This window comes from Dendrobates tinctorius, unplaced genomic scaffold (genome assembly GCF_039654945.1).
Source record: "Dendrobates tinctorius isolate UK_male_01 unplaced genomic scaffold, ASM3965494v1 ptg000082l, whole genome shotgun sequence".
NCBI classification, from domain to species: Eukaryota; Metazoa; Chordata; class Amphibia; order Anura; family Dendrobatidae; genus Dendrobates; species Dendrobates tinctorius.
The window spans coordinates 14,400,880-14,545,058 of NW_027361750.1; the positions used below are offsets into that span (position 1 = coordinate 14,400,880).

General features: G+C 44.9%; 1 protein-coding gene across 3 annotated transcripts; it reads right to left on the reverse strand.

Annotated features, from left to right (window-relative positions):
- Nucleotides 1–34,695: 34,695 nt before the first annotated feature.
- YTHDF3 (YTH N6-methyladenosine RNA binding protein F3) lies at nt 34,696–107,853 on the reverse strand. Of its 3 annotated transcripts, none has more exons than XM_073583929.1 (5): nt 107,600–107,853; nt 84,218–84,242; nt 74,849–74,934; nt 69,658–71,235; nt 34,696–36,157 (listed from the first exon to the last, which is right to left on the reverse strand). In XM_073583929.1, the coding sequence occupies exons 3-5, from the start codon at nt 74,912–74,914 to the stop codon at nt 36,134–36,136; spliced, it is 1,668 nt and encodes a 555-aa protein (XP_073440030.1). In that variant the 5' UTR covers nt 74,915–74,934; nt 84,218–84,242; nt 107,600–107,853; the 3' UTR covers nt 34,696–36,133. The 3 variants fall into 3 exon arrangements, with proteins under 3 accessions (XP_073440030.1, XP_073440029.1, XP_073440031.1); XM_073583928.1 differs by having other exon boundaries at nt 107,337–107,853; XM_073583930.1 differs by lacking the exon at nt 107,600–107,853 and adding an exon at nt 107,337–107,407 and having other exon boundaries at nt 84,218–84,276.
- Between the last annotated feature and the right edge of the window lie 36,326 nt (nt 107,854–144,179).

Genomic DNA, 144,179 nt, shown 5'->3' on the forward strand with positions numbered 1-144,179 from the left:
TGAAGCCATGACTCCTGGCATTTCTGGGTAAGGGTGACCTAAGTAGCGTTATCAGGTATTCTGATCTCACTGCCGACATCACTCTCTGACTCCACATAGACACGAAGAATGTTGGTATGGTGGGCGCTCCAATGGAGCTGAAGAAACCAAAGATTTATTGTAATTTGGGGTGAGAAATGTTAGGAGACAGTATTGGGAGAATGTGTGTGGAAACAGTATGTGGAGCAGTGGGGGGAGGGTGCAGAAACAGTATGCAGTGAGGGGGGATGTATGAGGAGACAGTTTGGAAAGCAAGGGGTCAATGTGTGATGAAACAGTATGAGGAGTGAGAGAGTGGGAATTGGTGCAGTCACAGAATGGGGAACTGGGATGGCGATCTATGAGAAGTCAGTGTGGGGTATGTGGAATGTCTGATGAAACAGTATGGGGAGTGGGGGAATGGGTGTAAAAACAGTATGGGGAGGGGGATTTATGACAGGCCAGCATGGAGAGGGAGAGGGGAATGTGTGAGAAGACAGAATCGTGAGCTGTGGGGTAATATATGAAAAAATAGTATGGTGCAGCAGTAAAAATTATGCGTGTAGTAGTCTAGTAATAATACAAAGATTCAATTGATAGGAGCAGAGATAGTAGATATGAGAGGTGTTAGCAGTTTCAGCGCCAGGCTCAATGTCAGATCAGTGATGTGATGTAGGTGGCATTTGTACTGCTGCATTAGAATTGCAACTACACATTTTTTCTTAATTCTTAATGAGCTAAAAAGCAGCAAGGCAACAATATTGTTATATATTTGATATCAGTGACATTTAGAGACAGTGAATTTGCTTGTTACAAGCCACTGTAATCAGCTTTTATATTTCTTTTAGTGAAGGGAGAATAATTGTTTTGTGTTTTTTTTAATACAAAAGAAAACTCCCCAAAATTAAGACATTTAAGTGTGATTATCTTGCAAAGAGTGCGTGTCACAAGCAATCTTTTTTTGTACATCAGTTTTACCAGTCAAATTTTACATCCATGCATGCCACATCAATACAGTACTCTACTAGAAGTGCTGGGTTTTGGGCCAAGTACATACCTAGCATTTCTAATTAAGTTAATTTTAGAAAGGGGATTGAATTTTATTAACTAAAAAAGAAATCAATATTAACATATAACATATTACATGTCTATTGTTGCACACCCGTTTTACTAGTCCAATGTGATAGATGTACACGCCCCGCCTTTACTGTGGCATTTTATCTTCTCTACATGTTCCTACGTACCCAGGATTTCTTATTATGTTCTTTTTTGGCAAGAGCTGAATAACTGGTGTAATGTTGACCAAATGTATCATAAAAAATAGTGGCAATGACAACTGTAAGATGTAATTTAGCAGGAAACAATAACAGACAATGGCTAAACATGCAGGAGCCATTATCAGCAGCAGAACCATCACCACAACCACTGGCTCCAAGCTATGTTTCTGTTAAAGAGCTTGAAAGGGATTGGAGGCATTCCCAGGAGACTTCAAAGCATTACACAAGAATTTTCATGGCAAATGGAGACTTTGCAGAATCAATTTTTTGAAAATTACATTTTTAGGAAATTTTTATCAAATCTGGCAAATCTGAACATCAAAACATTCGATCATCTCTAGTACTGATCTGTCAAAGTTAAAGGGGTTATCCTGGCATAAAATATTAGCTACCTATCCTTATGATAGATCATAGATATTGACACCCAGTACCTCCTCCATTCAGCTGTTATTGTCTCTAATGGTGGCCAGATTTAAATAATGAATGAAGCTAAACAGCACATCGCCGTTCAATGTGTAGTAGCCACTGCTGGTTACTGCAGATCAGTTCCTATTCAAATTAATACAGGACAAGGATTCATTTGCTAATGATCTGTTCCATTCCTGGATACATAATTCAGCTTAGGTAAAGGATGGGGCAAGGCAAGCCTTTGTCCTTTTGCAGATATGGCAGAGTGAGCAGTCAGTTGTCTAATAGCCTGACCTAGGCAGAGGAGATGGGATAGTACTAATCTCGAGAGATGCACAGAAAATATTTCTTTATAATTGCAACATTAAACAAAAGAGATGGAGCAAAAAAAAACATTAAGGGATGAAGAGCTGGATTTTTATTTTTGGGTGCATTTTCTATGTTTAGTGTATCCTAGTTCAGAACAATATTCATCTGTACTGGCTCCCGGACAGGTACACAAACGTCTACACAGGCTGAACACACATCAAAGAGTTGGGTGGATTGCATTTGCAAACACCCATGATTGCCCCCTTAAGCTGTTATTTTTACATTGTGAAAGTCTATTGATATACCTACAGTTAAGTCCAGAAATATTTGATCATTGACCGAATCCTCATGATTTCTGCTCTGCAAGCCACTATTTTTTATTTTAAATGAAACAACTGAGATGCAATTCAAGTGGAGACTTTTAGGTTTAATTAAAGGGGCTGAACCAAAAAATCCTGTGAAACATTTAGGAACTGCAACCATATTTCCACAAAATCTCCTCATTGTAGGGGCACAAAAGTAATTAAACAAATTAACTTTACCATAACTAAAATGTTCATTTATAACCCCTTTACCACCGAGGGTGGTTTGCAAGTTAATGACCGTGCCAATTTTTACAATTCTGACCACTGTCACTTTATGAGGTCATAACTCTGGAATGCTTCAATGGATCCCAGTGATTCTGAGACTGTTTTCATGACAGTGGTAACATTTCTTTGATATGACTTTATTTGTGAAAAAAACAGAAATTTGGCTAAAATTTTGAAAAATTCGCAATTTTCCAACTTTTTTTTAGGGACCACTTCACATTTGTAGTCACTTAGAGGGGTCTATATGATAGAAGATACCCAAAAGTGACACCATTCTAAAAACTTCACCCCTGAAGGTGCTCAAGACCACATTCAAGAAATTTATTAACCCTTCAGATGCTTCACAGGAATTTTTTGGAATGTTTAAAAAAATGAACATTTAACTTTTTTTTCACAAAAAATTAGATCCAAACTTTTTATTTTCCCTAGGGTAAAAAGAGAAATTGGACACCAAAAGTTGTTGCACAATTTGTCCTGAGTATGCTGATACCCCATATGTGCGGTAAATTATGGTAAATAATGGTTTGGGCACATGGCAGAGCTGGGAAGTGAAGGAATGCTGTTTGACTTTTTCAACGCAAAATTGGCTGACATTGGGATTGGATGGCATGTAGAATTTGGAGAGTCCCTGATGTGCCTAAACAGTGGAAACCTCCCACAAGTGACACCATTTTGGAAACTAGACCCCCCCAAGGAACATATCTAGATGTGTGGTGAGCACTTTGAACACCCCAAGTGCTTCACAGAAGTTTATAATGTAGAGCCATGAAAATAAAAAAATCATATTTTTTCCACAAAAATGATAGTTTCGCCCCCAATTTTTTATTTTACCAAAGGTAACAGGAGAAATTGGACCCCAAAAGTTGTTGGAAAATTTGTCTTGAGTATGCTGAAACCCCATATGTGGGGGTAAACCACTCTTTGAGCACATGGCAGAGTTTGGAAGGGAAGGAGCAATGTTTGACTTTTTCAACGCAAAATTGGCTGGAATTGAGATCAACACCATGTTGCATTTGGAGAGCCCCTGATGTGCCTAAATAGTGGCAACCCCCCACAAGTGACCCCATTTTGGAAACTAGACCCCCCAAGGAACTTATCTAATTGTGTGGTGCGCACTTTGAACCACAAAATGAATCAAATAAGTTTATAGCATAGAGCCGTGAAAATAAAAAATCATATTTTTTTACACAAAAATAATCTTTTCGCCCTCAATTTTTTATTTTACCAAGGGTAACAAGAGAAATTAGACCCCAAAAGTTGTGCAATTTGTCCTGAGTATGCTGATAACCCATATGTGTGGGTAAATTATGGTTTGGCGCAAGGCATAGCTGGGAAGGGAAGGAATGCCGTTTGACTTTTTCAACACAAAATTGGCTGTCATTGAGATTGGACGGCATATCGCATTTGGAGCCCCTGATGTGCCTAAATAGCGGAAACTCCCCACAAGTGACCCCGTTTTGGAAACTAGACCCCCAAGTAAGTTATCTAATTGTGTGGTTAGTACTTTGAACCACAAAGTGCATCACATAAGTTTATAGCGTAGAGCCGTGAAAATAAAAAATCCTTTTTTTACACAAAAATAATATTTTTGCCCCCAATTTTTTATTTTACCAAGGGTAAGAGGAGAAATTAGACCCCAAAAGTTGTTATGCAATTTGTCCTGAGTATGCTGATACCCCATATGTGGGGGTAAACCAGTGTTTGGGCACATGGCAGAGCTCAGAAGGGAAGGAGCGCCATTTGACTTTTTGAACGCAAAATTGGCTGGAATTGAGATCGAACACCATGTCGCATTTGGAGAGCCCCCGATGAGCCTAAACAGTGGAAACCCCCTACAAGTGACACCATTTTGGAAACTAGACCCTAGAACTAACATATCTAGATGTGTGGTGAGCATTTTGAACTCCCAAGTGCTTCACAGAAGTTTATAGCGTAGAGCCGTGAAAATAAAAAATCATATTTTTCCACAAAAATGATATTTTCACCTCCATTTTTTATTTTCCCAAGAGTAACAGGAGAAATTGGACCCCAAAAGTTGTTGTGAAATTTGTGCTGAGTATGCTGATAGCTGATACCTCATATGTGGGGATAAACAACTGTTTGGGCACATGGCAGAGCTTGGAAGGGAAGGAGCGCAGTTTGATTTTTTCATCGCAGAATTGGCTGGAATTGAGATTGGATGCCATGTTGTGTTTGGAGAGTCCCTGATGTGCCTAAGCAGTGGTAATCCTCCACAAGTGACCCCATTTTGGAAATTAGACCCCCCAAGGAACTTATCTAGATGTGTAGTGAGCACTTTGAACCCCCAGGAGCTTCACAGAAGTTTATAAAGTTGAGCCGTCAAATAATAAAATCACATTTTCCTCACAAAAATGTTATTTTAGCTCCAAATTTTGCATTTTCATAAGGGTAACAAGAGAAATTGCAACATATAATCTGTTGTGCAATTTCTCTTGAGTACACCGATGCCCAATATGTAGGGGAATACTACTTTTGAGGCACAGTGCAAAGCTCAGAAGGGAAGAGGCGCCATATTGGAGTTCAGATTTTACTGGAATGGTTTGAGGGTGCCATGTCATATTGGCAGAGCCCCTGAGGTGCCAGAACAACAGAAACCCCCTATATGTGAACTCCTTTTACACATCTAGGGGTGCAATGATCATATTGACACCAAATATGCCTCACAGAGTTTTATACCACGGAGTGGTGAAGATAGAATAAATTACATTTTTACCACTAAAATGTTGTTTAGCCCCAAGTTTTTCTAAGGACATAGGAATTTTTTTTTTTACAACAAACCGAGGTCCTGAGTGCGCCAATACCCTACATGTAATTGGGAAATATTTTTCAGGCACAGTGCAAAGTTCAGAAGGCAAAGAGCACCAGATTTTACTGTTATGGTTTGCAGGTGCCATGACCCAGTGGGAGAGCCCATGAGGTGCCAAAACAGCAGAACCCCCATAAATGACCCCATTTTATGAACTACACCTCTCAATGAATTCATCTAGGGGTGCAGTGATCATATTGACACCATGGGTGTGTCAAAGAATTTTATACCATTGGGCAGTGAAGAAAAATAATTACATTTTTACCATGAAAATGTTGTTTTAGCCAAAGGTTTTACATTTTTACACAAGAAGTGGGTAAAAATTTGTCTCACAATTTCTACTGAACGTGGCAAAACCCCATGTGTGGCTGTACAGTGTTACTTAGCCATATGGAAAGATTCGGGAGGAACGAAGCGCTATTTGCCTCCTGGAGCGCAGATTTTCCTAGAACAGTTGGCGGACTCCATATACCAAGCCCCTAATTGCTAGAAGAGCAGAATCCTCCCTCAAGTAACCTCATTTGGGAAACTATACCTCTTTGGGAATTTATCTACGGGTGTAGTTCTGATTTTGACTTCATGGGTATTTTCCAGAAACAAGCAGCAATGAATGTTGCCGAGTGAAAATTGCAAACTGCCGTTATAGTGAGCAGTATGCTGTAGTGACCAGCACGTCGCAGTCACCAGTACGTTATGCCCAACCCAAGCTTCTGGAGGCATGCGCCCAAAAGTTAGGCAGGCTCTCATTGCTTCAGAAATGCCAAACGTGAACGTTATATGTGGTTTAGGTATTCTGTGAGGCTCAAAAGGAAAAGGGGCATTAGGATTTGGGAGCCGAAAATTTGCTGAATTTGTCATGGCGGGTGAGGAGCCATTTCGATTTTCGAGAGCCTTTGTGCTACTAGTAACGTGGAAGCCCCCTATATTTCTGTTAACAGATGGAGTACCTTTGTGAGGGCTTGCTTTTTTGTGGATTGAGTTGAAGCTTTTATTGAGAACATTTTACATAATGTTTGGGATCATATTTATCTGGTCCTATGGCATCCACAGTGCCTCCATCTGCCTCATTATTAGGATTTTTCCGTCAGAGGTTCCATTTGAATCACGTATTTCAGAGATTTACACGGAAAGCCCGGTGCAAGCACTCAGCGCAGGATAAATGTGCGCCAAGCCTTACTTTTTGGAGGCAGAGTGAAGAAAAACACAGCACAACTCAGCCCGGCTGGGAACGCAGTCTCAGTGACCGAAGGTAATCTATATGACGTCACCGCTGGTCACTGACGCTGCGCTCGCAGCAGCTCATTGACCAGTGGTTCTCAGCCTGGATGGTTGCATCTTGGCACCGTCCAGGTTGAAAATGAATTATCCCCCAGACATGGATTACAGCGTGGGACAGAACGACCAACAGGTGAGAGATATGGCTGTTTTTTTATTTTTGTATTATTACAGAATAACGAGTGCTTCGGTGGAATAGGCGCAAGGTGAATATAACTGTGTTTGTTATTTTTAAATAAAAATGGAAAAGTGTGTTTTGTTTAATTTCTAAAGACTTTATTCTGGCTGTGTCTTTATTTGCCATACAACTATAGGATTAGTAATGGATGGGTGTCTTATAGATGCTTTGCTATTACTAATCCGTGGGCTTGATGTCACCTGCCAATACAAAGGTGACATCAACTCCACAAATATGAACTCCATGTTGTAGTTGTTTTAGTTCTAACTCAAAGTCAGATATGTCAGATCACCAGTGAGGCCAAATTAAGAGATTAGGCCCCCATATAAAGAGCGCTCGGAGAAAAGAATGCACACTAAAGTAGTTGTGAGCAAGTCACTTTCTCTTTATTCACCCAAGAATGCAGTATTTTATACCATTTACAGCAATGTAACTCATGTAGCCCCCCTGTTAACCAGGTCACAATGACTTTATTTACCATGTACTCAAAACTTGTTTTGGCTGACTCTTGAAATCATTACATATGAGGTAAGAATTATAAAATCCTTGATAAGGGGACCGTTACACATAGCGATGCACCAGCGATCCCGACAATGATATGGATCGCTGGTGCATCGCTAAGTGGTCGCTAGTGAGCTGCACACAGGCAGATCTCACCAGCGACATCGCAGGGGTCGGGGGTCGCTACTTACCTGTCAGACGCGGCGATCCTGACGTCCTCCCGCCCGCGTCCACGCGTCGCTCGTCGGCGCCACAGGAAGCCCAGCGGGAAGCTGACGACGAGAAATGATCCAGGACGTTCTCACGCGACCAACGATGAGCAGCGGGGGAGCCGGTCGGAGGTAAATATCACATGGAGCGATATCGCTAGCAATATCGCTGCAACGTCACAAAATCGGTGACTTTACAGCGATATTGCTAGCGATATCGTAGTGTGTAACGGGGGCTTAAGACTATAAGGTTACAACAATTTAAAAACAAATTCTAGCAAAACATTAATCCTTCTATATCACCCACTTGCCACTGCTACAGGGTAAGTGGGAAGAGCCGGGCAAAGCGCCAGAATTGGCACATCTAATAGATGTGCCTTTTCTGGGTACCTGCAGGCTGCTATTTTTATGCTGGGGGGTCAATATCAATGGCCTCTTACCAGCTTGAGAATGCCAGCCCCCAGCTGTCTGCTTTAGCAAGGCTGGTTGTCAAAAAAGGAGAGGACCCCACGCCGTTTTTTTTATTTGTTTAAATTATTTTTTTTTTTAAAAAAACAGTGTGGGGTTCCCTCTATTATTGATAACAAACCTTGCTGAAGCTGACAGCTGAGGGTTGCAGCCCCAGCTGTGAGTTTTGCCTGGCTAGTTATAGATAATACAGGGCAACCCACACCATTTTTTTCCATCTATTTATAGCACAGGCAGCGGCTGATGAATACCGCACTGTTATTAGCGGCAGCAGGGGTAGACTGATGGGAGTAATAGTCCCATCAGCCACCACCTAATGTCTCTTTCATCACTTAAATATAACTCTCTTCATTCTCCCTTGCTCACACCGATCGCTGGCAGAGCAGGGGAGAATGATGAGAGCCGTGTTCAGCACCCGGTGCCGGAGAATAGTGCTTACATTAACACTTCTTCCCTGGCGCTCGTCCGTGTGGTACTCATGCGGCACATGCATGCCACATGTGTGCCACAAGTATTACACACACGGACACTGACATCTCCGGTACCAGAAATATCAGGACATGTGAAAGTAGCCTTATAGCGGGTTTTTATGTTTGGCTTCTGTCACACACTAAAAGATGCTTTCTGTTGCAAAAAATAATTTTGCATCACCAGATTTTGAGAGCTATAATTTTTCCATATTTTGGCCCACAGAGTCATGAAAGGTTTTATTTTTTGCAGGATGAGTTGATGTTTTCATTGGTACCATTTTCGGGCACATCACATTTTTTCTATCGCTTTCTATTCTGATTTTTGGGAGGCAGAATGAACAAAAAACAGCAATTCATGAATTTCTTTTGGGGGGTTTATGCTGTTCCATGTGAGGTAAATTTGATAAGGCAGTTTTATTCTTCAGGTCAGTACGATTACAGAGATAAGCTCATTTATATCTTTTTATGTTTTGGCAATTTTATATTTTAAAAACTATTTTATAGAAAAAAAAATGTTCTGCCTTTTGTTCAGCGTTATGATGATAAAACATTGTTTTTTGCCTTGTTTTTTTATTTTTTTATGGTGTTCACTAAAGGGGTTTAACTAGTGGGGCAGTTTTATAGGTTTGGGTCATTACGGACGCAGTGAGAGCAAATATGTTTGCTTTTATTGTTTATATTTTAGTCATTCAGATATTTATTTAGTGATAGAATGTATGTTGTATTTTTATTTTTGATTTTTTTTAATATTTTTACAATTATTTAATTTTTTTTCTAACTTTTTTACTTAGTCCCACTATGAGACAATCATTTTTTGCAGGCTGATCGCTTCTATAACATGGAGATGTAGTAGTCTCTCCATGCTATTCAAACTGTCAGCTCTGCACTGACAGAGAGACTTGTTGATCATGCATTGCACATGATCAGCAAGGCTCCTAGCTCTAGTGACCCGGATGTCATCATGACGACATCGGGATGTAAGGGATGTGCTGGAATCGTGCAAGCATCCCTTGTTTTCATGATGGTGTATATAGCTATTTATACAATATGTTATATATGTGTGTGTTACTGGTGTTTTGTACATTCACTGTGAAGTAGGGAAAGTCAGTTACCCCGGGTCAGCCACTACCTGGGGGTATAATGCTAAAGGGGAGTACTACCTCAGTTTGGCCACTAGATGGGGGCACAGAGACCATAGTTCTGTACATAGTATAGTAGGCATAAGGGAACCAGTGTGTAGATTGTTAAACATAGGAGAGGCACAGTAGGATGTTAGGAAGGACTTCCTGATAGGAGTCAGTGGGGGCGAGGGCAACCATTAGGTCAGGAGGGCTGGCTAGCCCTGGGCAACACCGTGTCATGCAATGTTCAGCTCAACCCAAAGGCCGAGCATATAATATCTCTGACCAGGATTGTTACAGAGAGATCTCCAGCAGCAGTACTGGCAGCGCAGTATAAGTGGGTCTGCAGTTGCTAGTGAAGACTAAGCAGTATGGGCACATCACTTAATATGTGGCAGCTTATCTCATGGGCTGATGCCCTCAGAGCTGGGGCAAAACCGCTGAGGAAATACCCGAATGGAGAGTGGCTGGAGACTGAAGGTGCTGTGGGACCGTTCGGCACGGTCTGCTCCGGAAGCAACCTTAGTGACAGAGAGAGAAGGAAAGAGACAGAAGAGTAGTTGCATGTTGTGAACTCTGATGATGATGCTGGAAAGAATATGAATATGCTGTGTACAAGTCTCAGTAAAGTTGCTCCATTTAAAGTTGAACTGGACTGTGACTCTGTTATTTCTAAAATGGTACCTGAAGTCCTCCAGAAACGTACAGAGGACCCTGATGGAGCTGTGATAGGCGCTGCAGGTATGCTGAGTGATGGGCAACGTGTTTATGTGATGGGAGGCCAGGGCACATTGTTGCAGATGTTGGTGGCCATGACTACAGCCCTGTCCGTCCCTCACAGGGTCACCATGACAATGATCAGGACCCCGCGTCATGCCGCGAGGTCTCCGATCCAAAAGGCAGAAGGGCTGCCGGCTTCTGGAATGCTGCGATCGTATTCGATCACAACATTTTGGGGGTTAAAGTGCAGTGAGCAGTATGTGACCACTACTGGCACTTAGTGCCAGGTATCAGCTGTCACACGGCGACAATTGTGGACAATCGTGATAACGTAATATTCCGTCCATGGTCGAATAGGCTCAGGTCAAATGGACGGAATATTACATCCGATCTCAGAAAGCGGTTAATACTCTGTAGTGTTGAGAATCCTTTGCAGGCAATGACTGCCTGATGTCTGGAAGCTATGGATATCACCAAACGCTGGGTTTCCTTCTTTGTGGTGCTTTGCCAGGTCTTTACAGCAGCTGACTCCAGTAGTTGCTTGTTTGTGGGTCTTTCTGCCTTAAAGGGGTATTCCAATATGTAGTATATTGAATAATAATAATAATTGTGATGCTAGTGACTTTTCACGTCCAAGCTGTGAGTCAAGGAGTCCAAGGTCAGAAGCCTGGATAGTATGTCATAAACAGAAGGAAGCGTACTCAGGTAACATAGGAGGATAACGGATCGGAGCAGAGGTCCAAGGTTGAGGCAACAAAACATCAAGCAAACAAAACTCAAGGCACAAGGGGCACAAACCTATTATGTCTGGCAGAGGTCTGGGAGAAACAACTCAGTTAAGTAACCTGGCAATCAGCTGAGATAATGAACACTTGGAGACAGCCGACGCCTCACAGTCTCAGAGTGGATAGTCGAGTTGTCAATCAACACACTGACAGTTCAGCACACCCCTGTACTACATAGAAGGGTTGAGTTGTCAGTAACTGCATTCCAGACACAATGGAACCGTGACAATATTAGCAATTACCTCCAATTAGAACTCTAGTATAGTTCATCAGATTTGCCATGTGCAGAGAATTGCAGTAGATTAGGTATACGACTACTAACAGCTCACTGTCACTATATGATTGGTCATAACCATGGATACTTTGTAGGTCGACTCATTCAGCTGCTCACAGAGGTAGTCACAGGAACATTTCTTCTGCTAGGTTATTTAAGTCACGGCATAAACCAGAGCAGGGTTCAACAAACTAAACATTGCCTTTCCGACAAAAACTGGAAACAAAAAGATAATGTATAGCACAGTCCTTAGGATTGCGGGAATCTGCCTGCTGAGGGTACAATCAACAGAATCCAGCACAGTTGCACATAAACACTTCGCTAGAGCTCTCCTGCCTCCGCACTCACAGACAGAAAAAAAACTCAGTGGCCGGTCATTTAATTTTCCAAACCACACCCATGGTTTACAAATATGGGGAATAGTCATTCCGCCCATCTTTTACAACTACTCACAAAAAACCCAACCCTGTCATGGCCGGTTAAGCCCTTTCAGCACATAATATTCTGGAGAGAAACTTCTGGGTTTTCACATAACGGAAGATAGCAATCTACTTGATGCATATCTCCTCTCATATACATTGCCAGTGACCCTGTCACAGTATCTAAGCTACCGTAATGCCCTACACTTGGGGTAAGAGTTATGGTGCATCATTGTGTGACCAAACATTTAAGTGCACCTTCACACCTGTTTGTTTTCTTCTCTTTCTCCATTCCAACCTCCTGTTCTTTGATTGACAGCACTGGATTTATAGAGCCAGAGAAAGCTGAAAAACAAGTAGGTGGGAACCTTCACTTAAATGTTTGGCCACACCAAGCACCTGTACTTGGTTTGAACAGTCATTTTGTAGTGAGATATTCCCTTTAAGTTATAAAAAAAAATACAAGTTTAGTATTACTGCAATTATATAGACCTAAATAATAATAAAAAAAAGTCATTATTACAACACAATGAATATACTAAAGAATAAAACCCCAAAAATCAATTACAGAATTACACTTTTTTCTTTAAGATCTTCACTGCATTTGGAATTTTTTTTCCAATTTTTCAGTATACTGAATGGGAAAATGAATGGTGTCATTCAAAATTGCAACTGGTACTGCAAAATAAAAGTCCTCATACAGCTGTATGAACAAAAAAAAATAAATAAAAGGTTACAGCTTTTAGAAGATGAAGGGGTCAATTCATTCTCCTGCCATCAGTAGACAGTGTAGAAAAAGGCTATCTATCAAATGTTAAATGAAAGACAATTTTAAAATTTTACCCAAAATACATGTTTTTATACTTTTATAAATGCTCTCAAAGGTGTCAATATCCTTTAAAACGTGATTGAAATGCAAGATTTACAGTACCCTGTAAAAGTTTTAGCACCCCTGGTCAAGATTACTTTTAATCTGAAAAGTTATTCAAGTTGAAGATGAAATGATCGCTAAAAGACCTAAAGTGACAGATCTCACATCCTTTTTTTTTTTTTTTCATTTTAATAATTGCAAAAAGGAAAATGGGCTATGCAAAAGTTTGGGCACCCTGCATGGTTTGAAACTAGAAACACCCCTTTTTTTAAAAAAAAAGTATCACAGCTTTTAAACACTTTTTGTAGCCAGCCAAGAGTCTATCAATTCTTGTTTGAGAGATTTCCATCCATTCTTCTTTGGAAAATTCTTCCAGTTCTGTGAGATTCCTGCTATTTTGAGGTCTAGCCACAGATTTTCAAATATGTTCAGATCAGGAGACTGTGAGGGCCATTGCAAAACCTTCAGCTAGCGTCTTTTGATGTCATCTATTGTGGATTTTGATGTGTGTTTAGGATCATTGTCCATTTGTAGACGCCATCCTCTTTGTAACTTCAGCTATTTTACAGATGGTCTTATGTTTACATCATGAATTTGTTGAAATTTCATTGAATCCATTCTTCTTTCTACCCGTGAAATGCACCCCAAATGTTGGCCAAAGAGTTCTATTTTAACCTCATCAGTCCACAGGACTTGTTTCCAAAATGCATCAGGCTTGTTTAGATGTTCTTTTGCATACGTCCGATGCTGAATTTGATGGTGAGGATGCAGGAGAGGTTTTCTTTTGATGACTCTTCTATGAAGGCCGTATTTGTGCAGGAGTCTCTGAACATTAGCACAACATACCACAACTCCAGAGTCTGTTAAATTTTTCTGAAAGTATTTTGCAGTCAAGCAGGGGTTCTGATTTGCCTGTCTAGCAATCCTATGAGCAGCTCTCATTGAAATTTTGGTTTTCCACACCTTATCTTGACCACCTCTGTACCTGTTAATTGCCATTTCTTATTACATTTAGTACTGAGGAAAAGGCAACTTGAAAATGCTTTGCTATCTTCTTATAGCCTTCTCCTGTTTTGTGGGCCTCAACCATTTTTATTTTCAGAGTGCTAGGTAGCTGCTTAGAATACCCCATGGCTTCTGTTTTTTGGCAAAAGATTAGAGGAGCCTGGGTTTTCTATAAATCTGGGTAACATGCATCACCTGAATTTTCCTAATGATGATAGTGAACAAGCCATAAACTTAACAGACTAATTAAGGTCTGAAACCTTGGTCAAAGTTATCCAAGCACACAAATCTCCCAAATTTTTGCATTGACCCATTTTCCTTTTTGTACTGTTTAAAATGCAAAAAAATGACAGCATACACTGCTCAAAAAAATAAGGGGAACACTTAAACAACAGAATATAACTCCAAGTAAATCAAACTTCTGTGAAATCAAACTGTACACTTAGGAAGCAACACTGATTGACAATCAATTTCACATGCTGTTGTGCAAATGGAATAAACAACAGATGGAAATTATTGGCAATTATCAAGACACACTCAATAAAGGAGTGTTTCTGCAGGTGGGGACCACAGACCTCATCTCAGTACCAATGCTTTCTGGCTGATGTTTTGGTCACTTTTGAATGTTGGTTGTGCTTTCACACTCGTGGGGGCATGAGACGGACTGTACAACCCACATAAGTGGCTCAGGTAGTGCAGCTCATCCAGGATGGCACATCAATGTGAGCTGTGTCAAGAATGTTTGCTGTGTCTGTCAGCGTAGTGTCCAGAGGCTGGAGGCGCTACCAGGAGACAGGCCAGTACACCAGGAGATGTGGAGGGGGCCGTAGGAGGGCAACAACCCAGCAGCAGGATCGCTACCTCAGCCTTTGTGCAAGGAGGAACAGAAGGAGCACTGCCAGAGCCCTGCAAAATGACCTCCAGCAGGCCACAAATGTGCATGTGTCTGCACAAACGGTTAGAAACTGACTACATGAGGATGGTCTGAGTGCCCGACGTCCACAGAGGGGGTTGTGCTCACAGCCCAACACCATGCAGGATCCTTGGCATTTGCCACAGAACACCAGGATTGGCAAATTCGCCACTGGTGCCCTGTGCTCTTCACAGATGAAAGCAGGTTCACACTGAGCACGTGACAGACGTGACCGAGTCTGGAGACGTCGTGGAGAGCGATCTGCTGCCTGCAACATCCTTTAGCATGACCGGTTTGGCAGTGGGTCAGTAATGGTGTGGGGTGGCATTTCTTTGGAGGGCCACACAGCCCTCCATGTGCTCACCAGAGGTAGCCTGACTGCCATTAGGTACCGATATGAGATCCTCAGACCCCTTGTGAGACCATATGCTGGTGCGGTTGGCCCTGGGTTCCTACTAATGCAGGACAATGCCAGACCTCATGTGGCTGGAGTGTGTCAGCAGTTCCTGCAAGATGAAGGCATTGAAGCTATGGACTGGCCCGCCCATTCCCGAGACCTGAATCTGGATTGAACACATCTGGGACATCATGTCTCGCTTCATCGACCAACGTCATGTTGCACCACAGACTGTCCAGGAGTTGGTGGATGCTTTAGTCCAGGTCTGGGAGGAGATCCCTCATGACAACATCCGCCGACTCATCAGGAGCATGCCCAAGTGTCATAGGGAGGTCAAACAGGCACATGGAGGCCACACACACTACTGAGCATCATTTCCTTGTCTTGAGGCATTTCCACTGAAGTAGAATCAGCCTGTTATTTGATTTTCCACTTTGATTTAGAGTATCCTTCCAAATCCAGACGTCCATGGGATATTAATTTTGATTTACATTGATCATTTTTATGTTTTCTTGTTCTCAACACATTCCACTATGTAATGAATAAAGATTTGCAGCTGCAATATTTCAATCAGTAATATCTATGATGTGGTATCTTAGTGTTCCCTTTATTTTTTTGAGTAGTGCATATTTTTATTTTTTTCTCTCCTAAAATACAAAGGAAATGTGTCATCTTAACTTTAGCCTTTTTAGAAATCATTTCACTTTCAACTTAACTGTTCATAAATCATAATAACAGTCATGTTGACCAGTGGTGCCCAAACTTTTAAATGCCACTGTATGTCATGAGCAGTGGAAATAAGATCTTGCGTAAAATCTAAATTTAAGAAATAAGAGTTAAGGACAAAGGGAGGGAAAGAGATGATAGCAGGGGGAAAAAATGCAAACTGAGGGTCATTGTTAAATTCTGCTTTTATTGGGCTCTTTTATGATGTCATTGCGCAGCACCAACAACCAGCAATTTACATAAGGCATCGGTGATTATACTTATAGTGTTATCGGGCCTACATTCATGGATACAAAATGTAACTGTAGAAGAAATTATACAGAAAGCACGCTTCCTCAATTAGCTTGTCTCTGACTGAGGATCTCTCCATAAATTAACGTGTAGAAAGGAGCAGAATTTAAAATTTCAAAGCCGTGCCGGCGTAATTGTGGCTCAGTGCAGAAATCAAAAGCACACAAAGAACAATTCTTTATAAGGGAGTAGAAAAACTTTTGGCAAGCCATTATTAATTGCTTGTATATAACCGCAGTACATTTGTACAATATGAAACTGGTTTTCAGCTACCGATCCACATCCATATAATGGAAAGAACTGTGCTTCACATCCCCAATGTAAGAAATCCAATCTCAAGCAACATTTCAACGCTTCCTTCTGACTTGATGATAAATTCCCCGCACGGTTGATGGTCTTCTGACCACGTCATTAAAACATGGCTCTGTTGATGCTATTTGGTGAACAGCACCGGAACAAATTAAGGGGGCAAGGCTGGCTCATTTCAAAACAGTGCTTTCCGCCAGAATCTTGAAAAACTTTATTCCCACAAAGTTATTATGGATATGGATAGTGTCTGGCCTCCGTTTTTCAGACCAAGTTTTTGTGCATGACTAAAGGGGTCTTTACATTTAGCGATGCACCAGCGATCTGACACGGCCAGGATCGCTGGTGCATCGCTAAATGATCGCTAGTGAGCTGTCACACAGGCAGACCTCACAGTGATGCAGCAGCGCACGATACTCACCTTTCACACACAGCGATCCTGACGTCCTCCCGCCCGCCTCCACGCGTCGCTCGTCGTCACAGCAGGAAGCCCAGCAGGAAGCTGACGACGAGAAATGGAGCCGGACATTCTCGCGCGATCAGCGATAACCAGCGGGGGAGCCGGTCGGAGGTAAGTATCACACATAGCGATATCGCTATAACGTCACAAAATCGGTGACGTTATAGCGATATCGCTATGTGTAAAACCCCCTTAAGGTCGGGGGTCACATGAGCGATGATTTTCTCTTCTGAGAGAATCAGCCAGATTATGCTAATGACACTTGCCTTAAACTCTGCCAGAGTCTGAGCCGAGTAACATTGTACTGCAATCCGATTCAATATTTACAGCATCAACACTTATTTTTCAAGACTTCTACAGTTCGTCCTGGCATTAGCCTATCTACTGGGGGGCAGAGGGTGCGTCACCCCTGGACCCATATTGAAGGGCCCACCCAGAGCTACACTACCCTTATAAGTATCGGTGCCGTTTCAGTTAAAGTCTGCAACACAGCAGAGAAACATAGTCTCCCTGCACCGCCGCTCTCAGCTCTGCAGGCCGCAAGTCACATTAGACCTGAGGCCTACAGAACGGTAGGTCCAGAGCGGAGTGACGCAATGACGTCATCACTTCGGACTGCCCGGTACCTGCAACGGTCTGCTGGATTTGCCGAGTTTAGGTGAGTATATGATGTGGTTTTTAAAAAGACGGTTTGTGTCTTTATGTAGGTGTGCTACTACTAAGGGGGGTCATAATAGAGTAGGATCTACTACTAAGGGGGCCATAGTAGTGTGGAGACTACTACTAAGGGGACCATAATAATGCAGGGGCAACTACTAGAGAGGACATAAAAGACAGGGCATTAATGTATTCTGGAGGTCTGCCTTACCATCTAGAGGGAACAAAGGAGGCATTTTACTTTGTAAGGAGCACAGTGGTGGCATTATTATGTAGGGCACTAAGAGGAGAGATTTTTTTATATCACACAGCAGGTGCAGTAATAGGGCCATATACAGCAGCAGCTCTGTATTGGGGTACTAGTAGGATGAGACTTTTGTGCAGGTTGGGGGACAGGGCTGGAAATGTGAGATGCCAAATATGTATCTGTTATAATCTCTGCAGCTGAGAACTGGCTGGAGAAGTTGTCATATTGGTCTGGGCCAGATGTAAGGCTAGTTTCACATTAGCGCTTTTGAGCGCAGCGACGGCCCGTGCATGGCCACCGCTAAGCCCTGCCCCGCCTCCGCCGGTAGCTCCGCCTACCGGCGCATGACGCTGCATGCGTCCTGCGTCCCCTATCTTTATCACTGGGGGCGCAGGCCGTGCGCAGTATGCGTTTGGCGGCGCATGCGTCCTTTTCACGGTGCGCCGAGTGCAACCAAACTGCAGCAGGCTGCGTTTGGCGCACCATGAAAAGGACTCATGTGCCGACAAACGCATACTGCGCACGGCCTGCGCCCCCAGTGATAAAGATGCAGGACGCATGCAGCGTCATGCGCCGGTAGGCGGAGCTACCGGCGGAGGCGCGACAGGGGGCGGGGCTTGTGGCGGCCGTGCACGGGCCGTCGCTGCGCTCAAAAGCGCTAATGTGAAACTAGCCTAAAAGATGAAAAATTTGAACAATTCCATCAGATAGAAAGTCAGCTGTAAGTCACTATAAATATCTGTACTGAAATCTCTTGTATGATCTGCAGCACTGGATCATAGGGAGAAATTGCTCTTGTAGGATGATTAGATTCTATTCTTTATTCATGGCACTGTGCGAATACAAAATTGTGAGTGAATAAAAATGTCAAGGGAATCGAGGATGTTTAACATACGCACACACTAAGGGTGAGTTTCCACGTTGCATATTACATCTGGACTTGCTGCGGACAGCCACAGCGTTTAATCTGCAGCGTCCAGATGTTACAGCATAGTGGAGGGGATTTTATGAAATCTCGTCTCCACTATGTGTCCTGATACGCAGGTGATACACCAGCGAAACCGGACATGCGGCGTGTCTTTTTAGACCGCAGCATGTCTGTTTACCTTGCGGAGACGCTGAGATGTGTTCAATGAGCACATCCGGAATCACGGTGCATACAGTAGGGGACAGGGCTTTGGGCGGAGTGGGGGTTTCCGCTCTGTCCAAAGTACAAGGAATGCGCTACGTGAAAGCTCACCCTAATAGTAAAGATAGTATTTAGTTAAAAAGTACCATGATAGTATATATGTGATTATAGCATGCGTGAGTGAGTGTATATATACCCAACTGTAAGGCCAACAGGCAAAGTAAGGTAATGAAACACTAAGCAAAAAAAAAAAAGACAAGTCAAAATATCTATAATAATAAATGCCCTAACCAGCTTCCGGTTGTAACAACTTCCGTCCAGTTGTAACCCGGTGACGTCACCACACACACACGCACATGTTAACCCTCAACACACCACACCGCCTCAACACACACTCCTCTCACCTTTCACCTCCACTCATGTCCACTCACTCTTTCACACCACATACGTTCCTTTCTCTCACTCCGTTTCTCATACTCACACCGTCATCGTCGCTGCCCCGACATCTTCCTTCGCCGCCGCGATCCAGGATCCAGACGTTCTCCAGGCCGCCGACATGTTCTTGCGGGACGCATCCCACCAAGGACAACATCTGCAAGGAGTTTGTATGTTCTCCCCGTGTTTGCGTGGGTTTCCTCCGGGCACTCCGGTTTCCTCCCTCACTCCAAAGACATACTGATAGGGAATTTAGATTGTGAGCCCCATCGGGGACAGTGATGAAAATGTGTGCAAACTGTAAAGCGCTGCGGAATATGTTAGCGCTATATAAAAATAAAGATTATTATTATTAACTCTTTTACTCATTTGTTTCTGCGGTTTCTGAAGTAGAATTATAATAATTTCATAAGTTTTTAAACTTTTATTGACGAATATGAAGTTTATGCAGTGTTCATCATCATTATTTTTCTGCAATTCACCCTGGGAGTTGGATATCAGCTTCTGGGCCAAATCCTGACTAACTGTAACCCATTCTTGCCCAATTTGGGGCTTCGTCAGAGAAAATAACTTAACAGGAAGCACAGGGATGGCCTACAGAGGACTGGGGTAAAGTTATATTCTCTGATGAAGGCCCCTTCAGAGTGTGACAGCAGGAGGCATGATTGGCCAGAGAAGAAAAAGTGAGTGCTACCATGAGTCCCCGTGTCCTGCCAGCAGTAAAAATATCATGAGACGTTCACGTGTGTTATTTCATTTCATCCAAGGTTGTGGGCTCAATCACAATATAGAAAAAGCGATAAATAAGTGGTTGTATCAAGTCATAAAAAGGTATAAACTATTAATCAAACAGAATTGGCATGCGGTGAGCATACAAAGAGGCTGTACGTCAAAAAGGGTAACGTGTATAAATTAGTATGTAAAAGTTGCCTGGAGAAAGGGAAAAGAACCTGCTGTGTAATATATGCAGCAAAAAGCGGCCAGTAACTGAATGTATATGCATAAACCATTGGATGGCCTATGGTGTGGTAAATGCAATCCACATACAGTTGAGATAATGAAGACCAAATAATATATCAAGGGCTGAAGGTATTCCGTATATTAATACAAATAGTTTGTCAAAGTGAACGTAATAGATATAATGGATGCATCTTTACTGGCTTTCCTCTTTCTCCAGTCAACTTTTGTATACTATTTTAGACCTGTTGGTTAGGTTACCCTTTTTGATGTGCACCCTCTTCTCGCTTGCTTGTATTCTCATTGCACACCAATAAAGTTTATGCCTTTTATGACTTACTAGATTATGGCCCGATGCTATCGCATCGGGAGGATGCGATAGCATCACACCTCTTGCCATGTTAACCCTCAACACACACTCCTCAACACACACTCCTCTCACCTTTCACCATCTCCACTCACTCTTTCACTCCACATACGACCCCTTCTCTCACTCCGTCTCGCATACTCACGCCGTCATCGCCACTGCTCCACGATCCCCGACATCTTCTTCCGCCGGCGCCATCCTGGATCCAGACGTTGTCCACGCCGGCGACATGTTCTTGCGGCGACGCCATCTTGAGTATCGTGAAATCCCGCGATAGTCAAGATAGCGTCGCCGGAAGAACATGTCGCCGGCGTGGACGACGTCGGGATCCAAAATGGCGTCGGCGAAATCTCGCGAGTTTTCGCCGACGCCATTTTGGATCCCGACGTCGTCCTCGCCGGCGACATGTTCTTGCGGCGACGCCATCTTGACTATCGCGGGATTTCGCCGATCCAAAATGGCGTCGCCGCAAGAACATGTCGCCGGCGTGGACGACATCGGGATCCAAAATGGCGTCGGCGTAATCTCGCGAGATTTCGCCGACGCCATCTTTTTGGATCCCGAGTCGTCCACGCCAGCGACATGTTCTTGCGGCGACGCCATCTTGAATCTCGCGGGATTTCACGAAATCCAAGATGGCGTCGCCACAAGAACATGTCGGCGGCCTGGAAAACGTCTGGATCCAGGATCGCGGCGGCGGAGGAAGATGTCGGGGCAGCGACGATGACGGTGTGAGTATGAGAAACGGAGTGAGAGAAAGGAACGTATGTGGAGTGAGTGAGTGGACGTGAGTGGAGATGAAAGGTGAGAGGAGTGTGTGTTGAGGCGGTGTGGTGTGATGAGGGTTAACATGTGCGTGTGTGTGGTGACGTCACCGGTTACAACTGGACGGAAGTTGTTACAACCGGAAGCTGCTTAGGGCATTTATTATTATAGATGATGAGGAAGAAGCCGTCTGTTGTTGGCGGTGATGGCGTGTAGAGGCTTCTTCAGCCAATGTAATAGATTTAGAGTTAGGGGATTCGTGTGTGAGACGACGGCGTTTATAAGCCTTAATCTTGTCAAGTCGATGCTGTTTTTCCTCAGGAGTCTCATTAGCACGGCGTTGTTTTTGTCGTAGTGCTAAAGCTGCTTTCCTTTCACTGGCATTGGCATACTGTGCATCGGTATTGAATGGTGGTATTGATAGGGCAGAAACAGATTGCTGATTAGTTATGTCAGTGAACGGCATATGGGATGAAGTGTAGCAGTAAATTGTTCCACATGCTGATGTGGAAGCATCCTGTTGTGAGTCTAATAATAATGATGAGGAAGAGGCCGTCTGTTGTCGGCGGTGACGGCGTGCAGAGGCTTCTTCAGCCAATCTTATGGATTTAGAGTTAGGGGATTCGTGTGTGAGGCGACGGCATTTATAAGCCTTAATCTTCTCAAGGCGATGGTGTTTTTCCTCAGGAGTCTCATTAGCACGGCGTTTTTGTCATAGTGCTAAAGCTGCTTTCCTTTCACTGGCATTGGCATACTTTTTGTTATGACTCATGTTGGCACAGGTAAAGGAGTCTATTTGGCAGTTATCTGGCAGTGAAGAAGGCGTCCTGGAGTATTGTAGAGTAAACAGATACTAATTGACCCTGTAATTGCCCAGCAGTAGTTATGAAGTGGTAGTGGCAAATTGGCCCTGTAGACACCGGCAGAGGAGCAAGGCAGCAGTAGTTATGGCGGTAGAGGCAAATTGGCCCTGTAATTAGACACCGGCAGAGGAGCAAGGCAGCAGTAGTTATGGCGGTAGAGGCAAATTGGCCCTGTAATTAGACACCGGCAGAGGAGCAAGGCAGCAGTAGTTATGGCGGTAGAGGCAAATTGGCCCTGTAATTAGACACAGGCAGTGAACAGTCAGAGGAGCAAGGCAGCAGTACTTATGGCGGTAGAGGCAAATTGGCCCTGTAATTAGACACCGGCAGAGGAGCAAGGCAGTAGTTATGGCGGTATAGGCAAATTGGCCCTGTAATTAGACACCAGCAGAGGAGCAATGCAGCAGTAGTTATGGCGGTAGAGGCAAATTGATCCTGTAATTAGACACCGGCAGAGGAGCAAGGCAGCAGTAGTTATGGCGGTAGAGGCAAATTGATCCTGTAATTAGACACCAGCAGAGGAGCAAGGCAGCAGTAGTTATGGCGGTAGAGGCAAATTGGCCCTGTAATTAGACACCGGCAGAGGAGCAAGGCAGCAGTAGTTATGGCGGTATAGGCAAATTGGCCCTGTAATTAGACACCGGCAGAGGAGCAATGCAGCAGTAGTTATGGCGGTAGAGGCAAATTAGCCCTGTAATTAGACACCGGCAGAGGAGCAAGGCAGCAGTAGTTATGGCGGTATAGGCAAATTAGCCCTGTAATTAGACACCGGCAGAGGAGCAATGCAGCAGTAGTTATGGCGGTATAGGCAAATTGGCCCTGTAATTAGACACCGGCAGAGTAGCAAGGTAGCAATAGTTATGGCAGTATAGGCAAATTGGCCCTGTAATTAGACACCGGCAGTAAACAGGCATAGGACCAAGGCAGCAGTAGTTATGGTGGTACAGGCAATGCCAAGCGTCCGCACAGCAAGTCGGCGTGAGGTAAATGACGCAATTTCACGAATGCAAGATGGCGTCGGCGAAATCTCGCGAGATTTCGCCGACGTCGTTAAGGCTGTGTGCACACGCTGCGGATTCATCCGCGCGGATTTTGTAAAATCCGCAGGTGAAACCGCAGGTCAAAAGGCCTGCGGTTTTACCTGCAGATTACTCTGCGGTTTTGCCCTGCGGTTTTTCATCTCCTCAATAGAGATGGCAAACCGCAGGAGAATCCGCAGAAAGAATTGACATGTCAATTCCTCCGCGGATTGAAAACCGCAGATAATCCGCGCGGAAAATTCCGCACCGTCTGCACTGCGGTTTTTGATTCCCATAGGGAATCATGGTACTGTACACCGCAGCAAAAACCGCTGCGGAACCGCAGCAAAATCCGCAGCGTGTGCACACAGCCTCACACCTCTTGCCATGTTAACCCTCAACACACCACACGCCTCAACACACACTCCTCTCACCTCCACTCACTCTTTCACTCCACATACGTTCCTTTCTCTCACTCCGTTTCTCATACTCACTCCGTCATCGTCGCTGCCCCGACATCTTCCTCCGCCGCCGCGATCCAGGATCCAGACGTTCTCCAGGCCGCCATGTTCTTGCGGGACGCCATCTTGGATTTCGTGAAGTCCCGCGATATTCAAGATGGCGTCGCCGCAACATGTCGCTGGCATGGGCGACATCGGGATCCAAAATGGCGTCGGCGTAATCTCGCGAGATTTCGCCGACGCCATCTTTTTGGATCCCGATGTCGGCGGCCTGGAGAACGTCTGGATCCTGGCAGCGGAGGAAGATGTCGGGGCAGCGACGATGACGGTGTGAGTATGAGAAACGGAGTGAGAGAAAGGAACGTATGTGGAGTGAAAGAGTGAGTGGACATGAGTGGAGGTGAAAGGTGAGAGGAGTGTGTGTTGAGGCTGTGTGGTGTGTTGAGGGTTAACATGTGCGTGTGTGTGTGTGGTGACGTCACCGGTTACAACTGGACGGAAGTTGTTACAACCGGAAGCTGGTTAGGGCATTTATTATTATAGATCCTACAGAGAACACAGCCACAAACTCATTTTGCACCGTATGAACCAAGAACAATCATCCAAAAAATAGCCGGCAATGACTGGGTTTTTCACATCGTTTATTTTCCAGCTCGGTAATGACTGCTTTGCTCTGCCGTATTCATATACAGTATATGGGATATCTAACTTTTGAGTCGCATACATAAAATTCCGTTGTACAAGACCGGGTCACCACAGTTCTCACAAGAGGCAGAGTGATGCAGAGGCACAACTGTGTAATACAACTGGAATCTTCCTGTAATTAGAGATTTTCAAAAAACATACATAGTTACAAAGAAAGAAATGTTTAACCCCATTTTTTAATATCTATTTCGTGCAGTGCAACCAGAATTTTATTTCTGTATGCTAGGTGCAAGAGTGTACCCCATGTGAAATGTAACTTAATAGATCTAATATTCTTTAAAAAAAAAAAAAAAAAAAAAAAAAAGAGAGAAACCCACCAGCAAACAAGTTTCTTTGTTGCATAAAATTATATCATCCTACTACACATTTCTATACATAGAAGGCATATCTAGATTGCTTTCAACCCAAAAATGCCAGCTAATATATGTATATAATATAGGTATACAATAGTTTTTTTTCATAATTTTTTTTTTTTAATACAACCTGACTGAAAGTGTGATTAGAAAGATTAATTCAAATTGTCAATGTGTACCATGATTATAGCTCAAGCTTTTGATGGATAAGTATCCAACAGTAAGGAAATATTATTGTAATATCAGGGAAAATTGAGGGGAAAAAAAAAAAAGCTAAGAAAATATTCTTTATAATAGAGTGAAAGGGCTGGAAGAATAAAGCCACTTGTAATACTGGTATAGCACTTGATTGGAAAAAGGAGGAACACTAAAGAAAAAGCTTTATATTAAAAAAATAAAAATGTAAACCTTCTCGGCCTACATACGTATCTTAGTATATGATCATATTAAAAGGGCTCTACAGCTAAAACCTATAGAAATGTAAATGTGTGGCTTAGGTCCCTTTCATACAATGGCGCACCATAATGACTAGACAAAAATTTTTGGTGCAGTTTTTATTCAAATTCATAGGTGAGAAACTTAAAAAAAAAAAATCCACAAAGAGCACGTGGGGGAGAATAGAAATAGGGAGGCCAATGGCTCTGCTGCAGTCACGCTTTGCCAACCTTATTTCAACCTGTTCAACTAGGCCTAAGTAATTGTTTTACGTGCTTTAAGATTGTAAAAGAAAAAAAAAAACGAAAAAGGATTAAAAGCCAATATACGCAGTGTGACAAAGCCATAGGCTGCGAAATTAAAGCATTCTTATTTAAGGAGGGGGGGGGGGGGGAAAGCATTTTGGGACTATAAATATATAGCATCTAAAATGTGATAGACAGATGCCAACTGACAGCTCTCAACTCTAGGTGCTAAATCAGGGCCAAGGGGTCTTTTTTTTTACATTTGGGTTTAAAAATAATTTTTGACTACAGAATCAACTGAGAAATTCTAAGGGTCTGTGCACACGTTGCGTCATGGAGCAGGTGCCAAACCACTGCGGAATCCGCACAAAGAATTGACATGCTGCGGATTTAAATCCGCAGCAAATCCGCGTGGAAAATTCCGCACCGTGGGCACTGCGGTTTTCATTTTCCATAGAATAAAAGGGTACTGTACAACGCAGCAGAATCCGCAACTAGTGCACACACCCTAACAGTCTGACAGGAGAATTTTGTAACCCTCATCTGTTTTTCTGAGCTCCTCTCAGCTGATTTATGACATCAAAGTTGAACGTGCGGGGAAACAGAGCCTGGAAAGGCCAAAAATGTGCCATTTTTTGTGAAACCCAATACTACTATCAAAAAAAAGTCCCCCATCAGGTAGACCCATAGGTGTGTCCCTTTCTGGTATCTGCATGCAGGGACTTGGGAACAGCAAACAGAGACCGGTGTCGAACATGGGTTCAGGGTGCAGTGCGCACACACACACGTGGCATTAAGGTCATAACTACAAGCACAAAGGGCAATGGTGCAATTAAAAAAAAAAAATGTATAAAAGAAAAGCTTTATATTGTTGTGCCTGGTGTACTACACCGACAGGTCACAGATAGCTCTACTCAATGTAATATTTACTGCTAAGCTCGTGTGTGCATTTCAGTTACTGAGAAATCACATTCTAGCGATTCACAAAGATGGGGCTTATGGATTAACAACTCGACCTGTCCAAAATTCAGATAGTGTTTAAAGATCAAGTATTTCCCACAGCTCATGGTGAACATGATACCATCAGATTTATTGTTGCCCCCTATAATTGAACTGGGCATTGGCATTACTATGAAATAATTCTGCCACTTTATCAGAAAAATCACATAGCTGACAACTACCGTACACGTGTACAAGCCTTCATCTAATCTAAGCACGTGCCAATACTCCGGAGAACCACCATTAGCTTACTAACCTGAATCACATACTCTTATGCCAAAAAATCTACCAGAGACGACCAATGCCAAAGAAAACTAATGGCCAATACTTCAGTTTCAAAATAAGAAAAGATTTTAGGAATGGAAAGTTTATACTCAAAAGAAATTTTACTCAGAGTTGGAAATTGTGACGACCCTCGAGATGATTAAGCAGGCTCGCGCTGCATACTAGTCGTAGGGAGCAAATGGTGAAGGACCACAAAAATGGAAACACTGACAACCATTTCATGCCAGGATGAGCATGTCTATAGTTCATCATCTGGTTGCAGATACATAGTTGACTCGTGTTAATATCTCCTAACTCAAGGTTTGATATTACATGCAAATTACCATGGAAGCGCATTAAAGGCATTTATCTAACCCAAGTGGAGTGAAACCTGGTAGATGCACTTTCTGGCTAAGTGGCGTTTGGTCTTTGCAGTACTGGCACAATAAATTACTATAGGTAAGGTTTTATTGTTCTACCACTTAGGCTAGTTTCACATTAGCGTTTACGGCCGCAGCATCGGGCTGAGCACTGCCGCCTCTAAGCCCCGCCTCCGACGATAGCTCCGCCTACGGGCGCATGACGCTGCATGCGTCCTGTGTCCCCTACCTTTATCACTGGGGACACAGGCCGTGCGCAGTATGCGTTTGGCGGCGCATGCATCCTTTTGACGGTGCGCCGACCAGTGCCAAACGCAACCTGTTGCAATTTGGTTGCGCTCGGTGCACCGTCAAAAGGACGCATGCGCCGCCAAACGCATACTGCGCACGGCCTGCGTCCCCAGTGATAAAGATAGGGGACGCAGGACGCATGCAGCGTCATGCGCCCGTAGGCGGAGCTACCTGCGGAGGCGCGGCAGGGGCGGGGCTTAGCGGCGGCCGTGCGCAGCCCAACGCTGCGGCCGTAAACGCTAATGTGAAACTAGTCTTACGCAGTCATAGGCCTAGTTTCAGTAGAAAGATTGTCCTGATAAGTTCCCTTTAACATTAGCTTATTTGACAGATGGAGAATTTGAGGCCCAGGAATGGCTTCATCGTAAAGCTCAGTGGATCACAGACGCTCTTCACAAATCTTTACCCACTAAAAAACTATGTAAGAAATGCATAGCGACAAAATTAGAAAAACAAAGTCACTAAAGGATCAAAAGCAAGGTCTTGTCTAGGAATAAAAAAAGGACCAGCATGGCTTTTACATAGGAAGTGTTTGGTTTTTGGTGACATGTCCAGTCACAATAAGGCGTCTTTCACATACATTCAGCAGTCCTGTTTTTCTTAAACTAACGCTTAGGGGAAATTCACCAGGGGACCTTAGCCCCATCTAAGATCTCCTTTCTTGGGTTTGGCAGATTCAGTAGCAAGACCCTGCCGATCATACATTTATCGTCTGTGGATAGGTGATACGGTAAATGCGGTTTATGGGACTAGCCCTTAATAGATTGTTCACTTCAGAAAGTCTTTGATAGAAGTGTCCCAAGACAATAAGGGAAGCAGTGTCATTTCATTGCACTGGAAAGGAAGCATTACATAGCGCTCACATCAATGCACTCAGTGTAAAGCATGGACAAGCTGGGTCCTCCAGAGAAAGTCTTCGTAGCAGTTCTCCACTCGGCTAATAAATAAAGGTCAACTGAGAACAGGTCTGCTTTTCACTTTGTTAAATCAGAATACTCTAATCTGGTGCATGAAAATGTGTTTTCTAAAACAAATCTATATCAGCAAAAAGCTTCATTTCTGCCTCAGGCTGGTTTCACACTCCCATGAAACCAAGACTGCTCGGATTGGAACATCGGGCCCCACCGCTGGGTCTCCTGACCTACGCCAACTGCCTTATACATGCCAGTGAGGCAGGTCAGGAGAGGACCACAGTCGGGTCCGGTCTTCTGATCCATCCATGGGCCGTGAACACAGACCATGTGAAACCGAATAAAATGGACTAATATACAAGGATCAGTTACATGTATAATAGAACAGTTTAGGCAACTTCTGTTCATGAAGCATCTAAGGACACACAAGATGCGTGAGGTTAACCTTCCATAAAGTGGCAGACTGGCTTGTGGCTGCATGATATTCTTGCATGTAGGCCCCATTAATGGAGGTTGTCCATTTCCCTCCCCTCCAAAAAAAAAAAAAAAAAAAAAATATATACACTTGCCTAATCCACACATGTACCCCAGTGCACACCTCTTCTTGACATGTCTCGCGACTCAGCAGCTGATGTCCTGCTGAAACTACCGACTCCAGCCTGCCTTGCACTCTGGCTTCTCCCATGTCTCTCATCACCCACTTGTGAAAAAAACACCTGACACACTAAAGTAATGATGTTTGAAATCTGACAATCCCCAAGGTGCAGGGTGACCGACGTCGCAAAAAATGCAATTTGACAGTGCAACGTTCCCAGATACAGATAGCAAAAACCATGTACGCTGCGCTGGAAGGCAAACAATACCAATGCCTTCCCCCAAATTCTCCACTGTGATGACATGAAATAAGCCACTTTTCAGCTCATTCTTCTGCAACTGGGATCATGATATTAAAATTAACATCTAAGAGAGTCATTTTCATGGTTTACCTTCAAGAAACTGGCATGGGTACTCAGAGGTGGCAGACCACCATTAGTAGACATGACACTCGCTCGGTGACCCGTCATTACACACATTAGTGTTCACCCCGTTTCACAATTCTCTGCGTTTTCTGTATGTCATCGTAAATTTATTTCAGTATGGAAATACATAGACTTTCTCTCAATTCAATATAGAAGCATCGACTACAAGTAAATGAAATTAAATATACTAGGTTGTTAGACTTTGTTTCAGAAGTGTAGATATGTCAACCATTCTTTACTATGAAAACAAAAAGTAACGGCAAGTAACACAATCGTCAGGATTCATGATGGACAAACATGATTAGCAGAGAAATACATTTCTACTAGGAAAATGACCTCAAGGTTACATTAGTAGAAGCTAGAAAGCAGCTTTGGAAAGAATGCACGACTACTGCCATATCGTCAGGCTCATAGACTTTACATTAATACGTTTGCCTGTAATACGTTATCAGATTATTTCTCTATACTAGGACAAAATGAAAGATAAAAATAAAAGGAGGCACTTAAAATCACAATATGGGCTAAGGGATCTATGGGAGGACATAAAGGTGATAAACGGCGCCTACAGGTTGTAGAGCCGCAACATAATAGAAAAGTGCCGAACGCCACATGTATGCTCGCTGATTATTATTTTATTAGCTACTTCATTAAAAAAAAAAAAAAAAAAAAAAAGAGCACTTGGTCAGATCTGCAGACGCCAAGGGATAGGAGAGGACGTCGAAAGAGATTTAGAGTTTGGAAAAAGTCTCCCGTGAAATGAGGTTCATGGGGATAAGTGACAAGTTCATATCTAGGCTCCTACGCATGCTTCTGGCAATAAGGCTGGGTACACACACTGCCTTTACATAGGGTAATAGGTTTTGGAGAAGCTTCAGCCTTTTCCTGCCTTTGGATCCCATTCCTGATGCATTTAAAGTGTAAATATAAATTCAGGCAAGACTGGTAGATCTAGGACAGATTTCAATAAATGGGTGTATATACGGAAAGCTGCCGACTGCATATTGACGATTTATACCCCACATATATTTTCTACACGGAGAACACAAGGAAAAGTGAAAATGGAGAGTATAACTACCGATTTATATAGGACATTGAGACACAGTTCCAGGTATATTAGTGTATTTATTTGTATGGCTTTTTCCACCTCACTGACATTAATGGCACAGGACATAAAAGGAAGCTGCAAAGGTGCATGGTAAGCACTAGACCGATTTGAGTCCACTATACTATTTCAGAGGCCATGGGGTTGGATAAGGACTCCAACATGGCAGCCCTTGATCCTAAGATCCAAGAGGGACATCCCTCTCCGGACGCTGCAGCCACTCGTGCGATTAATGGGACTCAGAACCTCTGGTTATCAGCGCTGATGCAAATCTGTCAGCGACTAAATTAGGAATTGGTGCGAATAAATGCCAACACTTCATGGTCAGTGGGAGAAAGTTGATACACAGAATAGAAAAAAAAAAAAATGTAAAAAGGGATGTAGCACTTAAACGCCTTCATTATAGGATGAATGGGGATGCCATTAGATTGAGGGTCTATCATAAAGGGATGAAAAATAAAATGCAAAGAGAGGAGCAATGTGTTTAATTTCCCTAACTGAATCGACAGGGCGACACCTTACAGGGTTAAGGAGGAGAAAAATTATAAAGATACTAGTAAGGAAGAACCCTTTTCCATTTTAACATCTGAAAAACAAAGGGCTCACTATGAGGAACATAGGAGCAAACTGATTAATGGTTTGAGTAAAAGAAATAAAAAATGGATTAATACAAACTTGGATGGGAAGGATGGGACTAGCATTGAAGGTAATAAAAGGAAAAATAGTAATATGAATGAGGGAGGGACTGGCAATCATACAGTACCAATAGAAATATCTAATTGTTCAGCAATAAAAATTGCAGGGAATATGCAAACCATTTTGGAGACCTCTGAAACACCGATGCAGGGGGAAGATATTATTTCAAGTGGTATGGATTTATCCATTTTTACAGTACATGATGTCACCTCCACCCAAACATTGGAGAAGGGGTCTGGAGTAATTGGGAGTTATTACAATGTTAGAATTTATAACCAATCCCTCAAAAAGCTTAATTACAATGGAAGGGACCCCATTCTCAGGGGATCTGATAGGTGAGAACAGTGGTGATCCAACGGGTGAATTGGAAGAACCCCATGGTTCTTCAAGGGATGGGGGATCTAGTAATCAGGTTGATATATCTCATTTGATTATAAATAGCTCTCTATCGATTATGCCATTGGTAAGAGACAGCAAGGGTGAGTTCCTATGGGGTACATAATGTGGTGGATACCCCTACAGCATTAGAAGAGAGAAAGATGGCTCTAAAGGATTCCAAAATCACCCAGTTTTTTCGGGTGGCTCCAGCCCGTCACCCCAAGAGAAAAAGGGGAGAAGAGGTTGTAGGGGGAGTGGATGTTCTAGAAAAGGGGGATACTCAAAATCAGGAGACCACACTGAAGAGATCAAAAGCCAGCCCCAGAAGGGATTAGATGTAATAAAAGAGGGTTGTACTGAAAAGGAATTGGGGATTTATAATCTTTCCAAATACACTCACACAGGAGGAGAAATCCCTTTTGGGAAAGGGACTCTCCCTTTGCCCCACTGCAAATTTAGATACTTTTTCACTATATTTGGATCTCATTTAATTTTTCCGGAAACTCACCATACAAAGGCATTCTATATTAGAAGAGAAAAACAAAAGTAGAACCAATATTCAGAAATTTCCTAGTGTTCAAGAAGAGTCAGAGCCCACTAAGAACATGCTACATGTTGATGTTAGGAATCCCAATGATAAATTTTATCCTCTTCAGCATAAGGGGTCACATATTGAGACATTCCAGCAACTGGTTTTGAAAGAAGCTAGGGCAATTTCACAACCAAAAAGGAGGTGCAATTTAAGTAAGGGTGAGAGAGAAGCCATTACCTCCATTAGGGATAATGAAAATATCGTCATATGTAGTGCCAACAAGGGGGGGGGGGGGGACAGTAATAATGGACAGGGCATGGTATATAGAGGAAGGGAGGATTTTAGAAGATGAGGATTTTTATGAGAAATTAGAAGATGATCCAAATATCGAAATTTTTTTGAATTATAACTCTTTGATTAAGGGAGCCTATGAGAGGGAAATCATTAACAAAGGAGAACGCAAATTTCTTGATATTGCACAATATAAAGTACCTTTTTTATATTTTCTACCCAAATTGCACAAGGACCCGAGTAACCCCCCAGGTAGGCCCATTATATCGGGCATCGGGTCCATAACATGCAAGTTATCTCACTACGTAGATTTATTCTTACAGAAATATGTAAAAGTTAAAATCCTATTTGCGGGACTCATCGCAACTTATCAGTGAGCTGAGGAATTTACCCCCCAATGACGGGATGCATCCTGATAACATTGGATGTTACAGCCCTTTATAACAATATATCGCATGAACTAGGCCTTAAAGTGGTTAATGACTGCTTAATGAATGATACTACTATGCCAGTTGAACAAAGGGAATTTATACTGAAAGCCATCTCGCTCATCCTGAGTAATGTGTTTTCTTTTGAGGGGGAACTCTACCACCAGTTAAAGGGCTGCGCAATGGGGACGAGATTCGCACCCAGTTATGCCAATTTATTCATGGGTGTGCTGGAGTCCGTCCTCATTGCGCAGCCCAGTCTTGAAAAAGAAGGGGTGTCCTTTTACTGAAGGTTTATTGATGATTTGTTTATCCTATGGAGAGGGTCGGTTGAAGAGGCAGAAACATTTGCTAACAATCTCAATATGAATGATTGGGGACTAACTTTTACGGCTACTATTTCCACCGATTCCATCCAGTATTTGGACTTATGGGTGCGGTTTGAAGGCCTGGGGATGGTGTCCACTGCAACACATTTGAAACCGGTTGATGTCAACAGCTACCTTAGGTTTGACAGTGGGCACCTCCCCGAGTGGGTGAAGAATGTACCCTATGGCCAATACTGGAGAATAAGGAAAAATTGCACTTCTGACCAAGACTTCCAAACTGAATCTAGAATACTTAGGAAGGTTTGTAGAGCAAGGATACCCAAAAAATCTTTTAAGGCCGGTTTCACATTAGCGCTTTTTAAGCGCACGCACGGCCGGGGGTAGCTCCGCCCCCAAGCCGGCTCTCTGCCCGGCGTGCCCGCCCCTTGCTTGTAGCGCCGCCTCCTATCGCACAGCGGCGCCTGCGATCGGCGCACCCTATCTTTAGCATAGGGTGCGCAGATCGTGCGCAGGCCGTGCGCTAGTTGCGCTTTGACCTGCGCTGCGCACTTTTGACGGTGCGCCGTGCGCGCCAAAATCCGAAAAGTTTGATTTTGGCGCGCACGGCGCACCGTCAAAAGTGCGCAGCGCAGGTCAAAGCGCAACTAGCGCACCCTATGCTAAAGATAGGGTGCGCCGATCGCAGGCGCCGCTGTGTGATAGGAGGCGGCGCTACAAGCAAGGAGCGGGCACGCCGGGCAGAGAGCCGGCTCGGGGGCGGAGCTACCCCCGGCCGTGCGTGCGCTTAAAAAGCGCTAATGTGAAACCGGCCTAAAAGATGCTTATAAGAGGACATGCATTTTCACACAAGATTTGTGTTTAAAAAAAATGGAGGATAAAAATAGGACACCTGGGGTGAATTTGGAGAGGAATAAATGGAGTTTGATAACTACCTTCTGTCATTCGAGATCAATTGTACGTAAATTGCTGGAGAAACATTGGTTCATCCTACAAGGAGATCCTCTTTTGGCCCCAATGATTACAGATAAACCAAATATTTATAGAAAAAATAGAAGTTTAAAGAACTTGGTAGCACCAAGCAACATAACGCGGAAATATAAAACGTCATATGAAAATGATAATGGCAGCTGGGGCTGTTTTGCATGTAAAGTACCCAAATGCTTGTGTTGTGGAGTGATTCAGGATAATGCGAGGGATTTTCATTCTAATACTTCCAATGAGACATTCCGGATCAAGCACAAGGTTACTTGTCAGTCCACCTATATAATCTATTTATTGGAATGCCCTTGTGGGCTTCAATATGTGGGAAGGACTATCCAAACAGCCCATGCAAAATGGAATAAGCATAGACAGAACATCCGCTCGAGTTACCAATTACACAGTGTGTCCCGACATTTTGCAGGGAGTCACAATAAGGATCCAGGAAAGATAAGATTGACTATTATTGATCATATTAAGGAGCTTGGTGAAGGGAGGCTGAGTAACCTTATTAGAAGAGAAAGCTACTGGATGTTTAAGTTGGGTACGTTATATCCAGAGGGACTGAATCTCACTATAGAGCAAGTTTCCAGGTAGGGTAAATAGTTTGTGATTATGATTGATTTCTCTTTTTATGTGCATTATGTATTTTTTTTTTTTTTTTTTTAATTTAAAAAAAGTTTTTTTTTTTTGGAAAAAAAAAAAAATTTGAAAAGTTTTTTCCTATTGTTGGGGGGTGTTTTATTACTTGGACAGGGTTTATTATCAGTTTTTTATGGAATATTGATGAGGTTGAATGTCGTAACATGCAAAATGTATAATGATTGTTTAACAAATGTTTTTTCACAATGTTTTTATTGGGGATGTAAGGGTTAACGCGCAACATCAAGGGGAGGTCGCATAGGATTGTGGGTTGTTCCAACTAGGACTACCTATAAAGGCTGTAATAATTGATGCTTCCTTCATTCCACCTGAGGAAGACGGCTGTGACCGTAGAAACGCGCTGTGGGTATCGGAGGAAGAATTAAAGCTGAGGGTTTTTTTACCCTTTTTCTGGTTTCTGCCTCTCTTTTAGCGCTCCTATAGACCGCTTTTTTTGCTGTTGCTTCACATATCATAAAGGGATGACACATTGTTATTTAAACCCCTTTAAGTTTTGCCCATCCTGGCACAAACGCCAAAGTCTTCATCGCAATGACTGGATCTAACAGATGGCTCCCAGAATAATCCTCGTACCGAACGGGGAGTCTTAAAAGGCAGATTGTCAGTTCTGAACACTTCATGTAACAAGAGGAATCGGCAAGAACAGAGGCTGCGGCCTATGTACTGCTACATAAGGTCTGAATTTAGCTATTAAAACAGAAGGTCCCCATAAAGCGCGGTGTGTGTACCCAGCCAAATCATCAATCATATAGAAGAAGTATCAATGTGCATTAACAGGAGGTTGCCACAAATCTGAATGAATGCTAAAACCCAAGGGCACATATGGTAACCTGCGATAAGACCTGGTTTACCAAAGTGATGTCACTACAGAAATTCTGGCCAGAGCTATCCTTTGAACTCATGAATTAAAGACGGCATGATTTTTTTTATATTTTCCAAGAGCTAAAAGAAAAATAAAACCATTAAAAAAAAAAAACAGAAAAATTAAAATAAATGAAATCATGATTCTCAAACTCATTAACTAACCACATTTCTAAGTTAGTACTGAACAAAAAAAAAAAAAAAAAAAGACCACAGGCGGCAGAGTCCTTACATTCGTTGGGACTCCAGCGCCGTAGCTTGATTACAAGAAGAGCGCGGATACTGGTTAAAAGCTTCAGGATAGAAAGTGCTTGACAAAAGTTAAAGTTCTCAAGTGTTTGGTGACGAGTACAAGGGCAGATGCACTGAAGGAAACCATTATGTAAAAAGAGAAAGGATGGGGAGGGAAAAAAAAAAGTCAATTTCATGTTAAAGTGTTCAAGGATGTTGCCATAAGCAGAAACAAAAATTCATTAATTAGGTTTTCTTCCACAAAGTAGGAGATTTCCAGAGTCTGCATCATTAGTGTTTTACTGAAGAATTAACTCCGCATAATTATTGTTTGCTTCGATTTCTCTCCTGCAAAATAGAAAAAAAAAAATGTTAAAGTCAAGAAATATTATTTTCTTCTGCAAAATTAAAAAGATTTCAGGATAGACCGCTTTGCAGACACTAACGATCAGGACTTTTCGAGCAGTGATATGGCTGCAATGCATATAACCCACATGGTCCTACAGCACTAGACTGCTCTAAGGGATTCTGACTCTGAACGATACACCTCCAATAAGGACACATGACCGATATCAGCGGATCGACTCCAGGATTTCTTGAAATAAACTGATTCAGGTTTTAGAATGGGCAGCAGCAAAGAAATTCCACGAAGTAGGGCGCCACCTGCTGGTAAATGTGTGCGTCACAGGCCATGGACAAACGTAAGCTTTATTCCAGAATACAGCAAAAGCATCGGCGAGGGGGAGCAAAATATTATACATTTGTAATGTAAGGGAGGAGAGTGTTTTAGGGCTATGTGCACAAGGAAATTTCCACAACAGTAATAATTGTTTTAGTGTACAAACACTATACATAAACATTTCACTTCTTACATTGCAAACGAAGAAACCTGAAGGGTATGTGCACACGATCAATAAACGCTGCGGGATGGACGCTGTGTGCTGGCACAGAGGCCAACCTGCAGCGCCCAGATGTCAGGCTGTGTGCCCACGTAGCGATTTTTAAGCGTTTTTGCCGCGATTTTCGGCGCAAAAACGTTTAAAAATCGTGTACAGAACGCCCCCCCCCATGCATTCCTATGGCATTCCGCACATGCTGTGCTAATGCTGCGCTTTTTTCCGAGGCGGAATCGCATCGCGGAAAAAATCGCAGCATGCTCATTCTTTTGTGCGGAATCGCAAAGAATTGCCGCGATTCCGCATCCATAGGAATGCATGAGAATCGCTGACTTCCCGCATGCGGCTATGCCCACCATGCGGGAAGTGAAGCGTCTCATGTGCGGTTGGTACCCATGGTGTGGAGGAGAGGAGACTGTCCTCCAGGCCCTGGGTACCATACCCCTGTAAAAAAAAAAAAAAAAAGAATAAAAAATAAAAAATCGGGGTATATTTACCTTCCGATGTCCCGCGCTGCATTCCCGGCCTAAGCGTTCCCAGTAATGCCTTGCGGCAAGGACCTGTAATGACGTAGTCTCGCGAGATCGCTATAGCAACGCGAGACTACGTCATCACAGGTCTTGCAAGGCATTACTGGGAACGCTGTGGCCCGGGAATGCAGCACGGGACGCCGGAAGGTAAATATACCCTGATTTTTTTTATTTTTTTTAGCATTTTAACATTCTATCTTTTACTATTGATGCCGCATAGGCGGCCTCAATAGTAAAAACCTGGTCACATTTGTCCAGCACTATGTTTGACGAGTGTGACCAACCTGTCAATCACTTTCCAAGCGATGCTTCAAATCGCTACGAAAGTGCTTGAATATCGCACGCGAAAACCGCGGCAAAATCGCGATCATAATCGCAGTAAAATCGCGCGGAAAAAAACGCGCGATTTCTGGGAAGGAGTCCGGTTTTTAGTGAGCGTTTTAAAACGCTACGCGGGCACATAGCCTTACAGCATAGTGGATGGGGATTTCAATTAATCCCATGCCCACAATGCATGCACAGACGCCCATGTATCACCCGCGGAGACAGACATGTGACGCGTCTCTCCAGACCGCAGCATGTCAATTTCTCTTGTGGAGACACGAGACGTGAAATTTCACCCATACGCTGTGAATGTGCATGGTTCAGTCAACACATGCGGATTCACCTGCGTTCAATAGACGGCAGCGCTTTGGACGCAGCGAACATGTGCTGCGTCAACAGCGCTGCCAGTTCTGGATCGGCGGAAAATCCACAGCATAAGTCAAAGGGGTCTATGGTGGACACAGGATGTAATTTTTTTTTTTTTTTTTTAAAGGGTCGGTCCGCAGTACCTGGCAGCAACACTACACAGAATGGAGCTGCACAGCCATGTTCAATGTGTGTGATAGCTATCTAATCTGCAGGATCAGCTATCAGCTGAATGACTCCCAACTCCAGCAGGACTCTTCTAGCAGCTACTAATCTGCAAGGGAACAAAAGGATTGGCCGCTGAAATTCCACAGCCTGGATCCTTATGTTCCGGCAACATTTGTCGTGGGATAATTAGGAACCCTCATACCCATTGGTTCCTGACTTATCTAATGGGTATGTGGGCCTTAAGAGGAGAGAGCAGGCCAGTCATGGAGACTGCATTGAGTTGGTACAGATGTAGCAGAGATAAACGTGATGTTTTTGGACCTACAATATTCTAATAAATCACCTGCAGTCCTATGTAAAATTGAGGAAACAATATGCTCATTGCGTTTTGTATATTCAGCTCTGCTATATCTCTATACATTATGTCCAGCTTTACATAGGACTGCAGAAAATGGCCACTACCTTATCCTAACTGAACACACAGGACACAGTTGACAAACACAATGCTAATATATATCTATCAATATATTTACACACACTGAGCATGTCTGTGGCTTCATCTAGGTCTGTATATCATCATTTGTACTTTGATCTTATGCAAATCCACAATCAATATTGTAAAATCCAAGTATGTAGATGTAGCAGAGCTGAGCGTCTTACAATTCTAGGCAAAACCACAACTACACCATGTTACAAATTATTATGCAACTGATATTTTTCTCTGATTTTCCTAAATGGTCGATCCAAATGACGGTCAGTCTAATAAAAGTCATCACCCGTTAGAGCAGTGTTCCCCAACTCCGGTCCTCAAGAGCCACCAACAGGTCATGTTTTCAGGATTTCCTTAGTATTGCCCAGATGAGAATTGTGTCACCTGTGATGCAAGAATTGTGAAGGTGATATCAAAGGGTTCCTATGTTAACACGTATCTTGGCCTGTTAGGATGCTTTGGAGTTAAATAGCTTTTTTGTTCAGTGAATGCGACCTCCTAATGCTGCAAATTCCGCATTTTCAGTTCTTTAACCCCTTAGCGACAGAGCCAGCTTGCAGCTTAACCCCTTCACGACCCATGACGCCTACGTAGGCGTCATGAAAAGTCGTGCCCAAACGACCTATGACGCCTACGTAGGCGTCATGCTATAAATAGCCCCCCTGCGGGTCGGGTGACCGGGGTCACTGAAAGGTCACCCGACCCGCACACAAAGGACACTCTAGAGTTAATCCCTGGGGGCGTGGCTTAGCCCCCACATGCCTACGATCGCTCTGATTGGCTGTTAAAAGTGAAACAGGAAATCAGAGCGATTTGTAATATTTCACCAATGAAATTTGGTGAAATATTACAATCCAGCCATGGCCGATGCTGCAATCCGATGCCCCCAGGACCTCCGATCGTGCTCCCGGTGTCCCGCCGTGGCTCCCGGCGTCCGGATCATGGGCGCCGCCATCTTGCAAAATGGCGGGCGCATGCGCAGTGCGCCTGCCATTGTCCAAGATGGCGGCGCCCATGAATTTGCCGGTTGCCCGTTCATTTTTCATTTTGATCACTGTGATACACTCTCACAGTGATCAAAATGAAAAAAAAAGTAAATACACCCCCCTTTTATCACCCCCATAGCCAGGTACAAATAATAAAATAAAAAAAATATTTTTTTTTCCATTTAGGGTTCGAACTAGGGTTAGGGCTGGAATTAGGGTTAGGGCTGGAATTAGGGTTAGGGCTGGAATTAGGGTTAGGGCTGGAATTAGGGTTAGGGCTGGAATTAGGGTTAGGGCTGGAATTAGGGTTAGGGCTGGAATTAGGGTTAGGGCTGGAATTAGGGTTAGGGCTGGGTTGGGATTAGGGTTAGGCTTGTAGTTAGGGTTAGAGTTGGGATTAGGGTTAGGGGTGTGTTGGCGTTAGGGCTGTGGTTAGGGTTATTATTAGGGTGGGATTAGGGTTAGGGGTGTGTTGGGGTTAGGGTTGGAGTTAGAATTGAGGGGTTTCCACTGTTTAGGCACATCACGGGGTCTCCGAGCGCGACATGGCGCCACGATTTATTCCAGCCAATTTTGCGTTCAAAATGTCAAACAGCACTCTCTCCATTCCGAGCCCCGACGTGTGCCCAAACAGTGGTTTACCCCCACATATGGGGTATCAGCGTACTCAGGAAAAATTGCACAACAACTTTGGGAGTCTAATTTCTCCTGTTACCCTTGGGAAAATAAAAAATTGGGGGCTAAAAAAATGATTTTCGTGAAAAAAAATGATTTTTTTTTTTTTCACGGCTCTGAGTTATAAACTTCGGTGAAGCACTTGGGGGTTCAAAGTGCTCATCAAACATCTAGATAAGTTCCTTGGGGGGTCTAGTTTCCAAAATGGGGTCACTTGTGGGGGGTTTCCACTGTTTAGGCACATCAGGGACTCTGCAAACGTAACATGACGCCCGCAGATCATTCCATCAAGTCGGTATTTCAAAACGTCACTACTTCCCTTCCGAGCCCCGATGTGTGCCCAAACAGTGGTCCCCCCCCACATATGGGGTACCAGCGTACTCAGGACAAACTGTACAACAACTTTTGGGGTCGAATTTATCCTGTTAACCTTGTGAAAATAAAAATTGCGGGCTAAAAAATCATTTTTTGAGGAAAAAATAGATTTCTTATTTTCACGGTTCTGCGTTATAAACTTCTGTGAAGCACTTGGGGGTTCAAAGTGCTCACCACACATCTAGATAAGTTCCTTGGGTGTCTAGTTTCCAAAATGGGGTCACTTGTGGGGGGTTTCCACTGTTTAGGCACATCAGGGGCTCTGCAAACGTAACATGACGCCCGCAGACCATTCCATCAAGTCGGTATTTCAAAACATCACTACTTCCCTTCTGAGCCCCGACATGTGCCCAAACAGTGGTCCCTCCCCACATATTGGGTACCAGCGTACTCAGGACAAACTGGACAACAACTTTTGTGGTCCAATTTCTCCTGTTACTATTGCGAAAATAAAAAATAGCGGGCTAAAAAAATCATTTTTTGAGGAAAAAAAATATTTTTATTTTCACAGCTCTGCGTTATACACTTCTGTAAAGCACCTGGGGGTTCAAAGTGCTCACTATGCATCTAGATAACTTCCTTAGGGGGTCTAGTTTCCAAAATGGGGTGATATGTGGGGGAGCTCCAAAGTGTAGGCAGACAGGGCCTCTCCAAACACGACATGGTGTCCGCTAACGATTGGAGCTAATTTTCCATTCAAAAAGTCAAATGGCGCTCCTTCCCTTCTGAGCCCTGCCGTGCGCCCAAACAGTGGTTCCCTCCCACATATGGGGTGCCACCGTACTCAGGACAAACTGAACAGCAACTTTAGGGGTCCAATTTATCCTGTTACCCTTGTGAAAATAAAAAATAGCGGGCTAAAAAATCATTTTTGAGGAAAAAAAATGATTTATTTTCATGGCTCTGCGTTTATAAACTTCTGTGAAGCACTTGGGGGTTCAAAGTGCTCACTACACATCTAGATAAGCTCCTTGGGGGGTCTAGTTTCCAAAATGGGGTCACTTGTGGGGGGTTTCTACTGTTTAGGCACATCAGTGGCTCTGCAAACGCAACATGATGCCCGCAGAACATCCCATCAGTCTGCATTCCAAAATTGCGCTCCTTCCCTTCTGAGCTCTCCCATGCGCCCAAACAGTGGTTTCCCCTGACATATGGGGTATCGGTGTACTCAGGACAAATTACACAACAACGTTTGTGGTCCAATTTCTCCTGTTAGCCTTGTGAAAATAAAAAATAGCGGGCTAAAAAATCATTTTTGAGGAAAAAAAATTAATTTTTTTATTTTCACTTTTCTGCGTCATAAACTTCTGTGAAGCACTTGTGGGTTCAAAGTCCTCACCACACATCTAGAAGTTCCTTGGGTGGTCTAGTTTCCAAAATGGGGTCACTTGTGGGGGAGCTCTAATGTTTAGGCACACAGGGGCTCTCCAAACACGACATGGTGTCCACTAACGATTGGAGCTAATTTTCCATTCAAAAAGTCAAATGGTGCTCCTTCCCTTCGGGACCCTGCCGTGTGCCCAAACAGTGGTTTATGACCACATATGAGGTATCTGTGCACTCAGGAGAAATTGCCCAACAAATTTTAGGATCCATTTTATCCCACTGCCCATGTGAAAATGAAAAAACTGAGGCTAAAAGAAAATTTTTGTGAAAAAAAAGTCCTTTTTTTTTTATGGATCAATTTGTGAAGCACCTGGCGGTTCAAAGTGCTCACTATGCATCTAAATAAGTTCCTTGGAGAGTCTAGTTTCCAAAATGGGGTCACTTGTGGGGGAGCTCCAATGTTTAGGCGCACAGGGACTCTCCAAACGCGACATGGCAACCGCTAAATATTCCAGCATATTTTCCATTCAAAAAGTCAAATGACGCTCCTTCCCTTCTGAGCCCTGCCGTGCGCCCAAACAGTGGTTTATGACCACATATGAGGTATCGGTGTACTCAGGAGAAATTGCCCAACAAATTTTAGGATCCATTTTATCCTGTTGCCCGTGTGAAAATGAAAAAATTGATGCTAAAAGAAATTTTTTATTGGAAAAATTAAAATGTTCATTTTTTCCTTCCACATTGCTTCAGTAGCTGTGAAGCACCTGAAGGGTTAATAATCTTCTTGAATATAGTTTTGAGTAGCTTGAGGGGTGCAGTTTTTAGAATGGTGTCACTTTGGGGTATTTTCTGCCATATAGACCCCTCAAAGTGACTTCAAATGTGAGGTGGTCCCTAAAAAAAATGGTTTTGTAAATTTTGTTGTAAAAATGAGAAATCGCTGGTCAACTTTTAACCCTTATAACTTCCCAACAAAAAAAAAATTTTGTTTCCAAAATTGTGCTGATGTAAAGTAGACATGTGGGAAATGTTATTTATTAACTATTTTGTGTCACATAACTCTCTGGTTTAACGGAATAAAAATTAAAAATGTGAAAATTGCGAAATTTTCAAAATTTTCGCCAAATTTCCGTTTTTTTCACAAATAAATGAAAACATTATTGACCTAAGTTTACCACTAACATGAAGCCAAATATGTCACGAAAAAACAATCTCAGAATCGCTAGGATCCGTTGAAGCGTTCCTGAGTTATTACCTCATAAAGGGACACTGGTCAATATTGCCAAAAATGGCCAGGTCATTAAGGTCAAAATAGGCTGGGTCATGAAGGGGTTAATGACCGGGCCAATTTTTACCATTCTGACCACTGTCCCTTTATGAGGTTATAACTCTTGAATGCTTTAATGGATCCCGCTGATTCTGAGACTGTTTTTTCGTGACATATTGTACTTCATGTTAGTGATAAAATTTATTCGATAAGTCTTGTGTTAATTTATGAAAAAAACGGAAATATGGCGAAAATTTTGAAAATTTTGCAATTTTAAAACTTTAAATTTTAACTAGACCCCTCAAGGTGGTCAAAACCACATTCAAGAAGTTTATTAACCCTTTAAGTGCTTCACAGGAACTAAAGCAATGTGGAAGGAAAAAATTAGCATTTAACTTTTTTTTGCAAAAAATTTACTTCAGAACCAATTTTTTTTATTTTCACAAGTGTTAAAAGAGAAAATGAACCACAAAATTTGTTGTACAATTTCTCCTGAATACGCCGATACCCCATATGTGGGGGTAAACCACTTTTTCAACACACGGCAGAGCTCGCAAGGGATGGAGCGCCGTTTGACTTTTTCAACGCAGAATTGGCTGGAATTGAGATCGGATGCCATGTTGCGTTCGGAGAGCCCTTAATGTGCCTAAACAGTGCAAAACTCCAACAAGTGACTCCATTTTGGAAACTAGACCCATTAAAGGGAAGGTACCGCAATTTTATATAATTTGCAAAAAAAGAGTAAGTAACAAAACATGTTTTTTCAGCAAATGTTGTACTAACTAGGATTTATGGTTTGTTTGTAATAATGTTTTAATGTAGCCACTGGGCGCTGCCATCTTGATTTGCAGATCTGTGGAGGACTCATACAGTCTGCAAATATGGCCGTCCCTGGACATAGGAGACTGCGTCGGTTCCCGACCCCACCATGCAGCCTCATTAGCAGTGAACTGGGCACGCCCCTGTGGGCTGCACCATTCACTGCTGTAGGTGTGGCTGGGCGCCATTTTACTGTAGCCCAGTGCTATCTGCTGAGCTCCACTTATCCTCTATCACAGGACCACTTGTGGCATAACAGGTCCTGTGTTGTGAGGAGAGGCTGAAGATATGGAGAAGGTGGTCAGCAGAGGAGAGAATCGCTCACTGGAGCCGGAGGATGGAGAGTGGTGAGTGCGGGTGACTTTCATCTATGCTCCTCTGCCCTGCTACTCCAGGCTCGGCCCTGTGCTTCCTGCTCTACTGTGTTCTTCTGCTCTGTCTCCGCCTCCTCACTCACAGCCCCAGTGATCTCCGGTAATGACACCTTTGCTTTTATGAGAGCTTTTATGGCTGTCTGAGGAGGACAGTGACATATACAGCCCATAGTCTAGTGTATAATTGGGGGGGGGGGGGGGGCTGGAAGTTTCACCAGTGTGGGCATATCTGTAATACTGTCTCGTGTAATACTGCCTGCTGAGCCGTGTATCTAATCCTCCCCTTTGTGATACTGCCTGCTGAGCCGTGTATCTAATCCTCCCGTGTGATACTGCCTGCTGAGCCGTGTATCTAATCCTCTCCTGTGTGATACTGCCTGCTGAGCTGTGTATCTAATCCTCTCCTGTGTGATACTGACTGCTGAGCTGTGTATCTAATCCTCTCCTGTGTGATACTGCCTGCTGAGCCGTGTATCTAATCCTATCCTGTGTGATACTGACTGCTGAGCTGTGTATCTAATCCTCTCCTGTGTGATACTGACTGCTGAGCCGTGTATCTAATCCTATCCTGTGTGATACTGACTGCTGAGCTGTGTATCTAATCCTCTCCTGTGTGATACTGCCTGCTGAGCCGTGTATCTAATCCTATCCTGTGTGATACTGACTGCTGAGCTGTGTATCTAATCCTCTCCTGTGTGATACTGACTGCTGAGCCGTGTATCTAATCCTATCCTGTGTGATACTGACTGCTGAGCTGTGTATCTAATCCTCTCCTGTGTGATACTGACTGCTGAGCCGTGTATCTAATCCTATCCTGTGTGATACTGACTGCTGAGCTGTGTATCTAATCCTCCCCTGTGTGATACTGACTGCTGAGCCCTGTATCTAATCCTATCCTGTGTGATACTGACTGCTGAGCTGTGTATCTAATCCTATCCTGTGTGATACTGTCTGCTGAGCCGTGTATCTAATCCTATCCTGTGTGATACTGACTGCTGAGCCGTGTCTCTAATCTTCTGTGTTCTACTGACTGCTGAGCCGTGTATCTAATCCTATCCTGTGTGATACTGACTGCTGAGCTGTGTATCTAATCCTCTCCTGTGTGATACTGACTGCTGAGCCCTGTATCTAATCCTATCCTGTGTGATACTGACTGCTGAGCTGTGTATCTAATCCTCTCCTGTGTGATACTGACTGCTGAGCCGTGTATCTAATCCTATCCTGTGTGATACTGACTGCTGAGCTGTGTATCTAATCCTCCCCTGTGTGATACTGACTGCTGAGCCCTGTATCTAATCCTATCCTGTGTGATACTGACTGCTGAGCTGTGGGCCTAAATAGTGGAAACCCCCCACAAGTGACCCCATTTTGGAAATTAGACCCCCTAAGGAACTTATCTAGATGTGTGGTGAGCACTTTGAACCCCCAAGCGCTTCACAGAAGTTTATAAATGCAGAGCCGTGAAAATAAAGTCTTTATTTCCACAAACGTGATTTTTTAGACTCCAATTTTTAGACCCCCAAAGTTGGTAACTAGTGGAAACCCCTCAATTCTTGCTCCAACCCTACCCCCAACACACCTCTAACCCTAATCCCAACCCTAACCCCAACCCTAATTCTAACCCTAATCCTAGTTCGCCCTAACCCTAATTCTAACCCTAGCCCGAGCCCTAACACTAGCCCAACCCTAACCCTAGCTCAACCCTAACCCTAACCCTAGCTCAACCCTAGCCCTAACCCTAGCTCAACCCTAACCCTAGCCCAACCCTAACCCTAGCTCAACCCTAACCCTAGCTCAACCCTAACCCTAGCTCAACCCTAACCCTAGCTCAACCCTAACCCTAGCTCAACCCTAACCCTAGCACAACCCCAACCCTAGCACAACCCCAACCCTTGCCCAACCCTTGCCCAACCCTAACCCTAGCTCAAACCTAGCCCAACCCTAACCCTAGCTCAACCCTAGCCCAACCCTAGCCCTAGCACAACCCTAACCCTAGCCCAACCCTAACCCCAACCCTAGCCCAACCCTAACCCTAGCCCAACCCTAACCCAACCCCAGCCCTAGCACAACCCCAACCCTAACCCTAGCCCAACTCTAACCCCAACCCTAGCCCAACCCCAACCCTAGCCCAACCCCAACCCTAGCCCAACCCCAACCCTAGCCCAACCCCAACCCTAGCCCAACCCCAACCCTAGCCCAACCCCAACCCTAGCCCAACCCCAACCCTAACCCTAGCCCAACCCTAGCCCTAGCCCAACCCCAACCCTAGCCCAAGCCCAACCCTAGCCCAACCCTAGCCCAACCCCAGCCCTAGCCCAACCCCAACCCTAGCCCAACCCTAGCCCTACCCTAGCCCTAGCTCAACCCTAGCCCAACCCTAGCCCTAGCCCAACCCTAGCCCAACCCTAGCCCTAGCCCAACCCTAGCCCTAGCCCAACCCTAGCCCTAGCCCAACCCTAGCCCAACCCTAGCCCTAGCCCAACCCTAGCCCTAGCCCAACCCTAGCCCTAGCCCAACCCTAGCCCTAGCCCAACCCTAGCCCTAGCCCAACCCTAGCCCAACCCCAGCCCTAGCCCAACCCCAGCCCTAGCCCAACCCTAGCCCTAGCCCAACCCTAGCCCTAGCCCAACCCTAGCCCAACCCCACTCTAACCCTAGCCCAACCCTAACCCCAACCCTAGCCCAACCCTAACCCTAGCCCAACCCTAACCCTAGCCCAACCCTAACCCTAGCCCTACTCCAACCCTAGCCCTAACCCCAACCCTAGCCCTAACCCCAACCCTAGCCCTAACCCCAACCCTAGCCCTAACCCCAACCCTAGCCCTAACCCCAACCCTAGCCCTAACCCCAACCCTAGCCCTAACCCCAACCCTAGCCCTAACCCCAACCCTAGCCCAACCCCAACCCTAGCTCAACCCTAACCCCAGCCCAACCCTAGCCCTAACCCTAGCTCAACCCTAGCCCTAGGCCAACCCTAACCCCAACCCTAACCCCAACCCTAGCTCAACCCCAACCTTAGCCCTTCTCCAACCCTAGCCCAACCCTAACCCTAGCTCAACCCTAACCCCAACCCTAGCTCAACCCTAACCCCAACCCCAGCCCTAACCCAACCCTAGCCCTAACCCAAGCTCAACCCTAGCCCTAACCCCAACCCTAGCCCTAACCCCAACCCTAGCTCAACCCTAACCCCAGCCCAACCCTAGCCCTAACCCTAGCTCAACCCTAGCCCTAGGCCAACCCTAACCCCAACCCTAACCCCAACCCTAGCTCAACCCCAACCTTAGCCCTACTCCAACCCTAGCTCAACCCTAACCCCAACCCTAGCTCAACCCTAGCTCAACCCTAACCCCAACCCTAGCCCTAACTCCAACCCTAGCCCTAACTCCAACCCTAGCCCTAACTCCAACCCTAGCCCTAACTCCAACCCTAGCCCTAACTCCAACCCTAGCCCTAACTCCAACCCTAGCCCTAACTCCAACCCTAGCCCTAACCCCAGCTCAACCCCAACCCTAGCCCTACTCCAACCCTAGCCCTAACCCTAGCTCAACCCTAGCCCTAAAAACCCCAACCCTAGCTCTAGCCAAACCCTAGCCCAACCCTAGCCCAACCCTAGCCCCAGCTCAACCCCAACCGTAGCCCAACCCCAACCCTAGCCCAACCCCAACCCTAGCGCAACCCCAACCCTAGCCCAACCCCAGCCCAACCCCAACCCCAGCCCAACCCCAACCCCAGCCCCAGCCCAACCCCAACCCCAGCCCAACCCCAACCCCAACCCCAACCCCAGCCCAACCCCAGCCCCAGCCCCAGCCCAACCCTAATGGAAAACTGAAAAAATAAATATTTTTTTTATTGCATTATGTTTGCCTATATAAGGGGGATGATAAACAGGGGGGTTATGTACTATTTTTTTTTAATTTTGATCACTATGATCGTTTATCATAGTGATCAAAATAATGAATGGAATCTGCCAGCCGGAGACGGCAGATTCCCGGCGGGCGATTCCCATTTTCAAAATGGCGGCGCCCATCGGAGGACGCGGGACCACCAGGAGGGAAGTGAGGACCACGGAGAGGTACCGGGGGGATCAGGGACCCTATTTCTCTCTCCTCTGATGTGCGATCACATCAGAGGAAAGAAATTTAATGCATAATCGCGGCTTTTTTTTTTTTGCGGTCGCCGCTATAGGGTTAATAACGGCGATCGCAAAAGCGGGGTCGGTAAAAAACGACCGATTCATGTTCTCTGGGGTCTCGGCTACCCCTGGCAGCCGAGACCCTGGAGAAAATCCGACACTGGAGGGCGCTATGTACTTTCTCCACAGCGCCGTGAATTAACGGCGCTGTGGTTTTAGTACACTCAATTACCGCCGTTAAATGGCGTATCGGCGGTCGTTAAGGGATTAAAACATAGCAAATGTATAGAAATTGTACTGTGCCTAATAATTTGGAACAGTGCACTTTGAGTTTTTATTCATTTTGGAGATTATACTGTTCTCATTGGGAGGTTTCTGCAATAAAATTCAATGTATACTCTAACGGATGATGACTTATTAGACCGACTGTCATTTGCACCGACCATTTAGGACAATCAGCGAAAAATATCATTTGCATAATAATTTGGAACATGGTGTATAGTAAAATCCTAGTGTGGCCAGAAGTAGCTGAAGTGGAGCACAAACTCCACAGTTCCCCTGGCCACAATGCTATGGAGGGTAATGTTGAAAGATATAGATGGACTTTTATAGTCTGCCGCCTGAAAACCACCAGAGCTGCTGCACCCGACCTTCTGTCTCTTCGCCACTATCCCATAGAAAGTAAGTCCGCAAGGACAGGGTCCTCTCCCCTCTGCCCCAGTCTGTCATTGTAAATTTGTTTACTGTTAATGATATCTATAACTTTGTATGTAACCCCTTCTCATGTACAGCATCATGGAATTAATGGCGCTATATAAATAAATAATAATATAGTCAGGTACCTATACCCGGCCGCAGGAGGTCGCAGTTGCAGACACAATGTCACCATTTAAAAAAGGGCCAGAAGTTGGACAACAAATATAGTAACATAGTTAATAAGGTTGAAGGAAGACTTTAAGTCCGTCTAGTTCAACCCATATCCTATCCTAACTTGCCCTAACATGTTGTTCCAGAGGAAGGCAAAAAAAACCCATGTGGCAATCAGTAAGCTTCACATTGGGGAAAAAAATTCCTTCCCGACGCCACATACGGCAATCAGACTAGCTCCCTGGATCAACGCAATATTAAGGAAACTAGTGTATATACCCTGTAATATTATACTTTTCAAGAAAGGCATCCAGTCCCTTCTTACATTTTAGTAGGGAATCACTCATTACAACATCATATGGCAGAGAGTTCCATAGTCTCACTGCTCTTACAGTAAAGAATCCGCCTCTGTGAGTATGCTTAAACCTTCTTTCCTCCAGACGTAGAGGATGCCCCCTTGTCCCCGTCACAGGTCTAAGAGTAAAAAGATCATTAGAAAGGTCTTTGTACTGTCCCCGCATATATTTATACATTGTAATAAGATCACCCCTAAGCCTTCGATTTTCCAAGCTAAATAACCCCAAGTATAATAACCTGTCTTGGTATTGCAGACCCCCTAGTTCCCTAATAACCTTGGTCGCTCTTCTCTGCACCCGCTCCAGTTCAGCTATGTCTTTCTTATACACCAGAGACCACAACTGTACACAGTATTCTAAGTGTGGTCGCACTAGTGACTTACAGTATATAGAGGTAAAGCAGCTATGCCTCTTTTAATGCATCCCATTATTTTATTTGCCTTTGCAGCAGCTGCCTGACACTGGCCACTAAATGGGAGTTTGTCGTCCACCCATAGGCTGTGTTCACACACAGCGGTTTTTTTAGCGGTATTTTTAGCGGTTTTTCCAATAACACCGCTAAAAATAAGCTTTCCGTTCATTTCTATGCATTTTGCACTTTTTGTGCATATTGATGCATTTTTTACCGCAAAAAAACGCATCGCGATAAAAAACACAGCATGCTCATTAATTTCGCTGATTTTTCCACGTTTCTGGCTATTTCTATGCGTTTTTAAAACACGCGGAAAAAACGCATAAAAACCGCGCAGAAAAAACGTGCGGTTTCTGGGAAGGGAGCCAGGTTTTTCAGCAGAAATAGGGTATGTGCACACGCTGCAGAATCCGCTGTGGATTCATCCGCGCGGATTTTGCAAAATCTGCAGATAAATCCGCAGGTCAAAAGACCTGCGGTTTATCTGCGGATTGGCCTGCGGTTTTGCCCTGAGGTTTCACCATCTCCACAATGGTGGAGATGGGAAACCGCTGTGGATTCCGCAGAAAGAATTGACATGTCAATTCTTTCTGCGGTTTCAAAACCGCAGGGAAACCGCGCGGAAAAATCCGCACCGTCTACACAGGTTTTTTTTTTCCATTCATTTGAATGGTACTGTACACCGCAGCTAAAACTGCTGCGGGTCCGCAGCGTGTGCACACAGCCTTAGCCTTACAGAACAATGTAAATCAATGGAAAAAAAAAGCTGTGCAGATGGTGCAGAAAAATCAGTGCGGAATTGCTGCGGATTTAAAAGAAGTGCATGTCACTTTTGTGCGGATCTGCAGCGTTTATGGACCACTCCATGATAGAAATCCGCAGTGGCAAAAACTGCAGAAAATCCGCACAAAATCTGCATCAATTCCACGGCTAAACCTGTTGTGAGTTCATTTTCCCCTTCACTACTGAGGCCCGAGAAACTCCCTCTTCTGGTGAAGAAAGGTAGTGAGCCTGATTGTCAAACACCTGGGGCTGATGATGATGACTGGCTGAGTGGAGTTAAGGCTGCCGACGCCCTTCTGGCCTGCGGGTGATTTCTCTGTGGACTTCTAGGAAACCAGTCTGATTCCTGCTCATCTAAAGCTAAGATTTCTGCTTTGCCTTTTTGCATTAGTGTTTTGTTTTCCTTGCTTTTCTGGATTCTGCCATTCCCTGCTGGGGTGAGCTGAATCTCCTTTTGCCTGTTGCTCTGTCTTCAGAATATTCCTGAGTACTGACATAGCCTTTTTTGAAGCCTAGCGTCTTCAGGGCCTTTTTTACTGTCAGTTTGTTGGCTCTTATTTTCATAGGGTTTTTCACTGATTGCAGACAGCAGCCTTCCTGTCCTTTCCTATCTAAGCTAGCTTGGGCCCCATCTTTGCTCAGTCTATATTTCTGTCTGTGTTTTGTTCTTTCTTCTTGCTTCACCGTCATTATATGTGGGGGGCTGCCTTTTGCTTTGGGGTCTGCTCTGGAGCAGTTTAGATTTCCCTTTCTGTCTTTAGGCTATGCAGTCCTCCGGCTGTGATCGAGGGGCCTAGGGCATCGTAGGAGCCCCCCACGGCTACTGCTAGTTGTGTTGATAGGTTCAGGGGTCTGCAATCCGATAGCTGCCAACTTCTCTGGTTTTCTGGACTTAGCTAGCATTTCTATTTTTGCCTCCTACGGTGACTCAATCATAACAAAAACCGCATAAAATCCGCATGAAAACAGTGGCAAAACCGCGGCTGCGGATTCTGCCAGGAGATGCGGATTTTGTGCAGAAAATTCTGCACCACTTTTCCTACGTGTGCACATAGCCATACACCCAGGTCTTTTTCAGTGACAGTTTTGCCCAGTGTTTTACAATTAAGCACATAATAAGATGGCAATGTGTTCTGTAAATACTCTAGGTAATGATTAGCTGAAAACTGCTGAACGCGATGGACCTACAGTCTGGGCCCAGAAGCCTCAAGCAGGAATACAGATTACTGGTATTTAGAGCAAAAAAAAAAAAAAAAAAAGTCTGCACAGGCATCTATGCTTGTTCTTATGTTAATGTGACCTCTGACAACTAATTAGGACAAGCTTTTCCTAATTGCTCCATTTCCCCATGTAAAAATAAAAATGACCTGTGGTCCCCCTCCGCTACCCTTTCAGTGATGCTGATGCCTGCTCTCCCTGGGTTGGTATGACATTGTCATGTGAGCCCTGCATCCAATCAGTACTTATTTGGCTGCAACTGACATACAAGGGAAGCCAGAGCAGCAGCAGCTCTCACTTCTTCTGAGTGTCAATATCTTCATCTGAAGGAAGTGAGTGAAGTGTGTTGTGAATTCACTTTCTGGCCTGCCTCTGGTTGCTAGTGAAGGTAGTGGAGTTGGTTGTATTGACAGAGGAGTCGCGAGTTCTCTTTCCGGGCTCCCTCTGGTGGTTACAGGAGGTAATGGAGCTGATCTAATTGACAGAGGCCTGCCACCTGATAATGAGGACGACGAATGGACATCTGGAGTCTCTGACTGGATTTAAGACAGCCGATTCCCTCTATCCCTGCTTCCCTGCTGGTGATTTTTCCTGCCTCCTGAGGTCTTAGTTTCCAGTTCAGTCCCTGCATGCTCAAGCTAAGTGTTCTTTGCTATTGTTCACATTTGATTTGGTTTTGTCTTTTCAGTTTTGTGTGGTCAGCCAGCCCCGGCTGGGGCTGTGCTGAATTTCCATCTTTATGTTACTGTTTGTGTCAGTTTGCTTTTTGTCCCTTATTAGATTGGCCTCTTTTTGCTCTGCTTTCAGAATATGCCAGAGTGCTGATATAGTGGGAGAAGTCTAGTGACTTCAGAGTTTTTGCTATAAGAAGTGTTGGACATTTTTGCAGGGTTTTTTTGCGTGATTGCAGAGTTCCTGCCCTTTCTAGTTAGTGTGGGCCCCATCGTTTGCTCAGCCTATTTTCCTACCTGAGTTTGTGTTTTCATCTTGTCTCACCGACAATATATGTTTGGGGGCTGTCTATTCCTTTGGGGTCTGCTCTGGGGCAGTTTAGATTTCTCCTTTTCTTGCTTTAGGCTTATTTAGTTCTCCGGCTGTGTCGAGGCGTCTAGAATCATTGTAGGCACGCTCCATAGCTACTGCTAGTTGTGTGGATAGGATCAGGGGTCTGCAATCCGCTTAGTTACCAACCTCTCTGGTTTTCTGTAGCTTAGCTTGTTAGCTTGGTCGTTTTCCTCCTCGGTGACCCAATAATAACAGAAGTGGTTGCTGATTTGCAGCAGGGCTCACGAGACAATGTCAGGCCAACACCAGGAGACCAGGCGCACACTTTGCTGGAATGGCGCAGACACTGGAGACAAGTATAGGCCATTTCTCTTTTACATGGGGGAAAATACAGCAATTGCAATGGGGCTCTGAGTAGTGGAGAAGCCCGTTGATAGCAGGCTGATGGGTTTCAGACTCCCACCCCCCCACCAATCAGCTGTCAGACCATACAATTTTTAAATGCAGAGCAAGGCACTGCAGCCAGGTTCAGCTGACTTGAATGGGACTGAACAGCAGAGCTGCATCTGGTACACAGCGACGGAGGTGATACTGCCCCCCCCCCACCCACATTGTACTACCATTGATTAATGGACTTTCCTTACAACAGGCAATCAATATCAAACCTGGGAATCCCAATGATGTTAGTGCTCAGTGTGCAATAACTGCAGTATTTGCTTCCTGCAGCCAAAACCTGCTGTCTTGGAAAGAAAAATGCTGGGTGCCCATTATTGACGCAGTTTTTGCATGAAGATTACACATGTCCTTTGTCTACAGCACGTTTAGTAAAGATAAGGTACTGTCACACTTAGTGATGCACCAGCGATCCCGACAACGATATAGATCGCTGGTGCATCGCTAAATGGTCGCTAGTGAGCTGCCACACAGGCAGATCTCACCAGCGACATAGCAGGGGTCGGGGGTCGCTACTTACCTGTCAGACGAGGCGATCCTGACGTCCTCCCGCTCGCGTCCACGCGTCGCTCGTCAGCGCCACAGGAAGCCCAGCAGGAAGCGGATGACGAGAAACGGCCCAGGACGTTCTCGCACGATCAGCTATAATCAGCGAGGGAGCGGTCGGAGGTAAGCATCACACATAGCGATATTGCTAGCGATATCGCTTAGTGTGACGGGGCCTTTAGTTTCATTAACCAAAAATGCTTTAAAAACGCCACTGCAGTTTTTAATTTGTATTTTCACTTATTAATTTCGATGGATTAAAAAAAAAAGCTGTAAAACCACTGAATCAAATCAATCGGGGTTAAAAAAAAAACAAAACACGTGCATGAGAATTCTGAAATCTCGTAGCTTTTGTTGGTAATGTAAAATAAAAAAAAAAAAAAAGCTTTTAATTTGCATAAAAACAACCAAAAACTGCTGGAAAAGTGCAAAGTGTGACCATAGCCTTTAGGGTATGTGCACACCTTAAGCATTTGCTGTGTTTTTGACATGTTTTTTTCCCCACACAAGAACTGAAGGATTTCCTGGTACCAGCAAAGTGAATGAATGGAAACATTTTTTTTTTACATTCTAGCTAAAAAAAAAAAATTTCTGGTAATGTTACAGCGTAGACCAAATTCACTTATTGTTCACAACTAGTTATGATTTCTGTGAGTCTATTTTAGGGTTATTGGGTCAGGGCTAGTTTTATGACAAATGGGCAGTCAACTTGGGCATTTTTTTTTCTTTTATTACATCTTTGCAGCTCGTTGATTTACCCATCAGTTAACATTGGCTAGGATTGTTTAGGCTATGTTCACACGATAGTTTTTGCTGCTTTTAATGCAAATTAAAAGCTGCATTTTACTGTACCAGCAAAAGCTATGGATATTTTAGAAACTTCATGTACGCAGCATGGCTTTTTTTTTGCCTGCCTGAATTTTGAAAATTGCCATCACTTTTTTTCAGCATATTTTCACCCATAGAAAACATTGCAAAAGTGGAAAAACACAACAACAAAAAAATGCAGGTATCAAGTTTTTCGGTGTTATTGGTGCAACAAAAACTAGTACTGCTCTGAAGGAGGTGCGTTCCCGCAAACCGCAGTACTAGTACGGCGCTGACATTTCTGGTCACCGTGCGGCATCGTGCGGTGACCAGGTTATGATGACAGCAGACCATCCCGACACGTCACCACGGGGGTCTGATCCGCCCCTCCTTCCCCTCATCGGCGATCGCTGTGATTGGCTGGTGGACTGACCAGCCAATCACAGCAATGTTACAATAAAGTTAGTGGGGGGGGGGGGGAGCGCATTTGACATGCTGTCATTGGTGCTCACAGCCGTAAAACAATGGGTGGGGTGATCGCGACGTCCCCTCACCTGATTAACCCCTATGGCGCCGATCGGCTGAATAATAGCTTCTGGCCAATCAGCGCAAAAGGGGTTAATCTAAAATAGCGATCACTGCACACCATCTTTGTCTCAGATTTGGCGTGCAGAGCGATTCTGGTTCTCCTGCTCCTCTGTGTACCTGATTCAAAGTTTCATTGGTGACCAGTGTGATCTCCCCGGTGATCTCCTGCTTCAGCGTCCTCATCTGCGCTCTCCTGGGATCTGCCTGTTATGTGACTCATCAGTGATCACAGCAGCTGCAGCACCTCCGCCATCCCTCCCTTTCCCAGTCCCCCCCATCCCTGTTCCAGTACCCTCCCCCAATTGAATTTTTAGCACACTTTTTTGCGTCACAGTGTAAGCGACGTCCGATTGCTTAAGAAAAAAATAGTAGTTCGTACAGCGTAGTTTTAGACGTAGCGAGGTAGTGTAGCCAGCGTCACAGTGTTAGTGACGACCGAGCTTGTTTAGAAAATAAAAAAAAAATTGTACAGCGTAGTTTTAGTGAGGTAGAGTGTTAGTATAGCCGGCGTAACAGCGTTCGTGATGACCGATCATCTTTTAGAAAAGAAAAAAAAATCGTACAGAGTGTTTCTATAGATAGGGAAGTAGTGTCTTTTTTTGCATACCAAAATCTGCTATCGTGGGGTAATTTCTCTTGCATTAGGGGACCGTACGTCACATTGTTGGTGGCGTTCGTTTTTCTTTTGCAAAAAAAAATTAGTTGCATCGGGTAAATTTATAGGGAGGGCATTAGTGTAGTGAATGTCTATTTTTTTATACAAACATTTTTTTTACATTGATTTTTCTTTTCATTTTTCTCCTACATTTAATCTACTTTTTTTTTTAATAATAAATAGCACCCTATACACAAGCCCCACTCATTATACATGTAATAGCACCACTTACACACAGATCCCGAGGTCTTTGTTTTGTTGTTTTTTCTTTTTAAAAAATGGCCCATCCGTCAAGAAGACGCTATTCACCAGAGGAGGCATACGCCTTCCTTGCCTCCAACACAGATTCAGCCAGTCAGGAAAATCCCACATTCTTCTATTCCGCCTCCTATAGTGAGGAAGGACCCCCAACAAGGCGCCCTAGGACCCAGGCAACTCCTGCAGCTAGCAATCCCAAATGGGTTGCACCCCCTGAGAATTATCAGCACGTCATTCTGGATTTCATCGGCAACTCAGGAATCCAGTTTGACGCCACAGGGCTCACTGAAAACAACTTTTTAAAATTCATTTTCAGTGATGAAATAATAAATGTTATAGTGGCCTAGACAAACCTGTATGCCCAACAATTTTTCACCTAAAATCCCACATCATACACCAGATGGACCCCCAGAAATGCAGCAGAGATGACGACATATTGGAGAATTGTGCTGCATATGGGCATAATAAAAAAACGGAGCTTTGTCAATACTGGAGTACTGATATTCTGCACAGTACATGAGTATTAAGCATGGCCATGACAAGGACACGATTTGAAGCAATGCAAAAAATTTTTAATTATGATGATAATGCAGTGTCCTCCCCGAGAAGCTCCAAACTTTGATCATCTACCGTATATACTCGAATATAAGCCGAGATTTTCAGCCCAATTTTTTGGGGCTGAAAGTCCCCCTCTCGGCTTATATTCAAGTCGAGGGGGTCAGAGGGGGAGGGGGGCGGGGGTGTCAGGTCATACTTACCCGTCCTGACGCTGTCTCTTGAGCCCCCAGCTTCTCCGCGCTCTCTTCCTGCCTTCAGCGGTCACGTGGTACCGCTCATTAAAACTCATGAATATGCGCATATTCATGCGTTTTAATGAGCGGTATCACATGACCGCTGAACACAGGAAGAGAGAGCGCGGAGAAGCTGGGGGCTCAAGAGACAGCATCAGGACGGGTAAGTATAGCGATACTCACCTGTCCTGCGTCCATGGCTGCTTGCTGCTGTCTGTCATCGGTCAGTGACTTCAGACAGCAGAGGGCGCGGTGACGTGATTAGTGCGTGCCGCACCCCCTGCAGTCTGAACGTCACTGACCGATGACGTGGCAGATAGCGGTGAGCAGCCATGGACGCAGGACAGGTGAGTATCTGACACCCAGCGACGGAGAAGTGAGTGTCATTTTTTTTATTTTTACATGCAGCAGCAGCACATGGGGGCATAATCTATGGAGCTTCTTATGAGGGCAGTATATGGGGGAACAATCTATGGAGCTTCTTATGGGGGCAGCATAAGAAGGAATAATCTATGGAGCTTCTTATGAGGGCAGCATATGGGGGAACAATCTATGGAGCTTCTTATGGGGGCAGCATATGGGAGAACAATCTGTGGAGCTTCTTATGGGGGCAGCATATGGGAGAACAATCTATGGAGCTTCTTATGGGGGCAGTATATGGGGGAACAATCTATGGAGCTTCTTATGGGGTCAGCATATGGGGGAACAATCTATAGAGCTTCTTATGGCGGCAGCATATGAGGGAATAATCTATGGAGCATTTCCCACCCTAGGCTTATACTCGAGTCAATAAGTTTTCCCAGTTTTTTGTGGCAAAATTAGGGACGTCGGCTTATACTCGGGTCGGCTTATACTCAAGTATATACGGTATATAAAAGTCGACCAGTGGTTGAACACTGCAGCAGAAAATTTGCTGAGGCGTACCCTATGAGGGACATCGCTCTTGGTCAATCTCGCTCATTTCAAAGGGAGGCTAAAATTCCGACAATACCTGCCCAGTAGAAGGGCCAGTCACGGAATAAAACTGTACAAACTGTACAGGGTACACCCACAAATTTAGAGTCTACGAGGGAAGGACACCCAGATTAACCCCCCTGAATGCCCCCCCTCCTGGTGGTGAGTTGGAAAATTGTGTGGGAATTGCTGAAAACACTGCTGGATAAGGGTCATCACCTCTACATTAATAACTTTTACACCAGAATCCGGCTCTTCAAGACCCTCTCTGCCAGAGGTACAGCTGCATGTGGCACCGTGCGGAAAAAAATCAGCGAGGCCTCCCTAAGCCGCTAATTGGGCACCTGCTGAGAAAAGGCAAAAGCAGAGTCCAATGCGACAACATGCTGGCAGTCAAGTATAAGGACAAGAGGGATGTCCTGACCTTGACCACCATACACCGTGCCAATAGCTCACTTGTCACTGTTCGTGGGACCACAACACAAGTCCCAAAGCCAGATTGTATCTTGGATTATTATAAGTACATGGGGGGTGTAGATCTCTCAGATCAGGTCCTCAAACCACACAGTGCCATGCAAAAAGCCAAAGTATGGTACAAAAAAAATGGCAGTGCACACTGTACAGATGGCAATGTACAATTCTTTTGTACAGTTCTGATCTGCAGGCAATATGGGGACCTTCCTTCAGTTTCAGGAGGTAGTCATCAAAGCCCTAATGTTTGGCACTCAGGGAGGTGAGGGTGCCAGTATTGTCCCAGGTCAACTTTTCCCAGGACAGGTTCCCCAAACAGCGAGGACAGAACGATCACAAAAACAGTGCAGAGTATGCTTCAAGAGGGGAATCCGAAAGGACACAACTTACCATGGTGAAACCTGCCCCGAGAAACCTGGCCTTCGCATTAAAGATTGCTTCAAAGAGCTCAACACGTCCACAAATGAATAAAATTAGTTTATACCCTGTTGACACACACTTTTATAATCTGATGTACTCCGCACATCTTACATGTAACACCACATTATAAATTCATACACCAGTAAACTCAAAAGCATTATAATCATTACTATAAAACTATGCCTCTAGATAAACTCTTTCAGGGGTGTAGTTCCCAAAATGGGGCTACTTGTGGGAGATTTTCACTGTTTAGGCACTTCAGGGGCTCTGCAAACGCAACATGACGCCCGCAGACCAATCCATCAAAGTCTGCAATCCAAAACGTCACTCCTTTCATTCCGAGCCCTGCCTTGCGCCCATAAGTGGTTTTCCCCCACATATGGGGTTTTGGCGTACTCAAAAGAAATTGAATAACAACTTTAGTGGTCCATTCTCTTTTATTACCCTTCTGAAAATAAAAAATCGGGGCTTAAAGATCATTTTTGTGGAAAAAATATGACTTTCTATTTTCATGGCTCTACGTTATAAAATTCTGTGAAGCACCTGGGGGTTCAGAGTGCTCACCACACAGCTACACAAGTTCCTTGAAGGGTCTAGTTTTCAAAATGGGGTCACTTGTGGGGGTTTTCCAATGTTTAGGCACATCAGGTGCTCTTCAAACGCGACATGGCGTCCGTTCTCAATTCCAGCCATTTTTGCATTCAAAAAAGTCAAAAGGTGCTCCTTCCCTGACGTGCACCCAACAGTGGTTTTCCCCCACATATGGGGTATCTATGTACTCAGGAGAAATTGCTAAATAACTTTAGCGGACAATTTTCTCCTTTTACACTTGTGAAAATAAAAAAAAAAATCATTGCTGAAAGATCATTTTTGTGACTAAAAAGTTAAACGTTCATTTTTTCCTTCCATGTTGCTTCACCTCCTTTGAAGCACCTGAAGGGTTAATAAACTTCTTGAATGTGGTTTTGAGTACCTTGAGGGGTTCAGTTTTTAGAATGGTGTCAATTTTAGGTACTTTGTTATATTGACACCCCCCCCCCCCCCCCCCCCAAGGTGACTTCAAATGTGAGGCGGTCCCTAATAAATGGTTTTGTAAATTTTATTGGGAAAAAAATGAGAAATCTCTGGTCAACTTTTAACCCTTATAACGTCCTAAAAAAATGTTTCCAAAATTGTGCTGATGTAACGTAGACATGTGGGAAATGTTATTTATGAACTATTGTGTGTGACATATCTCTCATTTAAGGGCATAAAAATTCAAAGTTCAAAAATTGCAAAATTTTCACCAAATTTTGTACTGTTTCACAAATAAACAAGTCATATCGAAGAAATTTTACCAGTAACAAAGTAGACTATGTTACGAGAAAACACTCTCAGAATCAGTGGGATCTGTTGAAGCGTTCTAGAGTTATGGCCTCAAAGTGACAGTGGTCAGAATTGAAAAAAGGGAAGTTGCATCGTGATTTTTTTTTTTTCCCGAGAGGGGCAGCATTAAACTTCATCAGCATGCACAAGAGATGACAAAAGCGCATCAAATAAAACGCAGCATTCTCTGCTTTGAGAATGTTTTGCCTGAAAAAAAAAAAAAGCCGCAAAAATGCAATGTGGCAACATAGCTTTACGGCCAAGAGGGAAAGGTTTGCTACAGAAAGAAAACCCAGCAAACATGAAATGTGTGATTATAGCTTTAGGTTCACACTTATTTTTGATATGCACATTTGCCATTATGGCTTAGAGGTAATAATGATAAAACAAAGGGCTGAAAAGTGAGAATCAACTGACTTGCCTGTGTGCCAGAACATCATGGACCAGTAATGAACTCACTTAAAGGGGTTAACCCGGACTTTTTTTTCTGATAGGCCCAAGAAATTAGTAACTGCCTGCCTGTTGTGCCCGGTGCCAACCTTTGCAGCCTGAGAGCAGTCATGGACCGCATCTGTGGAAGCCATCGCCCATGTTATGCTGATTGATACCGAGGAGCCAGCTGTCAATCAGCATGTCAGCAGTGACGCCCCATCAACAGAGCAGCCTGAAAGACGAAGAGCTGCTCTGCTAACACGCGGTAAAGTGAAGCAGCAGAATGGCCGACAGGAGCAATCAGTGACCGCTCTGAGCCAGCACTGGGCAGAACAGGCAAGTAATGAGCAACAAGTACCTGCCTGTCAATTCAGTTTTTAGCTCCGTGGAGAAAAAAAAAAAAAAAAAAATTCCAGTACAACCCCTTTATGTATGCTTTAAAAGGAAGCATCACGAAACCCCAATAACTGAACTATATTAAGAAAACCTAAAACCAGGGACCTATGGACATGCCAAGAATGACAGACAATGAAAGACAGGTTCTACCTGATCAGAGTGACAACTGCCGGTCACACATATGGCAAAAAGCACTGGGAGAGCCCCAAAACAACAAACCGTACACGTTTAGTGTCACAAAGCAATTTGCTCTACACTAGTTCATACAAGGGGCACAAAGCGAGAGCCTATATTTAGAGCCGTGGAATTGCTATTCCTAATCCAGCGATACAGAACAGAAGCCGCACTTAGTGTGTGACTCATGACTTTCCTACAGACCGGGAGAGGAGCAGCTCCACCTTTAGGATAAGTGCCACAATGCAGAAATGCTGCGGAAATGTCCGCAGCATTTCTGCAACTCCCTGCTGCGGGTAAAACGCATGTGGAATTCGCATGCGGTTTCCCTCAAAACAGAAGCGTTTTGCAAGTGTTTATAGCTTGCAGAATGCTTGCGCTTTTCAAGCGATTTGAAGCATCGCTTGGAAAAGTGATTGACAGGTTGGTAACACTTGTCAAGCATAGTGCTGGACAAATGTGACCAACTTTTTTACAATTGATGCTGCCTATGCAGTATCAATAGTAAAAGATAGAATGTCAAGAATAAAAAAATAAAAAATAATCTTTATTTTTATATAGTGCTAACATATTCCGCAGCGCTTTACAGTTTGCGCACATTATCATCGCTGTCCCCAATGGGGCTGACAATCTAAAATCCCTATCAGTATGTCTTTGGAATGTGGGAGGAAACTGGAGAACCCGGAGGAAACCCACACTAACACGGGGAGAACATACAAACTCCTTGCAGATGTTGTCCTTTGTCGGATTCAAACCCAGGACTCCAGCGCTGCAAGGCTGCAGTGCTATCCACTGAATATGGTTATTCTCACCTTCTGACGGCTCCCGATCTCCTCAGCAGCGCTGCCGGTACGTTCCATTCCCAGGGATGCTTTGCGTGAAGGACCTTTGTGACGTCACTCTTGCGAGACCGCGACGTCATCTCAGGTGATTCGCGCAATGCATCCCTGGGAACGGAAGATGCTGGCAGCGTGGCTGGGAGGCTCCGGGGGCTGACAGAAGGCGAGAATATCCCGATTTTTTATTTTAATTCTATTTTTAACAGGATTATGGTACCCAGGGGTGGAAATGCTTAAAAAACGCAACGTGGGCACACAGCCTCACAAAATGTATTGATTGACAGCTGATCAGTGGGGGGGGGCTGCTATCAACGGGGTTCTCCACTACTCAGAGCTCCATTGCAATTGCTGTATTTCCCCCCATGTAAAAGAGAAATGGCCTATACTTTTCTCCAGTGTCTGCGCCATTCCAGCAAAATGTGCGCCTGGTCTCCTGGTGTTGGCATGACTTTGTCTCATGAGCCCTGCGATTCCACAGCTTGAAAATCCACAGCATGGGCACAGCAACTGCGGAATCCCATAGGATTGCATGGGAATACGCTTTTTAAGCGATTCCGCTGCTGCAAAAACGCTTAAGAAACGCAAAGTGGGCACACAGCCTTACTGCCAAGCATCTCTACCTAATACACAAATATAACCTGTTGAAGAAAGGCTGAAGACAAAACCTTTTTTAGGTTATTGTCACACGTTGCTTTTTTTTTTTTTTTTTTTTTTTTAAACAGCATGTTTTGGCTGCAAGAAAAAACACAGCAGAACACTCTGCATGTGAGCATAGACTTAAGGGACTGTAACTTGTAATAAGAATCCTTGCAAGACAGATTCATGACACTCTACACATGCCACTAAAGCTGGAGTCACACATAGCGGACTTACCAGCGATCCCGACAACGATATCAACGTGTCAGGATCGCTGGTAATTCGCTATGTGATCGCTGGTGAGCTGTCAAACAGACAGCTTCACCAGCGATTAGCACAGCGACGCCGTGCGCACGGCATCACTGTGTTCGTTAGCGCTGATGCCATGGATCCATGTAAAAAATAGAATTAAAATAAAAAATATTGTTATTCTCACCTTCCGACGTCCCGCTCAGCATTCCCGCCTCTCGCCACGCTCCGGTCCCAGTAATCCTTTGCGAGAATTACCGCGATGACGTCCGTTCTCGCGGGATCGCGAAGTCTCGCAGTCATTCTTGCAAAGGATTACTGGGACCAGAGCGTGGAGAGAGGCAGGAATGCTGCGCGGGACGCCGGAAGGTGAGAATAACAATATTTATTTTTTTTTATTATTTTACAGCTGATCGCTGGTCTCCCGCCTGTCACACGCAGCGATGCGTGCTGGCCAGCGGGAGATCAGGGCCGAAAAAAATGTCCAGAGGTTTCTTGCAGCGATCAGCGATACCGGCAGGGGGGTCGGTCGCTGATCGCTGTCACACACAGCGATCTCGCTGGTGAGATCGCTGTTGTGTCAAAAAACTTGTGACTCAGCAGCGATCTCGCTAGCGAGATCGCTGTGTGTGACTGGGCCTTAAGGCATTGCAAGTAGTTGTCAGTAGCATAAGTGAAATTCCTTTCTTGTCGCTTGTAGTGGGATGTTCAGTTGAGGATGTCACAGATTATTGATACTTCAACCTGTTAAGGATCCGGTACCAGAACAGGTCCAGGAATAGGGAGGCAGCACATCTACAGCCATTCTAACAATTTAACGCCTGTCTCTTTAGCAGATACACAGCGCTCAAAATTGCTGTAAAAAAGTCTCATAACTGAAGACCAAAACATACAGATCATTAAACCCGTTTTATTTTTTGTATTTGTTTTTCGCTTCTTCCCAGAAGCATAACTTTATTTTTCCATCAATATGGCCATGTGAGGGCTTGTTTTTTACGGGACGCGCTGTACTTTTGAACGCCACCAGTGTTTTTTTTACCATGTCGTGTACTCAAAAACAGGAAAAAATTCCAAGTGCGGTGAAATTGCAAAAAAAAGTGCAATCCCACACTTGTTTTGTGCTTGGCTTTTTTTTTTTTACAGGGTTCACTAAATGCAAAGCTGACCTGCCATTATGATTCTCCAGGTCATTACGAGTTCACAGACATCAAACATGTCTAGGTTCTTTTTTTATCTAAGTGGTGAAAAAAATCCAATGTTTGCTAAAGAGAAAAATATATATATATATAATAACTGCACCATATTCCGAGACCCGTGGTGTCTCCATTTTTAGTGATGTTGGGTGAGGGATCATTTTTTGTGCGCAGAACTGATGTTTTTAATGATACCATTTTGGTGCAGCTACGATCTTTTGATCGCCTGTTATTGCATTTTAATGCATTGTCGCGGCAACTTTTTATCGCTTCGCCGGTTAGCATTCGGGTTAATCCTTTTTATTGATAGATCGGGCGATTCTAAATGCGGCGATACCAAATATGTGCAAGTTTGATTTTTTTTTATTGTTTTATTTTGAATGGGGCGAAAGGGGGTGATTTGAATTTTATCTCTTTACTATTTTCATATTTTTAGAAACTTTTTTTTTAAACTTTTGGCATGCTTCAATAGTCTCCATGGGAGGCTAGAAGCTGCCACAAATCGATCGGCTCTGCTACATACAGGCAATGCTCAGATCGCCACTATGTAGCAGATTTACTGACTTACTAGGAGTGCCGACCACAGGGTGGCGCTCACAGCAATCCGGCATCAACAACCATAGAGGTCGCTAGGAGACCTCTGATTGTCATGTCGACACACCGGTGACCTGCGATCAAGTGACGCGGGTCGACGATATGTGTATTTCCGGACGGACGGAAGCACTTGTTAACTGCCGCTGTCAAGAGTTTTGACATCGGCATTAAACTAGCTAATAAATCGCGGGAGAATCGCGATTCTGCTTGCGGCTATTGCGGGCACTTGTCAACTGTTCAAAACAGCCGACATGTCTCGGCTTTGATGTGGGCTCACCGCCGAAGTCCACATCAAACTGAATGGGAGGAGACAGATTAGATATTAGAAAAAACTTTTTGACAGTTAGTGATCAAAGAGTGGAACAGGCTGCCACGAGCTCTCCTTCAATGTAAGTCTTCAAACAGAGGCTGGACAGACATCTGACTGGGATGATTTAGCGAATCCTGCTTTGAGCAGGGGGTTTGACCAGATGGCCCAGGAGGTCCCTTCCAACTCTACCGATTCTATGATAGCGGGGGAACCTGACATCGGCGTACTATCACGCCTGATGTCCGGAAGGGGTTAATAGAGCGGGCGATTCTGAAAGCTGCAGTACCAAATATGTGTTTTGCTTGTTTTATTTTGAATGGGGCGAATGGTGGGTGATTTGAAGTTATACAGTTGTGCTCAAAAGTTTACATACCCCGGCAGAATTTTGCTTTTCATGGTTAGTGGTTGGGTGAAGCCATTTATTGTCAAACTACTCTGCTTTCTTCTTGTTAAATCGTAATGACAACCCAAAACATCCAAATGACCCAGATCAAAAGTTGACATACCCTGGTGATTTTGGCCCGATAACATGCACAGAAGTTGCCACAAATGGGTTTGAATGGCTACTAAAGGTAACATCCTCATCTGTGACAAATGCCAGGAAAATTGTTCGGGATGCAAAGAAAAACCCACAAATAACATCAGCTGAAATACTGGACTCTCTGAAAGCTAGCGGTGTGGCTGTTTTAAGATGCACAATAAGGAGGCACTTGAATAAAAATGGGCTGCATGGTCGAGTCACCAGAAGAAAGCCAAATGAGCCTGATCAAAAGTTCAGCTTGAAGTCTTTTGTAGTAACTGTTAGGGGCACATGTCAGCTACTCAAAACAGCTGACATGTGCTGGAAAAGATGTGGGCTCTGCGCCGGAGCCCACATTAAAGGGAGAGACACAACATGCGCAGTACAAGTACGGCACATGTCATGAAGGGGTTAAAGTCCTTCTCCCATGAAAGGTTCCCTTTAAGAGGTTTGTCAACAGGATTGCGCTGTGTAACCTATAGACAGTGTCAGGTCGGCGCAGATTAAAATGATACCTTGGTTGATGAAATCTGTCTTGTGGTTGTTGTTTAAATCTTTAACTCAAAACTGAAAATAATAATATGCTCGTACTCCGGGGCGGCCTGTGGGGGGTCTTCACGTGGTGCTCTGATTAGGTATTCATCAGTATGACTTCTTACAGGTCATCGATCCCTCGGTGATCTGCCCTATTTTACATACTGAATGTAATTTGGCTTGAAAAAAAATTCACATTCAGCAGGCAGGCGCAGTAGCATGATCGCATCTATAATATCCATTTAATTATTTTATTTAATCATATAAATTTCTTCTGAAAAAATAAAATTATCACTAAATAAAATAATTAAATGGATATTATGGATGCGATCATGCTATAGCAATGGCGCCTGCCAGCTGAATGTGAATTTTTTTTTTCCAAACCACATTATATACAGTATGTAAAATAGCGGGCAGATCACTGAGGGATCGGTGACCTGTCAAAAGCCATACACATGAGTACCTAATCACAGCACTACATGAAGACCCCCTCACAGGCTGCCCTGAAGCACGAGAATCTCATTAACTGAAAATAAAGATTACACAACAACCACAAGACAGATTTCATCAACCCAGGTATCATTTTAATTAGTATACTGGCACCGACCCAACACTGTCTGTAGGTTACTGTGCACAATCCTGCTGATGGGTTCCCTTTAATATATTTGCAATCATATTCTACAGCACTGTGTACTTACATTTGCTCATTTTAGACAATTATTCTGTTTTCTCTGCTCTATGTAGAAACAGGAAGTCTCTTGTCCTTACATTTATAACTGCCCTCTTCAATTCCTGACACAGTTGCTAAACCCATCCCCATCATCGACCTTTGCAGTGACTCATGAGTAAGGGAAAATTGACCTCCTGTTTCAATATAGAGCTTAGAAGGCTTCAGCTAGTCAGTTTTTAATACTGTAATGTCATGGACCTAATGAAAAAGACAAGAGACTTGGCTACGCAGAAGGGCATAATGAGCAATTGTAGGTACACTGCGCTATCTAATATGATTGCAATATATTAAGAGGATACAAATTTTGATTTGAGTGTTTCTTTAAGAAGTTAAAGGAGCACTCCATTTATTTTTTTTCCTTTCCTGCCCAGTGCTGTACTTTTTGCTGGAATTTTATGGAAAAAAAAAAAAACCTTCTGCATGAATTTTGAATAGCTAATTCACTAGTACATTTTGACTTTGCAAAGAGAAAAAAATGCTGTCCTTCCAACTCACACTGCGGAACCACAATGTATCCTAGGAGATGCAGTATTAATCTGCCTCCTACTTGTGATAGGTTTCTCAACATTGGCTTGTACAAGCTCAAGCTGCCCCTCATAGAGTACACTGGAGGGTATGCATACGCGGACAGTATAGGTAATGAGTCAGGGGAGTTTAATAAATGCAACTAATCAAAGTAAGGACTACTGTACGACTGCATGTTTGGATGATAAGAGCTAATTAGCATACTTTCTCCAATGAAGCAATGGTTGTGAATAGGTCACTGCACTCTTCAATAAGAGCCAGCCCTGGCTGTATCTGCATGTAAGCCAAAAACTGTATACCGAGGAATAAAAGGATACTGCTTGGTGGGAGGGAGGCGGATGAGAGCTGCCATGCAATGCAAGATCTGATTAATTTATAGAAAGTAACAGGAGAGAAAACTCTGGACTAGTGGAACAACTTTCCAAAATGAAGGAGGGATAACAGAATATTTCAAGTAAAAAAAAAATGTAATTTAATTTTCTTGCATCTTTGCACGCTTTGAGTAATGACACATCCACAAGTATTAACATGTATTTGAGCACAGTATTAGAAATGTAATTACTAATAATTTGCTGACGATCAGTGATCTTGTGTTTATAGTTCCACATTCAGCCTGATGAAGAGCCCACATCATTGGAAGGAACATATGGGATACATCTGCTACCAGACTTTCCTATTTAAAGACTTGTTGCATCTATTATTGATCTCCTCCTTGCATCTCCTTTTATAGCTGACTTTTTGGAACCAATTAATTTTTCATAGATCTATTGTCTTGAGCTACAATATATTGTACTTGCAATGGTCAAGCTAGAATTAAAAGGTTTATCCAGTTAAAAGGACAAAAATTGTTCTAAAGTGTTTAAAGTAAAAATAGACAAAACATTGCTATGATATTTTAAGGTAGCGATGTTATTAGCGGTGTTATTAGCTTCATTGCATAACAAAGGAGAAAGCCTCCTCTCCTTCCCTGCATCAGACAAGTGCGTAAGGGGGACTGTCTCACTGGCTCATTTTAGTAGCCAAGCCAGCCCCTTTCCCTGTCTGTGCATTAGTAGCGATGGATTACAGGGTGGCTGAGGCACTGAAATGAGTCAGCCCCTAAACACATTTCCCCCATAAAGGAGGGATGTGTCAGAACAAAGTCGGAAGTGGAGCTCTTTTTTTTCTATGGCCAAAAGTTGCTCTCTTGGCAGTAAAAACGGTTCATTCAGAACATTCGTTTTGCTAGTTGTCACAAGATGACTATATAATAACGTTTAATAAAGTTATTTTTTTTTTGTTCCCCGACAATGCTGCAAAAACATTAGTTTCATTTTTAAGCCTTTTTTTTCCACTTTCTCATTATTTCCTATAGGAAAAAACGCTGTAAAACACCGAAAGAATGGAAATGTTGCATATTTCTTTTAAAAAAGCTGCAGTTTTCATATTAAGTCAGGAAAAACAAGTGTATGCATGAGATTTCTGAAATCTAAGCTTATACCGGTCCTGTATGGGCAAGTGCCCTCTATCCAGAGTTTCTGCAGGTTTGACGCTCCGTACTTATGGAGCGGCAAGATGTTAGTGGATGGGATGTCAAGAGATCCTATACCCACTATATGTCCACAGACGCCTGCGGATCACTCATAGAGACCAACATGTGGCACGTCTTTACAGACTGCAGCATGTCAACTTCTCTTGGAAGACGCTAGTCTCCGCAAGAGAAATTACATCAGTAAAATGTATTGGACCGTGGTGATTCCGCACGGTTCAGTGAACCCTTGCTGATTCATCTGCATTCAATAGACAGCAGCGCTTTGGACGCAGCAAACATGCGTGGTGTCCAAAGCGCTGCCAGTTCCGGATAATGTGCACCAGGTCTAAAAACTAGCTTTTTATAGCCTATAAGTACATTTGATTATTTTCACATTAAAATCCAATACAACAGATTCTTGTTCGAGCTGAACTCGATATTGTCACCTGAGGAAACACCAGTCTTAAAATGTGGAAAGAAACATTTGGACACAAAATTCAAAACACCCAAGTGAGCTGCCACATCCTTACCCGACGCATGGCTTCCTCCTCTTCCTGACGCTTCTCGTAATGTGCAAAGTCATCAAAGATAGAGGTTGTATGCTTGAAAGTCGCTATTATTTTAAGGACTTGCTTGGCTTTTTCTAGGGGTACCTCTTGAGTGTCCCTTGAGTTGGTAACAGGCTTATTATCATTGTTTTCCAAACGAATGTGTCGCAGTTGGTTATTAGGAACGTCTTTAACAAAGACCCATTTGACTTCGAACTTTCCCTTCCATTTGTCTTGTGACCAGACTCCAGCATAGGCATTATAGTCTACAACAGACTTCATCTCAGCCACACCACAAAAATGTCCACTCCCATTCACGCTGAAGAGTAAATAAAGTGGGCCTTTACCATTCAGGGATCGGTAAGCAGCATCCAAACGCTTATTGCCATGTTCAGTACTGCACCAGATTGAGTACTTGATAGAACGGTGAATATCGTCCTCAGAGTAGCTTTTGATTATAAACACGCGCCCATTTTTCAGACTCCAATCAAAGTCTTTGGGATTATAGTTGTTTATGGCCTTCAGTTTCTCCAGAACGGGGTGAACCTCAACACCAGGTGAGGAGCTAACAGGCACAACCCCTAAGCTAAAGTTCTCATTGCCAGACACATTGTTCTGATTGAAACCTATGCCCCTGTTCCTAGGTGCCACCCAGCGATTCTGAAGCTGCTGCTGCACCTGGTGGCTGGGGGCCCCCTGCTGAGGTCCTGGTTGCTGCTGTGGCTGTTGCTGAAGCTGCTGTTGAGGCAGTTGGTTTTGCACCATGGGTAGAGGCTGAGTTAATGGCTGAGGCTGCTGAATTACAGGCTGAGGAGGCATAACTGGCTGAGCAAGAGGGGCCTTTACCACTGCCCCCTTGTCGTCCCAAGTTCCAATATTGATGTTGTGTTTTATAGGCGGAGGAGGAATTGCAGAGTTACCAATACCCATATTGCCCTTGGGTTTAAGTTTCGGCTGAGGTTTTGCTGGCTTTCGAGCAATGGCAGCCCAAGAGGTTGGTTTGGGTGCAGAACTGCTAACCGGAGGCACGCTATTTGCGGCTATACTAGTCATTCCAGCACTAGTCAAGGCTGAACCAACAGTTTTTGTTACAGCAGCATTCATGTCCCCGCCAATTTTCAGTCCAGTCATTCCTTGCTCGATGCTGTTAATCCCTGGTACTTTGCTTAAAGTATCACTGCCAAAACCAGCTTGCCCATCAGCAATGGCTCTACCGAGAGAACTAGGTGGGTATCCGTAGCTGCTGCTATATGCAGAACTTTGAGTTGATTGTCCCTGAGATCCACTTGTCCCCCATGTGGAGAAGTCTGCATTCCCAGGAAAAAAGTTAAACCCATGCTGACTCAGGAAAGGAGGAGTGTTCCCCAAAGCACCCGGCTGACCAAACACTCCATCTGGTATGTAGTGGTGTTCCCCATTGCTCATCTGTCCATACAAGTACGGCATTGGTGGGTCTCCTGCTGTAGACCATGCTGCCTCACCAAGAGAGTAAGGAAATCCAATGGATGGAGCATAATAACTAGGCATGTAAGGGTCTGACATTGGTGGATAGCTATTACTCTGTAAGAAAACACAAAGAAGATTAGCCTCTGCAGATAAAGACATAGTGGAAATACGTTACATAGAAAATGGCTGCAAATCACAAAACATTTTGATGTAACAGAATCAAAATCTTGGCATTATTCTATGCAGGTTTTCATACTGGGTCAGAGAAGGAGGAGACTACCACCATGGTCGACATTTAGTACAAATTTCTAAAGGCATTTAGATGGTGCTCACCAAGACTGGCCTCTTGGGTGCCAGTCTCGACACAAGAGCGCACCATCACATTCATTAAGTGCGCGCCTCTTCATAAATTTGACGCATCATCCAGCTGTTCGTGCACCAGCATTAGATAGTAAACTAGTCATGGACAGTAAGTAGTACAATCCTTATAGAATTTACACCTCTTTTGTGACATAAGGGATAGTGAATCTGTTGGTCCACAACCCTTTTGCTAGGCTGCACCCACTAACCAAAGTCATTGAAGCTGGTGTAGAAGTCCAAAGCTTCCAAACTCTTGTGTCGCTACTGTACCCTGTTGTGTAAAAATTGGCTGTGTTTTCTAGAATAAAATGCTAAAAAAAACAAATGGTAAGAAACCCAATAAAGGTCAGTCTGCTTACATGATTCTATTTTCTGACATGCAATTAGGAAATGTCAGATCATATAACTCAAGGCCAATCAATCACGAACAGAGTATCACGGTGTTTGTTAATATGACAGACCCACGTCGGTCTACTATTTAAGGAGGGAAATCTGTTAATTAACCACGCCTGATGCAGTTTTAAGAGGCAATGATTCCATGTACATTGATGGATACTGCTCTTGGTCTGCACATCACCACAATGTACTATATATTTTGACACGTCCTTAAAATTTCATGTATAAAGTATTTGATGCTAAATATAAAATAAAATGGATGCAACAACCAAGTGCCTCTTACTGCACGGAATAAGAAGCAATGGGAGCTCGCAGATGTATAATAGACTGATTTCGGGTAGGCCGCTCTGCCACCAGATGGTTCCTTTCAGCTCAGTCATTAATTATTCATTGCATTTCAGAAGTCAACAGAAAGTACAATGGTTTTTCACACAAGTAAACAGTGAATGAACTCCTTGTTTGTCAGTAACTTGACACGCACATTTTTTAGCTCTGTAACTAGCTGACAAGAGGGTGCAGCCATGGATTTTACTAGCGCTTTGCTTCCTTATAAACACAAGAATGTTATTATTGGGAAGCAAACACTCAAAACAAGGAAAACATTGGCGAACCTGTAAGGAAGATTTTACTACTGAGACTAGTGCTATGGCTGTATGGGTCAGAGTACAACAATATAAATTATGCCATTCTGCAGTACTCTGATGTGCCAGGGCTGAGAAATCAAGCTTAGATGTATCAGTAGTACAGTCACAACCATACCAGTAGCTTCACTAGTAAAGACATCCCGACAGATGCACATCAGAAGGGGTTGCCTGGTGAAGATAGGTGATCAATTACAGATCGGTGGAGGTCCAACCTCTGGGACCCGCACAGATTGGAAGAACGAGACCCTCATCCCTGTTCAAATATAGCTGCAACACACCCGACTGCCGTTCTATTCATGATCTATGGGGCTGTGTGAAAAAGCAGAGCATGGTGCTAGGCAGCCCTACCGGGAATGAATGGAGTGACGGTCAAAAATGCTTTTTCGGTCAGAGCGGGTCCCAGTAGTTAGGCCACCATGATCTATAGTTTGTCATCTGACAGCCCCTTTAAGCAGACTGTAAAGCAAAACATTAACAAAGCTGTGGGGGAAAAGAGTCATCCACTGCACCAGGATGATTGGGTTTCTTAACATCCCAAGTTTCCAAACATGACCATATGCCAGAGGCATCGATCAGCACTATTCTCCTTTAACAAATCAGCACACTTATATCTCATGTATAGCTGACTACAGCTTTTTGGAGTCTAAAGTTGGCCATACATAAACCAAAGCTGGTGAAAATAGACAATTTAAATTACAAACAACGTACCATCAGGTGAAGTTTATCAACGATAGATCAATTTAGATAATGACATACCGTTATTATCTAAAAAGAAGACAGCCATGTTATAAAAAAAAAGTCATTTTGCAGTCGCTTGTTCACAACAGATCTTTCTTTGACTAAATATTGCCCAGAAAGATCATTTGCCCTTCTCCCAGTGTCACTGAACACATGCGGACAGTTTGAGTGATAATAAACAAGACTAAAGGGCCCTTTACATATAGCGATATCGCTAGCAATATCGCTAAAGCGTCACTGATTTTGTGACGCAGCAGCGATATCGCTACATGTGACACTTACCTCCGACCGGCTCCCCCGCTGGCTATCGCTGCTGGCGCGATATCGGCCTGGTCCATTTCTCGTCGTTGGCTTCCTGCTGGCGCCGACGAGCGAGCCATGGACGCGGGCGGAAGAAGACATCATCGCTGCATCCGAAGGTAAGTATCGACCGCCGCTGCATCGCTGGTGAGATTTGCCTGTGTGGCAGCTCACTAGCGACCATTTAGCGATGCACCAGCGATCCTGACCGGGTCATATCGTGGTCGGGATCGCTGGTGCATCGCTAAATGTAACAGGGCCTTAAAAGGTGGGTGTCTGTCAGCGTAATGATCATTCACCAAATGATCAAATGTTTGTTCTAGGATTGCTCAAACATCAACCTATGTCTAACTAAAGTGTAAGAGGACCACTGTCAACCTGCACTACGAAATAAGGTCTTGATAAGATGTTGACTTAGTGATCATTTAATGGTAGTCCATTACCTGGACAATCTCTTTAAATTTAGTCTCCCTTGTGAAATAAAAACAAATACTCACATTCTGCACGTCTTCATGCCACGTGAGCCCTGCAGCCAATCGGCAGATGTTTTTGGGCTACTGAGCTTTCACTTCTACCACTTGTCCAAGGCTCGTCAAAAGGAAGCGAGAGTGCAACTGCTCAATAGTGGTGCTGACTGGCTGCAGGGTTCACAGAATAACATCACGTGACCCCAAAAGACGCGGTACTGCTGGAGGTAAATAAATGTAATTTATTTTACTAGGGGAATTACTTAATATAAAAAGGCATTGTTGAGGTGTTCGGACAACCCCTAAAAAGGAGTTATTCATAACTTTGATTGCTTTTGTTCTCCTTCGTGGCCAAGAACTAACTGGCAGGTTAGGTTGCTACCTACCTGGTCTGCCTGGAAATGATCTGTTATGGCTCAGAGCAATCACAGACCATCCCCTACCAGAAAGTCTTCCAATTCTGGTGACCTCCCGTCAACAGAGCAGCTCTCACTCTTCCGGTCTTGCTCGGTCTACGGGGGGGTGTCTGTGCCTAGGTGATGCCGATCGATTCTCAGCTCAGATGTCGGTGGGGAGTCGTGTGTCAATCAGCATGATGTCGGCAGTGACATCCCATCGATACAGTAGAAGGAGAGCTACTCTACTGATGTGAAGGTCAAGAATCTCCACCGAGTTAGAACAGAGTCACTGGGCAGAGTACGTTCTTACAAAAAAAAAAAAATAAATAAATAATAAGCCCGGATTACCCCTTTAATCTATTCCAGGCCCACTATAGTGGGCAGCTGTATCGCATGTTCTTCATTATGCACTTCGGTCACTTACCTGATTCGTCTGGCTGGTTAGATATGGCTCAAAGTCATCATCGTTTACTGCATCTTTCTGATGCATTGAACCGTTCTGTACTGCAACTGAAGAGAAAACGTAGTGTTAGGGGATGACGTAAGAACAGTCCCCACACACATCTATAATTCACTATGAAGAACGGGCACATCACTAATACGATATTACAAGACAAAAATCACCCCGGGACAGATAAAAGAAATTAAGTGTGCTGCTTTCTTGTGTGTCATTTAATTACACAAGTGGATGGAGAATTTTTAATACATAGAAAATAGGAAGCGTGAGACCCATCAGTGTCGCCTGCAAAGTACCAGTGACTGCAAACCATACACAGCACTAAATAAAGGCACAAAACAAAAAAGATTAGAGGAGGGGGTTCCTTCATGTGGTCCCCAGCACACACTTTCAGCTGAGTCTTGGAGACCCAGCTCATTAGAGTTATATGTACCATTATTCTCTTATTTTACATTGGTAATTCTATTGTCTGCACACGCTTCCCGAAGCGGCCATCTTGATCACCGCTGTATAAAACCTCTACAAAAGTTTTCTAAGCATGCTCAGTGACCTATGCAAAGGGCATTGTGCAGGAAGAGGGAGGAGGTGAGCTATGAACTACACAAAGGTTTATCTGATGACTACTGAAAACATCAACAAAAATAAATACATCATAAATACTTGATTTAAACAATAAAAACGTAATTTTCTGAAGACATTTCCTTTCAGATTAGAAAACAGAGGATGCAAAGACTTCATTTTCAATATAACTGGACAGCTCGTCAGTGACAACTTGACAAATAAAGTGTATGAAGCCATTTCAAAGTCACAGACGTTTGTTTAACCCCTTAACGATCAAGCCATTTTGTAGGTTAAGGACCAGGCCTAAATTTTGAAATCGGACCACTGTCACTTTATCTGCTTATAACTCTGGAACGCTTCAACGGATCCCGCTGATTCTGACATTGTTTTTTCGTGACATATTGCACTTCATGTTAGTGGTAAAATTTCTTCGATATGACTTGCGCTTATTTATGAAAAAAATGGAAATATGGCGAAAATTTTTAAGATTTTGCAATTTTCAAACTTTTAATTTTTATGCCCTTAAATCAGAGAGCTGTGTCACAAAAAAAATAGTTAACAACATTTCCCACATGTCTACTTTACATCAGCACAATTTTGAAACCAAATTTTTTTTTGGTTAGGAAGTTATAAGGGTTAAAAGTTGACCAGCGATTTCTCATTTTTTTTAAAACAAAATTTACAAAACCATTTTTTTTAGGGACCACCTCACATTAGAAGTCACTGAGGGGTCAATATGACAGAAAATACCCAAAAGTGACACCATTCTAAAAACTGCACCCCTCAAGGTGTTCAAAACCACATTCAATAAGTTTATTAACCCTTTAGGTACTTCACAAGAATTGAAGCAATGTGGAAGGAAAAAATGAACATTTAACTTTTTTCCCCCAAAATTTTTCTTCAGACACAATTTTTTTTATTTTGTCAAGGGTATCAGGAGAAAATAAACCACAATATTTGTTGTGCAATTTCTCCTGAGTACACCGATAACCCTAAACCCAATCTTTAGGCGCACAGCAGTGCTCAGAAATGAAGGACCATTTGAGATTTTGACTGTTAAATTGGCTGGAAACAAGATCGAATGCCATGTCGCGTTTGGAGAGCCCCTGATGTACCTAAACAGTGGAAACCCCCCACAAGTGACCCCATTTTGGAAACTAGACCCCCCCATGGAACTTATCTAGATGTGTGGTGAGCACTTTGAACCCCCGAGTGCTTCACAGAAGGTTATAACGCAGAGCCGTAAAATTAAAAAATATTTTTTCCACAAAAATGATCTTTTCAGCCCCAACTTTTATTATCCCAAGGGTAAAAGGACCCCAAAAGTTGTTGTGCAATTTGTCCTGAGTACGCAGATACCCCATATGTGGGGTGGATCCACTCTCTGGGCGCATGGCAGAGCTAGAAAGGGAAGGAGCGCCGATTTGGAATGCAGACTTTGATGGAATGGTCTGCGGGTGTCATGTTGCGTTTGCAGAGCCCCTGATGTACCTAAACAGTAGAAACCCCCCACAAGTGACCCCATTTTGGAAACTAGACCCCCCAAGGAACTTATCTAGATGTGTGGTGAGCACTTTGAACCCCCAGTGCTTCACAGAAGTTTATAACGTAGAGCCGTGAAAATAAAAAAATCATTTTTTTCAACAAAAATGATTTTTAATGAGCTATAATTTTTCCATATTCCGGCCGACAGAGTCATGTGCAGGCTTGATTTTTGTGGGTTGAGCTGACATTTTTATTGGTACCATTTTCAGGTACATAACATTTTTTGATCACTTTCTATTCCGATTTTTGTGGAGGCAGAATGAACAAAAACCAGCATTTCAGGAATTTTTTTTTTCTCTGTTCCGTGTGTGGTAAAATTAGTATGGCAGCTTTATTCTTCGGGTCACTACGATTACAGCAATACCTCATTTATATCTTTTTTTTAATGTTTTGGCGCTTTTTTTTTTTTTTTCACACAATATAAAAACTTTTTTAGAAAAAATAATTATTTTTGCATTGCTTTATTCTGCGAGCTATAACTTTTTTATTTTTTCCACTGATGGCGCTGTATGGTGGCTTGTTTTTTGTGGGACAAGATGACATTTTTAGCAGTAACATGTTTATTTATATCCGTCTTTTTGATCGCGTGTTATTGCACTTTTTCCAAGCGGTATGATGATACCGCTTGGAAAAAGTATAATTTGCAACTTTTTTGTGGGGTTTTTTATGGAGTTCACTGAAGGGGTCAACTAGGGTGACATTTTTATAGATCGGATTTTTTTGGACATGGCGATACCAAACGTGTATTTTTTTGATTATTTTATTTTTTTACATAAAAACGTGTATTTTTAGGGGAATTTTTAGGGAATTTTTTAAATTATTTTTTACATATATTTTTTAAAAATGTTTTTTCTTTTTTTTACTTTGTCACATCATGGGACTTTCACTTTCGGTATATTACATTGCAATGCTCCAGCATTGTAATGTAATATGTCTTTGCTGAGATGGTCTCACCAGCTCTCTGTTGCTGTATGACCCGGAGGTGTCATGACAACCTCCAGGTCATCATAACACAGGTCGGGCCCCGCGATTACATCTCGGGGATGCCGACCTGAGGCAGAGGGAGCCCCCTACCCGCTGCCTCCCCCCTGAACGCTGCGATCGCGCTCGATTGCAGCAGTGAGGGGGGCCGCGGGGGCGCCACTCCCAGCTGTCAGTGCAGGACGCTCAGCCACTGCAGCGCTGAGCTCCTGGCATTGATCATCAGGCAGGAGATGCTGACATTTTAGCCTCTCCTGACCGATCGCTGCTGTGTTTGGTCAGTCAGACTGACTGACCAATCACAGCGCAATCGGTCCCTGCACCCCAAGCAAGTGTCCCTGCACCCCTTGCCGTGCCTGTCAACTGTCAGACAGCTTTCGGCACTGAACTGTCACTGCGTGACGTGCAGAGTCTGTCATGTTGCTGGAAGTTACCTCCTGCCATGACGGACTCTGCACGTCAGTGGACATTAAGGGGTTAAATGATCACCTCATCCAGTGGGTTACAACAGATCATTCTCACTCTCAGCTTCCTGTACCGTCCTGTTTAGGGATCCAGACCCAGAAAATAAATATTTCTTCCTCCTACCTCAATATTGCTCCCTATAGTTTTGCTCCTGATTTACTTTGAAGATTATAGACTTTCTTAAGGTTTATCGCCATAGACTGCTGCTTTCAAAATACAGGCATCAACATGACCAGCTGATTGCCTTGGCTTCTGGTTTTGGCAGAGGGCCGGATAAGCGGCGGCCAGTGTGGGATTTATCATGCAGTAGATGCTGGGGAGTAAATTTGGGTTTACGTGGGGGCTATTTCTATACCTGTAATACTCGGATGGCAGGAGTCTGCTTTACTAAAGTTACTATCATAGTCACTCTCCATCTTGACTCCTTGTGATGGGTCCTGAGCAGTGATGAGCGAGTATACTCGTTGCTCAGGTGTCCTCCAAGTGTTTTGGCGTGCTCGGAGATTTAGTTTTTGTCGAAGTAGCTGCATGATTTACGGCTCAGAGACAGGCTGAATACATGTGGGGATTCCCTAACAAACAGGCATTCCTCACATGTATTCAGCCTGTCCAGCAGCCACAAATCATGCAGCTGAGACGACGAAAACTAAATCTCTGAGCACGCCAAAATACTTGGAGATACTTGGAGAAAACACAAGCAACGAGTATACTCGCCCATCACTAGTCCTGAGCAATCCTCCCTTCCCACCCAGTGCCCATGAGCGGTTATAGGACATACAGGCGAGGTTGTATTAGACATGGTGTGCTTGGCCACGTGTGCCTTCGTATAGCTCTAGGTATGCAGCGCTTTGTAGGTAAACTGTGTTTATGCCAAGATCTAACGGGCAGCAGATTTATTAGGTTTTAGTCCTTTAAGCCACTGTTCGCCCAACATGAGACTCTTCTAGAAAAGGGGATGCAGCCAAGAGATTACCTGTAAACTCCTAGGCAGGCAACAGGTAGATTGGGATCTACTGGTTGATCCGACAGATCCTGAGGGGATCACAACCCCTGGGCAGCATACAGTACAGCTTTCAGAGCTTGTTTTACCATTATAGGCTTTGCTGTTGCCATAAGAACTTCAAATTAAAGTGGTGGTCTCATCAAAAAAATTATTCAAAACTCAGAGGGTGTGAAAAGTATAATTGGAATTTACAGCAATTAAAAGTAGTGGACTATTTTGGAAACGCAATCCGTTTCCATCTGTAACACATCGCGGACACGTGCTCAACCTCCGTGCAGCGCAGTGATCAGTGAGGAGGCCGATACCATGCGGTAATGACAGAACTACTGCACGTGCAGCAACATTAACGAGCGGGGGAGGGCACAAGAGACGGCAGACATAGATGCAGACATAGATGAGGTAGAGGACATAGGACAAATTTTTTTGTGGGATAGCTGGGGCGGTATGTGAGGGATTACTTTCTTGGACGGTCTGGGGAGGAATATTGTAGCATAGTTATTAAGAGAAAATGAATGCAGTTCCTTCATAGTCACAAAGGACAAGCTACTGCCCCCACACAAGGAGGGAAGGAATCAGAATTGCAGAAGAGTGAAAGTTTTGGCAGTCACTGATGGGCAGTGTGCTTTCTTATTGCTATGGTAAAATCACTGTAGGGGTGCACTTACTTTTCTGCTTAGATCTGTGCTTTGATGACTTTAGATACATGATTCTTATCACCAATGAGCGCATCTGAAAGTCGGTAAATCTGATTTTTCGCTCATCTGTCTTGTGTGCACCACGGCCTTTTTTTCCATTAAATCTGGGTGCACAGCCCATGTCTAGATTTATTTACAATTTTGTTCCACCTTTCAGCATAATTATTTTTTATATTTGCACCAGTGAACTGAAGTTTGCACAAATGCTATTCCGAGCTACTGGGGCTAGCCTTCCATTTAGCAGTGTGGTTTCTGTTCATTGTTACTTTTATTTGCAGGTAACATCACCACTGTGTGCCTATGCAATCAGCAGGTTACTATGTGCCTAAGGGAGACACCATGGTGAAGGGGTTTGAGAAAAGCTCAAGTAGAGCTGAAACGCATCACCCCGGGACCGGCAATAAAGTACTAAGAGGTTTCAACTACAAGATGTGATGACTGGTCTTCCCCTTTTAGGGTGTGTGCCAGGGCTGTGGAGTCGGTAAGCCAAACCTGTGACTCCGACTCCTCAATTTCCCTTACACCGACTCCAACTCCGACTCCCACACATATTGCTTATATTTAAGTGAAAAATTTATTGTAGTACAATGTGAACCTCAGACATTTAATCATTTTTATGATCCAATAATCAAGATATTTAGATAGAACAGTATATTGGTGTACTACCCGGTTTTCATTCTTTTTGACACAGATACGATATGGATAGACAGATATGGATAAATGGATGGATAGAGCAGATTTCTAATCTGCTTTTGCTATTGAAAACATTATCTATGAGCTCAAAAACCTTTCAGGTGATGCAGTTTTTTAAAAAGATGATCAGCTTTTGCAGCTGAAAAACGTATCCTCAAAAAACACAGGAAAAACGCTGTGTGTGAATGTAGCCTTAGATCAGGAATAGAACAGCCATTTATAGGACATTTCATAACTTTCCCAAACTCCTATGAAAAAATATTCAGCACATCCTGCATTGAATTACGGTACCCAATTTATTATATATTTTAGGAGTCGGAGTCGGTCCATTTTATACCGACTCCAACTCCGACTCCACCAAAATGAGCACCGACTCCGACTCAGACTCCACGACTCCGACTCCACAGCCCTGGTGTGTGCAGACGCTGCGGATTCGCAGCAGTTTTTGATGCGGTGTACAGTACCTTTATTTTCTATGGAAAACAAAAACCGCAGTGCACACGGTGCGGATTTTTCCACGCAGATTTGCTGCGGTTTCAAAACCACAGCATGTCACTTCTTTGTGCGGAATCCGCAGCGGTTTTACACCTACTCCATTGTCCAGGTCTCAAACCCCAGGGGAAAACCGCAGGCTAATCCGCAGATTTTGCAAAATACGCAGCAGAATCCGCAGCGTGTGCACACACCCTAATGGTTCGTGGCCGCAGCCCTAGGCTAAGCCCCACAGACCCAAGTCGGCTGCACAAAGGCACTTACTAGAATGCCCCATAGGTAAGCACATGTCCAGGATATCATAAAGCTCTCCAGGACCGTCTCCATAGTAAAACCAGCCCTCGCTATAATGCTGTTGAAACAATCAATAACCACAAAAGGGTCTCGTCACTTAAAGTGCAGAGATCAGGATTTAAAACAGCACTTAAGGCAGTATTCCCATCTCAAAGATCCTATCCCTATATGTAGTAGGTGTAAAAATAGCAAATAGCTCCAATTAGGAATCTAGCATAGTTCTTCTGATTCACTATGTAGCTTACTCCATGTGCAGGGTATTGCAGTAGCTTACGTATCCATGGTTACAACCACCAAGAGCTGTTTGAGTGGCCATAAACATGGATACCTAAACTACTGCAATGGGGTGAGCAACATACACTACATTTCTAATTGGAGGTATTTGCTAATATTAACACCTTCATGAACAGAGGCATTATCTTTTTTGCGTTTTAGTTTTTTGCTCCCCTTCTTCCCAGAGCCACAACTTTTTTATTTTTCGGTTAATAGGGCCATGTGAGGGCTTGTTTAGTTGCGGGACGAGTTGTACATTTGAACGACACCATTGGTTTTAACATATTGTGTACTGGAAAATCAGGGCTGTGGAGTCGGTGCTCATTTTGGTGGAGTCGGAGTCGGTATAAAATGGACCGACTCTGACTCCTAAAATATATAATAAATTGGGTACAGTAATTCAATGCAGGATGTGCTGAATATTTTTTAATAGGAGTTTGGGAAAGTTATGAAATATCCTATAAATGGCTGTTCTATTCCTGATCTAAGGCTACATTCACACACAGCGTTTTTCCTGTGTTTTTTGAGGATACGTTTTTCCGCTGCAAAAGCTGATCATCTTTTTAAAAAACCGCATCACCTGAAAGGTTTTTGAGCTCATAGATAATGTTTTCAATAGCAAAAGCAGATTAGAAATCTGCTCTATCTATCCATTTATCCATATCTGTCTATCCATATCGTATCTGTACCAAAAAGAATGAAAACCGGGTAGTACACCAATATATATTCTGTTCTATCTAAATATCTTGATTATTGGATCATAAAAATGATTAAATGTCTGAGGTTCACATTGTACTACAATAAATTTTTCACTTAAATATAAGCAATATGTGTGGGAGTCAGAGTCGGAGTCGTGGAGTCGGAGTCGGAGTTGGTGTAAGGGAAATTGAGGAGTCGGAGTCGCAGGTTTGGCTTACCGACTCCACAGCCCTGTGGAAAATGAGAAAAAAAATTCCAAGTGCGGTCAAATTGCAAAGAAAACTGCAATCCCACACTGTTTTTTTGTTTGGCTTTTTTACTATGTTCATTAAATGCTAAAACTGACCTGCCATTATGAATCTCAGGTCATTATGAGTTCATAGACACCAAACATGTCTAGGTTCTTTTTTATTTAAGTGGTGAAAAAAAATTCCAAACTTTGGTTGGTTCTTTAAAAAAAAAAAATGTACCATTTTCCGATAACCGTAGCGTCTCCATTTTTCGTGATCTGGGGTTGATTGAGGGGTTATTTTTTGCGCGCAGAGCAGACATTTTGACCGCCTGTGATTGCATTTTAATGTAATGTTGTGGCGACAAAAAAAAACACAATTCTGGCATTTTAACTATTTTTCTCGCTACGCCATTTAGCGATCAAGTTAACCCTTTTTTTATTGATGGATTGGGCGATCCTGAACGTGGCGATACCAAATATGTGTATGTTCAATTTTTTTTATAGTTTTATTTTGAATGAGGCAAAAGGGAGGTGATTTTAACTTTTATATTGTTTCATATTTTTAAAAACTTTTTTTTTTTTTACTTTTTGCATGCTTCAATATTCTTCATGGGAGACTAGAAGCTGCCATAACCTGATCGGCTCTACTACATACAGGCAATGATCAGATCCCCTGTATATAGCAGAATTACTCACTTGCCATGAGCGCTAACCACCGGGCGGCGTTCAAAGCAATTTGGCAGTGACAACCACAGAGGTCTGCAGGAGACCTCTCATGGCCATGACAACCCATCGGTGACCCGTGGTCACATATGCGCAAATTTCCGGTACGATTGCCGGAAACGCATGTTAAATGCCGCTGTCAGAGTTTAACAGCGGCATTTAACGGATTAATAGCCGCGGGTGGATCACTATTCCACCCACGGCTGTTCCGGGCACATGTCAGCTGTTCCAAACAGCTGACATGTGCCGGGAAAGATGTGATTCTCACCATGGAGCCGACATCAGTGTACTATTTTGCCCAATGTCCGAAAGGGGTTACTATTACACCCACTAGATATTGGAAAGGATCTTGGAGATGTAAATTTAATAGCCCCTTACCAGGACCAGAGCTTTTTCTCATCCCAGAAAGAGCAGAGACGTATATTACATACAATCCTCTAGACGGACTGAGACAAAAAAAAAAAGCTCATCATTGTGCAGGAACTGACAGCTGTCCACGAAGTACATTTCTGCCAGTGGTTGGCAATCTCCTACTTATTTTAGGTTATTCCTCTAATTTAAACATAAAACATCCTTACAAGAATTATAATATAAAAAGGTAATAATTGTAGGGAGAAAGGCAAAAAACGCAGGCTGTAATACACACAGGTATGTTTTTAGAATAAAGAAAAAGCCCTTACCTTTGTTTCCCTGTCCTTTAGGTCTCTGCAACAACGTGGAAAAAGAAAGAAAAAGGTCACTGGAATTAAATACATAGAAAACTCTTTAGAAGTTAGAATAACAGACACACCTATTCTTCAAAGCATCTCTAAAAGACATCAAGTATAACAATCCTTACCCCGGCCCATAGTAAAGTAGTAAATCTGTCAGCATGACAGACAGCAAATATAGCAATCAATACACAATAAAAAATATAAAGCGAGATCCCGAACGTCATGCATAAAGCATAGCAACACCACCATTTATAAAGGGTATGATCACACCGGCATCATAGCTCCACAACAATTGCTAGAAAGGTTCATGCACTCATAATACAACTCATTAGTCTTCTTCCGGTTTATCAGGTTGAGTGGCTCCGTACAGGGCATTATACTGCCTGCAAGCAAAGAGGAAAACCTGATGGAGCCGGTTACAGATGTAAACAGAGCCTTAAAAGGGAATCTGTCTCCAGGTGTTTCCACCTAATCTGGAAGCAGCATGAGGTAGGGGTAGAGACCCTGACTCCAGCAATGCATAACTTACTAGGCTGCTTAACATAGTTTTGATAAAACCTCTGTTTTATCAGGAGATCATCATTAGATGACTAGTAACCCTGCAGCAATTCAGCCTCCATATTCATGAGCTTTGTATAACCCCGACCCCACCAATGATTTTGGCAGTTCTCTTCATACTGTGCATAGGCAGAAAGCTGCCAGTGGTGTGGGGACCTATATAAAAGGCGAACATTCAGGCAACCGCTAGATCTGCAGCCGATATTTTGATGAAATCACAGTTGTATCAAGCAGCCCAGTAAGCAACACTGCTGAAATCAGGGTCTTTGCCCCTACATCATACTTACTGCTCCTAGCTGGGGTTGCAAAAACCTATCGACAGATTCCCATTGAGGACGACTTGTTCATTCTCCTGATAAGTTCAGTCGGATTTACTTTTGGCTTCTGCTCTTAATTTCTCATGACTGGCACATCAGATTTTTACAATAAAAGGTAGCATTTTTATTGGAGGCATAAGCACCCTTACAGCCATACCACTAATTCCATATGCAACTGCAGAGCACTTTACGCTGTTTTCTGATGGGTCCATTTGTGATAGAGACTTTATAGCTGTATGAAGATTGCTAAAAATTGACATTTACACCTAATAACTGGCCCGGACAAACCTTAACCAGCTCTAAAAATTGTGCTGTAGGACCAGGTTCATACATTTCAAGAGCAACTGATGCAACTGGGAATGTGTTCGCGAATCCAACCTTACACAAACATCAGGAGATAGAATTCATGGGTCTTTACTCATCATTTACAACCATAAACACGAGGTTTCAGATCTGCGATTAATTGTCGTGGCTGGCACAGTAATCACAGGGAACATCAACGCAGGATGCAGTCAGCATTTCATTTTGCATCAATATTCCCCAAATCCTTAAAGAAACGCTCCAGCAGAGCTTTAAATACTCTGCTCACGGTCATATACTTGCCCTCCGGCGTCTTCACCGTTCTTCGCTGCCGCTTCGGTACCGGGGTGCCATCCTGTGAGCTCAGAAGGTACGTCACAAGTCTATGAGAGGCAGAAAGAGGCTCTCAGACTAACACTGGTTAATGAACTCCAGCTCCTCCATGGAACACAGTGACGCGGCCGGCAGGTCACAAACTGCAGGAAACGGACCGGAGCGGCGGCGAAAACAGAGAAAACCGCTGGAAGGCGATCATCAGGCAGGGGACTTGGGTTTTAAGCACAACTCCGGTGGTGGAAAAAAAAACGCTGGAGTAGTGGTTTATGTGGAACCTACAAAGAACTTAAAAGGTTTCATTTGGACCTAAGCTTTGCAAAAACTGATGCAAAATACTGACCCGAGTACTAAAAGTGGCTTTAAATCTAAGGTAAATCAGCACAAAAAAAAAAAGTAATTCCTTGCATGAGGTTTATGGTGAAAGCAACAAGTGTCCACTTTCCAGATTGTAGAGCATCGGACACGAATGAAGAGCTGTCATTGCAATATACAGCACTGGAAATCCCAAGTACCCGTACATGAAATTTCCAAAATGCTGCAATTTTACTCTAGCAAGGATTAGGAACGGTAAATTAATTCTCATGCCCACAATGCTTATTTTTCCCTTGAAAGCTTGTAGTTTCATATATGCAGCAAGTCTATTCTTTTACCCATTCAAATAAATAGGAAAAAATAAAAACACAAAAAAAATGCATGCAAAAAATGTGCGTTTTATGCATTGTTTTTCCACCCAAGAGATGCCTTTTTGGTACAGAAATGCAAAGCACATACCCAACGTACGCACATATCGAGGCTACGATTCCACAGTGAGCATTGGGCGAGTTATTGATGCAGATTTTCTGCACCCATTATGTAAATTAAGCTGTTTAACCATTGCATTTTTATTTTTTTTTAAAAGATGCTGCGTTAGTTTATTTTCTTTTAAGTCATGTTTTAAATAAAGCAGCTGGATTTTTGTCACTTCCTGGTATTTGGCTTGGGTTTAGACGTGTAGAGGCGCCAGCTCGCGGACCCTCACCGCCGTTCTCTTTTGAGGTCTCTGTAGCTAGTTAGAATACAAGTAAAGCTGGAAATCCCCAGATGCCAGTGGCATTCGCTATTAACCTGACACTTGCCACTAATTGTGTAATCCTACTGCTCTGCCCACATCATTTATTTCCTGCAGTGAAGTGGCCACAGGCATGGAATGATTATCGACAGCTAAATACAACCTGTTCGCATCACACATCTCAAATAGGTGCTAGATATAAAATCAGCTTGGGGATCTACACCAATAACCAGAATGGGGAACTTGGGTCCTTTGCTCTCCTCTGGCACAAACGCTCAATTCTGGCAACGAAGGGCCCACAAAATGGACAGGTGATCTTTTTTATAGACGGGAATTCACTTTACTTATTTTAACTATGTTACATGGATCTTCCCTAGAATGGGGTCAAACAACATTTTGACTACACTGACATTGTGTGCTTTGCATTTACTCACAAAATTCTGATCTGACTAGACACACTGCTGCGAAAATAAAAAGCCATCTCCATTAATTTGCATCCTAAAGGCAAGTTAATGAAGACCCCTCACTCACAGGTCTTCATTCCTAGTATAAGCCACACTTTGCAAATATTGACCAAAATAAAGATACCGTATATACTCGTGTATAAGTCGAGATTTTCAGCCCATTTTTTGGGGGTTGAAAGTCCCCCCCCTTGGCTTTTACTCGAGTCATATACGCCAGGGGGTCAGCGGGGGAGGGGGAGTGGGGATGTCAGGTCATAGCCCCTCCTGGCAAGTATATGCAGCCCCCCTGCTTCTCCCAAGGTCTCTGGCGCCTGTGTACAGCAGTCACGTGGTACCGCTAATTAAAGTCATGAATATGCGCATATTCATGACTTTAATGAGTGGTACCACATGGCATCTGAAGAAAGGAAGAGCTGCCGGAAGACAGTGGTAGAAGAGGCTGTAGAGTCCCGGCCAGGAGGGGGTAAGTATATGTGATATTCACCTGTCCCGTTCCACCGCTGCGCGTCGCCCTGTCCTCTGGCTGTGATGTTCAGGCAGCAGAGGACGCGATGACATAGTTAGTGCGCACCCCCTGCCTGAACAGTCATTGACAGAGGGACCCGAAAGACAGAGCGATGTGTAGCGGTGGAACGGGGACAGGTGAATATCTCAGGTGCCGTGTCCTGAGCCAGTGGTGACACCGGCACCTGTCCCCCATAGCGCGCCGGTGTCACGCACCTGCTCAGGACACCAGCACCCGGCCCCTAGCGACGAGAGGTGAGTATGACTTTTTTTTTATTCGCAGCAGCATATGGGGCCTAATCTACGGAGCATCTTACAGGGCAGCATATGGGGCCTAATCTATGGAGCATCTTATGGGGCAGCATATGGGGCCTAATCTATGGAGCATCTTATGGGGCAGCATATGGGGCATAATCTATGGAGCATCTTATGGGGCATAATCTACGGAGCATTTTATTTGGCAGCATATGGGGCCATAACCTTTATGGAGCAGCATATGGGACATATTATTCTTTGGAGCATCTTATGGGGCCATTAATAACCTTTGTGCAGCATTATATGGGGTGTATTTAGTACGGAGCATCTTATGGGGCCTCATGAACTGTATGGAGCATTATATGGGGCTCCTGATTCAATATGGATATTCAAAAACATTTAACCTTCTGATGTCTCAATTAATTTTACTTTTATTGGTATCTATTTTTATTTTTGAAATTTACCAGTAGCTGCTGAATTTTCCACCCTAGGCTTATACTCGAGTCAACAAGTTTTCCCAGTTTTTTGTGGCAAAATTGGGGGGGGTGTATCGGCTTCCACACGAGTATATACGGTACTTAAAAAAAAAAAAAAAAAAGAGACAGTCCAAACTTCAGTAACAATCAATTTGTGTGAGAAGCATTATTGAAAGACGCCAATAAGTCACATGTTTAGTGTGTGTCCCATACTTTGTCCAATTCAGTGGTTAAAACATTGAAGTAACAAGATTTCCTTAGAAAGACCAATGTAGAGGAAGCTGTCCAGAACTGTACTGATTTCACGTGATTATAGAGCAGGGGTCTCAAACTCGGCTGGATATATGGGCTACACATAGGAAAAAAAGTTACAATGGGGGGGTCCTTCTTTGCAGGACAAAGTGACATTTGTAGTGATACCATTTTTTTCCTATACAACTTTTTATCATTTCCTGCATGTCCATTTTATTTTTTTTAAATGGCATTCATCATATGGGTTATGGTAGTTTTATAGCTTCGGTCGTTATGGATGTGGCGATAACAAACCTGCACATTATTTACTTTAGTTTATATATAAAACAGTATTTTTAGTGGCAAAATATTTTTTCATGCTTTATTTTGATTTTTTTTTTGTTTCACCCTATTGGTAACATACAGTAATACTGAATATAATTAGCGCCATAATAGTAATTGTGGTCCCCTTCTTGAAGCAGTGTGCCCCATCCCGGTCCCCTTCTTGTATCAGTGTACCCCATCCCGGTCCCCTTCTTGAAGCAGGGTACCCCACCCCGGTCCCCTTCTTGAAGCAGTGTACCCCATCCCGGTCCCCTTCTTGTAGCAGTGTACCCCATCCCGGTCCCCTTCTTGTAGCAGTGTACCCCATCCCGGTCCCCTTCTTGTAGCAATGTACCCCATCCCGGTCCCCTGCTTGTAGCAATGTACCCCATCCCAGACCCCTTCTTGTAGTAATTTTGCCATCGAGGTCCCCATGTTGTGAACCACAAGTAATGCCAGCCACCGGATAATCAAATGCCAGCAGTTGGCATCGGCATGTTGGCGCATGGCAGTAACGTCATACGCCGCTGCGTCGAAACGCCAATATCAGCTGCCGGCCTCTGATTGGCCGGCGGCTGGCATTGGTATTGCTGTGTAGACAGCTTGTCTCTGCACACCAATACAATTCAATTGAATGTACGTCTGAGGATGCACATTCAGCTGAAATAAAGCGCTGAAATCAGCGGACCACTTTACCGGGCCGGGACCATCTATGGTGTCTGCAGGCCACATGCAGCCCCCGCTTGTTTGAGACCCCTGCTGTAGAGTCTGAATTCAAAATGATGCATAAAAATAAAGAGGAATCTCCTGTGAAATGAAAAGAATTTAACTGAATATGATCCCAAAAATATTGAATCACAATCTAATACCCTATTCTCTTTATTAGTAATTATTCTTAATGCTTTATCCTGATGAGGTCAACAAGACTGGAAGAGATCTCTGCGGAAAAATGGAAGGTTCATCAATCTCTAAGGGTATGTGCACACGCTGCGGATCCGCAGCGGTTTTGGCCCTGCGGATCCGCAGCAGAATTAGCTGCGTTGTACAGTACCATTATATCCTATGGAAACCGCAGTGCAGATGATGCAGAATTTTCTGCGCGGTTTTTGCTGCGGTTTCCAATACGCAGAAAGAATTGACATGTCATTCTTTTCTGCGGATTCCGCTGAAGTTTGCCATCTCCTCCATTATAGAGATGAAAAACCGCAGGGCAAAACCGCAGGCTAATCCGCAGGTCTTTTGACCTGCGGATTTAGCAAAGTCCACGTGGAAAAATCCGCAGACCAATCCGCAGCGTGTGCACATAGCCTAAGTTTTAAGAGTTGTACTAAGATTGGAAGTTATCCGCTATCCACAGGATAAGGGAATAACAGCTGCACCACACTATTGCTGGGATTTAGAAAAGCCCTGTGTGAACTGAGGAGGGAGTTGATCATTCTTTCTGGGAGTGCCGATGACCATCTGAATGCTGTGTTCAGCTAGCTCTGGAGGTCACATAGAGAATGAATGGAGCATAGGTGTGTATGATTGACCTCCGCTCCATTCAAACAGAGCCCTTTAAAGCCTTGATTCTCAGATCGGTGGGGATCCCAGCAATTAAGATGATTTTTCTTGGATAGAGAATAAGACTACCAAACTTGGTACAAACCCCTTTAAGTGGGTGTCCGTGCCACATCACTCCTAGCAGTCACTTTAAAAAAAAACCAAAAAAAAAAAAAAAAAAAAGACTCCAACAAGCTATTAAAGTGCTACTCCACTTTTACAGAGTGCTATTATTTGTATTATGAAAAGTTCTAAGTTTTTGCAATAGGATTTTTGGCTTTTCTATTCATGCTGAATGGGTAAAAAAAAAAAAAAACTTGTAGCACCAAGCAACGTTTGGATTTACCGCATACTAGAAATCATCTTTGTTCAAAACTAGAGGGATTTTTATTCCTATATTTGTTGCTGTGATTACCAGACACCTCAGTAATCTCTGCCGTGCTCCAAGCCAAGGAGCGCAGCACTTACAAGCTATTTGTTTCAGAGATTGCATTAGCTGCAGTGAAGCTTGGCACTGAATTCTCTGAAGCTGCAGAAACAAAGCTGTCTCCATTTTCAGCACCCAAGGCGCACACTTCGGACAAGTGGCTGAACCTGTCAATGTTAGAAGCGTATCACACTCTGGCAAGCAGGAAGCCAGGAGTCTGGGGAGTTGTGCCATCCTGAAGTCTGATCTTGAGAAAAAACGTTTAATTTCATTGTAGATTTCAAGATCACTGCTTTCAAGAATGGAACAATGAAGATTCCTAGTGAATAACAAGGCATGTGCCAGTCAGGGCCAGGGGCGCAGTTACAGCCGCCACTCTCCATAGTTACAGTGGTGACTGAACCAGCGCCGCCCCAGGACCAAAACCGGAATGCTGCCGGGGAAATAAAGTTCATTTTCTCTCCTTAGTACTCGGCTAAAGCCCCCGTTACACACTGCGATATCGCTAGCAATATCGCTGTAAAGTCACCGATTTTGTGACGTTGCAGCGATATTACTAGCGATATCGCTGCATGTGATACTTACCTCCGACCGGCTCCCCCGCTGGTTATCGCTGATCGCGCGAGAAGCTGCTGGACCATTCCTCGTCGGTCACTTCCTGCGGCGCTTCCTGCTGTGACGACGAGCGACGTGTGGACGCGGGCGGGAGGACGCAGGATTGCCGCGTCTGACAGGTAAGTAGCAACCCCCGACCCCAGCGATGTCGCTGGTGAGATCTGCCTGAGTGGCAGCTCACTAGCGACCACCCAGCGATTCACCAGCGATCCTGACCGCGTCATATCGCTGGTCGGGATCGCTGGTGAGTCGCTAGGTGTAACGGCACCCTTACCTCCGACCGGCTCCCCCGCTGGTTATCGCTGATCGCGCTAGAAGCTCCTGGATCATTCCTCGTCGGCCACTTCCTGCGGCGCTTCCTGCTGTGACGATGAGCGACGCGTGGAGCCGGGCGGGAGGACGCAGGATCGCCGAGTCTGACAAGTAAGTAGTGATCCCCGTCCCCTGCGGTGTCGCTGGTGAGATCTGCCTGTGTGGCAGCTCACTAGCGACCACCTAGCGATGCACCAGCGATCCTGACCGCGTTATATCGCTAGTCGGGATCGCTGGTGCATCGCTAGGTGTAACGGTACCCTAAGTGCGGGCAGGTTAATAACGCTATTAACATGCAGATTAATAGCATTATTTATGATGACAGGTTCCCCTTAAAAAGAATCTGTTCACAAGGTTTTTGCTACCCCATCTGAGAGCAGCATAATGTAGAGACGAAGACCCCGAATCCAGCATTTATTTTACTTGTTTACATATCATCATTAACGTTCACGGCACTTTACATAAATCATCGCTGTCCCCATTGGGGCTCACAATCTATTTACCCCATCATTATGTTTTTGGTGAGGAGGAATCCAGAGAACCCGGAAGAAATCCACACAAACACGGGAATGTATCACTTACTGGGCTGTGTGTTGTATTTTTTTTTTTTTTTTTTACAAGAACAGTTTTACTTACTGTAGATCCATCAATTCCCTGATTGCTGATCAACGTATACCCCGCCCACACCACTGACTGAACACTGTGCATAGACAGAAAGCTGCCAATCAGTGCGGTTCTACAGAGCTGATGAGTATGGAGGAATATCTGGAAGTAGATTTACTAATTTTCTAGTGAGAAAATAGGTGTTTTATCAACAAATATCAAAATTACAGCAAGCAGCTCAGTAAGTAAATTCACTGGAATCAAGGTCACTTTCTCTACATTATGCAGTCCTCAGATAAAATCATAAAGTATAGGAGTAACCCCGGCACACTAATAACATGAAAGTAAAGTCTTCTCAACGACAGTCTTTAATTGTTGTGATTTTATTGATTGTGAAAAAAAAGGGTGGTGTTACAATCCAAAAAAGGGTGGTGTTACAATCCAACGTTTCAGCTCTACATCTCGAGCTTTCATCAGGGATATGACTAGATCCTTGGTTTTGAGGTGTGTGTATAAGTGGTATAGGTTTGCCTTTGTAATCCAGCTGCTGGAACGGTACCTATAGTAACCACGATGTGTAGGGTCAGCACGTGACTCCCGTCCTTGTGTCCTAAATCTAGTCAGGTGTGGAGGCCTCCGTGGTTACCATAGGTACCGTTCCAGCAGCTGGATTACAAAGGCAAACCTATACCACTTATACACACACCTCAAAACCAAGGATCTAGTCATATCCCTGATGAAAGCTCGAGATGTAGAGCTGAAACGTTGGATTGTAACACCACCCTATTTTGGATTGTAACACCACCCTTTTTTTTCACAATCAATAAAATCACAACAATTAAAGACTGTCGTTGAGAAGACTTTACTTTCATGTTATTAGTGTGCCGGGGTTACTCCTATACTTTAGTCTTGTTTTTTCCCAGAGCACCTAAGTTGGGGTTTGAGCCTGTCATATCTACTTTATACTCAGATAAAATCATGTGATAGGAGGGCTTACTGGATGAGCAGCTACAGGGAGAAAATGAAGTTCTATTCCCTGTAGCCGCTCTCTTCCTGTCATCGGGGAACTGCAGGGAGTGATGGTGGTCACCACTCGCTATACGGAGATCTGTAATCACTCCCCAACACATACATTGCTGGTGTGAAGACACGCTGCAGAGCAGGCTGCCCATGTGCCGGAGAGATCAACCCGCTCTCTGACTAATTGCTCCCTGTCCTGCCAAGAAGATCTGAAGGGAGAATAAAACTTTTCATTTTCTCACAATAACCGCTGCTCCAATAAGCCGGTCTCACATGATCTAAACGCAGACTAACTGCATATCTGCAGGTAAATGGAGGTTGTGGATGGGACAGGTGACCTTTAGAAGTAACCCGTCTGCTCTTCTGACAAATCCAGTCAATAATCGTATTCTCTAATATTACAATTCAGGAAAATCTCTTTCCTTAGAGCGTAATGTGCGTGGGGATTATTGGAACAAAATAAACCTTTGTGACACCACGGAGGCGGCGTCCTCCTCAGATTATGGATTACACATACGTGTCACAGTTTATGATTACATGTTCAGCGCATTAACTTAAAAAAACAACCACCCAGTGAATGGTTAATATGGCACGCACTGACCATTGTGATGTGTAGTGTGACTGACACCACATTGGGGAAGGACAAGATGCACATGAGGAGGAGAGTAACAGCTGATCACCATATCTCCATACAAGTGATGGGGAGAGCGATAGCCAGCTCCACACTGCAGACACGCGGACAGATAGCAGTGCGTTTCATGCACACACCCATCACACGCGCACACCCACCATACATGCATACAGACCGCGCACACCCACCATACATGCATACAGACCGCGCACACCCACCATACATGCATACAGACCGCGCACACCCACCATACATGCATACAGACCGTGCACACCCACCATACATGCATACAGGCCGCGCACACCCACCATACATGCATACAGACCACCAGGGCTGTGGAGTCGGAGTCGGAGTCGTGGAGTCGGAGTCGGTGCTCATTTTGGTGGAGTCGGAGTCGGAGTTGGAGTCGGTATAAAATGGACCGACTCCGACTCCTAAAATATATAATAAATTGGGTACAGTAGTTCAATGCAGGATGTGCTGAATATTTTTTCATAGGAGTTTGGGAAAGTTATGAAATGTCCTATAAATGGCTGTTATATTCCTGATCTAAGGCTACATTCACACACAGCATTTTTCCTTTGTTTTTTGAGGATACGTTTTTCAGCTGCAAAAGCTGATCATCTTTTTAAAAAAAACTGCATCACCTGAAAGGTTTTTGAGCTCATAGATAATGTTTTCAATAGCAAAAGCAGATTAGAAATCTGCTCTATCTATATATCCATTTATCCATATCTGTCTATCCATATCGTATCTGTACCAAAAAGAATGAAAACCGGGTAGTACACCAATATATATTCTGTTCTATCTAAATATCTTGATTATTGGATCATAAAAATGATTAAATGTCTGAGGTTTACATTGTACTACAATAAATTTTTCACTTAAATATAAGCAATATGTGTGGGAGTCGGAGTCGGAGTCGTGGAGTCGGAGTTGGAGTCGGTGTAAGGGAAATTGAGGAGTCGGAGTCGCAGGTTTGGCTTACCGACTCCACAGCCCTGCAGACCACGCACACCCACCATACATGCATACAGACCGCGCACACCCACCATACATGCATACAGACATTTGCTTTAATTATTGTATTGTTAACGTTGTTACTTATGACTTGTGTTTTGAAATTGTTAAATTGTAAAGCGCTGCGGAATATGTTGGCGCTATATAAAGATTATCATACGCGCACACCCACCACACATGCATTCAGACCTCGCACGCGCACACCCACCACCAGGGCTGTGGAGTCGGAGCTCAGTTTGGTGGAGTCGGAGTTGGTATAAAATGGACCGCCTCCGACACCTAAAATATATAATAAATTGGGTACAGTAGTTCAATGTAGAATGTGCTGAATATTTTTTCATAGGAATTTGGGAAAGCTATGAAATGTCCTATAAATGACTGTTCTATTCCTGATCTAAGGCTACATTCACACACAGCGTTTTTCCTGCGTTTTTTAAGGATACGTTTTTCAGTTGCAAAAGCAGATCAGCTTTTTAAAAAAAACGCATCACCTGAAAGATTTTTGAGCTCATAGATAATGTTTTCAATAGCAAAAGCAGATTAGAAATCTGCTCTATCCATTTATCCATATCTGTCTATCCATATCATGTCTGTACCAAAAAGAATGAAAGCCGGATAGCACACAGACAAACACTCCTTTTTTTTAGCACCAGTCAGGTACACCTCATAGCTGCCCAAAAGGACGCCCAGGACAGGCATTGCTCGTCTTCAGTAACACATCAACATCAATTGATAGTTGGAATAAATAGACTGCATTCATCACCACATCTTCTTAAGGTGCAGGCTTTATTTTCAAGTGTAGGGGTGTGAAGTATGAGGTTCTGCAGCAGCTGAGGTGTGCAGTATGAAATTCTGCGGAACAGTATGAGACTCTGCCCTCCCCCTAGATTTGATCCTGGCTACGCCCATAGTGTGAATGTAGCCTGAGGATCTAGGCTTTGTCTTAGCCGAGATAAGTCCATAGTGTGTGTGTGTGTATATATATATATATATATATATATATATATATATATATATATATATACACACACACACACACACACACACACACACACACACACACACACACATACACAGTACACACCTTCTCAATCAAAGCGTTTTCTTTATTTTCATGACTATGAAAATTGTAGATTCACTCTGAAGGCATCAAAACAATGAATTGAGGCTAGTTTCACACTTGCTTTTTTTTGCAGCGCGTTTTTCCCGCAAAAAAACGCATTGAAAAAACGCATACAAAAGCATACAACTGCTGCGTTTTTTTCAAGCATTTTTATGAGCATGCATGAAAAAAACGCAGCGTTTTTATGCGTTTGTATGCGTTTTTAGTGCGTTTTTACCGCGTTTGCGGTTTTTTCCAACATTAGGTGGCCCCTCACACTAACCCAAACCATGACTTTACTAACCCTAACCCTGACCCTAACCCTAACCCTGACCCTAACCCTTAACCAAATCATACTTAACCCTAACCCAAACCCTAAACCCTAACTAACCCTAACCCTGACCCTAACCCTAACCCTTAACCAAACCATACTTAACCCTAATCCTGACCCTAACCCTGACCCTAACCCTTAACAAAACCATACTTAACCCTAACCCTGACCCTGACCCTAACCCTTAACCAAACCATACTTAACCCTAATCCTGACCCTAACCCTGACCCCAACCCTTAACAAAACCATACTTAACCCTAACCCTGACCCTAACCCTAACCCTGACCCTAACCCTTAACCAAACCATACTTAACCCTAATCCTGACCCTAACCCTGACCCTAACCCTTAACAAAACCATACTTAACCCTAACCCTGACCCTAACCCTGACCCTAACCCTTAACCAAACCATACTTAACCCTAATCCTGACCCTAACCCTGACCCTAACCCTTAACCAAACCATACTTAACCCTAACCCTGACCCAAACCCCAACCCTAACCCTGACCCTAACCCTAACCCTAAACCCCCTTAACTAACCCTAACTCTAACCCAAACCCCTAAATTCCATGGTTAAAAAAAAAACGCATATGCAAAAAAACGCATACATGAGCATGCCAGTGCGCACATATGCGCATCCATAGGCTATAATGGCCATTTTTAGCGCAAAACGTGCGCATATGTGCGCATGCGCTTTTTTGCAGGGCCAAAAAATGCAACATGCTGCGTCTGGAAAATACAAACGCACACCCCAAAAAAACGCAGCGCATGAAAATCGCATACATGCGCTTACAAGCGCGCAGGTATGCGCACCCATGTTAAATATAGGGGAAAAAACGCATGCGCACATATGCGTTTTTTTCCAGCGCTAAAAAACACAAATGTGAAACCAGCCTAACACATGTGGAATTATACAATTAACAAAAGTGTGAAACAACTGAAAATACTGTGTGTCTTATATTCTAGGTTCTTCAAAGTAGCCACCTTTTGCTTTGATTTCTGCTTTGCACACTCTTGGCATTCTCTTGATGAGCTTCGAGAGGTAGTCACCGGAAATGGTTTTCACTTCACAGGTGTGCCCTGTCAGGTTTAATAAGTGGGATTTCTTGCCTTATAAATGAGGCTGGGACCATCAGTTGTGTTGTGCAGAAGTCTGGTGGATACACAGGTGATAGTCCTACTGAATAGACTGCTAGAATTTGTATTATGGCAAGAAAAAAGCAGCTAAGTAGAGAAAAACGAGTGGCCATCATTACTTTAATAAATGAAGGTTAGTCAGTCCGAAAAATTGGGAAAACTTTGAAAGTGTCCCCAAGTGCATTGGCAAAAACCATCAAGCGCTACAAAGAAACTGGCTCACATAAGGACCGCCACAGGAAAGGAAGACCAAGAGTCACCTCTGCTGCGGAGGATAAGTTCATCCTAGTCACCAGCCTCAAAAATCGCAGGTTAGCAGCAGCTCAGATTAGAGACCAGGTCAATGCCACACAGAGTTCTAACAGCAGACACATCTCTACAACAACTGTTAAGAGGAGACTTTGTGCAGCAGGCCTTCATGGTAAAATAGCTTCTAGGAAACCACTGCTAAGGACAGGCAACAAGCAGAAGAGAACTTGTGTGGGCTAAAGAACACAAGGAATGGACATTAGACCAGTGGAAATCTGTGATGATGTCTGATGAGTCCAAATTTGAGATCTTTGGTTCCAACCACCGTGCCTTTGTGCGACGCAGAAAAGGTGAACGGATGGACTCTACATGCCTGGTTCCCACCGTGAAGCATGGAGGAAGAGGTGTGATGGTGTGGGGGTGCTTTGCTGGTAACACTGTTGGGGATTTATTCAAGATTGAAGGCATGCTGAACCAGCATGGCTACCACTGCAACTTGCAGCGGCATGCTATTCCATCTGGTTTGTGTTTAGTTGGACCATCATTTATTTTTCAACAGGACAATGGCCTCAAACACACCTCCAGGCTGTGTAAGGGCTATTTGACCAAGAAGGAGAGTGATGGGGTGCTACGCCAGATGACCTGGCCTCCACAGTTACCAGACCTGAACCCAATCGAGATGGTTTGGGGTGAGCTGGACCGCAGAGTTAAGGCAAAAGGCCCAACAAGTGCTAAGCATCTCTGGGAACTCCTTCAAGACTGTTGGAAGACCATTTCTGGTGACTACCACTTGAAGCTCATCAAGAGAATGCCAAGAGTGTGCAAAGCAGTAATCAAAGCAAAAGGTGGCTACTTTGAAGAACCCAGAATATAAGACATTTTCAGTTGTTTCACACTTTAATTATATAATTCCACATGTGTTAATTCATTGTTTTGATGCCTTCAGAATGAATCTACAATTTTCAGTCATGAAAATAAAGAAAACTCTTTGAATGAGGTGTGTCCAAACTTTGGTCTGTACCGTATACATGTATACAGTGTATTACATATTTACAATTTATTACAGTTTTTTGTGTTCTAAAGTTGTATTCCAATAAATAGATATTATGTTCTATCTAAATATCTTGATTATTGGATCATAGAAATGATTAAATGTCTGGTGTTCACATTGTACTACAATAAATTTTTCACTTAAATATAAGCAATATATGTGGGAGTCGGAGTCGGTGTAAGGGAAATTGAGGAGTCGGAGTCGCAGGTTTGGCTTACCGACTCCACAGCCCTGCCCACCACACATGCATTCAGACCTCGCACACCCACCACACATGCATTCAGATCTCGCACACCCACCACACATGCATTCAGACCTCGCACGCGCACACCCACCACACATGCATACAGACCTCGCACGCGCACACCCACCACACATGCATACAGACCTCGCACGCGCACACCCACCACACATGCATACAGACCTCGCACGCGCACACCCACCACACATGCATACAGACATTGCACGCGCACACCCACCACACATGCATACAGACATTGCACGCACACACCCACCATACATGCATTCAGACATCGCAGGCGCACACCCATCATACATGCATACAGACGTCGCACGCGCACACCCACCATACATGAATACAGACATTTGCTTTAATTATTGTATTGTTAACGTTGTTACTTATGACTTGTGTTTGAAATTGTTAAACTGTAAAGCGCTGCGGAATAGGTTGGCGCTATATAAAGATTATTATTATCATCACACACACCCACCATACATGCATGCATGCATGCATACAGACCTCGCACGCGCTAACCCACCATACATGCATTCAGACCTCGCGCGCGCGCCCACCCACCATGAATGCATGCAGACCTCGCGCGCGCCCACCATACATGCATTCAGACCGCACACGCACCCACCATACATGCATGCATGCATACAGACCACACGCACCCACCATGCATGCATACAGACCTCTCGCGCGCACCCACCATACATGCATACAGACCTCACGCGCACCCACCATACATGCATGCAGACCTCGCACGCACCCACCATACATGCATGCAGACCTCGCACGCACCCACCATACATGCATGCAGACCTCGCACGCACCCACCATACATGCATGCATGCAGACCTCGCACGCACCCACCATACATGCATGCATACAGACCTCACGCACACCCCCACCATGCATGCATACAGACCTCATGCGCACCCACCATACATGCATGCATACAGACCTCGCGCGCACCCACCATACATGCATACAGACCTCACACGCGCACACCCACCATGCATGCATACAGACCGCGCGCGCACACACACACACACACCCACCATACGTGCATTCAGACCGCGCACCCACCCACCATACATGCATTCAGACCGCGCGCACACACACCCACCATACATACATACATGCATGCATGCATTCAGACCTCGCGCACACACACACCCACCATACATACATACATGCATGCATTCATTCAGACCTCGCGCGCGCACCCACCATACATGCATTCAGACCTCGCGCGCGCACCCACCATGCATGCATACAGACCGCACACGCACCCACCATACATGCATGCATACAGACCGCACACGCACCCACCATGCATGCATACAGACTGCACGCGCACCCACCATGCATGCATACAGACCTCACGCGCACCCATACATGCATACAGACCTCACGCGCACCCATACATGCATACAGACCTCGCACGCGCACACCCACCATGCATGCATACAGACCGCGCGCGCACACACCCACCATGCATGCAGACCTCGCGCGCGCACCCACCATACGTGCATTCAGACCGCGCACACACACACCATACATGCATTCAGACCTCGCACGCACGCACACACACACCATATATACATACATGCATTCAGACCTCGCGCACACACCCACCATACATGCATTAAGACCTCGCGCACACACCCACCATACATGCATTAAGACCTCGCGCGCACACCCACCATACATGCATTCAGACCTCGCGCGCACACCCACCATACATGCATTCAGACCTCGCGCGCACACCCACCATACATGCATTCAGACCTCGCGCGCACACCCACCATACATGCATTCAGACCTCGCACGCACACCCACCATACATGCATTCAGACATTGCACGCGCACCCACCATACATGCATTCAGACCTCGCACGCGCACACCCACCATACATGCATGCATGCATACAGACATCGCACGCGCACACCCACCATATATGCATTCAAACATCGCACACACACCCACCATGCATGCATACAGACCTCGCACGTGCACACCCACCATACATAGACATCGCACGCGCGCACCCACCATACATGCATACAGACCTCGCACACCCACCATACATGCATAGACCTCGCACGCGCACACCCACCATAAATAGACATCGCACGTGCACACCCACCATACATGCATACAGACTTCGACCGCACAAACCCACCATACATGCATTCAGACATCACACGCGCACACCCACCATAGATGCATACAGACATTGCACGCACACACACACCCACCATACATGCATACAGACATTTGCTTTAATTATTGCATTGTTAACGTTGTTACTTATGACTTGTGTTTTGAAATTGTTAAACTGTAAAGCGCTGCGGAATATGTTGGCGCTATATAAAGATTATTATCACCACACACGCACACCCACCATGCATGCACACAGACCTCGAACGCGCGCACCAGGGCTGTGGAGTCGGAGCTCATTTTGGTGGAGTCGGAGTTGGAGTCGGTATAAAATGGACAGACTCCTAAAATATATAATAAATTGGGTACAGTAATTCATTGCAGAATGTGCTGAATATTTTTTCATAGGAGTTTGGGAAAGTTATGAAATGTCCTATAAATGGCTGTTATATTCCTGATCTAAGGCTACATTCACACACAGCGTTTTTCCTGTGTTTTTTGAGGATACGTTTTTCAGCTGCAAAAGCTGATCATCTTTTTAAAAAACTGCATCACCTGAAAGGTTTTTGAGCTCATAGATAATGTTCTCAATAGCAAAAGCAGATTAGAAATCTTCTCTATCTATATATCCATTTCTGTCTATCCATATCTTATCTGTACCAAAAAGAATGAAAACCGGGTAGTACACCAATATATATTCTGTTCTATCTAAATATCTTGATTATTGGATCATAAAAATGATTAAATGTCTGAGGTTCACATTGTACTACAATAAATTTTTCACTTAAATACAAGCAATATGTGTGGGAGTCGGAGTCGGTGTAAGGGAAATTGAGGAGTCGGAGTCGCAGGTTTGGCTTACCGACTCCACAGCCCTGGCGCGCACCCACCATGCATGCATACAGACCTCGCACCCACCATGCATGCATACAGACCTCGCACGCGCGCACCCACCATGCATGCATACATCGCACGCGCGCACCCACCATACATGCATACATCGCACGCGCGCACCCACCATACATGCATACATACATCGCACGCGCGCACCCACCATACATGCATCGCACGCGCGCACCCACCATACATGCATCGCACGCGCGCACCCACCATACATGCATGCATACAGACATCGCACGCGCGCACCCACCATACATGCATGCATACAGACATCGCACGCGCGCACCCACCATACATGCATGCATACAGACATCGCACGCGCGCACCCACCATACATGCAGACAGACATCACACGCGCGCACCCACCATACATGCATACAGACATCGCACGCGCGCACCCACCATACATGCACAGACATCGCACGCGCGCACCCACCATACATGCATGCATCGCACACGCGCACCCACCATACATACATGCATGCATCCAGACATCGCACGCGCGCACCCACCATACATGCATCCAGACATCGCACGCGCGCACCCACCATACATGCATCCAGACATCGCACGCGCGCACCCACCATACATGCATCCAGACATCGCACGCGCGCACCCACCATACATGCATCCAGACATCGCACGCGCGCACCCACCATACATGCATCCAGACATCGCACGCGCGCACCCACCATACATGCATCCAGACATCGCACGCGCGCACCCACCATACATGCATCCAGACATCGCACGCGCGCACCCACCATACATGCATCCAGACATCGCACGCGCGCACCCACCATACATGCATCCAGACATCGCACGCGCGCACCCACCATACATGCATCCAGACATCGCACGCGAGCGCACCCACCATACATGCATACAGACATCGCACGCGCGCGCACCCACCATACATGCATACAGACATCGCACGCACCCACCATACATACATACATACAGACATCGCACGCACCCACCATACATACATCGCACGTGCGCACCCACCATACATACATACATCGCACGCGCGCACCCACCATATATGCATACAGACATCGCACGCGCGCGCACCCACCATACATGCATCCAGACATCGCACGCGCGCGCACCCACCATACATGCATCCAGACATCGCACGCGCGCGCACCCACCATACATGCATCCAGACATCGCACGCGCGCACCCACCATACATGCATCCAGACATCGCACGCGCGCACCCACCATACATGCATCCAGACATCGCACGCGCGCGCACCCACCATACATGCATCCAGACATCGCACGCGCGCGCACCCACCATACATGCATACAGACATCGCACGCACCCACCATACATGCATACAGACATCGCACGCGCGCACCCACCATGCATGCATACAGACATCGCACGCACCCACCATACATGCATACAGACATCGCACGCGCGCGCACCCACCATACATGCATACAGACATCGCACGCGCGCGCACCCACCATACATGCATACAGACATCGCGCGCGCACCCACCATACATACATGCATACAGACATCGCACGCGCACCCACCATACATGCATACAGACATCGCACGCGCACCCACCATACATGCATACAGACATCGCACGCACCCACCATACATACATACATACAGACATCGCACGCACCCACCATACATACAGACATCGCACGCGCGCGCACCCACCATACATGCATACAGACATCGCACGCGCGCGCACCCACCATACATGCATACAGACATCGCACGCGCGCGCACCCACCATACATGCATACAGACATCGCACGCGCGCGCACCCACCATACATGCATACAGACATCGCACGCGCGCGCACCCACCATGCATGCATACAGACATCGCATGCGCGCACCCACCATACATACATGCATACAGACATCGCACGCGCACCCACCATGCATGCATACAGACATCGCACGCGCACCCACCATGCATGCATACAGACATCGCACGCGCACCCACCATGCATGCATACAGACATCGCACGCGCACCCACCATGCATGCATACAGACATCGCACGCGCACCCACCATGCATGCATACAGACATCGCACGCGCGCACCCACCATGCATGCATACAGACATCGCACGCGCGCACCCACCATACATGCATACAGACATCACACGCGCGCGCGCACCCACCATGCATGCATACAGACATCGCACGCGCGCGCACCCACCATGCATGCATACAGACATCGCACGTGCGCACCCACCATACATACAGACATCGCGCGCACACCCACCATACATGCATACAGACATCGCACGCGCGCACCCACCATGCATACAGACATCGCACGCGCGCACCCACCATGCATACAGACATCGCACGCGCGCACCCACCATACATGCATCCAGACATCGCACGCGCGCACCCACCATACATGCATCCAGACATCGCACGCGCGCACCCACCATACATGCATCCAGACATCGCACGCGAGCGCACCCACCATACATGCATACAGACATCGCACGCGCGCGCACCCACCATACATGCATACAGACATCGCACGCACCCACCATACATACATACATACAGACATCGCACGCACCCACCATACATACATCGCACGTGCGCACCCACCATACATACATACATACATCGCACGCGCGCACCCACCATATATGCATCCAGACATCGCACGCGCGCGCACCCACCATACATGCATCCAGACATCGCACGCGCGCGCACCCACCATACATGCATCCAGACATCGCACGCGCGCGCACCCACCATACATGCATCCAGACATCGCACGCGCGCACCCACCATACATGCATCCAGACATCGCACGCGCGCACCCACCATACATGCATCCAGACATCGCACGCGCGCGCACCCACCATACATGCATCCAGACATCGCACGCGCGCGCACCCACCATACATGCATACAGACATCGCACGCGCGCGCACCCACCATACATGCATACAGACATCGCACGCGCGCGCACCCACCATACATGCATACAGACATCGCACGCACCCACCATGCATGCATACAGACATCGCACGCGAGCGCACCCACCATACATGCATACAGACATCGCACGCGCGCGCACCCACCATGCATGCATACAGACATCGCACGCGCGCGCACCCACCATGCATGCATACAGACATCGCACGCGCGCACCCACCATGCATGCATACAGACATCGCACGCACCCACCATACATGCATACAGACATCGCACGCGCGCACCCACCATGCATGCATACAGACATCGCACGCACCCACCATACATGCATACAGACATCGCACGCGCGCGCACCCACCATACATGCATACAGACATCGCACGCGCGCGCACCCACCATACATGCATACAGACATCGCGCGCGCACCCACCATACATACATGCATACAGACATCGCACGCGCACCCACCATACATGCATACAGACATCGCACGCACCCACCATACATACATACATACAGACATCGCACGCACCCACCATACATACAGACATCGCACGCGCGCGCACCCACCATACATGCATACAGACATCGCACGCGCGCGCACCCACCATACATGCATACAGACATCGCACGCGCGCGCACCCACCATACATGCATACAGACATCGCACGCGCGCGCACCCACCATACATGCATACAGACATCGCACGCGCGCGCACCCACCATGCATGCATACAGACATCGCATGCGCGCACCCACCATACATACATGCATACAGACATCGCACGCGCACCCACCATGCATACATGCATACAGACATCGCACGCGCACCCACCATGCATGCATACAGACATCGCACGCGCACCCACCATGCATGCATACAGACATCGCACGCGCACCCACCATGCATGCATACAGACATCGCACGCGCACCCACCATGCATGCATACAGACATCGCACGCGCACCCACCATGCATGCATACAGACATCGCACGCGCACCCACCATGCATGCATACAGACATCGCACGCGCACCCACCATGCATGCATACAGACATCGCACGCGCGCACCCACCATGCATGCATACAGACATCGCACGCGCGCACCCACCATACATGCATACAGACATCACACGCGCGCGCGCACCCACCATGCATGCATACAGACATCGCACGCGCGCGCACCCACCATGCATGCATACAGACATCGCACGTGCGCACCCACCATACATACAGACATCGCGCGCACACCCACCATACATGCATACAGACATCGCACGCGCGCACCCACCATGCATACAGACATCGCACGCGCGCACCCACCATGCATACAGACATCGCACGCGCGCACCCACCATACATGCATTCAGACATCGCACGCGCGCACCCACCATACATGCATTCAGACATCGCACGCGCACACCCATCATACATGCAATCAGACATCGCATGCGCACACCCACCATACATGCAATCAGACATCACACGCGCACACCCACTAATAGATGAAACATAATATACACACAGCAGTGTAGTTCACAATCACACACCTGTCATGCAGCCCACACACCCAACATGTGCAAACACAGACATTACACACAGCAGTGTGACATATGCAGACACAGCAGTGAGCACACACATCATATACAGACACATTACACGCGCGCATCATACACACATCCACACCATATATACATCCAGCAGTGCGTGCGCTCACACACCACACAAAGAAGTGTGCACACATCATATACACACATCCCCACAGCAGTGCGACACACACACATACATCCAGAAGTGCCCGTACACCACACACACAGCAGTGTGCGCACACATCCCCACAACAGTGCGGCGCCTGCACAGAAGCAGCAGTTAGTGCACACACCATATACACACACAATATACACATACACCACACACACCACACATACACACACACACATCCCCCCCAGCAGTGCGCGCTCGCGGCCTCCTCTTCTGTTACCTGATCCACGCTGGTCGCAGACATTCTCCTGTGGAGCCAGAGATGATGGAGCCGCCGTGTGATCCCTCCCTGTAAAGTCTGCTCGTGTACAGTGCGGGCCGGGCGCGGACTACAGGCCTCGGGGGCGAGCTACAGCATGTACGGACACACACAGACGTGTACACATCAGCGGCGCCCCGGACATACACACATTCGTGTCCCCGGGATTGGCTAGCGCTGCCAGGCGCAGCTACAGAGCACCGTATATGTGTGTGTACACCTACAGCACGCTAACGTGGGGACACAGGGGAGCGGTGGGGACCGCGGCGGCCTCCTCTCTCTGGCGCTCCTCGCCCCCCGGCTCTGACTCTGGCTCTGGACGAGCTCTCTCTTCTCCACAATGGCGGACGAGGCCTCGCACTCTCACTTCCTCTCCGGAGCTCCCTGACCTTCCGCCGTGACGTCAATCCAGAACCACTTCCCTGTCATGTGACCGCCGCCGTGGGCGTGGCTTTGAAGCCACAGGACTCTGGAGCGCGTGACCGGTCGGAGCTCCGCGTGTGGCAGGAGGCGGGGACGGGTCTGACGACAGTCGCGACAGCTCAGTCGTGACCCCACCGCTGTAGCTCTGCCCTCTGTCAGTTTTATGCACGCTGTCTAGCTGCAGTGAATTAGGAGGCAGTGGGGGTCGTAGCTGGAGCCATCATTCACTCTAAGCCAAAGTATCTCGCAAACGGCTGGTCTCACATTCATAGATGGGTTGTTAAAACCTGCAACTCTGTCATTTACTTCCTGTTAAAAACGTTTCTACATTTTCAAGAACAGAGGGATTTTTAATGTGCGAATGAACAGCTTGTTGCCAAGGTTACCAGCCACCCTATGATCCTGGAATGGCCATTACCTAGGTAATGACACACAACTATACACGTCTTCCCCCGACCTTACCCCCGCTGTACTACAGAACGCCAGTGACTGTCTGTCCGCAGTCTCCAATATCATGTCCGCTCTCTATCTGAAACTCAACCTCTCCAAAACTGAACTTCTGCTCCCGCCGTCTACTAACCTCCCTAAATCTGACATTTCCTTCTCCGTGGGTGGTACCACAATAACACCCCGGCAGCAGGTGCGCTGTCTGGGTGTTATGTTTGACACCAATCTCTCCTATACAATCCCTTGCCCGCTCTTGCCGCTTACACCTAAAGAACATCTCTAGAATCCGCCCTTTTCTCACTATGGAAACAACAAAAACCCTCACTGTTGCATTGATCCACTCTCGCCTGGATTACTGCAACGCTCTATTAATTGGCCTCCCCGTCACTCGACTATCCCCTCTCCAGTCCATACTCAATGCAGCAGCCAGGATCGTCCATCTGGGTAATCGGTACTCGGACGCGTCCGCTCTTCGCCAGTCCTTACATTGGCTGCCCATTCATTATAGGATCCAATTCAAAGTACTTGTTCTCACCCACAAAGCTCACCACAGTGCGGCACCCCCTTACATCTCTTCTCTCATTTCTGTCTATCGGCCTAGCCGATCGCTGCGCTCTGCAAACGACTTTCGACTAACCTCTGCACTAATCCGTACCTCCCACTCCCGACTCCAAGACTTCTCCCGTGCTGCTCCTATCCTCTGGAATGCTCTACCCCAAGAATTCAGGACTATCCACAATTTGCATAGTTTTAGGCGCTCCCTCAAAACACACCTGTTCAGAGCGGCCTATCACATTCACTAATCAAAGTCATTCTCTGTGTAAGTGTGCGTGCGTAGCCCATTCACTATCTCCATCCATCCTTCACTCCTGCAAGATGGCTGGACCTTCATTGTAAATACACCATTGTAAATATACACCTGTACTCTGTATCTCCCTCACCTCATTGTAGATTGTACGCTCTCACGAGCAGGGTCGTCTTATTTCGTCTTATTTTGCTTTAATTATTGTATTGTTAGCGTTGTTACTTATGACTTGTGTTTTGAAACTGTTAAACTGTAAAGCGCTGCGGAATATGTTGGCGCTATATAAATAAAGATTATTATTATTATTAATGAGTAGGCTCCATGCTTTATAGCTCAATCGTCATGCTCAGAAGCTGGATCACTCCATCCAACTGAAAGGTGCCAGCGGGCAATAGCCATGGTTGATCTGCTGCCCCGTGTTGCCCTGGTCGAGCTGCTCCTCCACGTCGTCTTAGTCGAGCTGCTCCTCCATGTCACCCTGGTCAAGCTGCTGCCCCATGTCTCATGTTGCCATGTTTGAGCTGCACCTCCATGACACCCTGGTCAAGCTGCTGCCCCATGTCCCATGTTGCCATGTTTGAGCTGCACCTCCATGTCACCCTGGTCAAGCTGCTGCCCCATGTCCCATGTTGCCATGTTTGAGCTGCTCCTCCATGTCACCCTGGTCGAGCTGCTGCCCCATGTCCCATGTGGCCATGTTCGAGCTGCTCCTCCACGTCACCTTGGTCAAGCTGCTGCCCCATGTCTCATGTTGCCGTGTTTGAGCTGCTCCTTCATGTCACCCTGGTTGAGCTGCTGCCCCATGTCCCATGTTGCCATGTTTGAGCTGCTCCTCCATGTCACCCTGGTCAAGCTGCTGCCCCATGTCTCATGTTGCCATGTTTGAGCTGCTCCTCCTCGTCACCCTGGTCAAGCTGCTGCCCCATGTCTCATGTTGCCATGTTTGAGCTGCTCCTCCATGTCACCCTGGTCGAGCTGCTGCCCCATGTCTCGTGGCCATGTTCGAGCTGCTCCTCCACGTCACCTTGGTCAAGCTGCTGCCCCATGTCTCATGTTGCCGTGTTTGAGCTGCTCCTTCATGTCACCCTGGTTGAGCTGCTGCCCCATGTCCCATGTTGCCATGTTTGAGCTGCTCCTCCATGTCACCCTGGTCAAGCTGCTGCCCCATGTCTCATGTTGCCATGTTTGAGCTGCTCCTCCACGTCACCCTGGTCAAGCTGCTGCCCCATGTCTCATGTTGCCATGTTTGAGCTGCTCCTCCATGTCACCCTGGTCGAGCTGCTGCCCCATGTCTCGTGGCCATGTTCGAGCTGCTCCTCCACGTCACCCTGGTCAAGCTGCTGCCCCATGTCTCATGTTGCCGTGTTTGAGCTGCTCCTTCATGTCACCCTGGTTGAGCTGCTGCCCCATGTCCCATGTTGCCATGTTTGAGCTGCTCCTCCATGTCACCCTGGTCAAGCTGCTGCCCCATGTCTCATGTTGCCATGTTTGAGCTGCTCCTCCACGTCACCCTGGTCAAGCTGCTGCCCCATGTCTCATGTTGCCATGTTTGAGCTGCTCCTCCATGTCACCCTGGTCAAGCTGCTGCCCCATGTCTCATGTTGCCATGTTTGAGCTGCTCCTCCACGTCACCCTGGTCAAGCTGCTACCCCATGTCTCATGTTGCCATGTTTGAGCTGCTCCTCCATGTCACCCTGGTCGAGCTGCTGCCCATGTCCCATGTTGCCATGTTCGAGCTGCTCCTCCATGTCACCCTGGTCAAGCTGCTGCCCCATGTCTCATGTTGCCATGTTTGAGCTGCTGCTTCCACATCACCTTGGTGGAGCTGCAGCTCCATGTCCCATGTCGCCATTTTGAGCTGCTCCTCCACGTCGCCCTGGTCGAGTTGCTGCCCCATGTTGCCATGTTTGAACTGCTGCTCCATGTCTCATGTTGCCATGTTTGAGCTGCTTCTTCCACGTCGCCCTGATCGAGCTGCTGCTCCATGTCCCATGTCGCTGTGTTCGAGCTCCTGCTCCACTTCGCTCTGGTCGAGCTGCTGCTCCATGTCCCATGTCGCTGTGTTCGAGCTTCTGCTCCTTCGCTCTGGTCGAGCTGCTGCTCCATGTCCCATGTCGCTGTGTTCGAGCTTCTGCTCCACGTCGCCCTGGTCGAGCTGCTGCTCCATGTCCCATGTTGCTGTGTTCGAGCTTCTGCTCCACTTCGCTCTGGTCGAGCTGCAGCTCCATGTCCCATGTCGCTGTGTTCGAGCTTCTGCTCCATCTACCGGATGGTGGGGAAGGAGACAGTAGGTTGGGGGGTTGCAGCAGCTCCAGTGATGGTGAGGCGGTAGCTCCAGTAGTGGTGAGGAGGCAGCGGGGATCATTGCAGGCTGTAGACTTTCCTGAAGAGATGGGTTTTCAGGTTCCGTCTGAAGGATCCGAGTGTGGTTGATAGCCGGACATGTTGGGGAAAAGAATTCCAGAGGTTGTGGGCTATTTGGGAGAAGTCTTGGAGGCGGTTGGGTGAGGAGCGAATAAGTGTGGAGGAGAGAAGGAGGTCTTGGGAGGATCGGAGATTACGTGAGGGAAGATATCGGGAGATTAGTTCAGAGAATATGGAGAAGACAGGCTATAGATGGCCTTGTAAGTCAGTATCAGTAATTTGAATTGGATACGCTGAGGGAGTGGGAGCCAGTGAAGAGATTTGCAGAGGGGAGAAGCGGAGTAGTAGCGATGTGAGAGATTAATTAGTCGGGCAGCAGAGTTAAGGATGGACTGGAGAGGTGTGAGGGTGTTAATAGGGAAGCCACAGAAAAGGATGTTGCAGTAGTCGAGATGGGAGATGATGAGGGCATGCACAAGCATTTTAGTAGAGTGAGGGTTGAGGAAGTGATGGATTCTGGAAATATTTTTGAGCTGGAGGTGGCAGGAGGTGGAGAGAGCTTGGATGTGCGCTTTGAAGGACAGGCCAGAGTCAAGGGTTACTCCGAGGCAGCGGACCTCCGGTACGGGTGAAAGCGTGATGTCATCAATTGTTATAGATAGGTCAGGTAAGGAAGATCTGTGAGATGGGGGAAAGATGATCAGTTCAGATTTGTCCACATTCAGTTTGAGGAAGCGGGAGGAGAAGAAGGAGGATATGGCTGATAGACACTCCGGGATTTTGGAGAGCAGAGTGGTGACATCTGGGCCAGAGAGGTAGAACTGAGTATCATCGGCATAAAGGTGGTACTGGAATCCGTGGGACTTTATGAGTTGCCCCAGGCCAAGTGTATAGATTGAGAAGAGTAGGGGTCCTAGAACAGAGCCTTGGGGGACTCGACAGAGAGAGGGTGGGATGAGGAGGTAGTGTGGGAGTGGGAGACGCTAAATGTGCGGTTGGAGAGGTATGATGAGATCCAGGATAGGGCGAGGTCTTTGATGTCAAAGGAAGAGAGGTTCTGTAGAAGGAGGCAGTGGTCAACTGTGTCGAAGGCAGAGGACAGGTCTAGAAGGAGGAGTATAGAGTATTGTCCGTGCGCTTTGGCTGTAAGTAGGTTGTTAGTAATTTTGGTCAGTGGAGTGATGGGGGTGGAAACCAGATTGTAGATTGTCAAAGAGCAGGTTAGATTAGAGATGGGAGGAAAGTTCAGCGTGGACGTGCTGCTCCAGGAGTTTGGAAGCAAATGGGAGCAGCGATATTGGGCGATAGCTGGACATAGCGGTTGGGTTGAGGGTTGGCTTTTTGAGGATAGGCGTGATTGTGGAATGTTGGAAAGCAGAAGGGAAGATAAAGGAAGTTAGTGATAGGTTGAAGAGGTGGTTTAGAGATGGGATAAGAGTGGTGGTGAGGTTGGGGAGGAGGTGGGTTGGGATGGGGTCGAGTGCACAAGTGGTGAGGTTTGATTTGGAGAGAAGATGAACAAGCTCCCCTTCAGTGATGTTGGATAAGGAAGTTATAGGGTTTGGGCATTGGTCTGGTGTACAAAGGGGTTGTGGTGGTTGAATAATAAAGACTTGCCGTGTTTGGTCTATCTTGTTTTTGAAATGCGTGGCGAAGTCCTCAGCAAAGATTAGGGAAGTTGGAGGGGGCAGTGGTGGGTGGAGGAGGGACTTAAAAGTATTGAACAACTGTTTGGGGTTGTGGAATAAGGAAGATACAAAGGATGTAAAGTAGGCCTGTTTAGCAGAGGTGAGAGCTGATTTGAATGCAAGTGCTGCTTGTTTGAGTGCAGTGAAGTCGTCTTGCGAATGCGTTTTCTTCCAGCGCCGTTCAGCAATTAGTGGTAGGATAGAGTCAGAGAGTGTCTAGATGTGCAAGGTTTCTGCAGGGGTGCGCGTGTTGCTGGACATGGGTGACAGGTGAGGAGGACAGGGATGAGTAAGAGAGTAGATGGTGATCAGATAGAGGGAGAGGGGAGGTTGTGAACTTAGATAGGGAGCAGAGACGGGTGAAGACCAGGTCTAATGTGTGTCCGTCTGTGTGGGTGGCTGAGGGGGACCACTGAGTAAGTCCAAAGGATGAAGTAAGGGGCAGGAGTATGGAAGCTGCCAACTGGTGGGTGTCAATGGGGATGCTGAAATCACCCATGATGATGGTGGGAATGTCAGCAGAGAGAAAGTGAAGGAGCCAGATGGAGAATTGGTCAATGAAGGCAGTGGTTGGGCCTGGAGGTCGGTATATGAGTCACTTGGAGGCTGTAGGGAGAGTAGATGCGGAGAGTGGACTTCAGACGAGGGGAGGACAAGGGAGGGAAGATGTGGGATTGGGTTGAAGGTGCAGTTGGAAGAAAGGAGAAGGCCCACTCCTCCACCACGTCTGTTGCCAGGGCGAGGAGGGTGGGTGAAGTGGAGACCACCATAGCATAGCGCACCAGGGGAGGTGGTGTCGGAGGGTGTCAGACATGTTTCAGTGAGGCCAAGGAATGAAAAATTGTGAGAGGTAAAGAGGTTGTGTATCACATGGAGTTTATTGCAGATGGAGCGGGCATTCCAGAGTGATCCAGAGAGAGAGAGCTGTGTGGTGGGCGTCAAGGGCACGTGTTTGAGGTTGGAAAGATTTTGGGTATTTATATTGGATTGGGAGCGATAAAGGGGGTAATAATGGAAGGTATGAGCTGTGGGTGTCCAGGATTGGGAGATATGCCGCCAGCAATGAGGAGAAGCAGAGAGAGGCAGAGCAGGTGGGAGGAGGAGAGGGGGTAATTTGTTTTGTATGTTATTAGGAGAGATCTGAGGTTGAGGAGCAGGTCAGTGGAGGAGGTCCGGTGGGGGGTAAGAGGGAAGGAGAGATTATTACTTGGTTAGAGGGTGCTGGGGTCTGTGGATAACGAAGGAGAGTTAGGAGTAATGGAGGCAAAACCATTAGAGCATATGTCAGCATGGTAAGAGTAGTTGTGGAGCTAAAAAAAAGGAATTTAGTATCTTTAAACAGTTTAGGCGTACCTTCTGGTCACTTCTGGCTCATTTCTGGCATATTTCTATTGTTATCCTTAAAATGACATCCTTGTAATGATACAGTATGAAATCTTGTCCAATAGGGGTAGATGTTGATTTTAATGCATACAGATATTGGGCTTACAAATACTAAATCTATATACTGGCTACTGGATTTAAAGATTATATGTAGATAGCTGTATTGTATAATTAATGTGCAGATATTGAGCATACATTATGGAGCCACCTAAATGTATTGCTCCACCAAGTATGTTACCATACAATCATCCATGAGCCAATTATATGTACACTAGCTGTTGTATACTCGTATGGTGTCTGCAAGCGTATTGTTGCTATAGAAGTTAATGTCTCAGCTGGTAGCTGAGCAGCAGATCCAGTGTTAAGCACACCAGTATAGATCCATATGCCCTATTTTAGCGAATAACAGTTTGCTACTGCAGCACCTGCGTATGTGGTCTCACAATATCATCCACTTTGCTGGACATACATTCAGCGGCTGCCCCACCAGAGCAATGCTGGGGTCAGTATCACTGCAGATATATGCACGCGATCTCACCATATTGGTAAACACGCCCGTATAGGCAGAGCAGCCAACACCAGTGTCATGGCAAGCTACTGTATTAGTATGTCCTGAGACAACTAAGCTATAGTGGCGCATTACATTTTCAATTCCCCCACCTAATTGTTGAATGTATTCAAGACTGTGCTACATCAAACATTAACATCGGGATTTGTGTCCCTGACACACGTGTCGCTGGTATACCGTCTTTTTCTAAGGGCAAGGTCGGCCTCATTCATTGGATATTTGTACCCCTTGTCTTGATTAACAGGTGAATCGACCAACCAACACATAGCTTAGTAAGAATCATGAGTACAATCCGATACACAGAGAATTTGACTTACATATTCTGAGATTTATTCTCAAAAGGAACTATTTCATCTTTGACGGTCGCTTCTATTTGCAGACATGGGGAACCGCGATGGGGGCGGCCGTCGCAACTACGTTTGCAAATTTATACTTAGGATTGTGGAAGGAAGAGAGAGTTTTTGCTGAAAGTATATAATCTTATATTGATCAAATTGTAACTTGGAAATGTTACATCGAAGATGTTCTCATCATCTGGAAGGGTACAGAGACAAGTCTAAATGAGTTTGTCTATGTCCTTAACAGTTGAACCTGAAACGTACGCTTTCCTTCCATAAGGACCATATACCATTCTTGGACATCATGATTCAGAGGGACATGAATAACATGATACAAACAGATCGACAGCTCTGGCAAACATTAAGAGACCACTGCAAAATTCTCAGTTTGTCTGATTCTTCTCTTTATAGGTATATTTTTGAGTAAAATGTAAATTGCTCTTTTGTATAAACTACTGACAACATGTCTTTGAATTTCCAAGCACTAAATTTTGAATTTATTTTCAGAAAATGAGAAATGGTTAAAAGAACAAAAAATGTAATGCTTGCAGACCTCAAATAATGCTAAGAAAACAAGTTCACAATAATTTAGAAACAACAATACTAAGGTTTTAACTGAGGAAGAGTTCAGAAATCAATATTTTGTGGAATAACCATGATTTTTAATCACAGCTTTCATGCGTCTTGGCATGCTGTCCACCAGTCTTTCACACTGCTTTTGGGTGACCTTATGCCACTCCTGGACAAAAATTTAAGCATAATAAAATTTGGTTCAGGTGATCAGAAGCACATTAAGTAGAATGAGGTGTACTCTGGTTGGAATTCAACTGACAGTAGAATGAAATGGCTGGCAGACATGTAGAGAAGCTGATTTTTATAAAACTGTGCAGTGGTCTCTTAATTTTTGCCAAAGCTGTATATACAGTTGTGCTCAAAAGTATACATACCCCGCCAGAATTTTTGCTTTCTTGGCCTTTTTTCAGAGAGTATGAATGATAACACCAAAACCTTTTCTCCACTCATGGTTAGTGGTTGGGTGAAGCCATTTATTGTCAAACTACTGTTTTCTCATTTTAAATCATGAAGACAACCCAAAACATCCAAATGACCCTGATCAAAAGTTACATACCCTGGTGATTTTGGCCTGATAACATGCACAGAAGTTGACAAAATGGGTTTGACTGGCTACTAAAGGTAACATCCTCATCCGTGATCTGTGACAAATGCCAGGAAAATTGTTTGAGATGCAAAGAAAACCCACAAATAACATCAGCTGAAATACTGGACTTTCTGAAAAATAGTGGTGTGTCTCTTTCAAGATGCACAATAAGGAGGCACTTGAAGAAAAATGGGCTGCATGGTCGAGTCACCAGAAGAAAGCCAAATGACCCTGATCAAAAGTTCACATACCCTATTTCTTAATACCGTGTATTGCCCCCTCTAACATCAATGACAGCTTGAAGTCTTTTATGGTAGTTGTGGATGAGGTTCTTTATTTTCTCAGATGGTAAAGCAGCCTACTCTTCTTGGCAAAAAGCTTCCAGTTCCTGTAAATTCCTGGGCTGTCTAGCATGATCTGTGCGCTTGAGATCTCCCCAGAGTGGCTCAATGATATTGAGGTCAGGAGACTGAGATGGCCACTCCAGAATCTTCACTTTTTTCTGCTGTAGTCAATGACAGGTCGACTTGGCCTTGTGTTTTGGATTGTTGTCATGTTGGAACGTCCAATTACGTCCCATGCGCAGATTCCGGGCTGATGATTGCAAATTTTCCTCCAGTATTTGCAGATAGCGTGCTGCGTTCACCTTTCCTTCAACTTTGACCAAGTTTCCTGTGCCTTTCTAGCTCACACATCCCCAAAACATCAGCAATCCACCTCCGTGCTTTACAGTAGGAATGGTATTGCTTTCATCATAGGCCTTGTTGACCTCTCTCCAAATGTAATGTTTATAGTTGTGGCCAAAAAGTTCAATTTTAGTCTCATCACTCCAAATTACCTTTTTCCAGAAGTTTTGAGGCTTGTCTCTGCTATTTTCCGCATTGTAGGTGAGATACTTTGTGGCATTTGCACAGTAATGGCTTTCTTCTGGTGACTTGACCATGCAGCCCATTTTTCTTCAAGTGCCTCCTTATTCATGTTGAAACAGCCACAGCGCTAGTTTTCAGAGAGTCCAGTATTTCAGCTGATGTTATTTGTGGGTTTTTCTTCGCATCCCAAACAATTTTCCTGGCAGTTGTCACAGGTCACAGGTGAGGATGTTACCTTTAGTAGCCATTCAATCCCATCTGTGTCAACTTCTGTGCATGTTATCAGGCCAAAATCACCAGGGCATGTAAACTTTTGATCAGGGTCATTTGGATGTTTTGAGTTGTCATTATGATTTAAAAAGAGAAAACACAGTAGTTTGACAATAAATTGCTTGACACAACCACTAACCATGAGTGGAGAAAAAGTTTTGGTGTCATCATTCATATTCTCTGAAAAAAGGCCAATAAAGCAAAAATTCTGCCGGTGTATGTAAACTTTTGAGCACAACTATAGGAGGGAAACGGCAACTAATAGTCTTCTTGATGCCAAAAGTGCCCATTCTATCACAACAATCAGAACAATTCCAAAAGGGGAATTCTTACGATTACGTTGCAATTGTTCCGCATCTGAGTGCTTTAAGTTGAGAGCGCTGGAACTTAAAGCAAGACTTCTTGAAAGGAATTATTCTAAGAGGATGATCAAGATAGCATATAACACCGCTCTGAAGACAGACAACACATCGGTAAGCACGCCTGTATAGGCAGATCAGCCATCACCTGTGTCAGGGCAAGCTATTAGTATGTCTTGAGACAACTAAGCTAAAGCGGCACATTAAATTTTCATTTCCCCCATCTAATCATTGTTTTATGGACTCAAGACTGTGCTACATCAAACATTAACACCGGGACTTGTGTCTCTGACTCGCATTTAGCAGGCATACCTGCTTTTTCTAACGGCAAGATCTGCTTCATTGATAGGATGTTGGAACCTCAGTATAGGACTAGAAAAAGAACTAAATTAAAATAAAAAATAGGAAGATGTAGTTATTCAGAGGTGTGAAGAATATGGGGGTTGTAATTTCTTGGCAATGAACTATCATATCAGGTTCAAAAGTGTGAAGCTGAGACAGGAAACCATTCTCAGTAGGTGGCCAATCTAAATTCATGCCTCCAGCAGATAGATGGGACTAAAGGGGGCTTTACACATAGCGATATCGCTAAAGCGTCACCGATTTTGTGACGCAGCAGCGATATCGCTACATGTGATACCTCCAACTGGCTCCCCCGCTGACTATCGCTGATCGTGCGAGATCGTCCACGTCCATTTCTTGTCGTTGGCTTCCTGCTGGCGCTGACAAGCGAGCTATGGACGCGGGTGGAAGACGGCGGTCATCGCTTCGTCTGAAAGGTAAGTGTGACGGGCCCCTAAGCGACGCACCAGCGATCCCGACAACGATATGACCTAGTCAGGATCGCTGGTGAGCTGTCAAACAGGCATATCTCACCAGCGATCAGGACCAGCGATGACGCGGGTAGCAAGCACATGCGGCGCTTAGTTACCCGCTGTGTACCCTGGATACCAGTGTGCTTGCGCTGGGAGCTGGTATCCAAGGTAAACAGTGGGTAACTAAGCGCGCGCGTTGCTTGGTTACCTGCTGTGTACCCTGAATACCAGTGTGCTCGCGCTGGGAGCTGGTATCCAAGGTAAACAGCGGGTAACTAAGTGCGCGCAGTGCTTAGTTACCTGCTGTTTACCTTGGATACCAGCTCCCAGCACGAGCACGCTGGTATCCAGGGTACACAGCGGGTAACCAAGCGACGCGCGCGCTTAGTTACCCACTGTTTACCTTGGATACCAGCTCCCAGCATCTGCTTACAGCGCTGGGAGCTCGCTGATCGATGGTCTCTCGCTGCCTTACGCGATGCGTGCCGGCCAGCAGGAGACCAACGATCAAAAAATGGCCCAGGACATTAGAGCACGATCAGCGATACCCGGCGGTGGGGCCGGCCGCTGATACGTGTCACACACAGCGAAATCGTTGGCGAGATCGCTGTTGCCTCACAAAACTTGAGACTCAGCAGCGATCTCGCTAGCAATCTTGCTTAGTGTGATGGGGGCTTAAGCTATTCGTGGCAGTATGGCTCTCTATTGAGAGTGTAAAGCTAATTAACTGATGAAAGAATTCCCCCAGCCGGACAGGAGACGTACTTTCATAAGGAATTATTTAATTATACACTTATCATACGTCCTAGCTGTATAGCTGTTACATTTTCAAGATCTTGGAAATTGGCCAAATGCCTGTTGGGGTTTTGACCCATTCTAGCACCCAGGGGTAGGGAGATACATAGAACAGGTAGTAGAAGCCAGGTAGCGAAGCCGTGTTTAGTATCCAAGTGTAACGGGGGCTCTGCCGGATCCAATGGTGCCAAAACCATCAGCCTATGACCTTCCATATAGAAGAACCATACCGGAGGCGGGGAAGGAAGTGACTGACAAAGGGGTTAAGTGCACGTGTGACGATGTGGGCCTTCATTCTCTGCAAAAGATAGGTCACATATACACAAGAAGAAATGTGTAGAGCAAGACAGGGAGGGGGAGCAGGTGAATAAGCCCCGCCCAGCAGACCGGACAGCAGCAGTTTACATACATCTGAACCGATATAAATAAGGTATTTATGCATGAAAGGTGCGGGGTCAGGGGGAAGCAAAAGTACTAAGAGAATCCTTATGTGACACACAATTAAATGATATCATTATATGATATCTCAAAAAAGGGGTGACAGATTCCTATTAACTTCAAATATGGTCCTATGAAAAACATGATTCATACTGCTATTAAAAGGAGTTGACATTTAATTGAGATTGATTATAAAAATTGGCAAATACGCCCTATTGCACATCAAGTAACTGATTTTAGTTCATGTAGCACTAATTATGTGGTTTATGTTATATGCTGTCCCTGTAATTTTTAGTATATAGTGTGACAAAGTCACTGGTAAAGTACTGGAGGGGAGATATGTGTCACTGCCCTTAATGGCGTCAATGACGTGAAACCCACTGGATTTTCCTCCAGCACACTAAGTGCCATGAGGGGTTAAGCTAATTTTCATAATGCTCTGGCTTTTATGTGGACAGCCATACAGGGGGTGAGAGGATGTCCACCTTATCTCCACTCCAGGGTGTGGTCTGGGGCTTAAATAGCCAGGCTACAGAGGTAGTCTTTGCTCAGCTGGACTGGAGAGAGGACCTCCAGTGGTTTGTGTCCTGAGGAGGAAAGACTGAACCTGTGTTGGTCCAGAGCTGGCTGCAACCCACAAACGTATGGACTGTGTTACATTTTGTTTTCCTGTTTTTGCCTGGACAGCTGTGTTTACTTCTTGTTGGTTTATGCCGCTATATAATAAACCAACCGAAGATTTAGGCTGTGTGCCCACGTTGCGTTTTTGTAAGCATTTCCGCAGCGTTTGTGCCAGCTCAAGCGCTGCAGAAATGCTTACAAGATGCTTCTAATTCATATGCATGCGTTTTTGGCTTTTTGTGCCAATGCATGCGTTTTTAACCGCTCAGGAATCGCTTAGCGGCTAAAAACGCAGCATGCACATTATTTTCCGCATAGCTGAGCATTTTTAGCCATCCCCAATGTTCCCAGAAATCACGTGTCAAAAAACGCGCAAGAAAGGAGCGTCTTTTTCCGTGCGTTTTCTGGGAAAGGGGATCCTTTTCCTGAGCGTTTAAAAACGCTAGCGTGGGCACATAGCCTTAAAGAGACAGTGTCCCTGTTTTCTATCCCAATATACTGTAGTTTTAATAATAATAATAATATTAGCAAATACCTCCAAAGAGAAATGTAGTATAGTTGTTCTGATTCGCTATGTCTCTTTCCTCATGTACAGGCGTTGCAGGACCTTAGGTATCCATGGTTGCGATCACTGATATAGTGACTAGAAATGGGTGAACCTGAACAATAAAGTTCGAGATCCATAGCAAACACCTATTCGGACATGGACTTCACCATGAAGTCTGTATTACTGTTTCGGTTTAGCACCCGAACACCAGATGTTTCTCGCACTGTCATGTACATGACAGCACGGCAAACACTGCCTATGATCGGCAGTAAAATCATTACAGCCTTACAAACAGCCGCAGTTCCAACGCTGTTAAATGACAGCTTTAACCATGCAGCTGTGATCGGAGGTAAAAATTTACCTCCGGTCACTGGCATCGGCTGAAGGGACTACTCCCATCAGCCTTCACCTGCTGCTGCTGGTAATAACCATGAGAGCAAGCGGCAGCTCATGAGAGTATTCATCAGCTGGCACCTGCGCTCTAAATAAATGAAAAAAAAACCGCCATGGGTTCCCTGGTATTTTTGATAACCAGTCAGGTAAAACTGACAGTTGCAGGTTGCAACCCTCAGCTGTCAGTTTTAGCAAGGCTGGTTATCCAAGAATAAAAGGGTCCCCATGCTGTTTTTTTTTAATTATTTAAATAAATAATTTAAAAACCAACGTGGACCTCCCCCCATTTTTGACAATCAGCCAAGCTAAAAAAGAAAACTGGCTGGTATTCTCAGGCTGGTAAGGGGCCATGGATAATGGCACCCTCCAGCCTAACAATAGCAGCTTGGAGGTGACCAGAAAAGGCACTTCCATTAGATACGCCAATTCTGTTGTTTTGCCCGACTCTTCCCACTTTCCCTGTGGCACTGGCAAGTGGGGTTCATATTTGTGGGGTTGATGTCACCTTTGTATTGTCCAGTAAGCCCACGGCTTAGTAATGGAGAGGCGTCTATAAGATATCTATCCATTACTAATCCTATTGCTGTATTGTAAATAAAGACACAGCAAGTATAAAGTCTTTTATTTTAAAATCTAACGCCTATTTCACCGAAGCCCTCGTCTCCTGTAAACAAAACAAACAAAAGTAAAAAACAACCATATCCCTCATATGTCCATAGTTCTGTCCCACATCGTAATCCATGTTTGGGCATAAACAGTTTTCAACCTGGACGGTGCCAAGATGCGATCATCCAGGCTGAGAACCACTGTGGCATGAGCTGCTGCGAGCGCAGCCACAATGACCGGCGGTAGCATCATTAACGTTAACGCCAGTCACTGAGGCTGCATTCCTAGCCGGGCCCCTGAACTGCAGTGACTTCAGTGAGGTTACTGCTAGCACAGTCAGAAAAAGTCTCATGGTGCAGTGGGAGAGTTTACCTGGAGAAATGAGAAGCTCACTGAACTCACTGCTGCACTGTGAGACTTTTTCTTAGGCTGTGTTCACACACAGTGTTTTTTTAGTGGTATTTTTAGCGGATTTTCCAATAAAACAGCTAAAAATAAGCTTCCCATTTATTTCTATTCATTTTGCACTTTTTGTGCATACTGATGCGTTTTTTACCGCAAAAAAACGCTTTGCGGTAAAAAAAATGCAGCATGCTCATTAATTTCGCGGTAAATTCCTCATTTCTGGCTATTTTCTATGTGTTTGGGGATGCTCCGGAAAAAATCGCGGCAAAAACGCGCAAAAATCGTGGCAAAAACGCACGGAAAAAACGTGCGTTTTCTGGGAAGGAGTCCGGTTTTCATGCAAAAATTTTCTGCATACGTGTGCACATAGCCTTAGTTTGTCTGTGCACCTGCTGATTACTTGTCTGCGGTTTCCAGTACCTCTGTTACTTGTCTCCATACTCCAGGATCTCTGTTACCTGTTCCTGGTTTCCTGTCCGCCTGCGGTTTCCAGTAACTACTACCTTTTTCCTGCGTGCCTCAACTTCCAGCTGCACTGACTTTCGTGTATCCACAGAGACCTTGGGCTTTGAGGATTCCCTTCATCATGTGAGCCTAACAATACCAAGACCATGAATCCCAAAGGTGTTGCAGCAGCACACCATTGTCGTGGGATATGAGACAAGTGCTTACTGATTTCAGAGCAGCAGAGGATTTTATGGACATTTGTCTAACCTAGCTACTGCTTCTTGTTCCGGTCAACAACTGGTCATCCAATCAGATCGCCCAGTGGGTATCATCTTGTCATAACTGCTTTAAGATTCTGCCTCAAGCACCGTCTCAGGAACTCTGTTCTGCATCCACTGCCTCCAATGTTCCTGTCTCCTATCCTGACTCCACATATGTTTTCTCAAAATTTAGGTTCAAAGAATTCCTGAGTGAGAATAAGACTGAGCCTCAGGCCGGGATCACACATGCGAGAAACTCGGACGAGCCTCACATGTTAATACCTGGCACTGCCACCGGCACTCGGATCGGAGCATGCGGCTGCATAGCAATACATGCAGACACACGCTCTGCTCTTTGTCCTGGTCCGCTAAACTCTTGTGCTTCATGTTGGGCTTTCTATGTAGTTTAGTGTGCTCCCATGTGATCATCTCCCTGCACCTATATAAGGCACACACCTGTGTCTTGATATTAACCCCTTTCTGACATTAGATGTACTATCCCGTCGATGTGACCTGGGACTTAATTCCCATGGATGGGATAGAAAAATATTCAGAACTGAGAGTCCTCAGTGGTTGATACCTTTTAATGGCTAACTGAAAAGATGGTAACACATTGCAAGCTTTCGAGACTACTCAGATCTCTTCATTAGGCATAGACTAATACAAAATCTGAAGAGTCACATATTTATGCACAATACAGCCCAGAAAAAATGCAATAGATGAGACAAGTGATGTGAAGCAGAACTATCATTATGGGAGAGGGAGAAACATAAATATTGCTCCAGTTCATAGATAAGGAGTCTGGATGTTTTATTGTACTCTAATTGGGGTCTCCTAATTAATGTGTTGTGATGCCCCCACACGGTCTTAGGAGCAAATTCCTTAATTGATGTAAAAAGACATAAATCCATGCGACACATTCATTCCAGCATTGAGAGTGTCAAAGGTCGTCATAGATATATACTCACAGACTCTTCTGTCTCTGTGAGATGTGAAGTTACCTTTCAATACCAAAATATTCAGAATTGAGAGTCCTCAGTGGTTGATACCTTTTAATGGCTAACTGAAAAGATGGTAACATATTGCAAGCTTTTGAGACTTCTCAGGTCTCTTCTTCAGGCTAGACTAATACAAAATCTGAAGAGTCACATATTTATGCATAGTACAGCACAGAAAAAATGCAATGGATAAGACAAGTGACGTGAAGCAGAACTATCAGTATGGGAGAGGGAGAAACATAAATATTGGACCAGAACATAGATAAGGAGTCCTGATGTTTTATAGTCCTCTGATTGGGGTCTCCTAATGTGTTGTGATGCCCCCACCAGGTCTTGAAAGCAAATTCCTTAATTGTTGTAAAAAGACATAAATCCATGCGACACATTCATTCCAGCACTGAGAGTGTCAAAGGTCGTCATAAATTTATACTCCCAAACACGTCTCTCTCTCTCTGAGATGTGAAGTTACCTTTCAATACCAGTAATTTCATATCCATGTTGCTGTGATCAGGGATACAAAAATGTTTTGCCACAGGTAGATCCATTCTTTTTTCTCTTATTGTGTGACGATGAGCATTCATCCTTTTTCTAAGCTTTTGCCCTGTCTCACCCACATACAGACCCCCAGTTGGACAATTAGTACAAGTAATTAAGTACACCACATTAGAAGTAATGCAGCTGAAAGTACCTGGGATCTTGTAGTCCTGATGTGAGTTGGGGATCTTTATCTTGTCCGTGGTCATTATAAATGGACAAGTTTTACATTTTTTCTGGTTGCAAGGAAAGGTTCCTGCAGCTGTTGGAGAGGACAGGGAGCTTCTGACAATGATGCTTCTTAAATTTGGGGGCTGCCTAAAACACAACAGTGGGGGGCCTGGAAACATGGATTGTAATCGGGCATCTTTTTGTAGTAAAGGTTGTAATTTTCATGCAGCTCCCCTTAGCACTTCCAGATTTGGGTTGTAGGTGACTACTAGAGGCACCCGGTTATTTTCTTGTTTAGCTTTGTAATGTAGCAGGTGATTCCTTGACATTCTGGTGGCTCTTGTAATTTGGTACAAAGATATACATCTTTCTTTCAATACCAGTAATTTCATATCCATGTTGCTGTGATCAGGGATACAAAAATATTTTGCCACAGGTAGATCCATTCTTTTTTCTCTTATTGTGTGACAATGAGCATTCATCCTTGTTCTAAGCTTTTGCCCTGTCTCCCCCACATACAGACCCCCAGTTGGACATTTAGTACAAATAATTAAGTACACAACATTAGATGTAATGCAGCTGAAAGTACCTGCGATCTCATGGACGGGATAGTACGTCATAACGATCAGCGGTGCCCCCGGGGTGAGCGCCGCTGATCGCGTCCGGGAGTCAGCTGATTATCACAGCTGACATCCGGCACTATGTGTCAGGGGCGGTCACGGATCGCCACCGGCACGTTAACCCCTGGCACACTGCGATCAAACATGTGCCAGGGGTTTCACTTCCCTGCAGGCCCCCGGATCCAAGATGGCGGTGGGGGCCTGCAGGGAGGCAACTTCCTCAGTGCCTGCAGAGTGCAGGCATGAGTAAGCCTCTGCAGCGCCTGTCACATCGCTGATCTGACACAGCGCTGTGTGAAGTGTCAGATCAGCGATCTGACACATGACAGTGATGTCCCCCCTGGGACAATAAAATAAAGTAAAAAAAAAAACAAAGTGTAAAAATAAAAATAATTTATAAAAAAAATCACTAAATAAATCTAAAAAAAAAATGTTCCCTAATAAATTCATTTTTTGGAAATAAAAAAAAACAATAAAAGTACACATATTTAGTATCGCCGCGTCCGTAACGATCCGCCCTATAAAACTGTCCCACTAGTTAACCCCTTAAGTAAACCCCTTAAAAAATAAAAAACAAAGCAAAAAACAATGCTTTATCATCATACCGCCGAACAAAAAGTACAATGACGCGCTATTACAAAGACGGATATAAATAACCATGGTACCACTGAAAACGTCATCTTGCTCTGCAAAAATGAGCCGCCACACAGCGTCATCAGCAAAAGATAAAAAAGTTATAGCTCGCAGAATAAAGCGATGCAAAAATAATTATTTTTTATATAAAATTGTTTTAATTGCAAAAAGCGCCAAAACATAAAAAAAGACAAAGGAGGTACCGCTGTAATCGTACTGACCCGAAGAAAAAAGTGGCTTTATCAATTTTACCACACACGGAATGGTGTAAACGCACCCCCTAAAAGAAATTATTGAAATGCTGGATTTTGATTATTCTGTGTCCCAAAAATTGAAATAAAAAGCGATAAAAAATGTCACATGCCCGAAAATGGTACCAATAAAAACGTCAACTCGTCCCGCAAAAAAAAAAAACCTCACATGACTCGGTGGGTCAAAATATGGAAAAATTATAGCTCTCAATATGTGGTGATGCAAAAACTAATTTTACAATAAAAAGCGTCTTTTAGCGTATGACAGCTGCCAAACATAAAAACCCACCATAAATAGTAAATCAAACCCCCCCTTTATCACCCCCTTAGTTAGGGAAAAATAATAAAATTAAAAAAAAATTATTTATTTCCATTTTCCCGTTAGGGCTAGGGCTGAGATTAGGGTTAAGGGTGTTTTGGGGTTAGGGTTGGAGTTAGAATTGGGGGGTTTCCACTGTTTAGGCACATCAGGGGCTCTCCAAACGCAACATGGCGTCTGATCTCAAGTCCAGCCAATTCTGCGTTGAAAAAGTCAAACGGTGCTCCTTCCCTTCCAAGCTCTGCCATGCGCCCAACCAAACAGTGGTTTACTCTCACATATGGGGTATCAGCCTACTCAGGACAAATTGCACGACAACTTTTGGTGTCCAATTTCTCCTATTACCCTTAGGAAAATAAAAAAATTGGGGCAAAAATATCATTTTTGTGGAGAAAAATATGATTTTGTTATTTTTATGGGTCTACGTTATAAACTTCTGTGAAGCACTTGGGGGTTCAAAGTGCTCACCACACATATACAGTGGGGCAAAAAAGTATTTAGTCAGTCAGCAATAGTGCAAGTTCCACCACTTAAAAAGATGAGAGGCGTCTGTAATTTACATCATAGGGAGACAAACTGAGAAAAAAAAATCCAGAAAATCACATTGTCTGTTTTTTTTTCATTTTATTTGCATATTATGGTGGAAAATAAGTATTTGGTCAGAAACAAAATTTAATCTCAATACTTTGTGATATATCCTTTGTTGGCAATGACAGAGGTCAAACGTTTTCTGTAAGTCTTCACAAGGTTGCCACACACTGTTGTTGGTATGTTGGCCCATTCCTCCATGCAGATCTCCTCTAGAGCAGTGATGTTTTTGGCTTTTCGCTTGGCAACACGGACTTTCAACTCCCTCCAAAGGTTTTCTATAGGGTTGAGATCTGGAGACTGGCTAGGCCACTCCAGGACCTTGAAATGCTTCTTACGAAGCCACTCCTTCGTTGCCCTGGCGGTGTGCTTTGGATCATTGTCATGTTGAAAGACCCAGCCACGTTTCATCATCAATGCCCTTGCTGATGGAAGGAGGTTTGCACTCAAAATCTCACGATACATGGCCCCATTCATTCTTTCATGTACCCGGATCAGTCGTCCTGGCCCCTTTGCAGAGAAACAGCCCCAAAGAATGATGTTTCCACCACCATGCTTTACAGTAGGTATGGTGTTTGATGGATGCAACTCAGTATTCTTTTTCCTCCAAACACGACAAGTTGTGTTTCTACCAAACAGTTCCAGTTTGGTTTCATCAGACCATAGGACATTCTCCCAAAACTCCTCTGGATCATCCAAATGCTCTCTAGCAAACTTCAGACGGGCCCGGACATGTACAGGCTTAAGCAGTGGGATACGTCTGGCACTGCAGGATCTGAGTCCATGGTGGCGCAGTGTGTTCCTTATGGTAGGCCTTGTTACATTGGTCCCAGCTCTCTGCAGTTCATTCACTAGGTCCCCCCGCGTGGTTCTGGGATTTTTGCTCACCGTTCTTGTGATCATTCTGACCCCACGGGGTGGGATTTTGCGTGGAGCACAAGATCGAGGGAGATTATCAGTGGTCTTGTATGTCTTCCATTTTCTAATTATTGCTCCCACAGTTGATTTCTTCACTCCAAGCTGGTTGGCTATTGCAGATTCAGTCTTCCCAGCCTGGTGCAGGGCTACAATTTTGTTTCTGGTGTCCTTTGACAGCTCTTTGGTCTTCACCATAGTGGAGTTTGGAGTCAGACTGTTTGAGGGTGTGCACAGTTGTCTTTTTATACTGATAACAAGTTTAAACAGGTGCCATTACTACAGGTAATGAGTGGAGGAAAGAGGAGACTCTTAAAGAAGAAGTTACAGGTCTGTGAGAGCCAGAAATCTTGATTGCTTGTTTCTGACCAAATACTTATTTTCCACCATAATATGCAAATAAAATGAAAAAAAAACAGACAATGTGATTTTCTGGATTTTTTTTTTCTCAGTTTGTCTCCCATAGTTGAGGTCTACCTATGATGTAAATTACAGACGCCTCTCATCTTTTTAAGTGGTGGAACTTGCACTATTGCTGACTGACTAAATACTTTTTTGCCCCACTGTATATAAGTTCCTTGGGGGGTCTAGTTTACAAAATGGGTTCACTTGTGGGGGGTTTCAGCAATTTAGGTACATCAGAGGCTCTCCAAATGCGACATGACACCCGCAGACCATTCCATCAAAGTCTGCATTCCAAAACGTCACTACTTCCCTTCTAAGCCCCGACTTGTCCCCATACAGTAGTTTTCTCCTACATATGGGGTATCAGCGTACTTAGGACAAACTGGACAACAACTTTTGGGGTCCAATTTCTCCTGTTACCCTTGGGAAAATAAAAAAATTGGGGACTAAAAGATCATATTTGTGGAAAAAATATGATTTTTTTATTTTCACGCCAGGGCGTTATAAATTTCTGTGAAGCACTTGGGGGTTCAAAGTGCTCACAACACATCTAGATAAGTTCCTTGGGGGGTCTAGTTTCCAAAATGGGGTCACTTGTGGGGGGTTTCAACAGTTTAGGCACATCAGAGGCTCTCTAAACGCGACATGACACACGCAGACCATTCCATCAAAGTCTGCATTCCAAAACGTCACTACTTCCCTTCCGAGCCCCAACGTGTGCCCATACAGTAGTTTTCTCCCACATATGGGGTATCAGCGTACTCAGGACACATTGGACAACAGCTTTTGGGATCCAATTTCTCCTGTTACCCTTGGGAAAATAAAAAAATTGGGGACTAAAAAATCACGTTTGTGGAAAAAATATGATTTTTTTATTTTCACTCCCGGGCGTTATAAACTTCTGAGAAGCCCTTGGGGGTTCAAAGTGCTCACCACACATCTAGATAAGTTCCTTGGGGGTCTAGTTTCCAGAAAGGTGTCATTTGTGGGGGGTGTCCACTGTTTTGGCACATCAGGGGCTTTCCAAACGCGACACGGCGTCCGATCTCAATTCCAGCCAAAAAAGTCAAATGGCGCTGCTTCCTTCCGAGCTCTGCCATGCGCCCAAATAGTCGTTTACCCCCACATATGGGGTATCAGCGTACTCAGGACAAATTGAACAATAACTTTTGGGGTCCTTTTACCCTTGGAAAAATAAAAATTGGGGGTGAAAAGATAATTTTTATGGAAAAAAATATGATTTTTCAATTTTATGGCTGTACGTTATAAACTTCTGTGAAGCCCTTGGGGGTTCAAAGTTCTCACTACACATCTAGATAAGTTCATTGGGGGGTCTAGCTTCCAAAATTGGGTCACTTGTGGGGGGTTTCCACTGTTTAGGCACATCAGGGGCTCTCCAAACGTGACATGGCATCAGATCTGAATTCCAGCCAGTTTTGCAGTGAAAAAGTCAAACGGCGCTCCTTCCAAACAGTGGTTCCCCCCGACATATCAGGTATCAGCGTACTCAGGACAAATTGCACAATAACTTTTGCAGTCCATTTTCTCCTGTTACCCATGGTAAAATAAAAAAAAAATTGGACTTGAAGTAATTTTTTTGTGATAAAAAGTTAAATGTTCATTTTTCTTAAACATTCAAAGAATTCCTGTGAAGCACCTGAAAGGTTAATGAACTTCTTGAATGTGGTTTTGAGTACCGTCAGAGGTGCAGTTTTTAGAATGGTGTCACTTTTGGGTATTTTCTATCATATAAACCCCTCAAAGTGACTTCAAATGTGATGTGGTCCCTAAAAATAATATGGTGTTGTAAAAATGAGAAATCGCTGGTCAACTTTTAACCCTTATAACTTCCTAACAAAAAAAAATTTGATTCCAAAATTGTGCTGATGTAAAGTAAACATGTGGGAAATGTTATTTATTAAGGTTTTTGTGTGCCATATACAGTATCTGTGATTTAAGGGCATAAAAACTCAAAGTTGGAAAATTGAGAAATTTTCTAAATTTTTGACAAATCTCCGCTTTTTTTTACAAATAAACACAAGTTATATCAATTAAATTTTACCACTAACATGAAGTACAATATGTCACGAGAAAACATTATCAGAATCACCAGGATCCATGGAAACGTTCCAAAGTTATGACCTCAGAAAGGGACAGTGGTCAGAATTGTAAAAATTGGCCCGGTCATGAACGTGCAAACCACCCTTGGGGGTAATGGGGTTAAGACTCTTAAGGCCCCTTTACATTTAGCGATGCACCAGCGATCTGACCAGCGATCCGACCTGGTCAGGATCGCTGGTGCATCGCTAAATGATCGCTAGTGAGCTGTCACACAGGCAGACCTCACAGCGATGCAGCAGTGACGCAGCACACGATACTCACCTCTCACACACAGCGATCCTGACGTCCTCCCGCCCGCCTCCACGCGTCGCTCGTCGTCACAGCAGGAAGCTGACGACAAGAAATCAAGAAATGGAGCCGGACATTCTCGCGCGATCAGCGATAACCAGCGGGGGAGCCGGCCGGAGGTAAGTATCACACATAGCGATATCGCTAGCGATATCGCTATAGCGTCACAAAATCGGTTACGTTATAGCGATATTGCTAGCGATATTGCTGTGTGTAAAACCCCCTTTAGTTTGTCTGTACATCATGACCTGCTGAGTATCTGTGTCACAAAGTGAGAAAGGGACTGTGGGCATCTCTCCGATCCCTCAATCTAAAAGCACCCTAGGCTATCCCTGTCCCTGGGATGGTGGAATTGCTGAGGTCTTGTTCTTTACTATGCTCCTATCTTAACTCTTATCTGTTCCCTCTCCTACCCAGGGAGGTGTGAGGCTAAACTGTATTGGAATGCACTAACCAGACAGACAAGAGTAAACAGACAGGGATGAAAGAAAATTACAATCATAGAAATAGACTCACAAATCAACGGAGTGGAAATCAAAGTAACAGTAGGAGGAGTAAGCCAAATGGAAGAGAATTAGAAAAAACACACAACACCAAATCCACGCAGATATCTCCTGTAAACTGCTCTAACCAACTGCTATTAATTCAGAACTCTCCTTCACCACTAAACGAGAAATTTGAAACTACCACTGGCAACTCCCAAGTGCCAGTGGCAAGCATATATAATAGAGGTGAGTGGCCAACACAGAACAGCTGAGACAATCAAGGATGGAGAGCCCCAGGATATCAATTGAACTGATTAATCCTTGAAATGACAGGGCAAGGAAAATCTACACTATTTAATAGGATGGTGAAGCAGTTCTAATCAGTGCAGGAGTTCGTGTACCCAGATGCCACAAGTTTCTGACCACTCTCTGTCGCGATATGCCCCTGTGACAATCTGTCTGCAGTCTCCAGGACCTTTGCTACCTCTCTGTGGTCTACCGGTCTGCAGGCTCCAGGACCTCTTCTGTTTGTCTACTATCTCCAGTACCTCGGCTACCTGTTTCCCGCGTTCATCAACTGCTTACTTGACACTTGTTGCCCGTGTGCCCACCTGGACCTTGGGCTTTGAGGATCCACGTTACCAGATTTACTTCAGACTTTACAAATGTAACTATATGATCAGTAAATAAAGCAGAATTTGTTTTTGCAGGTAAACCAAATATTTTGCAGACCTGCATTCTTAGGCCGGCGTCATACTACCGTAGAATACGGGTGAGTGCTATGCGAGAAAACATCTCCATAGCACTCGGCCCAGTGTTAATCTATGGGGCCGCTCACATCACCATATTTGACGTGCGTGTAAAATTGCAGCATGCTGTGATTGTACGCGTATATCGTGTGAGACTCGCTAATGTAAGCCTATGGGTGTGAGAAAAACTCGGGTGCCACACAGACCATCCGTCTAGCTTGTGACCAGTAAGCACACATTTTCCTAATTACAGCCCATTGAGCAATTTAATTTAATGGGGAATATCAGTGAGAAATGTAAAGCCATACGCATGTCATACGGATGTCATATGGATGCCGGATGCCATATGGATACATGGGTGGAAGAAAACAGCATCATCACATTGCAAATGCATTAGGGTCCCGTTACTTGCTTCAATGTCCCAGCGATCCCACCAACAATCTGACGTGGATGGGATCGCTGGGACATAGCTGATCGCTGGTGAGCTGTCACATAGACAGACCCACCAGCTATCAGGACCAGTGAGCAAGCTGGTATCCAGGGTAAACAGCGGCTAACTAAGAGCCGCACGGCTCTTAGATACCCGCTGTTTACCCTGGATACCAGCGTGCACAGCGGGTATCTAAGAGCCGCGCCGGGACCTGCGAGCACACAGGTTTGTAAGGTACACATTGGGTAACTAAGTGACGCGCGCCGCTTAGTAACCCGATATTTACCTTAGATACCAGCTCCCAGCGCCTGCTTAGAGTGCTGGGAGCCTCGCTGATCGTTGGCTCCCACTGCCACACGCAGCGATGCGCGCTGGCCAGCGGGAGAGCAACGATCAAAAAATGGCCCAGGACGATCCTGCACGATCAGTGATACCCGGCAGGGGGCTCGGTCGCTGATGTGTGTTACAAAATCAGCGATCTCGCTAGTGATCTCACTGTGAGTGACGGGGCCTTTAGACTACAAGTCTTTGACGATGAGGGTCCTGACTGAGATTATCCATGTAGTTTTAGGTGTAAGGTTTTTTATAAGCGCCAAGTTAGCTTAGTGAGACTTAGAATCTTTTACAGTGACCAATCAGAGGCATTAAAAAAACACTGATGGGCAAACTTTTCACAGGTAGACGTAAAAAAATGATGTGCGCTAAGCAATCCATAATAGATTGCTCAGTGTGCATAGGCTGCCATTGTATATTATACATTGTATATTGACAGAAAGTTGCTAATCAGTTGTAGGGGCGAGATTGGACCAGTAGGCCAGTTGTGCTGTACTGATAAACTCCTACTGATAAAACACTGATTTTCTTTAAACAGCAAAACAGACACATTTCCGTAATCAGGCTCTTTTACTACATAATGGTGCGTTACATTACAAAAACCTGCTTACACATTCCTTTTAATACTAGTGAAACCCTTGTATCTGCCAAGTGCAGTAGCTTGTGCCTTGCCCATCCTTGGTACCCTATTTAAGTTGCCAAATTCACTACATGGAACTTTTGAATTAATAAAATGTTTTGATTATTTTATATAATTGTTTTTGAATACTTTCTTCAGGACAACAAATAATTTGTAGGACCGCGTTCACAAGTTCAGTATTTGGTCACCATTTGTAAATGAAAACCAGGAGTGGGTGAAAACAGGAGAAGTGGTGATGTGTTTCTATTATACTTTTCTTCACCAAAAAAGGAATACAGATGGCACTCACCGGTTAAAATCTTCTTTATTCTATTTCTTTAAAACATCGGCATAGGGAGGATGACCAGTAGAAGCGCCACTGCAGCGCGAAACAGCTGTCGTCATCTCCACTCCTGCTCCCATTCTCCCTATGCCGATGTTTTAAAGAAATAGAATAAAGAAGATTTTAACCGGTGAGTGCCATCTGTATTTCTTTTTTGGTGAAGTTGTTGTGCCTATTGCTTTGGAGTGGCACCCCGGTCTATGGAGAACTTCTTATATTGCACGCACTTTTAGGCGGCAGTTCACACAGGCATGTGCACAATGAATGCATTTTCTTGCTGTGCGGATTAATTCCTGGTTGGAGACATTATACTTTTCTTCTGATTGTTCCATTCCTGGTTGTGGCTTACAGGTACTGATGTAAAATACTAACCAAATACTGAACATGTGAACATGGCCTTACGGTAGTAACCCTTCATGAAAAAAGCAATACATTTCAGTGATGCGTTAGAAGATTTTCTAAAACATTCCATAAAAAGTGGTTTAGGAAGCTGAAGTAGTAAAAGGTTCAGTTTACCTATGATCTCAGTAGGTGGTGCTAAAGCCCAATATTCATCAGCCTTGCATGTCTGGGGACAGAAAGCGCATGCTGGCTTCAGTCATGTGGGAAACTGTTACTAAATTACAATTCTCCATAAATAGTATTACACGCTTGTGGCTTGATACATTTCTTATCCTAAACCATGATGTTTTTTCATGGCCATTTTTTATTTTTTTAGGAGTCCTAGATTGAGTTCTCCATCCAAATCATATAAAAAATTGCTATCCACTGTAAAAGGAGGGCTGTCAAAAAAACTTTAATTTGTCTCTCAGAACTGAACGGCCACAACGAGAGTCAAGGATTCAGTGGCCACTCCTCGCTGAAGCTTAGAAAGAGCCCATTGTGCTCTCGGCATCCATCTGGGCTTCAACCCCAGTGCAACTGAAAGTCAGTCTTGTTCAATTTTTCTCCCAAAAGAGAAGACCCAGGGGGTTTGCAATGAGGAACCTAATGAACCTAACTCCCATTAAAAATGTCATCATTGCAATTGGATGTTTCCATAGCTTCCAACCATCTCAGGTACAACGGGAATTTCCTGGGAGGTCAGGACTGTGTCTCTACTTCCACTTTGTTTGATGTCTGCCCTCCTTTTGTCTTCATTGCTCCATAGTGCTTCCTCCTTGGGGGACTGAAATCTCTCTATTTTCTACATACTTACATTCTAAACCAAAGACAGAACAGCAGCCAAACACCGTGCAGGACGCTTGGCATTTGCCACAGAACACCAGGATTGGCAAATTCGCCAAGGGCGCCCTGTGCTCTTCACAGATGAAAGCAGGTTCACACTGAGCACATGTGACAGAGGCTAGGACGCTGTGGAGAGCAATCTGCTTCCTGTAATATCCTTCAGCATGAACGGTTTGGCAGTGGGTCAGTAATGGTGTGGGGTGGCATTTCTTTGGAGGGCCGCATGGTGTTGGGCTGTGAGCACAACCCCCATCTGTGGACATCGGGCACTCAGACCATCCTCATGGAGTCAGTTTCTAACAGTTTGTGCAGACACATGCACATTTGTGGCCTGTTGGAGGTCATTTTGCAGGGCTCTGGCAGTGCTCCTTCTGTTCCTCCTTGCACAAAGGCTAAGGTAGCGGTCCTGCTGCTGGGTTGTTGCCCTCCTACGGCCCCCTCCACGTCTCCTGGTGTACTGGCCTGTCCGCTGGTAGGTCCTCCAGCCTCTGGACACTACGCTGACAGACACAGCAAACCTTCTTGCCACAGCTCGCATTGATGTGCCATCTTGGATGAGCTGCACTACCTGAGCCACTTGTGTGGGTTGTAGAGTCAGTCTCATGCTACCACGAGTGTGAAAGCACAACCAACATTCAAAAGTGACCAAAACATCAGCCAGAAAGCATTGGTACTGAGATGTGGTCTGTGGTCCCCAGCTGCAGAACCACTCCTTTATTGAGTGTGTCTTGATAATTGCCAATAATTTCCATCTGTTGTCTATTCCATTTGCACAACAGCATGTGAGATTGATTGTCAATCAGTGTTGCTTCCTAAGTGGACAGTTTGATTTCACAGAAGTTTGATTTACTTTGAGTTAAATTCTGTTGTTTAAGTGTTCCCTTTATTTTTTTGAGCAGTATATAGATATATTTTTTTTTTCTGGTCTTAATCTTGCTTGAAGATTTGCCAGATGAAACGCGTTGGGAGGACCATGGGGCACTGATTGCAGCGATCTTATGATGTTTTCTTTGGTGGGGTAGTATGTTGAAATGAAATGAGCCCCCCCTCACTGCAGACGTTTGCGGAGATGGTCCCCATATATATACTGTCTGCTAACCTATAGTTTTTAAGCTTTATCTTATTGTGTATGAGGACAGTTTCACTGTTTCACTCACCAAATCACAATTTTGCTGGCGTATCTTATACTGTATATCATCATTCTCTTATATGTTTATCAATTGTATTTTTGGTATTTTGAGCCCGAGGGTCTCTTATAAATTCTAACTTTGATTGGTAGTTCTATACGTAACATGCGTTTAAGTGTCCAAGCAAAAGGGATGGGATTTCATAAAACTGTGTCTTCTGTGTCTAAAGATGTTGCCGTAGAGAAACCACTGGAGCCATAGGCGGAGGAGGACATGACTTTGGGATGGGTGGACCTTTACTCCTCCAGCTTTTTTGGTATAGTGGTGTAGATTTTAAGCAAGAGTGATGTTGCTTTCAGAGTAAAGGCCCTTTTACATTTAGCGATGCACCAGCGATCCGACCCGGTCAGGATCGCTGGTGCATCGCTAAATGATCGCTAGTGAGCTTTCACATAGAAAGAACTCACAGCGATGCAGCAGCGACGCAGCGCACGATACTCACCTTTCACACACAGCGATCCTGACGTCCTCCCGCCCGCCTCCACGCGTCGCTCGTCTCACACAGCAGGAAGCCCAGCAGGAAGCAGACGACGAGAAATGGAGCCGCCCGATCTCGCGCGATCAGCGATGGACAGCGGGGGAGCCGGTCGGAGGTAAGTATCACACATAGCGATATCGCTAGCAATATCGCTATAACGTCACAAAGCCAGTGCCGTTTTAGCGATATTGCTAGCGATATCGCTATGTGTAAAACCCCCTTAAGAAGCACAGTATGTCTGTGCCTGGTGGGTTACTGTGAGGAGGGTGGGGCTTATATAGAACAGGAAATCTGTGTCTCTCCCCCTTTCTAACACAGGATGAACAGGAGGAAGCATGTCTGCAGTTTCAGGGAGTATAATACTGGGGTTATCACCTCACATGACAGATGATAATAATAATAATAATCTTTATTTTTATATAGCACTAACATATTCCGCAGCGCTTTACAGTTTGCACACATTATCATCACTGTCCCCAATGGGGCTCACAATCTAGATTCCCTGTCAGTATGTCTTTGGAATGTGGGAGGAAACCGGAGAACCCGGAGGAAACCCACGCAAACACGGGGAGAACATACAAACGCCTTGCAGATGTTGTCCTTGGTGGGATTCGAACCCAGGACCTCAGTGCTGCAACGCTAACCACTGAGCCACCATGCTGCCCATAGATGATAGGAGCACATTCACCTCAGACATCATGTACCAGTGTAGTATCAGCTCCTACATTATGTATGGGATCAATATTACCTCAGCAATTCATGTAGCTGCCATGTCCCTCATGTGCATGCTACATTTTCCTCACAGACTGTGAGACAACTTCTGTGTGACCTCCCTGCAGACATGTTTGATATACTACTCTGCATTCACCTCAGACATTGTGTAGTGTGTACTAGGGTATTATCAGCTCCTACATCATATCAGGGAGCAAGGTTACCTCAGAAATTCATGTAGCTGCCATGTTCCCTCACTTATTGCAGAGGCAGCTTTTGTGCGACCTCCCTGCAGACATTTCTGATATACCACATTACTGCTGTATTATACAGAGTCTTCATGAGTTCTCGGTTTATGTATGATAGCAGGGGTCCCCAACCGCCGGTCCGCGGCCCAGCACCGGGCCGCTGCAGTACCCTTGCCAGTCCGCGGACACAAGGGGAGCCAGGGGCGGTCAGTGGCGTAGCGGGGGCTGGGGCGGCGCGCAGCAGTTCTTAGCGGCGGCCAGGGAGCGATCCAAGCAGCTCCGCTGCCTGCAAGAGGGAATAGCAGGAGCGGAGCTGCAAGGACCCGTCCAGCTTCCTGCCCGCCGCCCGCGCTTCCTGTCTCTGACTGACACAGAGAGGAGCGCGCCGCTGCTGTGTCAGAGCGAGGAAGCGCGGGCGGCGGGCAGGTGAGAGGTGGTGTGTGTGTGTATGTATAATGTGTGTGTATGTATGGAAATGTACCCATTTCCAGCATGCAGATGATCCCAGGATAGGAAACCTGGTGGAGTGTGCGGTGCTGGAGTTGTTCTGGAGATCTTGTGGTCCACATGGAGCTGTAGGGCTACAGGATTCGGCAGAGCTGGGAGTAGTGTGGAGACTGCGACCAGCTGGGACCGGTGTCTTTCTGTCCTCGTGGAGCTCCGTGCCTGGTTTCAGCTGGGAGAGAGTGAAGCTGCTGGCTACCTGCCTTGTACCCATTTCCAGCATGCAGATGATCCCGGGATAGGAAAGCTGGTGGAGTGTGCGGTGCTGGAGATGTTCTGGAGATCTTGTGATCCAGGTGGAGCTGAAAGGGTGAGCTGGGCAGGTTTGGACTGACTGTTGGCGTGTCCCCTGATGTCCCTGTCTTGTTGCACCCATGCCCTCCCCCCCAGCAGTGCTGGGAGCACCCTTTATGGAAAGTTGTACATTTAACTCTGCTAAGCTGTGACTGTTCAGTCTTTATAGCTACAAGCTGAGTGTAGTCATGGCCACTGCACTCTGTAAACCTACTCTTATGATTTCAAGGGACGATTTATTATTCTGGAATCATCCGCAATTTCTCATGGACTCCCCTTCTTGGAGCATTATTGCTAATTCAACAATTGAGTACATAAAATCCATTACTTCTGTGAAACCTGTGGAGGTGTACTGCAAGAGAGGTAGGAGAGGAGGAGTCCTGGCACGCCTTCGGAGGAGAGGGTTCAGAACAGCTCTTCCTTCACTCCACTTGGCTAATGTCCGTTCCTTATCTAACAAAATGGAGGAACTGAACTTACTTTGTAACATGAGATCTGATATGGCCAATTCAGCTGCTCTTTGTTTTACTGAGACCTGGTTGAATGACACCATCCCTGATTGTAGTCTGGATCTACCTGGTTTTGTTATCTACAGAGCTGACCGTGATTGTGTAGCTTCAGGTAAACAAAGGGGGGGTGGGGTATGTCTCTACATCAACACTAGCTGGTGCTGTGATGTTAACATACTGGGAAAAGGTTGCTCTCCAGATCTAGAGTTCCTTGCACTCAATTGTAGACCATTTTACGCTCCAAGAGAGTTTTCATCTATGGTTCTGGTTGCAGTATATATTCCCCCTCAAGCATCTGTTAAAGCTGCTATTGGTGAATTAGCTTGCAAAATATCAGAATGGGAGAAAGGATCTCCTGAAGCATTTGTGATCGTAATGGGGGACTTTAACAAAGGAAATCTCAACCTGGATCTCCCCAAATTTACTCAACATATAAACTGCTTCACGAGAGAGAACAATACGCTTGATCACTGCTATACAGTCATAAAAGGGGCCTACAGGGCAGTGAGGAGAGCAGCAGTGGGCTTTTCAGATCATTGTCTAATTCATTTAATTCCAGCCTACAGGCAAAGGTTGAAAACATCCAAACCTACAGTTTATACAAAGAAGACATGGTCTGAGGAGGCAAAATTGCAACTGCAAGCATGCTTTGAATGCACGGACTGGGAGGTATTCCAGGAAACATGCTCGGGTCTGGATGAATGGGTTGATGCAGTGTCCTCATATATCCGTTTTTGTGAAGACACGTTTATTCCATCCAAATCTGTCCACTTTCGGGGAAACAACAAGCCGTGGTTTACAAATAAAGTCAGGTTGATCCGTAAGAGAAAAGAGGAGGCTTATAAAGCAGGCGATATTACTGAATTCAAGAAACTTAGGAACTCGCTATCTAAAGAGATCAAGTTAGCCAAACACGAGTATGCAAAGGAAAGGTTCTCATCAAAAGATACTAGATCTGCATGGAGAGGATTAAGAGAGGTCACCAATTATAAAAGCCACCCCACTATAGTGAACCCCAGCAGAAGTCTGGCAGCAGAGTTAAATGAATTCTACTGCAGATTTGAGGCAAGCTCTACACACAGTGGCTATTCATCTCTAAGCTCCTCAGTCTGTTCATATAAAGATCATTCATTGTGCAACACCCAAGTAGTGATCTCCGAGGCAGAGGTGATACGCATCCTGAAGGGACTTAAGGTCAAAAAGGCACCTGGCCCTGATGGTGTATCTCCAATGTGTCTGAAAGTATGTGCTACCCAGCTTGCCCCTATACTGACAAATATATACAATGTGTCACTGAAAGAGTGCGTTGTACCTCAGTGTTGGAAAAATTCCACAATTATCCCTGTCCCCAAGAAAGTGGGATCCTCTGAGTTGAACGACTATAGACCAGTAGCACTCACATCTGTAGTTATGAAAGTCTTCGAAAGAATTATGATGTCCCACCTGATAAAATTCACGCAGAAGCTATGGGACCCGCTTCAGTTTGCCTATAAGGAGAATCGTTCGGCAAACGACACTGTCAATCTGGCACTGAAGTACATTTTGGATCATACAGATGAACGGCACTCATATGTCCGGATTCTTTTCATGGACTTTAGTTCAGCGTTCAATACCATTGATCCGAATTTACTTCATAAGAAAATGGTAGCTCTTGGAGTTCCTCTCAACTTATGCTTGTGGATTTATAACTTCCTGACAGCCAGGATACAGAGTGTAAAAGTTGGACCATTCACTTCGGACACCTTGGTCACAAACATCGGGGCACCTCAGGGGTGTGTTTTGTCCCCGTTACTGTTTTCTCTCTATACGAATGATTGCATCTCTTCAGCAGACTCAGTAAAAATCTTGAAATTTGCCGATGATATGACACTGATTGGTCTCATCAGGGGAAATGCTGAAGACTTGTATCGGAGTGAGGTGGAAAGAATATGTGACTGGTGTAAAGCCAATAATCTTGTACTCAACACTAAAAAAACTGCTGAGATGGTTGTGGATTTTAGGAAAGATCAACATGAGATACTTCCAATCTACATCCATGACGAAGTGGTTCTTAGGGTCACAGAGACCAAATTCCTTGGTGTTATCATCTCTCATGATCTTAAATGGGGGAAAAACGTGGATGCTGTTATAAGAAAAGCACAACAGAGGATGTTCTTCCTGTGTCAGCTGAAAAGATATGGTTTGTCTAAGAATCTGCTGATCTTATTCTTTAATGCTGTCATCAGATCTGTGATTTGTTCCTCTCTGATAGTCTGGTATGGGGGAGCCACTGCGCATGACAAACTCCGCTTACAAAGGACTTTCAGAACAGCAGAGAGAATTATAGGCTCCCCCCTGCCTAAAATCCAGTATCTTTATGATAAGAGTATTCGATCCCACGCATTGAAAATTTCATCCGATCCCTCTCACCCGGGACACTCCTCATTCCAACTACTCCCTTCAGGACGTCGCTTCAGAGTCCCCAAATGCAGTACCAACCGCCATATGAACAGCTTCTATCCACTCTCTGTTCAACAATTAAATCGTCATGTGTAGACTATATACTGTATCTGTCTTGTTAGATGTTACTTGTTGTATCTGTTGTTATATATTATGTTGCCTCTTTGCCACAAAGAATTCCTTGTATATATGTAATATGTACTTGGCGATAAATAAATTTGATTGATTGATTGATTGTATGTCTGTCTGTGTGTGTACATGTATGTCTGTGTGTGTGTGTGTGTGTGTTGGTCTGTGTTTGTGTAGCCTGGCCCTGGAGGAGATGGGGACATGAGGAGAAGACCGTGAGGGGAGTGATGGAGAGATGGCAGTGATGGGGTGCAGGCAATGATGGGGAGAGGGGAGTGATGTGGTGAAGGGAGTGATGGGGAGAAGGCAATGATGGGGAGAAGGCAATGATGGGGAGACAGCAGTGATGGGGTGAAGGCAATGATGGGGAGAAGGCAATGATGGGGAGACAGCAGTGATGGGGTGAAGGGAGTGATGGGGTGAAGGCAATGATGGAGAGATGGCAGTGATGGGGTGAAGGCAATGATGGGGAGAAGGGAGTGATGGGGTGAAGGCAATGATGGAGAGAAGGGAGTGATGGAGCACTCATTCAAAACCTATGGTGAGTAGAGTCATATTATAAATGTTATTTAATTATAAGTATGCACTGCTACACTACAACCGCGCCCATAGCCCCGCCCCCTTATGACCAAAGCCCCGCCCCTGCCACACCTCCATCCCCGCCCTGCCGGGCCATGGAAGAATGGTCTTGCTTGAAACCGGTCCCTGGTGCAAAAAAGGTTGGGGACCACTGTATGATAGGACAAAGCAGGGACACATACAGTGTCTGCCATTACTATGGTGGAGCTGGGCAGTCACATGTATTAGAGACACTGGTGAGAGGAGCAGTCGGGGGATGGTATATGTATGATGATGAGAGGCTGCACTTCATGTCAGTGCACTGTATACTGACCCTGCTGTGTGCTGATTATCCCCCCTTCCCAGTTATGGAGTCTGATGATCTGTATGTGACCTCACCTCTGCTACATACTGTGAGGCTGGGTGTGCAGATCCTGTGTAACCAGGTTACTCACTATAGGTGGTATATGTGTAAAGGCTCTATTCCTGTGCTGTATACTTAACCTGTACCACAGGTCTGTATACATGATATCACTCCTCACTCTGCTATATACGGATCATGCTGGGTATGGACATCCTGTGTCTCCAGGTCATTTTCCTGGCTGTACATATAACCTGGACATGACTTCCAGCTTAGTGCTTGATTTCTGTAGCTATTGCTGCCTTTAGTCCTCCCCCTCGTATGTGGCATGATCAGAGTGTACCCACCAAGAGCTTATTTTACATTACCTAAGATGGTGGATAGAAGAGGCCTGAATGGATTATGTTTTATAAGGTGTAAAATAAATAATCGTGGAGTAACTCAGCACACTTGAGTGGGCACTAATAACTCGGCTCATGGCGGGCAGTGAGTGGGCACTCCTAGTGTGAGGCTGCACATTGCTCTGGAGGACACATCATGGGCCCAGTTTTCAGCCCTGTCTCTCGTCTATTGTAATTGTATGTAGTAGAGTGACTGGGATACAGAACTTGCAGTTTTCTGCTCACACACCTATGGCTGCAGGCAGCTTATATTAGACCTACATATTTCTTACCATTTATGTGCAGCTGGTGATTAGAGTCTGTAACTGCTGTAGAGGAGCAGGCGGCTTCTCATTTATTGTTACAGCATATAACACAGCATTGCCCATCTCTGTCTATTTCTGGACCTTACGATGGGATATTTTCCATTATTAACCTGTTGTATACCTTGGTTGTAAACCTGCATGGTGTTTTCACCCTCACTTATCTCACATCTTGTGCGGTTGGAGGGGTCCTTGAAGTTGGTTAAATATGGTCTTGGGGATCCAATGCGATATGGTTTTCCTCCTTTTGGAATTTAATATGGTTCTGGATCTGGTGAAAGGTGGAGGGGAGTTTCGGCAAGGGTTTATCGGATCCCCAGGAAATTCAAGTGAGCATCGGAACCCTTGTGGTTATGGTGCTCCCGAGCTAGTGGGGTAACGGCTGGGAGTAATTGTTGGTACATTTTATGTTCACTTTATGTTTGGTAATCACCAGATTTTGGGAGCTTCAAGGACTCCTACCAGTGTGTTAATATTATTTATGCTTTGATGTTTTATTGTATGTTTGTTTTAATAAAGGCGTGAATAATAATTAAAAAAAAAAAAGGGATCGGTGTATACCCACCAAGTGCTTATTTTATATTACTTAAGATGGTGGATAGCACAGGCCTGAGTGGATTACCTGGAGCCTGGTGGTTGTGGGGGTCCTTGAAG

What these genes read in the sequence shown, in the direction of transcription:
- YTHDF3 (XM_073583928.1), bottom strand. Translation starts at nt 107,360, where the DNA reads ATGTCTGCGACCAGCGTGGATCAG. An exon ending in CTGCGACCAGCGTGGATCAG is followed by an intron (nt 84,243 to 107,336) that starts GTAACAGAAGAG and finishes ACGTTGTTGCAG; the next exon opens with AGACCTAAAGGACAGGGAAA. An exon ending in TAACCAGCCAGACGAATCAG is followed by an intron (nt 71,236 to 74,848) that starts GTAAGTGACCGA and finishes GTTTTCTTACAG; the next exon opens with AGTAATAGCTATCCACCAAT.